The following is a 144179-nucleotide window of genomic DNA, read 5'->3' on the forward strand; positions in this document are numbered from 1 at the left end:
AATTATATGCCCGTGGCCATATCACAAAATGCATGCCAGTGGTCAAGTCACGAAATGCATGCCTTGGCCATGTCACGAAATGCATGCCCGTGGCCATATCACGAATTGCATGCCCGTGGCCATATCACGAAATGCATGCCCATGGTCATGTCACGAAATGCATGCCTTGGCTATATCACGAAATGCTTGCCCATGGCAAATCACGACATGAATGCCAGTGGCCATGTCACGAAATGCATGACCGTGGCAATGTCACGAAATGCATGCCCGAAACTATGTCACGAAATGCAAGCCAGTGGTCATGTCAGCAAATTAATGCCCGTGGCAATGTCATGAAATGCATGCCCGTGGCCATGTCACGAAATGCATGCCAGTGGTAAAGTCACGAAATGCATGCCCGAGGCCATGTCACGAAATGCATGCCAGTGGTCAAGTCACGAAATGCATGCCTTGGCCATATCACGAAATGCATTCCCGTGGAGATGTCACGAAATGCATTCCAGTGGCCATGTCACGAAATGCATGCCCGTGGCCATGTCACGAAATGCATGACCGTGGCCATGTCATGAAATGCATGCCCGTGGCCATGTCACGAAATGCATGCCTTGGCTATTCACGAAATGCATGCCCGTGGCCATGTCACTAAATGCATGACTATGGCCATGTCACAAAATGCACGCCCTTGGACATGTCACGAAATGCATGCCCGTGGCCATGTCACGAATTGCATGCCCGTGGCCATGTCACGAAATGCATGCCTTGGCTATTCAGGAAATGCATGCCCGTGGCCATGTCACTAAATGCATGACTATGGCCATGTCACAAAATGCACGCCCGTGGACATGTCACGAAATGCATGCCCGTGGTCATGTCACGAAATGCATGCCTGTGGTATGTCTCGAAATGCATGCCCGTGGCCATCTCACGAATTGCATGCCCGTGGCCATGTCACGAAATGCATGCCTTGGCTATATCACGAAATGCTTGCCCATGGCAAGTCACGAAATGAATGCTCGTGGCCATGTCACGAAATGCATGCCCGTGGCAATGTCACGAAATGCCTGTGGTCATTTCATGAAATGCAAGCTCGTGGCCATGTCACGAAATGCATGCCCTTGGCAATGTCACGAAATGCATGCCCGAAACTATGTCACGAAATGAATGCCCGTAGCCATGTCACGAAATGCATGCCCGTGGCAATGTCACGAAATGCATGCCCGTGGCCATGTCACGAAATGCATTCCAGTGCCCGTCACGAAATGCATTCCAGTGGCCATGTCTCAAAATACATGCCTGTGGTCATGTCACGATATGCATGCCTGTGGTTATGTCACGAAATGCATACCTGTGGCCATGTCACGAATTATATGCCCGTGGCCATGTCACAAAATGCATGCCAGTGGTCAAGTCACGAAATGCATGCCTTGGCCATGTCACGAAATGCATGCCCGTGGCCATATTACGAATTGCATGCCCGTGGCCATATCACGAAATGCATGCCCATGGTCATGTCACGAAATGCATGACCGTGGCAATGTCACGAAATGCATGCCCGAAACTATGTCACGAAATGCAAGCCAGTGGTCATGTCAGCAAATTAATGCCCGTGGCAATGTCACAAAATGCATGCCCGTGGCCATGTCACGAAATGCATGCCAGTGGTAAAGTCACGAAATGCATGCCCGAGGCCATGTCACGAAATGCATGCCAGTGGTCAAGTCACGAAATGCATTGGCCATATCACGAAATGCATGCCCATGGCCATGTCACGAAATGCATGCCCTTGGCCATGTCACGAAATGCATGCCCATGGTCATGTCACGAAATGCATGTCTTGGCTATATCAGGAAATGCATGCCCATGGCCGTCACGAAATGAATGCCAGTGGCCATGTCACGAAATGCATGCCGGAGACTATGTCACGAAATGCATGCCAGTGGTCATATCAGCAAATGCATGCCCGTGGCCATGTCACGAAATGCATGCCACTGGACAAGTCACGAAATGCATTCCCTTGGCAATGTCACGAAATGTATGCCCGAAACTATGTCACGAAATGCATGCCAGTGGTGATGTCAGCAAATGCATGCCCGTGGCCATGTCACGAAATGCATGCCCAAGGACATGTCACGAAATGCATGCCCTTGGCCATATCACAAAATGCATGCCAGTGGTCACGTCACGAAATGCATGCCTTGGCCATATCACGAAATGCATGCCCGTGGAGATGTCACGAAATGCATTCCAGTGGCCATGTCACGAAATGCATGCCCGTGGCCATGTCACGAAATGCATGCCCGTGGAGATGTCACGAAATGCATTCCAGTGGCCATGTCACGAAATGCATGCCCGTGGCCATGTCACGAAATGCATGCCCGAAACTATGTCACGAAATGCAAGCCAGTGGTCATGTCAGCAAATTAATGCCCGTGGCAATGTCACAAAATGCATGCCCGTGGCCATGTCACGAAATGCATGCCAGTGGTAAAGTCACGAAATGCATGCCCGAGGCCATGTCACGAAATGCATGCCAGTGGTCAAGTCACGAAATGCATTGGCCATATCACGAAATGCATGCCCATGGCCATGTCAAGAATTGCATGCCCTTGGCCATGTCACGAAATGCATGCCCATGGTCATGTCACGAAATGCATGTCTTGGCTATATCACGAAATGCATGCCCATGGCCGTCACGAAATGAATGCCAGTGGCCATGTCACGAAATGCATGCCCGAAACTATGTCACGAAATGCATGCCAGTGGTCATATCAGCAAATGCATGCCCGTGGCCATGTCACGAAATGCATGCCACTGGACATGTCACGAAATGCATTCCCTTGGCAATGTCACGAAATGTATGCCCGAAACTATGTCACGAAATGCATGCCAGTGGTGATGTCAGCAAATGCATGCCCGTGGCCATGTCACGAAATGCATGCCCAAGGACATGTCACGAAATGCATGCCCTTGGCCATATCACAAAATGCATGCCAGTGGTCATGTCACGAAATGCATGCCTTGGCCATATCACGAAATGCATTCCCGTGGAGATGTCACGAAATGCATTCCAGTGGCCATGTCACGAAATGCATGACCGTGGCCATGTCATGAAATGCATGCCCGTGGCCATGTCACGAAATGCATGCCTTGGCTATTCACGAAATGCATGCCCGTGGCCATGTCACTAAATGCATGACTATGGCCATGTCACAAAATGCACGCCTGTGGACATGTCACGAAATGCATGCCCGTGGCCATGTCACGAATTGCATGCCCGTGGCCATGTCACGAAATGCATGCCTTGGCTATTCACGAAATGCATGCCCTTGGCCATGTCACTAAATGCATGACTATGGCCATGTCACAAAATGCACGCCCGTGGACATGTCACGAAATGCATGCCCGTGGTCATGTCACGAAATGCATGCATGTGGTATGTCTCGAAATGCATGCCCGTGGCCATCTCACGAATTGCATGCCCGTGGCCATGTCACGAAATGCATGCCTTGGCTATATCACAAAATGCTTGCCCATGGCAAGTCACGAAATGAATGCTCCTGGCCATGTCACGAAATGCATGCCCGTGGCAATGTCACGAAATGCATTCCTGTGGTCATGTCATGAAATGAAAGCTCGTGGCCATGTCACGAAATGCATGCCCTTGGCAATGTCACGAAATGCATGCCCGAAACTATGTCACGAAATGAATGCCCGTAGCCATGTCACGAAATGCATGCCCGTGGCAATGTCACGAAATGCATGCCCGTGGCCATGTCACGAAATGCATTCCAGTGCCTGTCACGAAATGCATTCCAGTGGCCATGTCTCGAAATACATGCCTGTGGTCATGTCACGATATGCATGCCTGTGATTATGTCACGAAATGCATGCCTGTGGCCATGTCACGAATTATATGCCCGTGGCCATATCACAAAATGCATGCCAGTGGTCAAGTCACGAAATGCATGCCTGTGGACATGTCACGAAATGCATGCCCGTGGCCATATCACGAATTGCATGCCCGTGGCCATATCACGAAATGCATGCCCATGGTCATGTCACGAAATGCATGCCTTGGCTATATCACGAAATGCTTGCCCATGGCAAATCACGACATGAATGCCAGTGGCCATGTCACGAAATGCATGACCGTGGCAATGTCACGAAATGCATGCCCGAAACTATGTCACGAAATGCAAGCCAGTGGTCATGTCAGCAAATTAATGCCCGTGGCAATGTCACGAAATGCATGCCCGTGGCCATGTCACGAAATGCATGCCAGTGGTAAAGTCACGAAATGCATGCCCGAGGCCATGTCACGAAATGCATGCCAGTGGTCAAGTCACGAAATGCATTGGCCATGTCACGAAATGCATGCCCATGTCAAGAATTGGATGCCCTTGGCCATGTCACGAAATGCATGCCCATGGAGTTGTCACGAAATGCATGTCTTGGACATATCACGAAATGCATGCCCATGGCCAAGTCACGAAATGAATGCCAGTGGCCATGTCACGAAATGCATGCCCGTGGCAATGTCACGAAATACATGCCCTAAACTATGTCACGAAATGCATGCCCTTGGTCATGTCACGAAATGCATGCCTGTGGTCATGTCACGAAATGCAAGCTCGTGGCCATGTCACGAAATGCATGCCTGTGGCAATGTCACGAAATGCATGCCCGTGGCCATGTCACGAAATGCATGCCCTTGGTCATGTCACGAAATGCATGCCTTGGCCATATCACGAAATGCATGCCTGTGGCCATGTCACGAATTATATGCCCGTGGCCATGTCACGAAATGCATGCCTTGGCCATGTCACGAAATGCATGCCCGTGGCCATGTCACGAAATGCATGCCCGTGGCCATGTCACGAATTGCATGCCCGTGGCCATGTCACGAAATGCATGCCTTGGCTATTCACGAAATGCATGCCCGTGGCCATGTCACTAAATGCATGACTATGGCCATGTCACAAAATGCACGACCGTGGACATGTCACGAAATGCATGCCCGTGGCCATGTCACGAATTGCATGCCCGTGGCCATGTCACGAAATGCATGCCTTGGCTATTCACGAAATGCATGCCCGTGGCCATGTCACTAAATGCATGACTATGGCCATGTCACAAAATGCACGCCCGTGGACATGTCACGAAATGCATGCCCGTGGTCATGTCACGAAATGCATGCCTGTGGTATGTCTCGAAATGCATGCCCGTGGCCATCTCACGAATTGCATGCCCGTGGCCATGTCACGAAATGCATGCCTTGGCTATATCACGAAATGCTTGCCCATGGCAAGTCACGAAATGAATGCTCGTGGCCATGTCACGAAATGCATGCCCGTGGCAATGTCACGAAATGCATGCCTGTGGTCATGTCATGAAATGCAAGCTCGTGGCCATGTCACGAAATGCATGCCCTTGGCAATGTCACGAAATGCATGTCCGAAACTATGTAACGAAATGAATGCCCGTAGCCATGTCACGAAATGCATGCCCGAAACTATGTCACGAAATGCATGCCAGTGGTCATATCAGCAAATGCATGCCCGTGGCCATGTCACGAAATGCATGCCACTGGACATGTCACGAAATGCATGCCCTTGGCCATATCACAAAATGCATGCCATTGGTCACGTCACGAAATGCATGCCTTGGCCATATCACGAAATGCATGCCCATGGACTTGTCACGAAATGCATGCCCGTGGCCATGTCACGAAATTCATGACTGTGGCCATGTCACGAAATGCACGCCCGTGGCCATGTCACGAAATGCATGCCCGTGGACATGTCACGAAATGCATGCCCTTGGCCATATCACAAAATGCATGCCATTGGTCACGTCACGAAATGCATGCCTTGGCCATATCACGAAATGCATTCCAGTGGCCATGTCACGAAATGCATGCCCATGGCCATGTCACGAAATTCATGACTGTGGCCATGTCACGAAATGCACGCCCGTGGACATGTCACGAAATGCATGCCCGTGGTCATGTCACGAAATGCATGCCTGTGGTAGTCTCGAAATGCATGCCCGTAGCCATGTCATGAAATACATGCCCGTGGACATGTCACGAAATGCATGCCCTTGGCCATATCACAAAATAAATGCGAGTGGTCACGTCACGAAATGCATGACCGTGGCCATGTCACGAAATGCTGCCCGTGGACATGTCACGAAATGCATGCCCTTGGCCATATCACAAAATGTATGCCAGTGGTCATGTCACGAAATGCATGCCTTGGCCATATCACGAAATGCATGCCTGTGGACATGTCACGAAATGCATTCCAGTGGCCATGTCACGAAATGCATGCCCGTGGCCATATCACTAAATGCATGACTATGGCCATGTCACGAATTGCATGCCCGTGGCCATGTCACGAATTGCATGCCCATGGCCATGTTACGAAATGCATGCCTTGGCTATGTCAGGAAATGCATGCCCGTGGTCATGTCACGAAATGAATGCCTGTGGCCATGTCACGAAATGCATGCCCGTGGCCATGTCACAAAATGCATGACCGTGGCCATGTCATGAAATGCATGCCCATGGACATGTCATGAAATGCATGCCCTTGGCCATATCACAAAATGCATGCCATTGGTCAAGTCACGAAATGCATGCCTTGGCCATATCACGAAATGCATGCCCATGGCCATGTCAAGAATTGCATGCCCTTGGCCATGTCACGAAATGCATGCCCATGGTCATGTCACGAAATGCATGTCTTGGCTATATCACGAAATGCATGCCCATGGCCGTCACGAAATGAATGCCATTGGCCATGTCACGAAATGCATGCCCGAAACTATGTCACGAAATGCATGCCAGTGGTCATATCAGCAAATGCATGCCCGTGGCCATGTCACGAAATGCATGCCACTGGACATGTCACGAAATGCATTCCCTTGGCAATGTCACGAAATGTATGCCCGAAACTATGTCACGAAATGCATGCCAGTGGTGATGTCAGCAAATGCATGCCCGTGGCCATGTCACGAAATGCATGCCCAAGGACATGTCACGAAATGCATGCCCTTGGCCATATCACAAAATGCATGCCAGTGGTCACGTCACGAAATGCATGCCTTGGCCATATCACGAAATGCATTCCCGTGGAGATGTCACGAAATGCATTCCATTGGCCATGTAACGAAATGCATGCCCGTGGCCATGTCACGAAATGCATGACCGTGGCCATGTCATGAAATGCATGCCCGTGGACATGTCACGAAATGCATGCCTTGGCTATGTCAGGAAATGCATGCCCATGGCCGTCACGACATGAATGCCTGTGGCCATGTCACGAAATACATGCCCGTGGCCATGTCACGAAATGCATGACCGTGGCCATGTCATGAAATGCATGCCCGTGGACATGTCACGAAATGCATGCCCTTGGCCATATCACAAAATGCATGCCATTGGTCACGTCACGAAATGCATGCCTTGGCCATATCACGAAATGCATGCCCATGGACTTGTCACGAAATGCATGCCCGTGGCCATGTCACGAAATTCATGACTGTGGCCATGTCACGAAATGCACGCCCGTGGACATGTCACGAAATGCATGCCCGTGGTCATGTCACGAAATGCATGCCTGTGGTTGTCTCGAAATGCATGCCCGTTGCCATGTCATGAAATGCATGCCCGTGGACATGTCACGAAATACATGCCTGTGGCCATGTCACGAAATACATGCCCGTGGCCATGTCACGAAATGCATGACCGTGGCCATGTCATGAAATGCATGCCCGTGGACATGTCACGAAATGCATGCCCTTGGCCATATCACAAAATGCATGCCATTGGTCACGTCACGAAATGCATGCCTTGGCCATATCACGAAATGCATTCCAGTGGCCATGTCACGAAATGCATGCCCGTGGCCATGTCACGAAATTCATGACTGTGGCCATGTCACGAAATGCACGCCCGTGGACATGTCACGAAATGCATGCCCGTGGTCATGTCACGAAATGCATGCCTGTGGTAGTCTCGAAATGCATGCCCGTAGCCATGTCATGAAATACATGCCCGTGGACATGTCACGAAATGCATGCCCTTGGCCATATCACAAAATAAATGCGAGTGGTCACGTCACGAAATGTATGACCGTGGCCATGTCACGAAATGCTGCCCGTGGACATGTCACGAAATGCATGCCCTTGGCCATATCACAAAATGTATGCCAGTGGTCATGTCACGAAATGCATGCCTTGGCCATATCACGAAATGCATGCCCGTGGACATGTCACGAAATGCATTCCAGTGGCCATGTCACGAAATGCATGCCCGTGGCCATGTCACTAAATGCATGACTATGGCCATGTCACGAATTGCATGCCCGTGGCCATGTCACGAATTGCATGACCATGGCCATGTTACGAAATGCATGCCTTGGCTATGTCAGGAAATGCATGCCCGTGGTCATGTCACGAAATGAATGCCTGTGGCCATGTCACGAAATGCTTGCCCGTGGCCATGTCACAAAATGCATGACCGTGGCCATGTCATGAAATGCATGCCCGTGGACATGTCACGAAATGCATGCCCTTGGCCATATCACAAAATGCATGCCATTGGTCACGTCACGAAATGCATGCCTTGGCCATATCACGAAATGCATTCCAGTGGCCATGTCACGAAATGCATGCCCATGGCCATGTCACGAAATGCATGACTGTGGCCATGTCACGAAATGCACGCCCATGGACATGTCACGAAATGCATGCCCGTGGTCATGTCACGAAATGCATGCCTGTGGTATGTCTCGAAATGCATGCCCGTGGCCATGTCACGAATTGCATGCCCGTGGCCATGTCACGAAATGCATGCCCATGGTCATGTCACGAAATGCATGCCTTGGCCATGTCACGAAATGCATGCCCATGGTCATGTCACGAAATGCATGCCTTGGCTATATCAGGAAATGCATGCCCATGGCCAAGTCACGAAATGAATGCCCGTGGCCATGTCACGAAATGCATGCCCGTGGCCATGTCGCATGACCGTGGCCATCTCACGAAATGCATGACCGTGGCCATGTCACGAAATGCATGCCAGTGGTCAAGTCACGAAATGCATGCCTTGGCCATATCACGAAATACATGCCCGTGGCCATGTCAAAAATTGAATGCACTTGGCATGTCACGAATGCATCCCCATTGTCATGTCACAAAATGCATGCCTTGGCTATATCGAAATGCATGCCCATGGCCAAGTCACGAAATGAATGCCCGTGGCCATGTCACGAAATGCATGCCCGTGGCAATGTCACGAAATGCATGCCCGAAACTATGTCACGAAATACATGCCAGTGGTCATGTCAGCAAATTCATGCCCGTGGCAATGTCACGAAATGCATGCCCGTGGCCATGTCACGAAATGCATGCCAGTGGTAAAGTCACGAAATGCATGCCCGAGGCCATGTCACGAAATGCATGCCAGTGGTCAAGTCACGAAATGCATTGGCCATATCACGAAATGCATGCCCATGGCCATGTCAAGATTTGCATGCCCGTGGCCATGTCACGAAATGCATGCCCATGGTCATGTCACGAAATGCATGTCTTGGCTATATCACGAAATGCATGCCCATGGCTAAGTCACGAAATGAATGCCAGTGGCCATGTCACGAAATGCATGCCCGAAACTATGTCACGAAATGCATGCCAGTGGTCATATCAGCAAATGCATGCCCGTGGCCATGTCACGAAATGCATGCCCCTGGACAAGTCACGAAATGCATTCCCGTGGCAATGTCACGAAATGTATGCCCGAAACTATGTCACGAAATGCATGCCAGTGGTGATGTCAGCAAATGCATGCCCGTGGCCATGTCACGAAATGCATGCCACTGGACAAGTCACGAAATGCATGCCCTTTGCCATATCACGAAATGCATGCCCGTGGCCATGTCACAAAATGCATGCCAGTGGTCACGTCACGAAATGCATGCCTTGGCCATGTCACGAAATGCATGCCACTGGACAAGTCACGAAATGCATGCCCTTGGCCATATCACGAAATGCATGCCCGTGGCCATGTCACAAAATGCATGCCAGTGGTCACGTCACAAAATGCATGCCTTGGCCATGTCACGAAATGCATGCCACTGGACAAGTCACGAAATGCATGCCCTTGGCCATATCACGAAATGCATGCCCTTGGCCATATCACAAAATGCATGCCCGTGGACATATCACGAAATGCATTCCAGTGGCCATGTCACGAAATGCATGACAGTGGTCAAGTCACGAAATGCATGCCCGAGGCCATGTCATGAAATGCATGTCCGTGGACATGTCACGAAATGCATGCCAGTGGTCAAGTCACGAAATGCATTGGCCATATCACGAAATGCATGCCCATGGCCATGTCAAGATTTGCATGCCCGTGGCCATGTCACGAAATGCATGCCCATGGTCATGTCACGAAATGCATGTCTTGGCTATATCACGAAATGCATGCCCATGGCTAAGTCACGAAATGAATGCCAGTGGCCATGTCACGAAATGCATGCCCGAAACTATGTCACGAAATGCATGCCAGTGGTCATATCAGCAAATGCATGCCCGTGGCCATGTCACGAAATGCATGCCCCTGGACAAGTCACGAAATGCATTCCCGTGGCAATGTCACGAAATGTATGCCCGAAACTATGTCACGAAATGCATGCCAGTGGTGATGTCAGCAAATGCATGCCCGTGGCCATGTCACGAAATGCATGCCACTGGACAAGTAACAAAATGCATGCCCTTTGCCATATCACGAAATGCATGCCCGTGGCCATGTCACAAAATGCATGCCAGTGGTCACGTCACGAAATGCATGCCTTGGCCATGTCACGAAATGCATGCCACTGGACAAGTCACGAAATGCATGCCCTTGGCCATATCACGAAATGCATGCCCGTGGCCATGTCACAAAATGCATGCCAGTGGTCACGTCACAAAATGCATGCCTTGGCCATGTCACGAAATGCATGCCACTGGACAAGTCACGAAATGCATGCCCTTGGCCATATCACGAAATGCATGCCCTTGGCCATATCACAAAATGCATGCCCGTGGACATATCACGAAATGCATTCCAGTGGCCATGTCACGAAATGCATGACAGTGGTCAAGTCACGAAATGCATGCCCGAGGCCATGTCATGAAATGCATGTCCGTGGACATGTCACGAAATGCATGCCCTTGGCCATATCACAAAATGCATGCCAGTGGTCACGTCACGAAATGCATGACCGTGGCCATGTCACGAAATGCATGCCCAAGGACATGTCACGAAATGCATGCCCTTGGCCATATCACAAAATGCATGCCAGTGGTCACGTCACGAAATGCATGCCTTGGCCATATCACGAAATGCATTCCCGTGGAGATGTCACGAAATGCATTCCAGTGGCCATGTAACGAAATGCATGCCCGTGGCCATGTCACGAAATGCATGACCGTGGCCATGTCATGAAATGCATGCCCGTGGACATGTCACGAAATGCATGCCTTGGCTATGTCAGGAAATGCATGCCCATGGCCGTCACGACATGAATGCCTGTGGCCATGTCACAAAATACATGCCCGTGGCCATGTCACGAAATGCATGACCGTGGCCATGTCATGAAATGCATGCCCGTGGACATGTCACGAAATGCATGCCCTTGGCCATATCACAAAATGCATGCCATTGGTCACGTCACGAAATGCATGCCTTGGCCTTATCACGAAATGCATGCCCATGGACTTGTCACGAAATGCATGCCCGTGGCCATGTCACGAAATTCATGACTGTGGCCATGTCACGAAATGCACGCCCGTGGACATGTCACGAAATGCATGCCCGTGGTCATGTCACGAAATGCATGCCTGTGGTAGTCTCGAAATGCATGCCCGTTGCCATGTCATGAAATGCATGCCCGTGGACATGTCACGAAATACATGCCTATGGCCATGTCACGAAATACATGCCCGTGGCCATGTCACGAAATGCATGACCGTGGCCATGTCATGAAATGCATGCCCGTGGACATGTCACGAAATGCATGCCCTTGGCCATATCACAAAATGCATGCCATTGGTCACGTCACGAAATGCATGCCTTGGCCATATCACGAAATGCATTCCAGTGGCCATGTCACGAAATGCATGCCCGTGGCCATGTCACGAAATTCATGACTGTGGCCATGTCACGAAATGCACGCCCGTGGACATGTCACGAAATGCATGCCCGTGGTCATGTCACGAAATGCATGCCTGTGGTAGTCTCGAAATGCATGCCCGTAGCCATGTCATGAAATACATGCCCGTGGACATGTCACGAAATGCATGCCCTTGGCCATATCACAAAATAAATGCGAGTGGTCACGTCACGAAATGCATGACCGTGGCCATGTCACGAAATGCTGCCCGTGGACATGTCACGAAATGCATGCCCTTGGCCATATCACAAAATGTATGCCGGTGGTCATGTCACGAAATGCATGCCTTGTTCATATCACGAAATGCATGCCCGTGGACATGTCACGAAATGCATTCCAGTGGCCATGTCACGAAATGCATGCCCGTGGCCATGTCACTAAATGCATGACTATGGCCATGTCACGAATTGCATGCCCATGGCCATGTCACGAATTGCATGCCCATGGCCATGTTATGAAATGCATGCCTTGGCTATGTCAGGAAATGCATGCCCGTGGTCATGTCACGAAATGAATGCCTGTGGCCATGTCACGAAATGCATGCCCGTGGCCATGTCACAAAATGCATGACCGTGGCCATGTCATGAAATGCATGCCCGTGGACATGTCACGAAATGCATGCCCTTGGCCATATCACAAAATGCATGCCATTGGTCACGTCACGAAATGCATGCCTTGGCCATATCACGAAATGCATTCCAGTGGCCATGTCACGAAATGCATGCCCGTGGCCATGTCACGAAATTCATGACTGTGGCCATGTCACGAAATGCACGCCCGTGGACATGTCACGAAATGCATGCCCGTGGTCATGTCACGAAATGCATGCCTGTGGTAGTCTCGAAATGCATGCCCGTAGCCATGTCATGAAATACATGCCCGTGGACATGTCACGAAATGCATGCCCTTGGCCATATCACAAAATAAATGCGAGTGGTCACGTCACGAAATGCATGACCGTGGCCATGTCACGAAATGCTGCCCGTGGACATGTCACGAAATGCATGCCCTTGGCCATATCACAAAATGTATGCCGGTGGTCATGTCACGAAATGCATGCCTTGTTCATATCACGAAATGCATGCCCGTGGACATGTCACGAAATGCATTCCAGTGGCCATGTCACGAAATGCATGCCCGTGGCCATGTCACTAAATGCATGACTATGGCCATGTCACGAATTGCATGCCCGTGGCCATGTCACGAATTGCATGCCCATGGCCATGTTACGAAATGCATGCCTTGGCTATGTCAGGAAATGCATGCCCGTGGTCATGTCACGAAATGAATGCCTGTGGCCATGTCACGAAATGCATGCCCGTGGCCATGTCACAAAATGCATGACCGTGGCCATGTCATGAAATGCATGCCCGTGGACATGTCACGAAATGCATGCCCTTGGCCATATCACAAAATGCATGCCATTGGTCACGTCACGAAATGCATGCCTTGGCCATATCACGAAATGCATTCCAGTGGCCATGTCACGAAATGCATGCCCGTGGCCATGTCACGAAATTCATGACTGTGGCCATGTCACGAAATGCACGCCCGTGGACATGTCACGAAATGCATGCCCGTGGTCATGTCACGAAATGCATGCCTGTGGTAGTCTCGAAATGCATGCCCGTAGCCATGTCATGAAATACATGCCCGTGGACATGTCACGAAATGCATGCCCTTGGCCATATCACAAAATAAATGCGAGTGGTCACGTCACGAAATGCATGACCGTGGCCATGTCACGAAATGCTGCCCGTGGACATGTCACGAAATGCATGCCCTTGGCCATATCACAAAATGTATGCCGGTGGTCATGTCACGAAATGCATGCCTTGTTCATATCACGAAATGCATGCCCGTGGACATGTCACGAAATGCATTCCAGTGGCCATGTCACGAAATGCATGCCCGTGGCCATGTCACTAAATGCATGACTATGGCCATGTCACGAATTGCATGCCCATGGCCATGTCACGAATTGCATGCCCATGGCCATGTTACGAAATGCATGCCTTGGCTATGTCAGGAAATGCATGCCCGTGGTCATGTCACGAAATGAATGCCTGTGGCCATGTCACGAAATGCATGCCCGTGGCCATGTCACAAAATGCATGACCGTGGCCATGTCATGAAATGCATGCCCGTGGACATGTCACGAAATGCATGCCCTTGGCCATATCACAAAATGCATGCCATTGGTCACGTCACGAAATGCATGCCTTGGCCATATCACGAAATGCATTCCAGTGGCCATGTCACGAAATGCATGCCCGTGGCCATGTCACGAAATTCATGACTGTGGCCATGTCACGAAATGCACGCCCGTGGACATGTCACGAAATGCATGCCCGTGGTCATGTCACGAAATGCATGCCTGTGGTAGTCTCGAAATGCATGCCCGTAGCCATGTCATGAAATACATGCCCGTGGACATGTCACGAAATGCATGCCCTTGGCCATATCACAAAATAAATGCGAGTGGTCACGTCACGAAATGCATGACCGTGGCCATGTCACGAAATGCTGCCCGTGGACATGTCACGAAATGCATGCCCTTGGCCATATCACAAAATGTATGCCGGTGGTCATGTCACGAAATGCATGCCTTGTTCATATCACGAAATGCATGCCCGTGGACATGTCACGAAATGCATTCCAGTGGCCATGTCACGAAATGCATGCCCGTGGCCATGTCACTAAATGCATGACTATGGCCATGTCACGAATTGCATGCCCGTGGCCATGTCACGAATTGCATGCCCATGGCCATGTTACGAAATGCATGCCTTGGCTATGTCAGGAAATGCATGCCCGTGGTCATGTCACGAAATGAATGCCTGTGGCCATGTCACGAAATGCATGCCCGTGGCCATGTCACAAAATGCATGACCGTGGCCATGTCATGAAATGCATGCCCGTGGACATGTCACGAAATGCATGCCCTTGGCCATATCACAAAATGCATGCCATTGGTCACGTCACGAAATGCATGCCTTGGCCATATCACGAAATGCATTCCAGTGGCCATGTCACGAAATGCATGCCCGTGGCCATGTCACGAAATTCATGACTGTGGCCATGTCACGAAATGCACGCCCGTGGACATGTCACGAAATGCATGCCCGTGGTCATGTCACGAAATGCATGCCTGTGGTAGTCTCGAAATGCATGCCCGTAGCCATGTCATGAAATACATGCCCGTGGACATGTCACGAAATGCATGCCCTTGGCCATATCACAAAATAAATGCGAGTGGTCACGTCACGAAATGCATGACCGTGGCCATGTCACGAAATGCTGCCCGTGGACATGTCACGAAATGCATGCCCTTGGCCATATCACAAAATGTATGCCGGTGGTCATGTCACGAAATGCATGCCTTGTTCATATCACGAAATGCATGCCCGTGGACATGTCACGAAATGCATTCCAGTGGCCATGTCACGAAATGCATGCCCGTGGCCATGTCACTAAATGCATGACTATGGCCATGTCACGAATTGCATGCCCGTGGCCATGTCACGAATTGCATGCCCATGGCCATGTTACGAAATGCATGCCTTGGCTATGTCAGGAAATGCATGCCCGTGGTCATGTCACGAAATGAATGCCTGTGGCCATGTCACGAAATGCATGCCCGTGGCCATGTCACAAAATGCATGACCGTGGCCATGTCATGAAATGCATGCCCGTGGACATGTCACGAAATGCATGCCCTTGGCCATATCACAAAATGCATGCCATTGGTCACGTCACGAAATGCATGCCTTGGCCATATCACGAAATGCATTCCAGTGGCCATGTCACGAAATGCATGCCCGTGGCCATGTCACGAAATGCATGACTGTGGCCATGTCACGAAATGCACGCCCATGGACATGTCACGAAATGCATGCCCGTGGTCATGTCACGAAATGCATGCCTGTGGTATGTCTCGAAATGCATGCCCGTGGCCATGTCACGAATTGCATGCCCGTGGCCATGTCACGAAATGCATGCTCATGGTCATGTCACGAAATGCATGCCTTGGCCATGTCACGAAATGCATGCCCATGGTCATGTCACGAAATGCATGCCTTTGCTATATCAGGAAATGCATGCCCATGGCCAAGTCACGAAATGAATGCCCGTGGCCATGTCACGAAATGCATGCCCGTGGCCATGTCGCATGACCGTGGCCATCTCACGAAATGCATGCCCGTGGCCATGTCACGAAATGCATGCCAGTGGTCAAGTCACGAAATGCATGCCTTGGCCATATCACGAAATGCATGCCCGTGGCCATGTCAAAAATTGAATGCACTTGGCATGTCACGAATGCATCCCCATTGTCATGTCACAAAATGCATGCCTTGGCTATATCGAAATGCATGCCCATGGCCAAGTCACGAAATGAATGCCCGTGGCCATGTCACGAAATGCATGCCCGTGGCAATGTCACGAAATGCATGCCCGAAACTATGTCACGAAATGCATGCCAGTGGTCATGTCAGCAAATTCATGCCCGTGGCAATGTCACGAAATGCATGCCCATGGCCATGTCACGAAATGCATGCCAGTGGTAAAGTCACGAAATGCATGCCCGAGGCCATGTCACGAAATGCATGCCAGTGGTCAAGTCACGAAATGCATTGGCCATATCACGAAATGCATGCCCATGGCCATGTCAAGATTTGCATGCCCGTGGCCATGTCACGAAATGCATGCCCATGGTCATGTCACGAAATGCATGTCTTGGCTATATCACGAAATGCATGCCCATGGCTAAGTCACGAAATGAATGCCAGTGGCCATGTCACGAAATGCATGCCCGAAACTATGTCACGAAATGCATGCCAGTGGTCATATCAGCAAATGCATGCCCGTGGCCATGTCACGAAATGCATGCCCCTGGACAAGTCACGAAATGCATGCCCATGGTCATGTCAAGAAATGCATGCCTTGGCTATGTCAGGAAATGCATGCCCATGGCCGTCACGAAATGAATGCCTGTGGCCATGTCACGAAATACATGCCCGTGGCCATGTCACGAAATGCATGCCCATGGTCATGTCAAGAAATGCATGCCTTCGCTATGTCAGGAAATGCATGCCCATGGCCGTCACGAAATGAATGCCTGTGGCCATGTCATGAAATACATGCCCGTGGCCATGTCAAGAAATGCATGAACGTGGCCATATCACAAAATGCATGCCCATGGTCATGTCAAGAAATGCATGCCTTGGCCATATCACGAAATGCATTCCAGTGGCCATGTCACGAAATGCATGCCCGTGGCCATGTCACGAAATGCATGCCACTGGACAAGTCATAAAATGCATGCCCGTGGCAATGTCACGAAATGCATGCCCGAAACTATGTCACGAAATGCATGCCAGTGGTCATATCAGCAAATGCATGCCCGTGGCAATGTCACGAAATGCATGCCCGAAACTATGTCACGAAATGCATGCCAGTGGTCATATCAGCAAATGCATGCCCGTGGCAATGTCACGAAATGCATGCCCGAAACTATGTCACGAAATGCATGCCTGTGGTCATATCAGCAAATGCATGCCCGTGGCCATGTAACGAAATGCATGCCACTGGACAAGTCAAGAAATGCATGCCCTTGGCCATATCACGAAATGCATGCCCGTGGCCATGTCACGAAATGCATGCCCGTGGAAATGTCACGAAATGCATTCCAGTGCCCATGTTACGAAATGCATGCCAGTGGTCAAGTCACGAAATGCATGCCCGAGGCCATGTCACGAAATGCATGCCTGTGGACATGTCACGAAATGCATTCCAGTGCCCATGTCACGAAATGCATGCCCGTGGCCATGTCACGAAATACATGACATTGGCCATGTCACGAAATGCATGCCCGTGGCCATGTCACGAAATGCATGCCAGTGTTCAAGTCACGAAAAGCATGCCCGAGGCCATGTCACAAAATGCATGCCTGTGGACATGTCACGAAATGCATGCCCGTGGCCATGTCACGAAATGCATGCCCGTGGCCATGTCACGAAATGCATGCCCATGGTCATGTCACAAAATGGATGTCTTGGCTATATCACGAAATGCATGCCCATGGCCAAGTCACGAAATGAATGCCAGTGGCCATGTCACAAAATGCATGCCCGTGGCAATGTCACGAAATGCAAGCCCGAAACTATGTCACGAAATGCATGCCAGTGGTCATGTCAGCAAATGCATGCTCGTGGCCATGTAACGAAATGCATGCCACTGGACAAGTCACAAAATGCATGCCCGTGGCAATGTCACGAAATGCATGCCCGAAACTATGTCACGAAATGCATGCCAGTGGTCATATCAGCAAATGCATGCCTGTGGCCATGTCACGAAATGCATGCCCGTGGCCATGTCACGAATTGCAAGCCCGTGGCCATGTCACAAAATGCATGCCCGTGGCAATGTCACGAAATGCATGCCCGAAACTATGTCACGAAATGCATGCCAGTGGTCATATCAGCAAATGCATGCCCGTGGCCATGTAACGAAATGCATGCCCGTGGCCATGTCACGAAATGAATGCCAGTCGCCATGTCACGAAATGCATGCCCGTGGCAATGTCACGAAATGCATGCCCGAAACTATGTCACGAAATTCATGCCAGTGGTCATGTCAGCATATGCATGCCCGTGGCCATGTCACGAAATGCATGCCCGTGGCAATGTCACGAAATGCATGCCTGAAACTATGTCACGAAATGCATGCCAGTGGTCATATCAGCAAATGCATGCCCGGGGCCATGTCACGAAATGCATGCCCGTGGCCATGTCACGAAATGCATGCCCGTGGCAATGTCACGAAATGCATGCCTGAAACTATGTCACGAAATGCATGCCAGTGGTCATATCAGCAAATGCATGCCCGTGGCCATGTCACGAAATGCATGCCCGTGGCCATGTCACAAATTGCAATCCCGTGGCCATGTCACGAAATGCATGCCCGTGGCAATGTCACGAAATGCATGCCCGAAACTATGTCACGAAATGCATGCCAGTGGTCATATCAGCAAATGCATGCCCGTGGCCATGTAACGAAATGCATGCCCGTGGCCATGTCACGAAATGAATGCTAGTCGCCATGTCACGAAATGCATGCCCGTGGCAATGTCACGAAATGCATGCCCGAAACTATGTCACGAAATGCATGCCAGTGGTCATATCAGCAAATGCATGGCCGTGGCCATGTAACGAAATGCATGCCACTGGACAAGTCAAGAAATGCATGCCCTTCGCCATATCACGAAATGCATGCCCGTGGCCATGTCACGAAATGCATGCCCGTGGAAATGTCACGAAATGCATTCCAGTGCCCATGTTACGAAATGCATGCCAGTGGTCAAGTCACGAAATGCATGCCCGAGGCCATGACACGAAATGCATGCCTGTGGACATGTCACGAAATGCATTCCAGTGCCCATGTCACGAAATGCATGCCCGTGGCCATGTCACGAAATACATGACATTGGCCATGTCACGAAATGCATGCCCGTGGCCATGTCACGAAATTCATGCCCGTGGCAATGTCACGAAATGCATGCCCGTGGCCATGTCACGAAATGCATGCCAGTGGTAAAGTCACGAAATGCATGCCCGAGGCCATGTCACGAAATGCATGCCAGTGGTCAAGTCACGAAATGCATTGGCCATATCACGAAATGCATGCCCATGGCCATGTCAAGATTTGCATGCCCGTGGCCATGTCACGAAATGCATGCCCATGGTCATGTCACGAAATGCATGTCTTGGCTATATCACGAAATGCATGCCCATGGCTAAGTCACGAAATGAATGCCAGTGGCCATGTCACGAAATGCATGCCCGAAACTATGTCACGAAATGCATGCCAGTGGTCATATCAGCAAATGCATGCCCGTGGCCATGTCACGAAATGCATGCCCCTGGACAAGTCACGAAATGCATGCCCATGGTCATGTCAAGAAATGCATGCCTTGGCTATGTCAGGAAATGCATGCCCATGGAAGTCACGAAATGAATGCCTGTGGCCATGTCACGAAATACATGCCCGTGGCCATGTCACGAAATGCATGCCCATGGTCATGTCAAGAAATGCATGCCTTGGCTATGTCAGGAAATGCATGCCCATGGCCGTCACGAAATGAATGCCTGTGGCCATGTCACGAAATACATGCCCGTGGCCATGTCAAGAAATGCATGACCGTGGCCATATCACAAAATGCATGCCCATGGTCATGTCAAGAAATGCATGCCTTGGCCATATCACGAAATGCATTCCAGTGGCCATGTCACGAAATGCATGCCCGTGGCCATGTCACGAAATGCATGCCACTGGACAAGTCATAAAATGCATGCCCGTGGCAATGTCACGAAATGCATGCCCGAAACTATGTCACGAAATGCATGCCAGTGGTCATATCAGCAAATGCATGCCCGTGGCAATGTCACGAAATGCATGCCCGAAACTATGTCACGAAATGCATGCCAGTGGTCATATCAGCAAATGCATGCCCGTGGCAATGTCACGAAATGCATGCCCGAAACTATGTCACGAAATGCATGCCTGTGGTCATATCAGCAAATGCATGCCCGTGGCCATGTAACGAAATGCATGCCACTGGACAAGTCAAGAAATGCATGCCCTTGGCCATATCACGAAATGCATGCCCGTGGCCATGTCACGAAATGCATGCCCGTGGAAATGTCACGAAATGCATTCCAGTGCCCATGTTACGAAATGCATGCCAGTGGTCAAGTCACGAAATGCATGCCCGAGGCCATGTCACGAAATGCATGCCTGTGGACATGTCACGAAATGCATTCCAGTGCCCATGTCACGAAATGCATGCCCGTGGCCATGTCACGAAATACATGACATTGGCCATGTCACGAAATGCATGCCCGTGGCCATGTCACGAAATGCATGCCAGTGTTCAAGTCACGAAAAGCATGCCCGAGGCCATGTCACAAAATGCATGCCTGTGGACATGTCACGAAATGCATGCCCGTGGCCATGTCACGAAATGCATGCCCGTGGCCATGTCACGAAATGCATGCCCATGGTCATGTCACAAAATGGATGTCTTGGCTATATCACGAAATGCATGCCCATGGCCAAGTCACGAAATGAATGCCAGTGGCCATGTCACGAAATGCATGCCCGTGGCAATGTCACGAAATGCAAGCCCGAAACTATGTCACGAAATGCATGCCAGTGGTCATGTCAGCAAATGCATGCTCGTGGCCATGTAACGAAATGCATGCCACTGGACAAGTCACAAAATGCATGCCCGTGGCAATGTCACGAAATGCATGCCCGAAACTATGTCACGAAATGCATGCCAGTGGTCATATCAGCAAATGCATGCCTGTGGCCATGTCACGAAATGCATGCCCGTGGCCATGTCACGAATTGCAAGCCCGTGGCCATGTCACAAAATGCATGCCCGTGGCAATGTCACGAAATGCATGCCCGAAACTATGTCACGAAATGCATGCCAGTGGTCATATCAGCAAATGCATGCCCGTGGCCATGTAACGAAATGCATGCCCGTGGCCATGTCACGAAATGAATGCCAGTCGCCATGTCACGAAATGCATGCCCGTGGCAATGTCACGAAATGCATGCCCGAAACTATGTCACGAAATTCATGCCAGTGGTCATGTCAGCATATGCATGCCCGTGGCCATGTCACGAAATGCATGCCCGTGGCAATGTCACGAAATGCATGCCTGAAACTATGTCACGAAATGCATGCCAGTGGTCATATCAGCAAATGCATGCCCGGGGCCATGTCACGAAATGCATGCCCGTGGCCATGTCACGAAATGCATGCCCGTGGCAATGTCACGAAATGCATGCCTGAAACTATGTCACGAAATGCATGCCAGTGGTCATATCAGCAAATGCATGCCCGTGGCCATGTCACGAAATGCATGCCCGTGGCCATGTCACAAATTGCAATCCCGTGGCCATGTCACGAAATGCATGCCCGTGGCAATGTCACGAAATGCATGCCCGAAACTATGTCACGAAATGCATGCCAGTGGTCATATCAGCAAATGCATGCCCGTGGCCATGTAACGAAATGCATGCCCGTGGCCATGTCACGAAATGAATGCCAGTCGCCATGTCACGAAATGCATGCCCGTGGCAATGTCACGAAATGCATGCCCGAAACTATGTCACGAAATGCATGCCAGTGGTCATATCAGCAAATGCATGGCCTTGGCCATGTAACGAAATGCATGCCACTGGACAAGTCAAGAAATGCATGCCCTTGGCCATATCACGAAATGCATGCCCGTGGCCATGTCACGAAATGCATGCCCGTGGAAATGTCACGAAATGCATTCCAGTGCCCATGTTACGAAATGCATGCCAGTGGTCAAGTCACGAAATGCATGCCCGAGGCCATGACACGAAATGCATGCCTGTGGACATGTCACGAAATGCATTCCAGTGCCCATGTCACGAAATGCATGCCCGTGGCCATGTCACGAAATACATGACATTGGCCATGTCACGAAATGCATGCCCGTGGCCATGTCACGAAATGCATGCCAGTGTTCAAGTCACGAAATGCATGCCCGAGGCCATGTCACGAAATGCATGCCTGTGGACATGTCACGAAATGCATGCCCGTGGCCATGTCACGAAATGCATGCCCGTGGCCATGTCACGAAATGCATGCCCATGGTCATGTCACGAAATGGATGTCTTGGCTATATCACGAAATGCATGCCCATGGCCAAGTCACGAAATAATTGCCACTGGCCATGTCACGAAATGCATGCCCGTGGCCATGTCACGAAATGCATGCCCGTGGCAATGTCACGAAATGCATGCCCGAAACTATGTCACAAAATGCATGCCAGTGGTCATATCAGCAAATGCATGCCCGGGGCCATGTCACGAAATGCATGCCCGTGGCCATGTCACGAAATGCATGCCCGTGGCAATGTCACGAAATGCATGCCTGAAACTATGTCACGAAATGCATGCCAGTGGTCATATCAGCAAATGCATGCCCGTGGCCATGTCACGAAATGCATGCCCGTGGCCATGTCACAAATTGCAATCCCGTGGCCATGTCACGAAATGCATGCCCGTGGCAATGTCACGAAATGCATGCCCGAAACTATGTCACGAAATGCATGCCAGTGGTCATATCAGCAAATGCATGCCCGTGGCCATGTAACGAAATGCATGCCCGTGGCCATGTCACGAAATGAATGCCAGTCGCCATGTCACGAAATGCATGCCCGTGGCAATGTCACGAAATGCATGCCCGAAACTATGTCACGAAATGCATGCCAGTGGTCATATCAGCAAATGCATGGCCGTGGCCATGTAACGAAATGCATGCCACTGGACAAGTCAAGAAATGCATGCCCTTGGCCATATCACAAAATGCATGCCCGTGGCCATGTCACGAAATGCATGCCCGTGGAAATGTCATGAAATGCATTCCAGTGCCCATGTTACGAAATGCATGCCAGTGGTCAAGTCACGAAATGCATGCCCGAGGCCATGTCACGTAATGCATGCCTGTGGACATGTCAGGAAATGCATTCCAGTGCCAATGTCACGAAATGCATGCCCGTGGCCATGTCACGAAATACATGACATTGGCCATGTCACGAAATGCATGCCCGTGGCCATGTCACGAAATGCATGCCAGTGTTCAAGTCACGAAATGCATGCCCGAGGCCATGTCACGAAATGCATGCCTGTGGACATGTCACGAAATGCATGCCCGTGGCCATGTCACGAAATGCATGCCCGTGGCCATGTCACGAAATGCATGCCCATGGTCATGTCACGAAATGGATGTCTTGGCTATATCACGAAATGCATGCCCATGGCCAAGTCACGAAATAATTGCCACTGGCCATGTCATGAAATGAATGCCCGTGGCCATGTCACGAAATGCATGCCCGTGGCCATGTCACGAAATGCATGCCCATGGTCATGTCACGAAATGCATGTCTTGGCTATATCACGAAATGCATGCCCATGGCCAAGTCACGAAATGAATGCCAGTGGCCATGTCACGAAATGCATGCCCGTGACAATGTCACGAAATGCATGCCCGAAACTATGTCACGAAATGCATGCCAGTGGTCATGTCAGCAAATGCATGCCCGTGGCCAGGTCACGAAATGCATGCCACTGGACAAGTCACGAAATGCATGCCCTTGGCCATATCACGAAATGCATGCCACTGGACAAGTCACAAAATGCATGCCCTTGGCAATGTCACGAAATGCATGCCCATGGTCATGTCACGAAATGCATGTCTTGGCTATATCACGAAATGCATGCCCATGGCCAAGTCACGAAATGAATGCCAGTGGCCATGTCACGAAATGCATGCCCGTGACAATGTCACGAAATGCATGCCCGAAACTATGTCACGAAATGCATGCCAGTGGTCATGTCAGCAAATGCATGCCCGTGGCCAGGTCACGAAATGCATGCCATTGGACAAGTCACGAAATGCATGTCCTTGGCCATATCACGAAATGCATGCCCGTGGCCATGTCACGAAATGCATGACCGTGGCCATGTCACGAAATGCATGCCCAAGGACATGTCACGAAATGCATGCCCTTGGCCATATCACAAAATGCATGCCAGTGGTCACGTCACAAAATGCATGCCTTGGCCATATCACGAAATGCATGCCCGTGGAGATGTCACGGAATGCATTCCATTGGCCATGTCACGAAATGCATGCCCGTGGCCACGTCACGAAATGCACGCCCGTGGACATGTCACGAAATGCATGCCCGTGGTCATGTCACGAAAAGCATGCCTGTGGTACGTCTTGAAATGCATGCCCGTGGCCATGTCACGAATTGCATGCCCATGGTCATGTCAAGAAATGCATGCCTTGGCTATGTCAGGAAATGCATGCCCATGGCCGTCATGAAATGAATGCCTGTGGCCATGTCACGAAATACATGCCCGTGGCCATGTCACGAAATGCATGACCGTGGCCATATCACAAAATGCATGCCATTGGTCACGTCACGAAATGCATGCCTTGGCCATATCACGAAATGCATTCCAGTGGCCATGTCACGAAATGCATGCCCGTGGCCATGTCACGAAATGCATGCCACTGGACAAGTCATAAAATGCATGCCCGTGGCAATGTCACGAAATGCATGCCCGAAACTATGTCACGAAATGCATGCCAGTGGTCATATCAGCAAATGCATGCCCGTGGCAATGTCACGAAATGCATGCCCGAAACTATGTCACGAAATGCATGCCTGTGGTCATATCAGCAAATGCATGCCCGTGGCCATGTAACGAAATGCATGCCACTGGACAAGTCAAGAAATGCATGCCCTTGGCCATATCACGAAATGCATGCCCGTGGCCATGTCACGAAATGCATGCCCGTGGAAATGTCACGAAATGCATTCCAGTGCCCATGTTACGAAATGCATGCCAGTGGTCAAGTCACGAAATGCATGCCCGAGGCCATGTCACGAAATGCATGCCTGTGGACATGTCACGAAATGCATTCCAGTGCCCATGTCACGAAATGCATGCCCGTGGCCATGTCACGAAATACATGACATTGGCCATGTCACGAAATGCATGCCCGTGGCCATGTCACGAAATGCATGCCAGTGTTCAAGTCACGAAAAGCATGCCTGAGGCCATGTCACGAAATGCATGCCTGTGGACATGTCACGAAATGCATGCCCGTGGCCATGTCACGAAATGCATGCCCGTGGCCATGTCACGAAATGCATGCCCATGGTCATGTCACGAAATGGATGTCTTGGCTATATCACGAAATGCATGCCCATGGCCAAGTCACGAAATGAATGCCAGTGGCCATGTCACGAAATGCATGCCCGTGGCAATGTCACAAAATGCAAGCCCGAAACTATGTCACGAAATGCATGCCAGTGGTCATGTCAGCAAATGCATGCTAGTGGCCATGTAACGAAATGCATGCCACTGGACAAGTCACAAAATGCATGCCCGTGGCAATGTCACGAAATGCATGCCCGAAACTATGTCACGAAATGCATGCCAGTGGTCATATCAGCAAATGCATGCCTGTGGCCATGTCACGAAATGCATGCCCGTGGCCATGTCACGAATTGCAAGCCCGTGGCCATGTCACAAAATGCATGCCCGTGGCAATGTCACGAAATGCATGCCCGAAACTATGTCACGAAATGCATGCCAGTGGTCATATCAGCAAATGCATGCCCATGGCCATGTAACGAAATGCATGCCCGTGGCCATGTCACGAAATGAATGCCAGTCGCCATGTCACGAAATGCATGCCCGTGGCAATGTCACGAAATGCATGCCCGAAACTATGTCACGAAATTCATGCCAGTGGTCATGTCAGCATATGCATGCCCGTGGCCATGTCACGAAATGCATGCCCGTGGCAATGTCACGAAATGCATGCCTGAAACTATGTCACGAAATGCATGCCAGTGGTCATATCAGCAAATGCATGCCCGGGGCCATGTCACGAAATGCATGCCCGTGGCCATGTCACGAAATGAATGCCCGTGGCAATGTCACGAAATGCATGCCTGAAACTATGTCACGAAATGCATGCCAGTGGTCATATCAGCAAATGCATGCCCGTGGCCATGTCACGAAATGCATGCCCGTGGCCATGTCACAAATTGCAATCCCGTGGCCATGTCACGAAATGCATGCCCGTGGCAATGTCACGAAATGCATGCCCGAAACTATGTCACGAAATGCATGCCAGTGGTCATATCAGCAAATGCATGCCCGTGGCCATGTAACGAAATGCATGCCCGTGGCCATGTCACGAAATGAATGCCAGTCGCCATGTCACGAAATGCATGCCCGTGGCAATGTCACGAAATGCATGCCCGAAACTATGTCACGAAATGCATGCCAGTGGTCATATCAGCAAATGCATGGCCGTGGCCATGTAACGAAATGCATGCCACTGGACAAGTCAAGAAATGCATGCCCTTGGCCATATCACAAAATGCATGCCCGTGGCCATGTCACGAAATGCATGCCCGTGGAAATGTCATGAAATGCATTCCAGTGCCCATGTTACGAAATGCATGCCAGTGGTCAAGTCACGAAATGCATGCCCGAGGCCATGTCACGAAATGCATGCCTGTGGACATGTCACGAAATGCATTCCAGTGCCAATGTCACGAAATGCATGCCCGTGGCCATGTCACGAAATACATGACATTGGCCATGTCACGAAATGCATGCCCGTGGCCATGTCACGAAATGCATGCCAGTGATCAAGTCACGAAATGCATGCCCGAGGCCATGTCACGAAATGCATGCCTGTGGACATGTCACGAAATGCATGCCCGTGGCCATGTCACGAAATGCATGCCCGTGGCCATGTCACGAAATGCATGCCCATGGTCATGTCACGAAATGGATGTCTTGGCTATATCACGAAATGCATGCCCATGGCCAAGTCACGAAATAATTGCCACTGGCCATGTCATGAAATGCATGCCCGTGGCCATGTCACGAAATGCATGCCCGTGGCCATGTCACGAAATGCATGCCCATGGTCATGTCACGAAATGCATGTCTTGGCTATATCACGAAATGCATGCCCATGGCCAAGTCACGAAATGAATGCCAGTGGCCATGTCACGAAATGCATGCCCGTGACAATGTCACGAAATGCATGCCCGAAACTATGTCACGAAATGCATGCCAGTGGTCATGTCAGCAAATGCATGCCCGTGGCCAGGTCACGAAATGCATGCCACTGGACAAGTCACGAAATGCATGCCCTTGGCCATATCACGAAATGCATGCCACTGGACAAGTCACAAAATGCATGCCCTTGGCAATGTCACGAAATGCATGCCCATGGTCATGTCACGAAATGCATGTCTTGGCTATATCACGAAATGCATGCCCATGGCCAAGTCACGAAATGAATGCCAGTGGCCATGTCATGAAATGCATGCCCGTGACAATGTCACGAAATGCATGCCCGAAACTATGTCACGAAATGCATGCCAGTGGTCATGTCAGCAAATGCATGCCCGTGGCCAGGTCACGAAATGCATGCCACTGGACAAGTCACGAAATGCATGCCCTTGGCCATATGACGAAATGCATGCCCGTGGCCATGTCACGAAATGCATGCCCGTGGAAATGTCACGAAATGCATTCCAGTGCCCATGTTATGAAATGCATGCCCGTGGCCATGTCACGAAATGCATGCCAGTGGTCAAGTCACGAAATGCATGCCTTGGCCATATCACGAAATGCATGCCCGTGGACATGTCACGAAATGCATTCCAGTGGCCATTTCACAAAATGCATGCCCGTGGCCATATCACGATATGCATGCCCGAAACTATGTCACGAAATGCATGCCCTTGGTCATGTCACGAAATGCATGCCTGTGGTAATGTCACGAAATGCAAGCCCGTGGCAATGTCACGAAATGCATGCCCGAAACAATGTCACGAAATGCATGCCAGTGGTCATATCAGCAAATGCATGCCCGTGGCCATGTCACGAAATGCATGCCCGTGGCCATGTCACGAATTGCATGCCCGTGGCCATGTCACGAAATGCATGCCCGTGGCAATATCACGAAATGCATGCCCGAAACTATGTCACGAAATGCATGCCAGTGGTCATATCAGCAAATGCATGCCCGTGGCCATGTAACGAAATGCATGCCCGTGGCCATGTCACGAAATGAATGCCAGTCGCCATGTCACAATATGCATGCCCGTGGCAATGTCACGAAATGCATGCCCGAAACTATGTCACGAAATGTATGCCAGTGGTCATATCAGCAAATGCATGCCCGTGGCCATGTAACGAAATGCATGCCACTGGACAAGTCAAGAAATGCATGCCCTTGGCCATATCACGAAATGCATGCCCGTGGCCATGTCACGAAATGCATGCCCGTGGAAATGTCACGAAATGCATTCCAGTGCCCATGTTACGAAATGCATGCCCGTGGCCATATCACGAAATGCATGCCCGTGGCCATGTCACGAAATGCATGCCCGTGGAAATGTCACGAAATGCATTCCAGTGCCCATGTCACGAAATGCATGCCTGTGGCCATTTCACGAAATGCATGCCCATGGTCATGTCACGAAATGCATGTCTTGGCTATATCACGAAATGCATGCCCATGGCCAAGTCACGAAATGAATGCTAGTGGCCATGTCACGAAATGCATGCCCGTGACAATGTCACGAAATGCATGCCCGAAACTATGTCACGAAATGCATGCCAGTGGTCATGTCAGCAAATGCATGCCCGTGGCCATGTAATGAAAAGCATGCCACTGGACAAGTCACAAAATGCATGCCCTTGGCCATATCACGAAATGCATGCCCGAAACTATGTCACGAAAAGCATGCCAGTGGTCATGTCAGCAAATGCATGCCCGTGGCCATGTCACGAAATGCATGCCCGTGGCCATGTCACGAAATGCATGCCCATGGTCATGTCACGAAATGCATGTCTTGGCTATATCACGAAATGCATGCCCATGGCCAAGTCACGAAATGAATGCCAGTGGCCATGTTACGAAATGCATGCCCGTGGCAATGTCACGAAATGCAAGCCCGAAACTATGTCACGAAATGCATGCCAGTGGTCATGTCAGCAAATGCATGCTCGTGGCCATGTAACGAAATGCATGCCACTAGACAAGTCACAAAATGCATGCCCGTGGCAATGTCACGAAATGCATGCCCGAAACTATGTCACGAAATGCATGCCAGTGGTCATATCAGCAAATGCATGCCCGTGGCCATGTAACGAAATGCATGCCCCTGGACAAGTCACAAATGCATGCCCTTGGCCATATCACGAAATGCATGCCCTTGGCCATGTCACGAAATGCATGCCCGTGGCCATGTCACGAAATGCATGCCCATGGTCATGTCACGAAATGCATGTCTTGGCTATATCACGAAATGCATGCCCATGGCCAAGTCACGAAATGAATGCCAGTGGCCATGTCACGAAATGCATGCCCGTGACAATGTCACGAAATGCATGCCCGAAACTATGTCACGAAATGCATGCCAGTGGTCATGTCAGCAAATGCATGCCCGTGGCCAGGTCACGAAATGCATGCCACTGGACAAGTCACGAAATGCATGCCCTTGGCCATATCACGAAATGCATGCCCTTGGCCATATCACGAAATGCATGCCTTTGGCCATGTCACGAAATGCATGCCCGTGGAAATGTCACGAAATGCATTCCAGTGCCCATGTTACGAAATGCATGCCCGTGGCCATGTCACGAAATGTATGCCAGTGGTCAAGTCACGAAATGCATGCCTTGGCCATATCACGAAATGCATGCCCGTGGACATGTCACGAAATGCATTCCAGTGGCCATGTCACGAAATGCATGCCCGTGGCCATATCACGATATGCATGCCCGAAACTATGTCACGAAATGCATGCCCTTGGTCATGTCACGAAATGCATGCCTGTGGTCATGTCACGAAATGCAAGCCCGTGGCCATGTCACGAAATGCTTGCCCGTGGCAATGTCACGAAATGCATGCCCGAAACTATGTCACGAAATGCATGCCAGTGGTCATATCAGCAAATGCATGCCCGTGGCCATGTCACGAAATGCATGCCCTTGGCCATGTCACGAATTGCATGCCCGTCGCCATGTCACGAAATGCATGCCCGTGGCAATGTCACGAAATGCATGCCCGAAACTATGTTACGAAATGCATGCCAGTGGTCATATCAGCAAATGCATGCCCGTGGCCATGTAACGAAATGCATGCCACTGGACAAGTCAAGAAATGCATGCCCTTGGCCATATCACGAAATGCATTCCAGTGGCCATGTCACGAAATGCATGCCCGTGACCATGTAACGAAATGCATGCCCGTGGTCATGTCACGAAATGCATGTCTTGGCTATATCACGAAATGCATGCCCATGGCCAAGTCACGAAATGATTGCCAGTGGCCATGTCACGAAATGCATGCCCGTGGCCATGTCACGAAATGCATGCCCATGGTCATGTCACGAAATGCATGTCTTGGCTATATCACGAAATGCATGCCCATGGCCAAGTCACGAAATTAATGCCAGTGGCCATGTCACGAAATGCATGCCCGTGGCCATATCACGAAATGCATGCCCGAAACTATGTCACGAAATGCATGCCCTTGGCCATGTCACGAAATGCATGCCCGTGGCCATGTCACGAAATGCATGCCCATGGCCAAGTCACGAAATGATTGCCAGTGGCCATGTCACGAAATGCATGCCCGTGGCCATGTCACGAAATGCATGCCCATGGTCATGTCACGAAATGCATGTCTTGGCTATATCACGAAATGCATGCCCATGGCCAAGTCACGAAATTAATGCCAGTGGCCATGTCACGAAATGCATGCCCGTGGCAATGTCACGAAATGCAAGCTCGAAACTATGTCACGAAATGCATGCCAGTGGTCATGTCAGCAAAAGCATGCCCGTGGCCATATAACGAAATGCATGCCACTGGACAAGTCACAAATGCATGCCCTTGGCCATATCACGAAATGCATGCCCTTGGCAATGTCACGAAATGCATGCCCGAAACTATGTCACGAAATGCATGCCAGTGGTCATGTCAGCAAATGCATGCCCGTGGCCATGTCACGAAATGCATGCCCGTGGCAATGTCACGAAATGCATGCCCGAAACTATGTCACGAAATGCATGCCAGTGGTCATGTCAGCAAATGAATGCCAGTCGCCATGTCACGAAATGCATGCCCGTGGCAATGTCACGAAATGCATGCCCGAAACTATGTCACGAAATGCATGCCAGTGGTCATATCAGCAAATGCATGGCCGTGGCCATGTAACGAAATGCATGCCACTGGACAAGTCAAGAAATGCATGCCCTTGGCCATATCACGAAATGCATGCCCGTGGCCATGTCACGAAATGCATGCCCGTGGAAATGTCACGAAATGCATTCCAGTGCCCATGTTACGAAATGCATGCCAGTGGTCAAGTCACGAAATGCATGCCCGAGGCCATGTCACGAAATGCATGCCTGTGGACATGTCACGAAATGCATTCCAGTGCCCATGTCACGAAATGCATGCCCGTGGCCATGTCACGAAATACATGACATTGGCCATGTCACGAAATGCATGCCCGTGGCCATGTCACGAAATGCATGCCAGTGTTCAAGTCACGAAATGCATGCCCGAGGCCATGTCACGAAATGCATGCCTGTGGACATGTCACGAAATGCATGCCCGTGGCCATGTCACGAAATGCATGCCCGTGGCCATGTCACGAAATGCATGCCCATGGTCATGTCACGAAATGGATGTCTTGGCTATATCACGAAATGCATGCCCATGGCCAAGTCACGAAATAATTGCCACTGGCCATGTCACGAAATGCATGCCCGTGGCCATGTCACGAAATGCATGCTCGTGGCAATGTCACGAAATGCATGCCCGAAACTATGTCACGAAATGCATGCCAGTGGTCATATCAGCAAATGCATGCCCGTGGCCATGTAACGAAATGCATGCCCGTGGCCATGTCACGAAATGAATGCCAGTCGCCATGTCACGAAATGCATGCCCGTGGCAATGTCACGAAATGCATGCCCGAAACTATGTCACGAAATGCATGCCAGTGGTCATATCAGCAAATGCATGGCCGTGGCCATGTAACGAAATGCATGCCACTGGACAAGTCAAGAAATGCATGCCCTTGGCCATATCACAAAATGCATGCCCGTGGCCATGTCACGAAATGCATGCCCGTGGAAATGTTACGAAATGCATTCCAGTGCCCATGTTACGAAATGCATGCCAGTGGTCAAGTCACGAAATGCATGCCCGAGGCCATGTCACGAAATGCATGCCTGTGGACATGTCACGAAATGCATTCCAGTGCCCATGTCACGAAATGCATGCCCGTGGCCATGTCACGAAATACATGACATTGGCCATGTCACGAAATGCATGCCCGTGGCCATGTCACGAAATGCATGCCAGTGTTCAAGTCACGAAATGCATGCCCGAGGCCATGTCACGAAATGCATGCCTGTGGACATGTCACGAAATGCATGCCCGTGGCCATGTCACGAAATGCATGCCCGTGGCCATGTCACGAAATGCATGCCCATGGTCATGTCACGAAATGGATGTCTTGGCTATATTACGAAATGCATGCCCATGGCCAAGTCACGAAATAATTGCCACTGGCCATGTCATGAAATGAATGCCAGTGGCCATGTCACGAAATGCATGCCCGTGACAATGTCACGAAATGCATGCCCGAAACTATGTCACGAAATGCATGTCAGTGGTCATGTCAGCAAATGCATGCCCGTGGCCAGGTCACGAAATGCATGCCACTGGACAAGTCACGAAATGCATGCCCTTGGCCATATCACGAAATGCATGCCCGTGGCCATGTCACGAAATGCATGCCCGTGGAAATGTCACGAAATGCATTCCAGTGCCCATGTTACGAAATGCATGCCCGTGGCCATGTCACGAAATGTATGCTGGTGGTCAAGTCACGAAATGCATGCCTTGGCCATATCACGAAATGCATGCCCGTGGACATGTCACGAAATGCATGCCCGAAACTATGTCACGAAATGCATGCCAGTGGTCATATCAGCAAATGCATGGCCGTGGCCATGTAACGAAATGCATGCCACTGGACAAGTCAAGAAATGCATGCCCTTGGCCATATCACGAAATGCATGCCCGTGGCCATGTCACGAAATGCATGCCCGTGGAAATGTCACGAAATGCATTCCAGTGCCCATGTTACGAAATGCATGCCAGTGGTCAAGTCACGAAATGCATGCCCGAGGCCATGTCACGAAATGCATGCCTGTGGACATGTCACGAAATGCATTCCAGTGCCCATGTCACGAAATGCATGCCCGTGGCCATGTCACGAAATGCATGCCAGTGTTCAAGTCACGAAATGCATGCCCGAGGCCATGTCACGAAATGCATGCCTGTGGACATGTCACGAAATGCATGCCCGTGGCCATGTCACGAAATGCATGCCCGTGGCCATGTCACGAAATGCATGCCCATGGTCATGTCACGAAATGGATGTCTTGGCTATATCACGAAATGCATGCCCATGGCCAAGTCATGAAATAATTGCCACTGGCCATGTCACGAAATGCATGCCCGTGGCCATGTCACGAAATGCATGCCCGTGGCACTGTCACGAAATGCATGCCCGAAACTATGTCACGAAATGCATGCCAGTGGTCATATCAGCAAATGCATGCCCGTGGCCATGTAACAAAATGCATGCCCGTGGCCATGTCACGAAATGAATGCCAGTCGCCATGTCACGAAATGCATGCCCGTGGCAATGTCACGAAATGCATGCCCGAAACTATGTCACGAAATGCATGCCAGTGGTCATATCAGCAAATGCATGGCCTTGGCCATGTAACGAAATGCATGCCACTGGCCAAGTCAAGAAATGCATGCCCTTGGCCATATCACGAAATGCATGCCCGTGGCCATGTCACGAAATGCATGCCCGTGGAAATGTCACGAAATGCATTCCAGTGCCCATGTTACGAAATGCATGCCAGTGGTCAAGTCACGAAATGCATGCCCGAGGCCATGTCACGAAATGCATGCCTGTGGACATGTCACGAAATGCATTCCAGTGCCCATGTCACGAAATGCATGCCCGTGGCCATGTCACGAAATACATGACATTGGCCATGTCACGAAATGCATGCCCGTGGCCATGGCACGAAATGCATGCCAGTGTTCAAGTCACGAAATGCATGCCCGAGGCCATGTCACGAAATGCATGCCTGTGGACATGTCACGAAATGCATGCCCGTGGCCATGTCACGAAATGCATGCCCGTGGCAATGTCACGAAATGCATGCCCGAAACTATGTCACGAAATGCATGCCAGTGGTCATATCAGCAAATGCATGGCCGTGGCCATGTAACGAAATGCATGCCACTGGACAAGTCAAGAAATGCATGCCCTTGGCCATATCACGAAATGCATGCCCGTGGCCATGTCACGAAATGCATGCCCGTGGAAATGTCACGAAATGCATTCCAGTGCCCATGTTACGAAATGCATGCCAGTGGTCAAGTCACGAAATGCATGCCCGAGGCCATGTCACGAAATGCATGCCTGTGGACATGTCACGAAATGCATTCCAGTGCCCATGTCACGAAATGCATGCCCGTGGCCATGTCACGAAATACATGACATTGGCCATGTCACGAAATGCATGCCCGTGGCCATGGCACGAAATGCATGCCAGTGTTCAAGTCACGAAATGCATGCCCGAGGCCATGTCACGAAATGCATGCCTGTGGACATGTCACGAAATGCATGCCCGTGGCCATGTCACGAAATGCATGCCCGTGGCCATGTCACGAAATGCATGCCCATGGTCATGTCACGAAATGGATGTCTTGGCTATATCACGAAATGCATGCCCATGGCCAAGTCATGAAATAATTGCCACTGGCCATGTCACGAAATGCATGCCCGTGGCCATGTCACGAAATGCATGCCCGTGGCAATGTCACGAAATGCATGCCCGAAACTATGTCACGAAATGCATGCCAGTGGTCATATCAGCAAATGCATGCCCGTGGCCATGTAACGAAATGCATGCCCGTGGCCATGTCACGAAATGAATGCCAGTCGCCATGTCACGAAATGCATGCCCGTGGCAATGTCACGAAATGCATGCCCGAAACTATATCACGAAATGCATGCCAGTGGTCATATCAGCAAATGCATGGCCGTGGCCATGTAACGAAATGCATGCCACTGGACAAGTCAAGAAATGCATGCCCTTGGCCATATCACAAAATGCATGCCCGTGGCCATGTCACGAAATGCATGCCCGTGGAAATGTCACGAAATGCATTCCAGTGCCCATGTTACGAAATGCATGCCAGTGGTCAAGTCACGAAATGCATGCCTGTGGCCAGTCATGAAATGCATGCCTGTGGACATGTCACGAAATGCATGACATTGGCCATGTCACGAAATGCATGCCCGTGGCCATGTCACGAAATGCATGCCAGTGTTCAAGTCACGAAATGCATGCCCGAGGCCATGTCACGAAATGCGTGCCTGTGGACATGTCACGAAATGCATGCCCGTGGCCATATCACGATATGCATGCCCGAAACTATGTCACGAAATGAATGCCCTTGGTCATGTCACGAAATGCATGCCTGTGGTAATGTCACGAAATGCAAGCCCGTAGCCATGTCACGAAATGCATGCCCGAAACAATGTCACGAAATGCATGCCAGTGGTCATATCAGCAAATGCATGCCCGTGGCCATGTCACGAAATGCATGCCCGTGGCCATGTCACGAATTGCATGCCCGTGGCCATGTCACGAAATGCATGCCCGTGGCAATGTTACGAAATGCATGCCCGAAACTATGTCACGAAATGCATGCCAGTGGTCATATCAGCAAATGCATGCCCGTGGCCATGTAACGAAATGCATGCCCGTGGCCATGTCACGAAATGAATGCCAGTCGCCATGTCACGAAATGCATGCCCGTGGCAATGTCACGAAATGCATGCCCGAGGAAATGTCACGAAATGCATTCCAGTGCCCATGTTACGAAATGCATGCCAGTGGTCAAGTCACGAAATGCATGCCCGAGGCCATGTCACGAAATGCATGCCTGTGGACATGTCACGAAATGCATTCCAGTGCCCATGTCACGAAATGCATGCCCGTGGCCATGTCACGAAATACATGACATTGGCCATGTCACGAAATGCATGCCCGTGGCCATGTCACGAAATGCATGCCAGTGTTCAAGTCACGAAATGCATGCCCGAGGCCATGTCACGAAATGCATGCCTGTGGACATGTCACGAAATGCATGCCCGTGGCCATGTCACGAAATGCATGCCCGTGGCCATGTCACGAAATGCATGCCCATGGTCATGTCACGAAATGGATGTCATGGCTATATCACGAAATGCATGCCCATGGCCAAGTCATGAAATAATTGCCACTGGCCATGTCACGAAATGCATGCCCGTGGCCATGTCACGAAATGCATGCCCGTGGCAATGTCACGAAATGCATGCCCGAAACTATGTCACGAAATGCATGCCAGTGGTCATATCAGCAAATGCATGCCCGTGGCCATGTAACGAAATGCATGCCCGTGGCCATGTCACGAAATGAATGCCAGTCGCCATGTCACGAAATGCATGCCCGTGGCAATGTCACGAAATGCATGCCCAAAACTATGTCACGAAATGCATGCCAGTGGTCATATCAGCAAATGCATGGCCGTGGCCATGTAACGAAATGCATGCCACTGGACAAGTCAAGAAATGCATGCCCTTGGCCATATCACAAAATGCATGCCCGTGGCCATGTCACGAAATGCATGCCCGTGGAAATGTCACGAAATGCATTCCAGTGCCCATGTTACGAAATGCATGCCAGTGGTCAAGTCACGAAATGCATGCCTGTGGCCATGTCACGAAATGCATGCCTGTGGACATGTCACGAAATACATGACATTGGCCATGTCACGAAATGCATGCCCGTGGCCATGTCACGAAATGCATGCCAGTGTTCAAGTCACGAAATGCATGCCCGAGGCCATGTCACGAAATGCGTGCCTGTGGACATGTCACGAAATGCATGCCCGTGGCCATATCACGATATGCATGCCCGAAACTATGTCACGAAATACATGCCCTTGGTCATGTCACGAAATGCATGCCTGTGGTAATGTCACGAAATGCAAGCCCGTGGCCATGTCACGAAATGCATGCCCGAAACAATGTCACGAAATGCATGCCAGTGGTCATATCAGCAAATGCATGCCCGTGGCCATGTCACGAAATGCATGCCCGTGGCCATGTAACGAATTGCATGCCCGTGGCCATGTCACGAAATGCATGCCCGTGGCAATGTCACGAAATGCATGCCCGGAACTATGTCACGAAATGCATGCCAGTGGTCATGTCAGCAAATGCATGCCCGTGGCCATGTCACGAAATGCATGCCCGTGGCAATGTCACGAAATGCATGCCTGAAACTATGTCACGAAATGCATGCCAGTGGTCATATCAGCAAATGCATGCCCGGGGCCATGTCACGAAATGCATGCCCGTGGCCATGTCACGAAATGCATGCCCGTGGCAATGTCACGAAATGCATGCCTGAAACTATGTCACGAAATGCATGCCAGTGGTCATATCAGCAAATGCATGCCCATGGCCATGTCACGAAATGCATGCCCGTGGCCATGTCACAAATTGCAATCCCGTGGCCATGTCACGAAATGCATGCCCGTGGCAATGTCACGAAATGCATGCCCGAAACTATGTCACGAAATGCATGCCAGTGGTCATATCAGCAAATGCATGCCCGTGGCCATGTAACGAAATGCATGCCCGTGGCCATGTCACGAAATGAATGCCAGTCGCCATGTCACGAAATGCATGCCCGTGGCAATGTCACGAAATGCATGCCCGAAACTATGTCACGAAATGCATGCCAGTGGTCATATCAGCAAATGCATGGCCGTGGCCATGTAACGAAATGCATGCCACTGGACAAGTCAAGAAATGCATGCCCTTGGCCATATCACGAAATGCATGCCCGTGGCCATGTCACGAAATGCATGCCCGTGGAAATGTCACGAAATGCATTCCAGTGCCCATGTTACGAAATGCATGCCAGTGGTCAAGTCACGAAATGCATGCCCGAGGCCATGTCACGAAATGCATGTCTGTGGACATGTCACGAAATGCATTCCAGTGCCCATGTCACGAAATGCATGCCCGTGGCCATGTCACGAAATACATGACATTGGCCATGTCACGAAATGCATGCCCGTGGCCATGTCACGAAATGCATGCCAGTGTTCAAGTCACGAAATGCATGCCCGAGGCCATGTCACGAAATGCATGCCTGTGGACATGTCACGAAATGCATGCCCGTGGCCATGTCACGAAATGCATGCCCGTGGCCATGTCACGAAATGCATGCCCATGGTCATGTCACGAAATGGATGTCTTGGCTATATCACGAAATGCATGCCCTTGGCCAAGTCACGAAATAATTGCCACTGGCCATGTCACGAAATGCATGCCCGTGGCCATGTCACGAAATGCATGCCCGTGGCAATGTCACGAAATGCATGCCCGAAACTATGTCACGAAATGCATGCCAGTGGTCATATCAGCAAATGCATGCCCGTGGCCATGTAACGAAATGCATGCCCGTGGCCATGTCACGAAATGAATGCCAGTCGCCATGTCACGAAATGCATGCCCGTGGCAATGTCACGAAATGCATGCCCGAAACTATGTCACGAAATGCATGCCAGTGGTCATATCAGCAAATGCATGGCCGTGGCCATGTAACGAAATGCATGCCACTGGACAAGTCAAGAAATGCATGCCCTTGGCCATATCACAAAATGCATGCCCGTGGCCATGTCACGAAATGCATGCCCGTGGAAATGTCACGAAATGCATTCCAGTGCCCATGTTACGAAATGCATGCCAGTGGTCAAGTCACGAAATGCATGCCCGAGGCCATGTCAAGAAATGCATGCCTGTGGACATGTCACGAAATGCATTCCAGTGCCCATGTCACGAAATGCATGCCCGTGGCCATGTCACGAAATACATGACATTGGCCATGTCACGAAATGCATGCCCGTGGCCATGTCACGAAATGCATGCCAGTGTTCAAGTCACGAAATGCATGCCCGAGGCCATGTCACGAAATGCATGCCTGTGGACATGTCACGAAATGCATGCCCGTGGCCATGTCACGAAATGCATGCCCGTGGCCATGTCACGAAATGCATGCCCATGGTCATGTCACGAAATGGATGTCTTGGCTATATCACGAAATGCATGCCCATGGCCAAGTCACGAAATGCAAGCCCGTGGCCATGTCACGAAATGCATGCCCGAAACAATGTCAGGAAATGCATGCCAGTGGTCATATCAGCAAATGCATGCCCGTGGCCATGTCACGAAATGCATGCCCGTGGCCATGTCACGAATTGCATGCCCGTGGCCATGTCACGAAATGCATGCCCGTGGCAATGTCACGAAATGCATGCCCGAAACTATGTCACGAAATGCATGCCAGTGGTCATATCAGCAAATGCATGCCCGTGGCCATGTAACGAAATGCATGCCCGTGGCCATGTCACGAAATGAATGCCAGTCGCCATGTCACAATATGCATGCCCGTGGCAATGTCACGAAATGCATGCCCGAAACTATGTCACGAAATGTATGCCAGTGGTCATATCAGCAAATGCATGCCCGTGGCCATGTAACGAAATGCATGCCACTGGACAAGTCAAGAAATGCATGCCCTTGGCCATATCACGAAATGCATGCCCGTGGCCATGTCACGAAATGCATGCCCGTGGAAATGTCACGAAATGCATTCCAGTGCCCATGTTACGAAATGCATGCCCGTGGCCATATCACGAAATGCATGCCCGTGGACATGTCACGAAATGCATTCCAGTACCCATGTTACGAAATGCATGCCCGTGGCCATGTCAAGAAATGCATTCCAGTGGCCATGTCACGAAATGCATTCCAGTGGCCATGTCACGAAATGCATGCCCGTGGCCATATCACGAAATGCATGCCCGAAACTATGTCACGAAATGCATGCCCTTGGCCATGTCACGAAATGCATGCCCGTGGCCAGGTCACGAAATGCATGCCTGTGGCCATTTCACGAAATGCATGCCCATGGTCATGTCACGAAATGCATGTCTTGGCTATATCACGAAATGCATGCCCATGGCCAAGTCACGAAATGAATGCTAGTGGCCATGTCACGAAATGCATGCCCGTGACAATGTCACGAAATGCATGCCCGAAACTATGTCACGAAATGCATGCCAGTGGTCATGTCAGCAAATGCATGCCCGTGGCCATGTAATGAAAAGCATGCCACTGGACAAGTCACAAAATGCATGCCCTTGGCCATATCACGAAATGCATGCCCGAAACTATGTCACGAAAAGCATGCCAGTGGTCATGTCAGCAAATGCATGCCCGTGGCCATGTCACGAAATGCATGCCCGTGGCCATGTCACGAAATGCATGCCCATGGTCATGTCACGAAATGCATGTCTTGGCTATATCACGAAATGCATGCCCATGGCCAAGTCACGAAATGAATGCCAGTGGCCATGTCACGAAATGCATGCCCGTGGCAATGTCACGAAATGCAAGCCCGAAACTATGTCACGAAATGCATGCCAGTGGTCATGTCAGCAAATGCATGCTCGTGGCCATGTAACGAAATGCATGCCACTGGACAAGTCACAAAATGTATGCCCGTGGCAATGTCACGAAATGCATGCCCGAAACTATGTCACGAAATGCATGCCAGTGGTCATATCAGCAAATGCATGCCCGTGGCCATGTAACGAAATGCATGCCCGTGGCCATGTCACGAAATTAATGCCAGTCGCCATGTCACGAAATGCATGCCCGTGGCAATGTCACGAAATGCATGCCCGAAACTATGTCACGAAATGCATGCCAGTGGTCATATCAGCAAATGCATGGCCGTGGCCATGTAACGAAATGCATGTCACTGGACAAGTCAAGAAATGCATGCCCTTGGCCATATCACGAAATGCATGCCCGCGGCCATGTCACGAAATGCATGCCCGTGGAAATGTCACGAAATGCATTCCAGTGCCCATGTTACGAAATGCATGCCCGTGGCCATGTCACGAAATGCATGCCAGTGGTGAAGTCACGAAATGCATGCCTTGGCCATATCACGAAATGCATGCCCGTGGCCATGTCACGAAATGCATTCCAGTACCCATGTTACAAAATGCATGCCCGTGGCCATGTCACGAAATGCTTTCCAGTGGCCATGTCACGAAATGCATGCCCGTGGCCATATCATGAAATGCATGCCCGTGGCCAGGTCACGAAATGCATGCCCGTGACCATGTCACGAAATGCATGCCCATGGTCATGTCACGAAATTCATGTCTTGGCTATATCACGAAATGCATGCCCATGGCCAAGTCACGAAATGATTGCCAGTGGCCATGTCACGAAATGCATGCCCGTGGCCATGTCACGAAATGCATGCCCATGGTCATGTCACGAAATGCATGTCTTGGGTATATCACGAAATGCATTCCCATGGCCAAGTCATGAAATGAATGCGAGTGGCCATGTCACGAAATGCATGCCCGTGACAATGTCACGAAATGCATGCCCGAAACTATGTCACGAAATGCATGCCAGTGGTCATGTCAGCAAATGCATGCCCGTGGCCAGGTCACGAAATGCATGCCACTGGACAAGTCACGAAATGCATGCCCTTGGCCATATCACAAAATGCATGCCCGTGGACAAGTCACAAAATGCATGCCCTTGGCAATGTCACGAAATGCATGCCCGAAAGTATGTCACGAAATGCATGCCAGTGGTCATGTCAGCAAATGCATGCCCGTGGCCATGTCTCGAAATGCATACCCATGGCCATGTCACGACTTGCATGCCCGTGGCCATGTTACGAATTGCATGCCCGTGGCAATGTCACGAAATGCATTCCCGAAACTATGTCACGAAATGCATGCCAGTGGTCATATCAGCAAATGCATGCCCATGGCCATGTAACGAAATGCATGCCCGTGGCCATGTCACGAAATGAATGCCTGTCGCCATGTCACGAAATGCATGCCCGTGGCAATGTCACGAAATGCATGCCCGAAACTATGTCACGAAATGCATGCCAGTGGTCATATCAGCAAATGCATGGCCGTGGCCATGTAACGAAATGCATGCCACTGGACAAGTCAAGAAATGCATGCCCTTGGCCATATCACGAAATGCATGCCCGTGGCCATGTCACGAAATGCATGCCCGTGGAAATGTCACGAAATGCATTCCAGTGCCCATGTTACGAAATGCATGCCAGTGGTCAAGTCACGAAATGCATGCCCGAGGCCATGTCACGAAATGCATGTCTGTGGACATGTCACGAAATGCATTCCAGTGCCCATGTCACGAAATGCATGCCCGTGGCCATGTCACGAAATACATGACATTGGCCATGTCACGAAATGCATGCCCGTGGCCATGTCACGAAATGCATGCCAGTGTTCAAGTCACGAAATGCATGCCCGAGGCCATGTCACGAAATGCATGCCTGTGGACATGTCACGAAATGCATGCCCGTGGCCATGTCACGAAATGCATGCCCGTGGCCATGTCACGAAATGCATGCCCATGGTCATGTCACGAAATGGATGTCTTGGCTATATCACGAAATGCATGCCCATGGCCAAGTCACGAAATAATTGCCACTGGCCATGTCACGAAATGCATGCCCGTGGCCATGTCACGAAATGCATGCCCGTGGCAATGTCACGAAATGCATGCCCGAAACTATGTCACGAAATGCATGCCAGTGGTCATATCAGCAAATGCATGCCCGTGGCCATGTAACGAAATGCATGCCCGTGGCCATGTCACGAAATGAATGCCAGTCGCCATGTCACGAAATGCATGCCCGTGGCAATGTTACGAAATGCATGCCCGTGGCAATGTCACGAAATGCATGCCCGAAACTATGTCACGAAATGCATGCCAGTGGTCATATCAGCAAATGCATGGCCGTGGCCATGTAACGAAATGCATGCCACTGGACAAGTCAAGAAATGCATGCCCTTGGCCATATCACAAAATGCATGCCCGTGGCCATGTCACGAAATGCATGCCCGTGGAAATGTCACGAAATGCATTCCAGTGCCCATGTTACAAAATGCATGCCAGTGGTCAAGTCACGAAATGCATGCCCGAGGCCATGTCACGAAATGCATGCCTGTGGACATGTCACGAAATGCATTCCAGTGCCCATGTCACGAAATGCATGCCCGTGGCCATGTCACGAAATACATGACATTGGCCATGTCACGAAATGCATGCCCGTGGCCATGTCACGAAATGCATGCCAGTGTTCAAGTCACGAAATGCATGCCCGAGGCCATGTCACGAAATGCATGCCTGTGGACATGTCACGAAATGCATGCCCGTGGCCATGTCACGAAATGCATGCCCGTGGCCATGTCACGAAATGCATGCCCATGGTCATGTCACGAAATGGATGTCTTGGCTATATCACGAAATGCATGCCCATGGCCAAGTCACGAAATGCAAGCCCGTGGCCATGTCACGAAATGCATGCCCGAAACAATGTCACGAAATGCATGCCAGTGGTCATATCAGCAAATGCATGCCCGTGGCCATGTCACGAAATGCATGCCCGTGGCCATGTCACGAATTGCATGCCCGTGGCCATGTCACGAAATGCATGCCCTTGGCAATGTCACGAAATGCATGCCCGAAACTATGTCACGAAATGCATGCCAGTGGTCATATCAGCAAATGCATGCCCGTGGCCATGTAACGAAATGCATGCCCGTGGCCATGTCACGAAATGAATGCCAGTCGCCATGTCACAATATGCATGCCCGTGGCAATGTCACGAAATGCATGCCCGAAACTATGTCACGAAATGTATGCCAGTGGTCATATCAGCAAATGCATGCCCGTGGCCATGTAACGAAATGCATGCCACTGGACAAGTCAAGAAATGCATGCCCTTGGCCATATCACGAAATGCATGCCCGTGGCCATGTCACGAAATGCATGCCCGTGGAAATGTCACGAAATGCATTCCAGTGCCCATGTTACGAAATGCATGCCCGTGGCCATATCACGAAATGCATGCCCGTGGACATGTCACGAAATGCATGCCAGTACCCGTGTTACGAAATGCATGCCCGTGGCCATGTCACGAAATGCATTCCAGTGGCCATGTCACGAAATGCATTCCAGTGGCCATGTCACGAAATGCATGCCCGTGGCCATATCACGAAATGTATGCCCGAAACTATGTCACGAAATGCATGCCCTTGGCCATGTCACGAAATGCATGCCCGTGGCCAGGTCACGAAATGCATGCCTGTGGCCATTTCACGAAATGCATGCCCATTGTCATGTCACGAAATGCATGTCTTGGCTATATCACGAAATGCATGCCCATGGCCAAGTCACGAAATGAATGCTAGTGGCCATGTCACGAAATGCATGCCCGTGACAATGTCACGAAATGCATGCCCGAAACTATGTCACGAAATGCATGCCAGTGGTCATGTCAGCAAATGCATGCCCGTGGCCATGTAATGAAAAGCATGCCACTGGACAAGTCACAAAATGCATGCCCTTGGCCATATCACGAAATGCATGCCCGAAACTATGTCACGAAATGCATGCCAGTGGTCATATCAGCAAATGCATGGCCGTGGCCATGTAACGAAATGCATGCCACTGGACAAGTCAAGAAATGCATGCCCTTGGCCATATCACAAAATGCATGCCCGTGGCCATGTCACGAAATGCATGCCCGTGGAAATGTCACGAAATGCATTCCAGTGCCCATGTTACGAAATGCATGCCAGTGGTCAAGTCACGAAATGCATGCCCGAGGCCATGTCACGAAATGCATGCCTGTGGACATGTCACGAAATGCATTCCAGTGCCCATGTCACGAAATGCATGCCCGTGGCCATGTCACGAAATACATGACATTGGCCATGTCACGAAATGCATGCCCGTGGCCATGTCACGAAATGCATGCCAGTGTTCAAGTCACGAAATGCATGCCCGAGGCCATGTCACGAAATGCATGCCTGTGGACATGTCACGAAATGCATGCCCGTGGCCATGTCACGAAATGCATGCCCGTGGCCATGTCACGAAATGCATGCCCATGGTCATGTCACGAAATGGATGTCTTGGCTATATCACGAAATGCATGCCCATGGCCAAGTCACGAAATGCAAGCCCGTGGCCATGTCACGAAATGCATGCCCGAAACAATGTCACGAAATGCATGCCAGTGGTCATATCAGCAAATGCATGCCCGTGGCCATGTCACGAAATGCATGCCCGTGGCCATGTCACGAATTGCATGCCCGTGGCCATGTCACGAAATGCATGCCCTTGGCAATGTCACGAAATGCATGCCCGAAACTATGTCACGAAATGCATGCCAGTGGTCATATCAGCAAATGCATGCCCGTGGCCATGTAACGAAATGCATGCCCGTGGCCATGTCACGAAATGAATGCCAGTCGCCATGTCACAATATGCATGCCCGTGGCAATGTCACGAAATGCATGCCCGAAACTATGTCACGAAATGTATGCCAGTGGTCATATCAGCAAATGCATGCCCGTGGCCATGTAACGAAATGCATGCCACTGGACAAGTCAAGAAATGCATGCCCTTGGCCATATCACGAAATGCATGCCCGTGGCCATGTCACGAAATGCATGCCCGTGGAAATGTCACGAAATGCATTCCAGTGCCCATGTTACGAAATGCATGCCCGTGGCCATATCACGAAATGCATGCCCGTGGACATGTCACGAAATGCATGCCAGTACCCGTGTTACGAAATGCATGCCCGTGGCCATGTCACGAAATGCATTCCAGTGGCCATGTCACGAAATGCATTCCAGTGGCCATGTCACGAAATGCATGCCCGTGGCCATATCACGAAATGTATGCCCGAAACTATGTCACGAAATGCATGCCCTTGGCCATGTCACGAAATGCATGCCCGTGGCCAGGTCACGAAATGCATGCCTGTGGCCATTTCACGAAATGCATGCCCATTGTCATGTCACGAAATGCATGTCTTGGCTATATCACGAAATGCATGCCCATGGCCAAGTCACGAAATGAATGCTAGTGGCCATGTCACGAAATGCATGCCCGTGACAATGTCACGAAATGCATGCCCGAAACTATGTCACGAAATGCATGCCAGTGGTCATGTCAGCAAATGCATGCCCGTGGCCATGTAATGAAAAGCATGCCACTGGACAAGTCACAAAATGCATGCCCTTGGCCATATCACGAAATGCATGCCCGAAACTATGTCACGAAAAGCATGCCAGTGGTCATGTCAGCAAATGCATGCCCGTGGCCATGTCACGAAATGCATGCCCGTGGCCATGTCACGAAATGCATGCCCATGGTCATGTCACGAAATGCATGTCTTGGCTATATCACGAAATGCATGCCCATGGCCAAGTCACGAAATGAATGCCAGCGGCCATGTAACGAAATGCATGCCCTTGGCCATATCACGAAATGCATGCCCAAAACTATGTCACGAAAAGCATGACAGTGGTCATGTCAGCAAATGCATACCCGTGGCCATGTCACGAAATGCATGCCTGTGGCCATGTCACGAATGGCAAGCCCGTGGAAATGTCACAAAATGCATGCCCGTGGCAATGTCACGAAATGCATGCCCGAAACTATGTCACGAAATGCATGCCAGTGGTCATATCAGCAAATGCATGCCCGTGGCCATATAACGAAATGCATGCCACTGGACAAGTCAAGAAATGCATGCCCTTGGCCATATCACGAAATGCATGTCCGTGGCCATGTCACGAAATGCATGCCCGTGGAAATGTCACGAAATGCATTCCAGTGCCCATGTTACGAAATGCATGCCCGTGGCCATGTCACGAAATGCATGCCAGTGGTGAAGTCACGAAATGCATGCCTTGGCCATATCACGAAATGCATGCCCGTGGACATGTCACTAAATGCATGCCCGTGGCCATTTCACGAAATGCATGCCCGAAACTATGTCACGAAATGCATGCCCTTGACCATGTCACGAAATGCATGCCCGTGGCCAGGTCACGAAATGCATGCCCGTGACCATGTCACGAAATGCATGCCCATGGTCATGTCACGAAATGCATGTCTTGGCTATATCACGAAATGCATGCCCATGGCCAAGTCACGAAATGATTGCCAGTGGCCATGTCACGAAATGCATGCTCGTGGCCATGTCACGAAATGCATGCCCATGGTCATGTCACGAAATGCATGTCTTGGCTATATCACGAAATGTATGCCCATGGCCAAGTCACGAAATGAAGGCGAGGGGCCATGTCACGAAATGCATGCCCGTGACAATGTCACGAAATGCATGCCCGAAACTATGTCACGAAATGCATGCCAGTGGTCATGTCAGCAAATGCATGCCCGTGGCCATGTCACGAATGGCAAGCCCGTGGAAATGTCACAAAATGCATGCCCTTGGCAATGTCACGAAATGCATGCCCGAAAGTATGTCACGAAATGCATGCCAGTGGTCATGTCAGCAAATGCATGCCGGTGGCCATGTCTCGAAATGCATACCCGTGGCCATGTCACGACTTGCATGCCCGTGGCCATGTTACGAATTGCATGCCCGTGGCCATGTCACGAAATGCATGCCCATGGCCATTTCACGAAATGCATGCCCATGGTCATGTCACGAAATGCATGTCTTGGCTATATCACGAAATGCATGCCCATGGCCAAGTCACGAAATGAATGCCAGTGGCCATGTCACGAAATGCATGCCCGTGGCAATGTCACGAAATGCAAGCCCGAAACTATGTCACGAAATGCATGCCAGTGGTCATGTCAGCAAATGCATGCCCGTGGCCATGTAACGAAATGCATGCCCTTGGCCATATCACGAAATGCATGCCCAAAACTATGTCACGAAAAGCATGACAGTGGTCATGTCAGCAAATGCATACCCGTGGCCATGTCACGAAATGCATGCCTGTGGCCATGTCACGAATGGCAAGCCCGTGGAAATGTCACAAAATGCATGCCCGTGGCAATGTCACGAAATGCATGCCCGAAACTATGTCACGAAATGCATGCCAGTGGTCATATCAGCAAATGCATGCCCGTGGCCATGTAACGAAATGCATGCCACTGGACAAGTCAAGAAATGCATGCCCTTGGCCATATCACGAAATGCATGCCCGTGGCCATGTCATGAAATGCATGCCCGTGGAAATGTCACGAAATGCATTCCAGTGCCCATGTTACGAAATGCATGCCCGTGGCCATGTCACGAAATGCATGCCTGTGGACATGTCACGAAATGCATGCCTTGGCCATATCACGAAATGCATGCCCGTGGACATGTCACGAAATGCATGCCCGTGGCCATATCACGAAATGCATGCCCGAAACTATGTCATGAAATGCATGCCCTTGGCCATGTCACGAAATGCATGCCCGTGGCCAGGTCACGAAATGCATGCCCGAAACTATGTCACGAAATGCATGCCAGTGGTCATGTCAGCAAATGCATGCCCGTGGCCATGTAACGAAATGCATGCCACTGGACAAGTCACAAAATGCATGCCCTTGGCCATATCACGAAATGCATGCCCAAAACTATGTCACGAAAAGCATGACAGTGGTCATGTCAGCAAATGCATGTCTTGGCTATATCACGAAATGTATGCCCATGGCCAAGTCACGAAATGAATGCGAGTGGCCATGTCACGAAATGCATGCCCGTGACCATGTCACGAAATGCATGCCCATGGTCATGTCACGAAATGCATGTCTTGGCTATATCACGAAATGCATGCCCATGGCCAAGTCACGAAATGATTGCCAGTGGCCATGTCACGAAATGCATGCTCGTGGCCATGTCACGAAATGCATGCCCATGGTCATGTCACGAAATGCATGTCTTGGCTATATCACGAAATGTATGCACATGGCCAAGTCACGAAATGAATGCGAGGGGCCATGTCACGAAATGCATGCCCGTGACAATGTCACGAAATGCATGCCCGAAACTATGTCACGAAATGCATGCCAGTGGTCATGTCAGCAAATGCATGCCCGTGGCCATGTCACGAATGGCAAGCCCGTGGAAATGTCACAAAATGCATGCCCTTGGCAATGTCACGAAATGCATGCCCGAAAGTATGTCACGAAATGCATGCCAGTGGTCATGTCAGCAAATGCATGCCCGTGGCCATGTCTCGAAATGCATACCCGTGGCCATGTCACGACTTGCATGCCCGTGGCCATGTTACGAATTGCATGCCCGTGGCCATGTCACGAAATGCATGCCTTGGACATATCACAAAATGCATGCCCATGGCAAGTCACGAAATGAATGTCCGTACCCATGTCACGAATTGCATGCCCGTGGCCATGTCACGAAATGCATGCCAGTGGTCAAGTTACGAAATGCATTGGCCATATCACGAAATGCATGCCCGTGGCCATGTCAAGAATTGCATGCCCGTGGCCATGTCACGAAATGCATGCCCATGGTCATGTCATGAAATGCATGTCTTGGATGTCAGCAAATGCATGCCCGTGGCCATGTCACGAAATGCATGCCCGTGGAAATGTCACGAAATGCATTCCAGTGCCTATGTTACGAAATGCATGCCCGTGGCCATGTCACGAAATGCATGCCAGTGGTCAAGTCACGAAATGCATGCCTTGGCCATATCACGAAATGCATGCCCGTGGAAATGTCACGAAATGCATTGCAGTGGCCATGTCACGAAATGCATGCCCGTGGTCATGTCACGAAATGCATGCCCGTGGCCATGTCACGAAATGCATGCCCATGGCCAAGTCACGAAATGAATGCCAGTGGCCATGTCACGAAATGCATGCCCGTGGCAATGTCACGAAATGCAAGCCCGAAACTATGTCACGAAATGCATGCCAGTGGTCATGTCAGCAAATGCATGCCCGTGGCCATGTAACGAAATGCATGCCACTGGACAAGTCACAAAATGCATGCCCTTGGCCATATCACGAAATGCATGTCCGAAACGATGTCACGAAAAGCATGCCAGTGGTCATGTCAGCAAATGCATGCCCGTGGCCATGTCACGAAATGCATGCCCGTGGCCATGTCACGAATGGCAAGCCCGTGGAAATGTCACAAAATGCATGCCCTTGGCAATGTCACGAAATGCATGCCCGAAAGTATGTCACGAAATGCATGCCAGTGGTCATGTCAGCAAATGCATGCCCGTGGCCATGTCTCGAAATGCATACCCGTGGCCATGTCACGACTTGCATGCCCGTGGCCATGTTACGAATTGCATGCCCGTGGCCATGTCACGAAATGCATGCCTTGGCTATATCACAAAATGCATGCCCATGGCAAGTCACGAAATGAATGACCGTAACCATGTCACGAATTGCATGCCCGTGGCCATGTCACGAAATGCATGCCTTGGCTATATCACAAAATGCATGCCCATGGCAAGTCACGAAATGAATGACCGTACCCATGTCACGAATTGCATGCCCGTGGCCATGTCACGAAATGCATGCCAGTGGTCAAGTCACGAAATGCATTGGCCATATCACGAAATGCATGCCCGTGGACATGTCAAGAATTGCATGCCCGTGGCCATGTCACGAAATGCATGCCCATGGTCATGTCACGAAATGCATGTCTTGGATGTCAGCAAATGCATGCCCGTGGCCATGTCACGAAATGCATGCCCGTGGAAATGTCACGAAATGCATTGCAGTGGCCATGTCACGAAATGCATGCCCGTGGTCATGTCACGAAATGCATGCCCGTGGCCATGTCACGAAATGCATGCCCATGGCCAAGTCACGAAATGAATGCCAGTGGCCATGTCACGAAATGCATGCCCGTGGCAATGTCACGAAATGCAAGCCCGAAACTATGTCACGAAATGCATGCCAGTGGTCATGTCAGCAAATGCATGCCCGTGGCCATGTAACGAAATGCATGCCACTGGACAAGTCACAAAATGCATGCCCTTGGCCATATCACAAAATGCATGCCCGAAACTATGTCACGAAAAGCATGCCAGTGGTCATGTCAGCAAATGCATGCCCGTGGCCATGTCACGAAATGCATGCCTGTGGCCATGTCACTAATGGCAAGCCCTTGGCAATGTCACGAAATGCATGCCCGAAAGAATGTCACGAAATGCATGCCAGTGGTCATGTCAGCAAATGCATGCCCGTGGCCATGTCTCGAAATGCATACCCGTGGCCATGTCACGACTTGCATGCCCGTGGCCATGTTACGAATTGCATGCCCGTGGCCATGTCACGAAATGCATGCCTTGGCTATATCACAAAATGCATGCCCATGGCAAGTCACGAAATGAATGACCGTAACCATGTCACGAATTGCATGCCCGTGGCCATGTCACGAAATGCATGCCAGTGGTCAAGTCACGAAATGCATTGGCCATATCACGAAATGCATGCCCGTGGCCATGTCAAGAATTGCATGCCCGTGGCCATGTCACGAAATGCATGCCCATGGTCATGTCACGAAATGCATGTCTTGGATGTCAGCAAATGCATGCCCGTGGCCATGTCACGAAATGCATGCCCGTGGAAATGTCACGAAATGCATTCCAGTGCCCATTTTACGAAATGCATTGCAGTGGCCATGTCACGAAATGCATACCCGTGGTCATGTCACGAAATGCATGACCGTGGCCATGTCAAGAAATGCACGCCTTGGCTATATCACGAAATGCATGCCCATGGCCAAGTCACGAAATGAATGCCCGTGGCCATGTCACGAAATGCATGCCTGTGGCAACGTCAAGAAATACTGCCCATGGCCATGTCACGAAATGCATGCCAGTGGTCATGTCAGCAAATGCATGCCCGTGGCCATGTCACGAAATGCATACCCATGGCCATGTCACGACTTGCATGCCTGTGGTCATGTCACGAACTGCAAGCCCGTGGCCATGTCACGAAATGCATGCCCGTGGCAATGTCACGAAATGCATGCCCAAAACTATGTCACGAAATGCATGCCAGTGGTCATGTCAGCAAATGCATGCCCTTGGCCATGTCACGAAATGCATGCCCATGGTTATGTCACGAAATGCATACCTTGGCCATATCACGAAATGCATGCCCGTGGCCATGTCACGAAATGCATGCCCATGGCAATGTCACGAAATGCATGCCCGAAACTATGTCACGAAATGCATGCCAGTGGTCATGTCAGGAAATGCATGCCCGTGGCCATGTAACGAAATGCATGCCACTGGACAAGTCACGAAATGCATGCCCTTGGCCATATCACGAAATGCATGCCCGTGGCCATGTCATGAAATGCATGCCCGTGGAAATGTCACGAAATGCATTCCAGTGCCCATGTTACGAAATGCATGCCCGTGGCGATGTCACGAAATGCATGCCAGTGGTCAAGTCACGAAATGCATGCCTTGGCCATATCACGAAATGCATGCCCGTGGAAATGTCACGAAATGCTTGCCAGTGGTCAAGTCACGAAATGCATGCCTTGGCCATATCACGAAATGCATGCCCGTGGAAATGTCACGAAATGCATTGCAGTGGCCATGTCACGAAATGCATGACCGTGGTCATGTCACGAAATGCATGACCGTGGCCATGTCACGAAATGCACGCCTTGGCTATATCACGAAATGCATGCCCATGGCCAAGTCACGAAATGAATGCCCGTGGCCATGTCACGAAATGCATGCCTGTGGCAACGTCAAGAAATACTGCCCATGGCCATGTCACGAAATGCATGCCAGTGGTCATGTCAGCAAATGCATGCCCGTGGCCATGTCACGAAATGCATACCTGTGGCCATGTCACGACTTGCATGCCTGTGGTCATGTCACGAACTGCAAGCCTGTGGCCATGTCACGAAATGCATGCCCGTGGCAATGTCACGAAATGCATGCCAAAAACTATGTCACGAAATGCATGCCAGTGGTCATGTCAGCAAATGCATGCCCTTGGCCATGTCACGAAATGCATGCCCATGGTTATGTCACGAAGTGCATGCCTTGGCCATATCACGAAATGCAAACCCGTGGCCATGTCACGAAATGCATGCCCATGGCAATGTCACGAAATGCATGCCCGAAACTATGTCACGAAATGCATGCCAGTGGTCATGTCAGCAAATGCATGCCCGTGGCCATGTAACGAAATGCATGCCACTGGACAAGTCACGAAATGCATGCCCTTGGCCATATCACAAAATGCATGCCCGTGGCCATGTCATGAAATGCATACCCGTGGAAATGTCACGAAATGCATTCCAGTGCCCATGTTACGAAATGCATGCCCGTGGCCATGTCACGAAATGCAAGCCAGTGGTCAAGTCATGAAATGCATTCCAGTGGCCATGTCACGAAATGCATGCCCGTGGCCATATCACGAAATGCATGCCCGAAACTATGCCACGAAATGCATGCCAGTGGTCATGTCAGCAAATGCATCCCCGTGGCCATGTCACGAAATGCATGCCCGTGGACATGTCACGAAATGCATGCCTGTGGTCATGTCACGAAATGCATGCCCGTGGCAATGTCACAAAATGCATGCCAGTGGTCAAGTCACGAAATGCATGCCCGAGGCCATGACTCGAAATGCATGCCTGTGGACATGTCACGAAATGCATTCCAGTGCCCATGTCACGAAATGCATGCCCGTGGCCATGTCACGAAATACATGATATTGGCCATGTCACGAAATGCATGCCCGTGGTCATGCCACGAAATGCATGCCCGTGGCCATGTCACGAATTGCATGCCCGTGGCCATGTCACGAAATGCATGCCAGTGGTCAAGTCACGAAATGCATTGGCCATATCACGAAATGCATGCCCGTGGCCATGTCAAGAATTGCATGCCCGTGGCCATGTCACGAAATGCATGCCCATGGTCATGTCACGAAATGCATGTCTTGGATGTCAGCAAATGCATGCCCGTGGCCATGTCACGAAATGCATGCCCGTGGAAATGTCACGAAATGCATTCCAGTGCCCATTTTACGAAATGCATGCCCGTGGCCATGTCACGAAATGCATGCCAGTGGTCAAGTCACGAAATGCATGCCTTGGCCATATCACGAAATGCATGCCGTGGAAATGTCACGAAATGCATTGCAGTGGCCATGTCACGAAATGCATACCCGTGGTCATGTCAGCAAATGCATGCCCTTGGCCATGTCACGAAATGCATGCCCATGGTTATGTCACGAAGTGCATGCCTTGGCCATATCACGAAATGCATGCCCGTGGCCATGTCACGAAATGCATGCCCATGGCAATGTCACGAAATGCATGCCCGAAACTATGTCACGAAATGCATGCCAGTGGTCATGTCAGCAAATGCATGCCCGTGGCCATGTAACGAAATGCATGCCACTGGACAAGTCACGAAATGCATGCCCTTGGCCATATCACAAAATGCATGCCCGTGGCCATGTCATGAAATGCATACCCGTGGAAATGTCACGAAATGCATTCCAGTGCCCATGTTACGAAATGCATGCCCGTGGCCATGTCACGAAATGCAAGCCAGTGGTCAAGTCATGAAATGCATTCCAGTGGCCATGTCACGAAATGCATGCCCGTGGCCATATCACGAAATGCATGCCCGAAACTATGCCACGAAATGCATGCCAGTGGTCATGTCAGCAAATGCATCCCCGTGGCCATGTCACGAAATGCATGCCCGTGGACATGTCACGAAATGCATGCCTGTGGTCATGTCACGAAATGCATGCCCGTGGCCATGTCACGAAATGCATGCCAGTGGTCAAGTCACGAAATGCATGCCCGAGGCCATGACTCGAAATGCATGCCTGTGGACATGTCACGAAATGCATTCCAGTGCCCATGTCACGAAATGCATGCCCGTGGCCATGTCACGAAATACATGATATTGGCCATGTCACGAAATGCATGCCCGTGGTCATGCCACGAAATGCATGGATGTGGTTATGTCACGAAATGCATGCCCGTGGCCATGTCACGAATTGCATGCCCGTGGCCATGTCACGAAATGCATGCCCGTGGCCATGTCACGAAATGCATGCCTGTGGCCATGTCACGAAATGCATGCCCATGGTCATGTCACGAAATGCATGTCTTGGCTATATCACGAAATGCATGCCCATGGCCAAGTAACGAAATGAATGCCAGTGGCCATGTCACGAAATGCATGCCCGTGGCCATTTCACGAAATGCATGCCCATGGTCATGTCACGAAATGCATGTCTTGGCTATATCACGAAATGCATGCCCATGGCCAAGTCACGAAATGAATGCCCGTGGCCATGTCACGAAATGCATGCCTGTGGCAACGTCAAGAAATACTGCCCATGGCCATGTAATGAAATGCATGCCAGTGGTCATGTCAGCAAATGCATGCCCGTGGCCATGTCACGAAATGCATACCCGTGGCCATGTCACGACTTGCATGCCTGTGGTCATGTCACGAAATGCATGCCTTGGCCATATCACAAAATGCATGCCCGAAACTATGCCACGAAATGCATGCCAGTGGTCATGTCAGCAAATGCATCCCCGTGGCCATGTCACGAAATGCATGCCCGTGGACATGTCACGAAATGCATGCCTGTGGTCATGTCACGAAATGCATGCCCGTGGCCATGTCACGAAATGCATGCCAGTGGTCAAGTCACGAAATGCATGCCCGAGGCCATGACTCGAAATGCATGCCTGTGGACATGTCACGAAATGCATTCCAGTGCCCATGTCACGAAATGCATGCCCGTGGCCATGTCACGAAATACATGATATTGGCCATGTCACGAAATGCATGCCCGTGGTCATGCCACGAAATGCATGGATGTGGTTATGTCACGAAATGCATGCCCGTGGCCATGTCACGAATTGCATGCCCGTGGCCATATCACGAAATGCATGCCCGTGGCCATGTCACGAAATGCATGCCTGTGGCCATGTCACGAAATGCATGCCCATGGTCATGTCACGAAATGCATGTCTTGGCTATATCACGAAATGCATGCCCATGGCCAAGTAACGAAATGAATGCCAGTGGCCATGTCACGAAATGCATGCCCGTGGCCATTTCACGAAATGCATGCCCATGGTCATGTCACGAAATGCATGTCTTGGCTATATCACGAAATGCATGCCCATGGCCAAGTCACGAAATGAATGCCCGTGGCCATGTCACGAAATGCATGCCTGTGGCAACGTCAAGAAATACTGCCCATGGCCATGTAATGAAATGCATGCCAGTGGTCATGTCAGCAAATGCATGCCCGTGGCCATGTCACGAAATGCATACCCGTGGCCATGTCACGACTTGCATGCCTGTGGTCATGTCACGAAATGCATGCCTTGGCCATATCACAAAATGCATGCCCGTGGCCATGTCACGAAATGCATGCCCATGGCAATGTCACGAAATGCATTCCCGAAACTATGTCACGAAATGCATGCCAGTGGTCATGTCAGCAAATGCATGCCCGTGGCCATGTAACGAAATGCATGCCACTGGACAAGTCACGAAATGCATGCCCTTGGCCATATCACAAAATGCATGCCCGTGGCCATGTCATGAAATGCATGCCCGTAGAAATGTCACGAAATGCATGCCCGTGGCCATATCACGAAATGCATGCCCGAAACTATGTCACGAAATGCATGCCAGTGGTCATGTCAGCAAATGCATCCCCGTGGCCATGTCACGAAATGCATGCCCGTGGACATGTCACGAAATGCATGCCTGTGGTCATAACACGAAATGCATGCCCGTGGCCATGTCACGAAATGCATGCCAATGGTCAAGTCACGAAATGCATGCCCGAGGCCATGACACGAAATGCATGCCTGTGGACATGTCACGAAATGCATTCCAGTGCCCATGTCACGAAATGCATGCCCGTGGCCATGTCACGAAATACATGACATTGGCCATGTCACGAAATGCATGCCCGTGGTCATGCCACGAAATGCATGGCTGTGGTTATGTCACGAAATGCATGCCCGTGGCCATGTCACGAATTGCATGCCCGTGGCCATGTCACGAAATCCATGCCCGTGGCCATGTCACGAAATGCATGCCTGTAGCCATGTCACGAAATGCATGCCCATGGTCATGTCACGAAATGCATGTCTTGGCTATATCACGAAATGCATGCCCATGGCCAAGTAACGACATGAATGCCAGTGGCCATGTCACGAAATGCATGCCCGTGGCCATGTCACGAAATGCATGCCCATGGTCATGTCACGAAATGCATGTCTTGGCTATATCACGAAATGCATGCCCATGGCCAAGTCACGAAATGAATGCCAGTTGCCATGTCACGAAATGCATGCCCGTGACAATGTCACGAAATACATGCCCGAAACTATGTCACGAAATGCATGCCAGTGGTCATGTCAGCAAATGCATGCCCGTGGACAGGTCACGAAATGCATGCCACTGGACAAGTCACGAAATGCATGCCCTAGGCCATATCACGAAATGCATGCCCGTGGCCAGGTAACGAAATGCATGCCACTGGACAAGTCACGAAATGCATGCCCTTGGCCATATCACGAAATGCATGCCTGTGATCATGTCATGAAATACAAGCCCGTGGCCATGTCACGAAATGCATGCCCGTGGCAATGTCACGAAATGCATGCCCGTGGTCATGTCACGAAATGCATGCCTGTGGTCATGTCACGAAATGCAAGCCAGTGGCCATGTCACGAAATGCATGCCTGTGGCAATGTCACGAAATGCATGCCCGAAACTATGTCACAAAATGCATGCCCGTGGTCATATCACGAAATGCATACCTGTGGTCATGTCATGAAATGCAAGCCCGTGGCCATGTCACGAAATGCATGCCCATGGTCATGTCGCGAAATGCATGTCTTGTCTATATCACGAAATGCATGCCCATGGCCAAGTCACGAAATGAATGCCAGTGGCCATGTCACAAAATGCATGCCAGTGACAATGTCACGAAATGCATGCCCGAAACTATGTCACGAAATGCATGCCAGTGGTCATGTCAGCAAATGCATGCCCGTGGCCAGGTCACGAAATGCATGCCACTGGACAAGTCACGAAATGCATGCCTGTGATCATGTCATGAAATACAAGCCCGTGGCCATGTCACGAAATGCATGCCCGTGGCAATGTCACGAAATGCATGCCCGTGGTCATGTCACGAAATGCATGCCTGTGGTCATGTCACGAAATGCAAGCCAGTGGCCATGTCACGAAATGCATGTCTGTGGCAATGTCACGAAATGCATGCCCGAAACTATGTCACGAAATGCATGCTCGTGGTCGTGTCACGAAATGCATACCTGTGGTCATGTCATGAAATGCAAGCCCGTGGCCATGTCACGAAATGCATGCCCGTGGCCATGTCACGAAATGCATGCCCGTGGTCATGTCACGAAATGCATGCCTGTGGTCATGTGATGAAATGCAAGCCCATGGCCAGGTCACGAAATGCATGCCCGTGGCAATGTCACGACATGCGTGCCCGAAACTATGTCACGAAATGCATGCCAGTGGTCATATCAGCAAATGCATGCCCGTGGCCATGTCACGAAATGCATGCCCGTGGCCATGTCACGAATTGCATGCCCGTGGCCATGTCACGAAATGCATGCCCGTGGCCATGTCACGAAATGCTTGCCCGTGGCCATGTCACGAAATGCATGCCCATGGTCATGTTACGAAATGCATGTCTTGGCTATATCACGAAATGCATACCCATGGCCAAGTCACAAAATGAATGCCAGTCGCCATGTCAAGAAATGCATGCCCGTGGCAATGTCACGATATGCATGCCCGAAACTATGTCACGAAATGCATGCCATTGGTCATGTCAGCAAATGCATGCCCGTGGCCATGTAACGAAATGCATGCCACTGGACAAGTCACGAAATGCATGCCCTTGGCCATATCACGAAATGCAAGCCCGTGGCCATGTCACGAAATGCATGCCCATGGTCATGTCGCGAAATGCATGTCTTGGCTATATCACGAAATGCATGCCCATGGCCAAGTCACGAAATGAATGCCAGTGGCCATGTCACGAAATGCATGCCAGTGACAATGTCACGAAATGCATGCCCGAAACTATGTCACGAAATGCATGCCAGTGGTCATGTCAGCAAATGCATGCCCGTGGCCAGGTCACGAAATGCATGCCACTGGACAAGTCACGAAATGCATGCCCTTGGCCATATCACGAAATGCATGCCCGTGGTCATGTCACGAAATGCATGCCTGTGATCATGTCACGAAATGCATGCCAGTGGTCATGTCAGCAAATGCATGCCCGTGGCCAGGTCACGAAATGCATGCCACTGGACAAGTCACGAAATGCATGCCCTTGGCCATATCACGGAATGCAAGCCCGTGGCCATGTCACGAAATGCATGCCCATGGTCATGTCGCGAAATGCATGTCTTGGCTATATCACGAAATGCAAGCCCATGGCCATGTCACGAAATGCATGCCCGTGGCAATGTTACGACATGCGTGCCCAAAACTATGACACGAAATGCATGCCAGTGGTCATATCAGCAAATGCATGCCCGTGGCCATGTCACGAAATGCATGCCCGTGGCCATGTCACGAATTGCATGCCCGTGGCCATGTCACGAAATGCATGCCCGTGGCCATGTCACGAAATGCTTGCCCGTGGCCATGTCACGAAATGCATGCCCATGGTCATGTCACGAAATGCATGTCTTGGCTATATCAGGAAATGCATACCCATGGCCAAGTCACAAAATGAATGCCAGTCGCCATGTCAGGAAATGCATGCCCGTGGCAATGTCACGAAATGCATGCCCGAAACTATGTCACGAAATGCATGCCATTGGTCATGTCAGCAAATGCATGCCCGTGGCCATGTAACGAAATGCATGCCACTGGACAAGTCACGAAATGCATGCCCTTGGCCATATCACGAAATGCATGACCGTGGCCATGTCACGAAGTGCATGTCTTGGCTATATCATGAAATGCATGCCCATGGCCAAGTCAAGAAATGAATGCCAGTGGCCATGTCACGAAATGCATGCCCGTGGCCATATCACGAAATGCATGCCCATGGTCATGTCACGAAATGCATGTCTTGGCTATATCACGAAATGCATGCCCATGGCCAAGTCACGAAATGAATGCCAGTTGCCATGTCATGAAATGCATGCCCGTGACAATGTCACGAAATGCATGCCCGAAACTATGTCACGAAATGCATGCCAGTGGTCATGTCAGCAAATGCATGCCCATGCCCAGGTCACGAAATGCATGCCACTGGACAAGTCACGAAATGCATGCCCTAGGCCATATCACGAAATGCATGCCCGTGGCCATGTCACGAAATGCATGCCCGTGGAAATGTCACGAAATGCATTCCAGTGCCCATGTTACGAAATGCATGCCCGTGGCCATGTCACGAAATGCATGCCAGTGGTCAAGTCACGAAATGCATGCCTTGGCCATATCACGAAATGCATGCACGTGGACATGTCACGAAATGCATTCCAGTGGCCATGTCACGAAATGCATGCCCGTGGCCATATCACGATATGCATGCCCGAAACTATGTCACGAAATGCATGCCCTTGGTCATGTCACGAAATGCATGCCTGTGGTCATGTCACGAAATGCAAGCCCGTGGCCATGTCACGAAATGCATGCCCGTGGCAATGTCACGAAATGCATGCCCGAAACTATGTCACGAAATGCATGCCAGTGGTCATATCAGCAAATGCATGCCCGTGGCCATGTAACGAAATGCATGCCACTGGACAAGTCAAGAAATGCATGCCCTTGGCCATATCACGAAATGCATGCCCGTGGCCATGTCACGAAATGCATGCCCGTGGAAATGTCACGAAATGCATTCCAGTGCCCATGTTACGAAATGCATGCCAGTGGTCAAGTCACGAAATGCATGCCCGAGGCCATGTCACGAAATGCATGCCTGTGGACATGTCACTAAATGCATTCCAGTGCCCATGTTACGAAATGCATGCCCGTGGCCATGTCACGAAATTCATTCCAGTGGCCATGTCACGAAATGCATGCCCGTGGCCATATCACGAAATGCATGCCCGAAACTATGTCACGAAATGCATGCCCTTGGCCAGGTCACGAAATGCATGCCACTGGACAAGTCACGAAATGCATGCCCTTGGCCATATCACGAAATGCATGCCCGTGGTCATGTCACGAAATGCATGCCTGTGATCATGTCACGAAATGCATGCCAGTGGTCATGTCAGCAAATGCATGCCCGTGGCCAGGTCACGAAATGCATGCCACTGGACAAGTCACGAAATGCATGCCCTTGGCCATATCACGGAATGCAAGCCCGTGGCCATGTCACGAAATGCATGCCCATGGTCATGTCGCGAAATGCATGTCTTGGCTATATCACGAAATGCAAGCCCATGGCCAGGTCACAAAATGCATGCCCGTGGCAATGTTACGACATGCGTGCCCAAAACTATGACACGAAATGCATGCCAGTGGTCATATCAGCAAATGCATGCCCGTGGCCATGTCACGAAATGCATGCCCGTGGCCATGTCACGAATTGCATGCCCGTGGCCATGTCACGAAATGCATGCCCGTGGCCATGTCACGAAATGCTTGCCCGTGGCCATGTCACGAAATGCATGCCCATGGTCATGTCACGAAATGCATGTCTTGGCTATATCAGGAAATGCATACCCATGGCCAAGTCACAAAATGAATGCCAGTCGCCATGTCAGGAAATGCATGCCCGTGGCAATGTCACGAAATGCATGCCCGAAACTATGTCACGAAATGCATGCCATTGGTCATGTCAGCAAATGCATGCCCGTGGCCATGTAACGAAATGCATGCCACTGGACAAGTCACGAAATGCATGCCCTTGGCCATATCACGAAATGCATGACCGTGGCCATGTCACGAAGTGCATGTCTTGGCTATATCATGAAATGCATGCCCATGGCCAAGTCAAGAAATGAATGCCAGTGGCCATGTCACGAAATGCATGCCCGTGGCCATATCACGAAATGCATGCCCATGGTCATGTCACGAAATGCATGTCTTGGCTATATCACGAAATGCATGCCCATGGCCAAGTCACGAAATGAATGCCAGTTGCCATGTCATGAAATGCATGCCCGTGACAATGTCACGAAATGCATGCCCGAAACTATGTCACGAAATGCATGCCAGTGGTCATGTCAGCAAATGCATGCCCATGGCCAGGTCACGAAATGCATGCCACTGGACAAGTCACGAAATGCATGCCCTAGGCCATATCACGAAATGCATGCCCGTGGCCATGTCACGAAATGCATGCCCGTGGAAATGTCACGAAATGCATTCCAGTGCCCATGTTACGAAATGCATGCCCGTGGCCATGTCACGAAATGCATGCCAGTGGTCAAGTCACGAAATGCATGCCTTGGCCATATCACGAAATGCATGCACGTGGACATGTCACGAAATGCATTCCAGTGGCCATGTCACGAAATGCATGCCCGTGGCCATATCACGATATGCATGCCCGAAACTATGTCACGAAATGCATGCCCTTGGTCATGTCACGAAATGCATGCCTGTGGTCATGTCACGAAATGCAAGCCCGTGGCCATGTCACGAAATGCATGCCCGTGGCAATGTCACGAAATGCATGCCCGAAACTATGTCACGAAATGCATGCCAGTGGTCATATCAGCAAATGCATGCCCGTGGCCATGTAACGAAATGCATGCCACTGGACAAGTCAAGAAATGCATGCCCTTGGCCATATCACGAAATGCATGCCCGTGGCCATGTCACGAAATGCATGCCCGTGGAAATGTCACGAAATGCATTCCAGTGCCCATGTTACGAAATGCATGCCAGTGGTCAAGTCACGAAATGCATGCCCGAGGCCATGTCACGAAATGCATGCCTGTGGACATGTCACTAAATGCATTCCAGTGCCCATGTTACGAAATGCATGCCCGTGGCCATGTCACGAAATTCATTCCAGTGGCCATGTCACGAAATGCATGCCACTGGACATGTCACGAAATGCATGCCCTTGGCCATGTCACGAAATGCATGCCCGTGGCCATGTCACGAAATGCATGCCCGTGACCATGTCACGAAATGCATGTCCATGGTCATGTCACGAAATGCATGTCTTGGCTATATCACGAAATGCATGCCTGTTGCAATGTCACAAAATGCATGCCCGAAACTATGTCACGAAATGCATGCCAGTGGTCATATCAGCAAATGCATGCCCGTGGCCATGTAACAAAATGCATGCCCGTGGCCCTGTCACGAAATGAATGCCAGTCGCCATGTCACAAAATGCATGCCCGTGGCAATGTCACGAAATGCATGCCCGAAACTATGTCACGAAATGCATGCCAGTGGTCATATCAGCAAATGCATGCCCGTGGCCATGTAACGAAATGCATGCCACTGGACAAGTCAAGAAATGCATGCCCTTGGCCATATCACGAAATGCATGCCCGTGGCCATGTCACGAAATGCATACCCGTGGAAATGTCACGAAATGCATTCCAGTGCCCATGTTATGAAATGCATGCCCTTGGCCATATCACGAAATGCATGCCCGTGGACATGTCACGAAATGCATTCCAGTGCCCATGTTACGAAATGCATGCCCGTGGCCATGTCACGAAATGCATTCCAGTGGCCATGTCACGAAATGCATGCCCGTGGCCATATCACGAAATGCATGCCCGAAACTATGTTATGAAATACATGCCCGTGACCATGTCACGAAATGCATGCCCATGGTCATGTCACGAAATGCATGTCTTGGCTATATCACGAAATGCATGCCCATGGCCAAGTCACGAAATGATTGCCAGTGGCCATGTCACGAAATGCATGCCCGTGGCCATGTCACGTAATGCATGCCCATGGTCATGTCACGAAATGCATGTCTTGGCTATATCACGAAATGCATGCCCATGGCCAAGTCACGAAATGAATGCCATTGGCCATGTCACGAAATGCATGCCCGTGACAATGTCACGAAATGCATACCCGAAACTATGTCACGAAATGCATGCCAGGGGTCATGTCAGCAAATGCATGCCCGTGGCCAGGTCACGAAATACATGCCACTGGACAAGTCACGAAATGCATGCCCTTGGCCATATCACAAAATGCATGCCCGTGGTCATGTCACGAAATGCATGCCTGTGATCATGTCATGAAATACAAGCCCGTGGCCATGTCACGAAATGCATGCCCGTGGCAATGTCACAAAATGCATGCCCGTGGTCATGTCACGAAATGCATGCCTGTGGTCATGTCACGAAATGCAAGCCAGTGGCCATGTTACAAAATGCATGCCTGTGGCAATGTCACGAAATGCATGCCCGAAACTATGTCACGAAATGCATGCCCATGGTCATATCACGAAATGCATACCTGTGGTCATGTCATGAAATGCAAGCCCGTGGCCATGTCACGAAATGCATGCCCATGGTCATGTCGCGAAATGCATGTCTTGGCTATATCACGAAATGCATGCCCATGGCCAAGTCACGAAATGATTGCCAGTGGCCATGTCACGACATGCATGCCAGTGACAATGTCACGAAATGCATGCCCGAAACTATGTCACGAAATGCATGCCAGTGGTCATGTCAGCAAATGCATGCCCGTGGCCAGGTCACGAAATGCATGCCACTGAACAAGTCACGAAATGCATGCCCTTGGCCATATCACGAAATGCATGCCCGTGGTCATGTCACGAAATGCATGCCCGTGGCCATGTCACAAAATGCATGCCCGTGGTCATGTCACGAAATGCATGCCTGTGGTCATGTCACGAAATGCAAGCCCGTGGCCAGGTCACGAAATGCATGCCCGTGGCAATGTCACGACATGCGTGCCCGAAACTATGTCACGAAATGCATGCCAGTGGTCATGTCAGCAAATGCATGCCCGTGGCCAGGTCACGAAATGCATGCCACTGGTCAAGTCACGAAATGCATGCCCTTGGCCATATCACGAAATGCATGCCCGTGGTCATATCACGAAATGCATGCCTGTGATCATGTCATGAAATACAAGCCCGTGGCCATGTCACGAAATGCATGCCCGTGGCAATGCACGAAATGCATGCCGGTGGTCATGTCACGAAATGCATGCCTTTGGTCATGTCACGAAATTCAAGCCAGTGGCCATGTCACGAAATGCATGTCTGTGGCAATGTCACGAAATGCATGCCCGAAACTATGTCACGAAATGCATGCCCGTGGTCATATCACGAAATGCATACCTGTGGTCATGTCATGAAATGCAAGCCCGTGGCCATGTCACGAAATGCATGCCCGTGGCCATGTCACGAAATGCATGCCCGTGGTCATGTCACGAAATGCATGCCTGTGGTCATGTCACGAAATGCATGCCTGTGGTCATGTCACGAAATGCAAGCCAGTGGCCATGTTACAAAATGCATGCCTGTGGCAATGTCACGAAATGCATGCCCGAAACTATGTCACGAAATGCATGCCCATGGTCATATCACGAAATGCATACCTGTGGTCATGTCATGAAATGCAAGCCCGTGGCCATGTCACGAAATGCATGCCCATGGTCATGTCGCGAAATGCATGTCTTGGCTATATCACGAAATGCATGCCCATGGCCAAGTCACGAAATGATTGCCAGTGGCCATGTCACGACATGCATGCCAGTGACAATGTCACGAAATGCATGCCCGAAACTATGTCACGAAATGCATGCCAGTGGTCATGTCAGCAAATGCATGCCCGTGGCCAGGTCACGAAATGCATGCCACTGAACAAGTCACGAAATGCATGCCCTTGGCCATATCACGAAATGCATGCCCGTGGTCATGTCACGAAATGCATGCCCGTGGCCATGTCACAAAATGCATGCCCGTGGTCATGTCACGAAATGCATGCCTGTGGTCATGTCACAAAATGCAAGCCCGTGGCCAGGTCACGAAATGCATGCCCGTGGCAATGTCACGACATGCGTGCCCGAAACTATGTCACGAAATGCATGCCAGTGGTCATGTCAGCAAATGCATGCCCGTGGCCAGGTCACGAAATGCATGCCACTGGTCAAGTCACGAAATGCATGCCCTTGGCCATATCACGAAATGCATGCCCGTGGTCATGTCACGAAATGCATGCCTGTGATCATGTCATGAAATACAAGCCCGTGGCCATGTCACGAAATGCATGCCCGTGGCAATGCACGAAATGCATGCCCGTGGTCATGTCACGAAATGCATGCCTTTGGTCATGTCACGAAATGCAAGCCAGTGGCCATGTCACGAAATGCATGTCTGTGGCAATGTCACGAAATGCATGCCCGAAACTATGTCACGAAATGCATGCCCGTGGTCATATCACGAAATGCATACCTGTGGTCATGTCATGAAATGCAAGCCCGTGGCCATGTCACGAAATGCATGCCCGTGGCCATGTCACGAAATGCATGCCCGTGGTCATGTCACGAAATGCATGCCTGTGGTCATGTCACGAAATGCAAGCCCGTGGCCAGGTCACGAAATGCATGCCCGTGGCAATGTCACGAAATGCGTGCCCGAAACTATGTCACGAAATGCATGCCAGTGGTCATATCAGCAAATGCATGCCCGTGGCCATGTCAAGAAATGCATGCCTGTGGCAATGTCACGAAATGCATGTCTTGGCTATATCACGAAATGCATACCCATGGCCAAGTCACAAAATGAATACCAGTCGCCATGTCACGAAATGCATGCCCGTGGCAATGTCACGAAATGCATGCCCGAAACTATGTCACGAAATGCATGCCATTGGTCATGTCAGCAAATGCATGCCCGTGGCCATGTCACGAAATGCATGCCACTGGACAAGTCACGAAATGCATGCCTTTGGCCATATCACGAAATGCATGCCCGTGGCCATGTCACGAAGTGCATGTCTTGGCTATATCACGAAATGCATGCCCATGGCCAAGTCACGAAATGAATGCCAGTGGCCATGTCACGAAATGCATGCCCGTGGCCATATCACGAAATGCATGCCCAAGGTCATGTCACGAAATGCATGTCTTGGCTATATCACGAAATGCATGCCCATGGCCAAGTCACGAAATGAATGCCAGTTGCCATGTCATGAAATGCATGCCCGTGACAATGTCACGAAATGCATGCCCGAAACTATGTCACGAAATGCATGCCAGTGGTTATGTCAGCAAATGCATGCCCATGGCCAGGTCACGAAATGCATGCCACTGGACAAGTCACGAAATGCATGCCATAGGCCATATCACGAAATGCATGCCCGTGGCCATGTCACGAAATGCATGCCCGTGGAAATGTCACGAAATGCATTCCAGTGCCCATGTTACGAAATGCATGCCCGTGGCCATGTCACGAAATGCATGCCAGTGGTCAAGTCACGAAATGCATGCCTTGGCCATATCACGAAATGCATGCCCGTGGACATCTCACGAAATGCATTCCAGTGGCCATGTCACGAAATGCATGCCCGTGGCCATATCACGATATGCATGCCCGAAACTATGTCACGAAATGCATGCCCTTGGTCATGACACGAAATGCAAGCCTGTGGTCATGTCACGAAATGCAAGCCCGTGGCCATGTCACGAAATGCATGCCCATGGAAATGTCACGAAATGCATGCCCGAAACTATGTCACGAAATGCATGCCAGTGGTCATATCAGCAAATGCATGCCCGTGGCCATGTCACGAAATGCATGCCCGAAACTATGTCACGAAATGCATGCCAGTGGTCATATCACGAAATGCATGCCCGTGGTCATGTCACGAAATGCATGCCTGTGGTCATGTCACGAAATGCAAGCCCGTGGCCATGTCACGAAATGCATGCCCGTGGCATTGTCACGAAATGCATGTCCGAAACTATGTCACGAAATGCATGCCAGTGGTCATATCAGCAAATGCATGCCCGTGGCCATGTAACGAAATGCATGCCACTGGACAAGTCAAGAAATGCATGCCCTTGGCCATATCACGAAATGCATGCCCGTGGCCATGTCACGAAATGCATGCACGTGGAAATGTCACGAAATGCATTCCAGTGCCCATGTTACGAAATGCATGCCAGTGGTCAAGTCACGAAATGCATGCCCGAGGCCATGTCACGAAATGCATGCCTGTGGACATGTCACGAAATGCATTCCAGTGCCCATGTCACGAAATGCATGCCCGTGGCCATGTCACGAAATGCATTCCAGTGGCCATGTCACGAAATGCATGCCCGTGGCCAAATCACGAAATGCATGCCCGAAACTATGTCACGAAATGCATGCCCTTGGCCATGTCACGAAATGCATGCTTGTGGCCATGTCACGAAATGCATGCCCGTGACCATGTCACGAAATGCATGTCCATGGTCATGTCACGAAATGCATGTCTTGGCTATATCACGAAATGCATGCCCGTGGCAATGTCACAAAATGCATGCCCGAAACTATGTCACGAAATGCATGCCAGTGGTCATATCAGCAAATGCATGCCCGTGGCCATGTAACGAAATGCATGCCACTGGACAAGTCAAGAAATGCATGCCCTTGGCCATATCACGAAATGCATGCCCGTGGCCATGTCACGAAATGCATGCCCGTGGCCATGTCACGAAATGCATGCCACTGGACAAGTCAAGAAATGCATGCCCTTGGCCATATCACGAAATGCATGCCCGTGGCCATGTCACGAAATGCATGCCCGTGGAAATGTCACGAAATGCATTCCAGTACCCATGTTATGAAATGCATTCCCGTGGCCATGTCACGAAATGCATGCCAGTGGTCAAGTCATGAAATACATGCCTTGGCCATATCACGAAATGCATGCCCGTGGACATGTCACGAAATGCATTCCAGTGCCCATGTTACGAAATGCATGCCCGTGGCCATGTCACGAAATGCATTCCAGTGGCCATGTCACGAAATGCATGCCCGTGGCCATATCACGAAATGCATGCCCGAAACTATGTCATGAAATGCATGCCCTTGGCCATGTCACGAAATGCATGCCAGTGGCCATGTCACGAAATGCATGCCCGTGACCATGTCACGAAATGCATGCCCGTGACCATGTAACGAAATGCATGCCCATGGTCATGTCACGAAATGCATGTCTTGGCTATATCACGAAATGCATGCCCATGGCCAAGTCACGAAATGATTGCCAGTGGCCATGTCACGAAATGCATGCCCGTGGCCATGTCACGTAATGCATGCGAATGGTCATTTCACGAAATGCATGTCTTGGCTATATCACGAAATGCATGCCCATGGCCAAGTCACGAAATGAATGCCATTGGCCATGTCACGAAATGTATGCCCGTTACAATGTCACGAAATGCATGCCCGAAACTATGTCACGAAATGCATGCCAGTGGTCATGTCAGCAAAGGCATGCCCGTGGCCAGGTCACGAAATGCATGCCACTGGACAAGTCACGAAATGCATGCCCTTGGCCATATCACGAAATGCATGCCCGTGGTCATGTCACGAAAGGCATGCCTGTGATCATGTCATGAAATACAAGCCCGTGGCCATGTCACGAAATGCATGCCCGTGGCAATGTCACGAAATGCATGCCCGTGGTCATGTCACAAAATGCATGCCTGTGGTCATGTCACGAAATGCAAGCCAGTGGCCATGTTACGAAATGCATGCCTGTGGCAATGTCACGAAATGCATGCCAGAAACTATGTCACGAAATGCATGCCCGTGGTCATATCACGAAATGCATACCTGTGGTCATGTTATGAAATGCAAGCCCGTGGCCATGTCACGAAATGCATGCTCATGGTCATGTCGCAAAATGCATGTCTTGGCTATATCACGAAATGCATGCCCATGGCCAAGTCACGAAATGAATGCCAGTGGCCATGTCACGATATGCCTGCCAGTGACAATGTCACAAAATGCATGCCCGAAACTATGTCACGAAATGCATGCCAGTGGTCATGTCAGCAAATGCATGCCCGTGGCCAGGTCACGAAATGCATGCCACTGGACAAGTCACGAAATGCATGCCCTTGGCCATATCACGAAATGCATGCCCGTGGTCATGTCACGAAATGCATGCCCGTGGCCATGTCACGAAATGCATGCCTGTGGTCATGTCACGAAATGCATGCCTGTGGTCATGTCACGAAATGCAAGCCCGTGGCCAGGTCACGAAATGCATGCCCGTGGCAATGTCACGACATGCGTGCCCGAAACTATGTCACGAAATGCATGCCAGTGGTCATGTCAGCAAATGCATGCCCGTGGCCAGGTCACGAAATGCATGGCACTGGACAAGTCACGAAATGCATGCCCTTGGCCATATCACGAAATGCATGCCCGTAGTCATGTCACGAAATGCATGCCTGAGATCATGTCATGAAATACAAGCCCGTGGCCATGTCACGAAATGCATGCCCGTGGCAATGTCACGAAATGCATGCCCGTGGTCATGTCACGAAATGCATGCCTGTGGTCATGTCATGAAATGCAAGCCAGTGGCCATGTCACGAAATGCATGTCTGTGGCAATGTCACGAAATGCATGCCCGAAACTATGTTACGAAATGCATGCCCGTGGTCATATCACGAAATGCATACCTGTGGTCATGTCATGAAATGCAAGCCCGTGGCCATGTCACGAAATGCATGCCCGTGGCAATGTCACGAAATGCATGCCCGTGGTCATGTCACGAAATGCATGCCTGTGGTCATGTCACGAAATGCAAGCCCGTGGCCAGGTCACGAAATGCATGCCCGTGGCAATGTCACGACATGCGTGCCCGAAACTATGTCACGAAATGCATGCCAGTGGTCATATCAGCAAATGCATGCCCGTGGCCATGTCACGAAATGCATGCCCGTGGCCATGTCACGAATTGCATGCCCGTGGCCATGTCACGAAATGCTTGCCCGTGGCCATGTCACGAAATGCTTGCCCGTGGCCATGTCACGAAATGCATGCCCATGGTCATGTTACGAAATGCATGTCTTGGCTATATCACGAAATGCATGCCCATGGCCAAGTCACAAAATGAATGCCAGTCGCCATGTCACGAAATGCATGCCCGTGGAAATGTCACGAAATGCATTCCAGTGCCCATGTTATGAAATGCATGCCCGTGGCCATGTCACGAAATGCATGCCAGTGGTCAAGTCATGAAATGCATGCCTTGGCCATATCACGAAATGCATGCCCGTGGACATGTCACGAAATGCATTCCAGTGCCCATGTTACGAAATGCATGCCCGTGGCCAAGTCACGAAATGAATGCCATTGGCCATGTCACGAAATGCATGCCCGAAACTATGTCATGAAATGCATGCCCTTGGCCATGTCACGAAATGCATGCCCGTGGCCATGTCACGAAATGCATGCCCGTGACCATGTCACGAAATGCATGCCCGTGACCATGTCACGAAATGCATGCCCATGGTCATGTCACGAAATGCATGTCTTGTCTTGGCCAAGTCACGAAATGAATGCCATTGGCCATGTCACGAAATGCATGCCCGAAACTATGTCATGAAATGCATGCCCTTGGCCATGTCACGAAATGCATGCCCGTGGCCATGTCACGAAATGCATGCCCGTGACCATGTCACGAAATGCATGCCCGTGACCATGTCACGAAATGCATGCCCATGGTCATGTCACGAAATGCATGTCTTGGCTATATCACGAAATGCATGCCCATGGCCAAGTCACGAAATGAATGCCATTGGCCATGTCACGAAATGCATGCCAGTGACAATGTCACGAAATGCATGCCCGAAACTATGTCACGAAATGCATGCCAGTGGTCATGTCAGCAAATGCATGCCCGTGGCCAGGTCACGAAATGCATGCCACTGGACAAGTCACGAAATGCATGCCCTTGGCCATATCACGAAATGCATGCCCGTGGCCAAGTCACGAAATGATTGCCAGTGGCCATGTTACGAAATGCATGCCAGTGGTCAAGTCACGAAATGCATGCCCGAGGCCATGTCACGAAATGCATGCCTGTGGACATGTCACGAAATGCATTCCAGTGCCCATGTCACGAAATGCATGCCCGTGGCCATGTCACGAAATGCATTCCAGTGGCCATGTCACGAAATGCATGCCCGTGGCCAAATCACGAAATGCATGCCCGAAACTATGTCACGAAATGCATGCCCTTGGCCATGTCACGAAATGCATGCCTGTGGCCATGTCACGAAATGCATGCCCGTGACCATGTTACGAAATGCATGTCCATGGTCATGTCACGAAATGCATGTCTTGGCTATATCACGAAATGCATGCCCGTGGCAATGTCACAAAATGCATGCCCGAAACTATGTCACGAAATGCATGCCAGTGGTCATATCAGCAAATGCATGCCCGTGGCCATGTAACGAAATGCATGCCACTGGACAAGTCAAGAAATGCATGCCCTTGGCCATATCACGAAATGCATGCCCGTGGCCATGTCACGAAATGCATGCCCGTGGCCATGTCACGAAATGCATGCCACTGGACAAGTCAAGAAATGCATGCCCTTCGCCATATCACGAAATGCATGCCCGTGGCCATGTCACGAAATGCATGCCCGTGGAAATGTCACAAAATGCATTCCAGTGCCCATGGTTTGAAATGCATGCCCGTGGCCATGTCACGAAATGCATGCCAGTGGTCAAGTCATGAAATACATGCCTTGGCCATATCACGAAATGCATGCCCGTGGACATGTGACGAAATGCATTCCAGTGCCCATGTTACGAAATGCATGCCCGTGGCCATGTCACGAAATGCATTCCAGTGGCCATGTCACGAAATGCATGCCCGTGGCCATATCACGAAATGCATGCCCGAAACTATGTCATGAAATGCATGCCCTTGGCCATGTCACGAAATGCATGCCAGTGGCCATGTCACGAAATGCATGCCCGTGACCATGTCACGAAATGCATGCCCGTGACCATGTCACGAAATGCATGCCCATGGTCATGTCACGAAATGCATGTCTTGGCTATATCACGAAATGCATGCCCATGGCCAAGTCACGAAATGATTGCCAGTGGCCATGTCACGAAATGCATGCCCGTGGCCATGTCACATAATGCATGCCCATGGTCATGTCACGAAATGCATGTCTTGGCTATATCACGAAATGCATGCCCATGGCCAAGTCATGAAATGAATGCCATTGGCCATGTCACGAAATGTATGCCCGTGACAATGTCACGAAATGCATGCCCGAAACTATGTCACGAAATGCATGCCAGTGGTCATGTCAGCAAAGGCATGCCCGTGGCCAGGTCACGAAATGCATGCCACTGGACAAGTTCCGAAATGCATGCCCTTGGCCATATCACGAAATGCATGCCCGTGGTCATGTCACGAAATGCATGCCTGTGATCATGTCATGAAATACAAGCCCGTGGCCATGTCACGAAATGCATGCCTGTGGCAATGTCACGAAATGCATGCCCGTGGTCATGTCACGAAATGCATGCCTGTGGCAATGTCACGAAATGCATGCCCGAAACTATGTCACGAAATGCATGCCCGTGGTCATATCACGAAATGCATACCTGTGGTCATGTTATGAAATGCAAGCCCGTGGCCATGTCACGAAATGCATGCCCATGGTCATGTCGCGAAATGCATGTCTTGGCTATATCACGAAATGCATGCCCATGGCCAAGTCACGAAATGAATGCCAGTGGCCATGTCACGACATGCCTGCCAGTGACAATGTCACGAAATGCATGCCCGAAACTATGTCACGAAATGCATGCCAGTGGTCATGTCAGCAAATGCATGCCCGTGGCCAGGTCACGAAATGCATGCCACTGGACAAGTCACGAAATGCATGCCCTTGGCCATATCACGAAATGCATGCCCGTGGTCATGTCACGAAATGCATGCCCGAGGCCATGTCACGAAATGCATGCCTGTGGACATGTCACGAAATGCATTCCAGTGCCCATGTCACGAAATGCATGCCTGTGGCCATGTCACGAAATGCATTCCAGTGGCCATGTCACGAAATGCATGCCCGTGGCCAAATCACGAAATGCATGCCCGAAACTATGTCACGAAATGCATGCCCTTGGCCATGTCACGAAATGCATGCCTGTGGCCATGTCACGAAATGCATGCCCGTGACCATGTCACGAAATGCATGTCCAAGGTCATGTCACGAAATGCATGTCTTGGCTATATCACGAAATGCATGCCCGTGGCAATGTCACAAAATGCATGCCCGAAACTATGTCACGAAATGCATGCCAGTGGTCATATCAGCAAATGCATGCCCGTGGCCATGTAACGAAATGCATGCCACTGGACAAGTCAAGAAATGCATGCCCTTGGAAATATCACGAAATGCATGCCCGTGGCCATGTCACGAAATGCATGCCCGTGGAAATGTCACTAAATGCATTCCAGTGCCCATGTTATGAAATGCATGCCCGTGGCCATGTCACGAAATGCATGCCAGTGGTCAAGTCATGAAATACATGCCTTGGCCATATCACGAAATGCATGCCCGTGGACATGTCACGAAATGCATTTCAGTGCCCATGTTACGAAATGCATGCCCGTAGCCATGTCACGAAATGCATTCCAGTGGCCATGTCACGAAATGCATGCCCGTGGCCATATCACGAAATGCATGCCCGAAACTATGTCATGAAATGCATGCCCTTGGCCATGTCACGAAATGCATACCAGTGGCCATGTCACGAAATGCATGCCCGTGACCATGTCACGAAATGCATGCCCGTGACCATGTCACGAAATGCATGCCCATGGTCATGTCACGAAATGCATGTCTTTGCTATATCACGAAATGCATGCCCATGGCCAAGTCACGAAATGATTGCCAGTGGCCATGTCACGAAATGCATGCCCGTGGCCATGTCACGTAATGCATGCCCATGGTCATGTCACGAAATGCATGTCTTGGCTATATCACGAAATGCATGCCCATGGCCAAGTCACGAAATGAATGCCATTGGCCATGTCACGAAATGTATGCCCGTGACAATGTCACGAAATGCATGCCCGAAACTATGTCACGAAATGCATGCCAGTGGTCATGTCAGCAAAGGCATGCCCGTGGCCAGGTCACGAAATGCATGCCACTGGACAAGTCACGAAATGCATGCCCTTGGCCATATCACGAAATGCATGCCCGTGGTCATGTCACGAAATGCATGCCTGTGATCATGTCATGAAATACAAGCCCATGGCCATGTCACGAAATGCATGCCCGTGGCAATGTCACGAAATGCATGCCCGTGGTCATGTCACGAAATGCATGCCTGTGGTCATGTCACGAAATGCAAGCCAGTGGCCATGTCACGAAATGCATGCCTGTGGCAATGTCACGAAATGCATGCCAGAAACTATGTCACGAAATGCATGCCCGTGGTCATATCACGAAATGCATACCTGTGGTCATGTTATGAAATGCAAGCCAGTGGCCATGTCACGACATGCCTGCCAGTGACAATGTCACGAAATGCATGACCGAAACTATGTCACGAAATGCATGCCAGTGGTCATGTCAGCAAATGCATGCCCGTGGCCAGGTCACGAAATGCATGCCACTGGACAAGTCACGAAATGCATGCCCTTGGCCATATCACGAAATGCATGCCCATGGTCATGTCACGAAATGCATGCCCGTGGCCATGTCACGAAATGCATGCCCGTGGTCATGTCACGAAATGCATGCCTGTGGTCATGTCACGAAATGCAAGCCCGTGGCCAGGTCACGAAATGCATGCCCGTGGCAATGTCACGACATGCGTGCCCGAGACTATGTCACGAAATGCATGCCAGTGGCCATGTCAGCAAATGCATGCCCGTGGCCAGGTCACGAAATGCATGGCACTGGACAAGTCACGAAATGCATGCCCTTGGCCATATCACGAAATGCATGCCCGTAGTCATGTCACGAAATGCATGCCTGAGATCATGTCATGAAATACAAGCCCGTGGCCATGTCACGAAATGCATGCCCGTGGCAATGTCACGAAATGCATGCCCGTGGTCATGTCACGAAATGCATGCCTGTGGTCATGTCACGAAATGCAAGCCAGTGGCCATGTCACGAAATGCATGTCTGTGGCAATGTCACGAAATGCATGCCCGAAACTATGTTACGAAATGCATGCCCGTGGTCATATCACGAAATGCATACCTGTGGTCATGTCATGAAATGCAAGCCCGTGGCCATGTCATGAAATGCATGCCCGTGGCCATGTCACGAAATGCATGCCCGTAGCCAAATCACGAAATGCATGCCCGAAACTATGTCACGAAATGCATGCCCTTGGCCATGTCACGAAATGCATGCCTGTGGCCATGTCACGAAATGCATGCCCGTGACCATGTCACGAAATGCATGTCCAAGGTCATGTCACGAAATGCATGTCTTGGCTATATCACGAAATGCATGCCCGTGGCAATGTCACAAAATGCATGCCCGAAACTATGTCACGAAATGCATGCCAGTGGTCATATCAGCAAATGCATGCCCGTGGCCATGTAACGAAATGCATGCCACTGGACAAGTCAAGAAATGCATGCCCTTGGCCATATCACGAAATGCATGCCCGTGGCCATGTCACGAAATGCATGCCCGTGGAAATGTCACTAAATGCATTCCAGTGCCCATGTTATGAAATGCATGCCCGTGGCCATGTCACGAAATGCATGCCAGTGGTCAAGTCAAGAAATACATGCCTTGGCCATATCACGAAATGCATGCCCGTGGACATGTCACGAAATGCATTTCAGTGCCCATGTTACGAAATGCATGCCCGTGGCAATGTCACGAAATGCATTCCAGTGGCCATGTCACGAAATGCATGCCCGTGGCCATATCACGAAATGCATGCCCGAAACTATGTCATGAAATGCATGCCCTTGGCCATGTCACGAAATGCATGCCAGTGGCCATGTCACGAAATGCATGCCCGTGACCATGTCACGAAATGCATGCCCGTGACCATGTCACGAAATGCATGCCCATGGTCATGTCACGAAATGCATGTCTTGGCTATATCACGAAATGCATGCCCATGGCCAAGTCACGAAATGATTGCCAGTGGCCATGTCACGAAATGCATGCCAGTGGCCATGTCACGAAATGCATGTCTGTGGCAATGTCACGAAATGCATGCCCGAAACTATGTTACGAAATGCATGCCCGTGGTCATATCACGAAATGCATACCTGTGGTCATGTCATGAAATGCAAGCCCGTGGCCATGTCATGAAATGCATGCCCGTGGCCATGTCACGAAATGCATGCCCGTGGTCATGTCACAAAATGCATGCCTGTGGTCATGTCACGAAATGCAAGCCCGTGGCCAGGTCACGAAATGCATGCCCGTGGCAAAGTCACGACATGCGTGCCCGAAACTATGTCACGAAATGCATGCCAGTGGTCATATCAGCAAATGCATGCCCGTGGCCATGTCACGAAATGCATGCCCGTGGCCATGTCACGAATTGCTTGCCCGTGGCCATGTCACGAAATGCTTGCCCGTGGCCATGTCACGAAACGCTTGCCCGTGGCCATGTCACGAAATGCATGCCCATGGTCATGTTACGAAATGCATGTCTTGGCTATATCACGAAATGCATGCCCATGGCCAAGTCACGAAATGAATGCCATTGGCCATGTCACGAAATGTATGCCCGTGACAATGTCACGAAATGCATGCCCGAAACTATGTCACGAAATGCATGCCAGTGGTCATGTCAGCAAAGGCATGCCCGTGGCCAGGTCACGAAATGCATGCCACTGGACAAGTCACGAAATGCATGCCCTTGGCCATATCACGAAATGCATGCCCGTGGTCATGTCACGAAATGCATGCCTGTGATCATGTCATGAAATACAAGCCCATGGCCATGTCACGAAATGCATGCCTGTGGCAATGTCACGAAATGCATGCCCGTGGTCATGTCACGAAATGCATGCCTGTGGTCATGTCACGAAATGCAAGCCAGTGGCCATGTCACGAAATGCATGCCTGTGGCAATGTCACGAAATGCATGCCAGAAACTATGTCACGAAATGCATGCCCGTGGTCATATCACGAAATGCATACCTGTGGTCATGTTATGAAATGCAAGCCAGTGGCCATGTCACGACATGCCTGCCAGTGACAATGTCACGAAATGCATGACCGAAACTATGTCACGAAATGCATGCCAGTGTTCATGTCAGCAAATGCATGCCCGTGGCCAGGTCACGAAATGCATGCCACTGGACAAGTCACGAAATGCATGCCCTTGGCCATATCACGAAATGCATGCCCGTGGTCATGTCACGAAATGCATGCCCGTGGCCATGTCACGAAATGCATGCCCGTGGTCATGTCACGAAATGCATGCCTGTGGTCATGTCACGAAATGCAAGCCCGTGGCCAGGTCACGAAATGCATGCCCGTGGCAATGTCACGACATGCGTGCCCGAGACTATGTCACGAAATGCATGCCAGTGGACATGTCAGCAAATGCATGCCCGTGGCCAGGTCACGAAATGCATGGCACTGGACAAGTCACGAAATGCATGCCCTTGGCCATATCACGAAATGCATGCCCGTAGTCATGTCACGAAATGCATGCCTGAGATCATGTCATGAAATACAAGCCCGTGGCCATGTCACGAAATGCATGCCCGTGGCAATGTCACGAAATGCATGCCCGTGGTCATGTCACGAAATGCATGCCTGTGGTAATGTCACGAAATGCAAGCCAGTGGCCATGTCACGAAATGCATGTCTGTGGCAATGTCACGAAATGCATGCCCGAAACTATGTTACGAAATGCATGCCCGTGGTCATATCACGAAATACATACCTGTGGTCATGTCATGAAATGCAAGCCCGTGGCCATGTCATGAAATGCATGCCCGTGGCCATGTCACGAAATGCATGCCCGTGGTCATGTCACGAAATGCATGCCTGTGGTCATGTCACGAAATGCAAGCCCGTGGCCAGGTCACGAAATGCATGCCCGTGGCAAAGTCACGACATGCGTGCCCGAAACTATGTCACGAAATGCATGCCAGTGGTCATATCAGCAAATGCATGCCCGTGGCCATGTCACGAAATGCATGCCCGTGGCCATATCACGAATTGCTTGCCCGTGGCCATGTCACGAAATGCTTGCCCGTGGCCATGTCACGAAATGCTTGCCCGTGGCCATGTCACGAAATGCATGCCCATGGTCATGTTACGAAATGCATGTCTTGGCTATATCACGAAATGCATGCCCATGGCCAAGTCACAAAATGAATGCCAGTCGCCATGTCACGAAATGCATGCCCGTGGCAATGTCACGAAATGCATGCCCGAAACTATGTCACGAAATGCATGCCCGTGGCCATGTCACGAAATGCATGCCCGTGGAAATGTCACGAAATGCATTCCAGTGCCCATGTTATGAAATGCATGCCCGTGGCCATGTCACGAAATGCATGCCAGTGGTCAAGTCATGAAATGCATGCCTTGGCCATATCACGAAATGCATGCCCGTGGACATGTCACGAAATGCATTCCAGTGCCCATGTTACGAAATGCATGCCCGTGGCCATTTCACGAAATGCATTCCAGTGGCCATGTCACGAAATGCATGCCCGTGGCCATATCACGAAATGCATGCCCGAAACTATGTCATGAAATGCATGCCCTTGGCCATGTCACGAAATGCATGCCCGTGGCCATGTCACGAAATGCATGCCCGTGACCATGTCACGAAATGCATGCCCGTGACCATGTCATGAAATGCATGCCCATGGTCATGTCATGAAATGCATGTCTTGGCTATATCACGAAATGCATGCCCATGGCCAAGTCACAAAATGAATGCCAGTCGCCATGTCACGAAATGCATGCCCGTGGCAATGTCACGAAATGCATGCCCGAAACTATGTCACGAAATGCATGCCCGTGGCCATGTCACGAAATGCATGCCCGTGGAAATGTCACGAAATGCATTCCAGTGCCCATGTTATGAAATGCATGCCCGTGGCCATGTCACGAAATGCATGCCAGTGGTCAAGTCATGAAATGCATGCCTTGGCCATATCACGAAATGCATGCCCGTGGACATGTCACGAAATGCATTCCAGTGCCCATGTTACGAAATGCATGCCCGTGGCCATTTCACGAAATGCATTCCAGTGGCCATGTCACGAAATGCATGCCCGTGGCCATATCACGAAATGCATGCCCGAAACTATGTCATGAAATGCATGCCCTTGGCCATGTCACGAAATGCATGCCCGTGGCCATGTCACGAAATGCATGCCCGTGACCATGTCACGAAATGCATACCCGTGACCATGTCATGAAATGCATGCCCATGGTCATGTCACGAAATGCATGTCTTGGCTACATCACGAAATGCATGCCCATGGCCAAGTCACGAAATGAATGCCATTGGCCATGTCACGAAATGCATGCCCATGGCCAAGTCACGAAATGAATGCCATTGGCCATATCACGAAATGCATGCCCATGGCCAAGTCACGAAATGAATGCCATTGGCCATGTCACGAAATGCATGCCCGTGACAATGTCACAAAATGCATGCCCGAAACTATGTCACGAAATGCATGCCAGTGGTCATGTCAGCAAATGCATGCCCGTGGCCAGGTCACGAAATGCATGCCACTGGACAAGTCACGAAATGCATGCCCTTGGCCATATCACGAAATGCATGCCCGTGGTCATGTCACGAAATGCATGCCTGTGATCATGTCATGAAATACAATGCATGCCCGTGGCAATGTCACAAAATGCATGCTCGTGGTCATGTCACGAAATGCATGCCTGTGGTCATGTCACGAAATGCAAGCCAGTGGCCATGTCACGAAATGCATGCCTGTGGCAATGTCATGAAATGCATGCCCGAAACTATGTCACGAAATGCATGCCCGTGGTCATATCACGAAATGCATACCTGTGGTCATGTCATGAAATGCAAGCCCGTGGCCATGTCACGAAATGCATGCCCATGGTCATGTCGCGAAATGCATGTCTTGGCTATATCATGAAATGCATGCCCATGGCCAAGTCACGAAATGAATGCCAGTGGCCATGTCACGACATGCCTGCCAGTGACAATGTCACGAAATGCATGCCCGAAACTATGTCACGAAATGCATGCCAGTGGTCATGTCAGCAAATGCATGCCCGTGGCCAGGTCACGAAATGCATGCCACTGGACAAGTCACGAAATGCATGCCCTTGGCCATATCACGAAATGCATGCCCGTGGTCATGTCACGAAATGCATGCCCGTGGCCATGTCACGAAATGCATGCCCGTGGTCATGTCACGAAATGCATGCCTGTGGTCATGTCACGAAATGCAAGCCCGTGGCCAGGTCACGAAATGCATGCCCGTGGCAATGTCACGACATGCGTGCCAGAAACTATGTCACGAAATGCATGCCAGTGGTCATGTCAGCAAATGCATGCCCGTGGCCATGTAACGAAATGCATGCCACTGGACAAGTCAAGAAATGCATGCCCTTGGCCATATCACGAAATGCATGCCCGTGGCCATGTCACGAAATGCATGCCACTGGACAAGTCACGAAATGCATGCCCATGGAAATGTCACGAAATGCATTCCAGTGCCCATGTTACGAAATGCATGCCCGTGGCCATGTCAAGAAATGCATGCCAGTGGTCCAGTCACGAAATGCATGCCTTGGCCATATCACGAAATGCATGCCCGTGGACATGTCACGAAATGCATTCCAGTGCCCATGTTACGAAATGCATGCCCGTGGCCATGTCACGAAATGCATTCCAGTGGCCATGTCACGAAATGCATGCCCGTGGCCATATCACGAAATGCATGCCCGAAACTATGTCATGAAATGCATGCCCTTGGCCATGTCACGAAATGCATGCCCGTGGCCATGTCACGAAATACATGCCCGTGACAATGTCACAAAATGCATGCCCGTGACCATGTCACGAAATGCATGCCCATGGTCATGTCACGAAATGCATGTCTTGGCTATATCACAAAATGCATGCCCATGGCCAAGTCACGAAATGATTGCCTGAGGTCATGTCACGAAATGCAAGCCCGTGGCCAGGTTACGAAATGCATGCCCGTGGCAAAGTCACGACATGCGTGCCCGAAACTATGTCACGAAATGCATGCCAGTGGTCATATCAGCAAATGAATGCCCGTGGCCATGTCACGAAATGCATGCCCGTGGCCATGTCACGAATTGCATGCCCGTGGCCATGTCACGAAATGCTTGCCCGTGGCCATGTCACGAAATGCTTGCCCGTGGCCATGTCACGAAATGCATGCCCATGGTCATGTTACGAAATGCATGTCTTGGCTATATCACGAAATGCATGCCCATGGCCAAGTCACAAAATGAATGCCAGTCGCCATGTCACGAAATGCATGCCCGTGGCAATGTCACGAAATGCATGCCCGAAACTATGTCACGAAATGCATGCCCGTGGCCATGTCACGAAATGCATGCCCATGGAAATGTCACGAAATGCATTCCAGTGCCCATGTTATGAAATGCATGCCCGTGGCCATGTCACGAAATGCATGCCAGTGGTCAAGTCATGAAATGCATGCCTTGGCCATATCACGAAATGGATGCCCGTGGACATGTCACGAAATGCATTCCAGTGCCCATGTTACGATATGCATGCCCGTGGCCATGTCACGAAATGCATTCCAGTGGCCATGTCACGAAATGCATGCCCGTGGCCATATCACGAAATGCATGCCCGAAACTATGTCATGAAATGCATGCCCTTGGCCATGTCACGAAATGCATGCCCGTGGCCATGTCACGAAATGCATGCCAGTGGTCAAGTCATGAAATGCATGCCTTGGCCATATCACGAAATGGATGCCCGTGGACATGTCACGAAATGCATTCCAGTGCCCATGTTACGATATGCATGCCCGTGGCCATGTCACGAAATGCATTCCAGTGGCCATGTCACGAAATGCATGCCCGTGGCCATATCACGAAATGCATGCCCGAAACTATGTCATGAAATGCATGCCCTTGGCCATGTCACGAAATGCATGCCCGTGACCATGTCACGAAATGCATGCCCATGGTCATGTCACGAAATGCATGTCTTGGCTATATCACGAAATGCATGCCCATGGCCAAGTCACGAAATGAATGCTATTGGCCATGTCACGAAATGCATGCCCGTGACAATGTCACGAAATGCATGCCCGAAACTATGTCACGAAATGCATGCCAGTGGTCATGTCAGCAAATGCATGCCCGTGGCCAGGTCACGAAATGCATGCCACTGGACAAGTCACGAAATGCATGCCCTTGGCCATATCACGAAATGCATGCCCATGGCCAAGTCACGAAATGAATGCCATTGGCCATGTCACGAAATGCATGCCCGTGACAATGTCACGAAATGCATGCCCGAAACTATGTCACGAAATGCATGCCAGTGGTCATGTCAGCAAATGCATGCCCGTGGCCAGGTCACGAAATGCATGCCACTGGACAAGTCACGAAATGCATGCCCTTGGCCATATCACGAAATGCATGCCCGTGGTCATGTCACGAAATGCATGCCTGTGATCATGTCATGAAATACAATGCATGCCCGTGGCAATGTCACAAAATGCATGCTCGTGGTCATGTCACGAAATGCATGCCTGTGGTCATGTCACGAAATGCATGCCTGTGATCATGTCATGAAATACAAGCCCGTGGCCATGTCACGAAATGCATGACCGTGGCAATGTCACGAAATGCATGCCCGTGGTTATGTCACGAAATGCATGCCTGTGGTCATGTCACGAAATGCAAGCCAGTGGCCATGTCACGAAATGCATTCCAGTGCCCATGTTACGAAATGCATGCCCGTGGCCATGTCACGAAATGCATGCCCGTGGAAATGTCACGAAATGCATTCCAGTGCCCATGTTACGAAATGCATGCCCGTGGCCATGTCAAGAAATGCATGCCAGTGGTCTAGTCACGAAATGCATGCCTTGGCCATATCACGAAATGCATGCCCGTGGACATGTCACGAAATGCATTCCAGTGCCCATGTTACGAAATGCATGCCCGTGGCCATGTCACGAAATGCATTCCAGTGGCCATGTCACGAAATGCATGCCCGTCGCCATATCACGAAATGCATGCCCGAAACAATGTCATGAAATGCATGCCCTTGGCCATGTCACGAAATGCATGCCCGTGGCCATGTCACGAAATACATACCCGTGACCATGTCACGAAATGCATGCCCGTGACCATGTCACGAAATGCATGCCCATGGTCATGTCACGAAATGCATGTCTTGGCTATATCACAAAATGCATGCCCATGGCCAAGTCACGAAATGATTGCCAGTGGCCATGTCACGAAATGCATGCCCGTGGCCATGTCATGTAATGCATGCCCATGGTCATGTCACGAAATGCATGTCTTAGCTATATCACGAAATGCATGCCCATGGCCAAGTCACGAAATGAATGCCAGTGGCCATGTCACGAAATGCATGCCTGTGGCAAGGTTACGAAATGCATGCCACTGGACATGTCACGAAATGCATGCCCTTGGCCATATCACGAAATGCATGCCCGTGGTCATGTCACGAAATGCATGCCTGTGATCATGTCATGAAATACAAGCCCGTGGCCATGTCACGAAATGCATGACCGTGGCAATGTCACGAAATGCATGCCCGTGGTCATGTCACGAAATGCATGCCTGTGGTCATGTCACGAAATGCAAGCCAGTGGCCATGTCACGAAATGCATGCCTGTGGCAATGTCACGAAATGCATGCCCGAAACTATGTCATGAAATGCATGCCCGTGGTCATATCACGAAATGCATACCTGTGGTCATGTCATGAAATGCAAGCCCATGGTCATGTCGCAAAATGCATGTCTTGGCTATATCACGAAATGCATGCCCTTGGCCATATCACAAAATGCATGCCAGTGGTCATGTCACGAAATGCATGCCCGTGACAATGTCACAACATGCATGCCAGTGGTCACGTCACGAAATGCATGACCGTGGCCATGTCACGAAATGCACGCCCAAGGACATGTCACGAAATGCATGCCCTTGGCCATATCACAAAGTGCATGCCAGTGGTCACGTCACGAAATGCATACCTTGGCCATATCACGAAATGCATTCCAGTGGCCATGTCACGAAATGCATGCCCGGGCCATGTCACGAAATGCATGACTGTGGCCACGTCACGAAATGCACGCCCGTGGACATGTCACGAAATGCATGCCCGTGGTCATGTCACGAAAAGCATGCCTGTGGTACGTCTCGAAATGCATGCCCGTGGCCATGTCACGAATTGCATGCCCATGGTCATGTCACGAAATGCATGCCTTGGCTATGTCAGGAAATGCATGCCCATGGCCGTTACGAAATGAATGCCTATGGCCATGTCACGAAATACATGCCCGTGGCCATGTCACGAAATGCATGACCGTGGCCATGTCATGAAATGCATACCCGTGGACATGTCACGAAATGCATGCCCTTGGCCATATCACAAAATGCATGCCATTGGTCACGTCACGAAATGCATGCCTTGGCCATATCACGAAATGCATTCCAGTGGCCATGTCACGAAATGCATGCCCGTGGCCATGTCACGAAAGGCATGACTGTGGCCATGTCACGAAATGCACGCCCGTGGACATGTCACGAAATGCATGCCCGTGGCAAGGTTACGAAATGCATGCCACTGGACATGTCACGAAATGCATGCCCTTGGCCATATCACGAAATGCATGCCCGTGGTCATGTCACGAAATGCATGCCTGTGATCATGTCATGAAATACAAGCCCGTGGCCATGTCACGAAATGCATGACCGTGGCAATGTCACGAAATGCATGCCCGTGGTTATGTCACGAAATGCATGCCTGTGGTCATGTCACGAAATGCAAGCCAGTGGCCATGTCACGAAATGCATGCCTGTGGCAATGTCACGAAATGCATGCCCGAAACTATGTCACGAAATGCATGCCCGTGGTCATATCACGAAATGCATACCTGTGGTCATGTCATGAAATGCAAGCCCATGGTCATGTCGCAAAATGCATGTCTTGGCTATATCACGAAATGCATGCCCTTGGCCATATCACAAAATGCATGCCAGTGGTCATGTCACGAAATGCATGCCTTGGCCATATCACAACATGCATGCCAGTGGTCACGTCACGAAATGCATGACCGTGGCAATGTCACGAAATGCACGCCCAAGGACATGTCACGAAATGCATGCCCTTGGCCATATCACAAAGTGCATGCCAGTGGTCACGTCACGAAATGCATACCTTGGCCATATCACGAAATGCTTTCCAGTGGCCATGTCACGAAATGCATGCCCGGGCCATGTCACGAAATGCATGACTGTGGCCACGTCACGAAATGCACGCCCGTGGACATGTCACGAAATGCATGCCCGTGGTCATGTCATGAAAAGCATGCCTGTGGTACGTCTCGAAATGCATGCCCGTGGCCATGTCACGAATTGCATGCCCATGGTCATGTCACGAAATGCATGTCTTGGCTATGTCAGGAAATGCATGCCCATGGCCGTCACGAAATGAATGCCTATGGCCATGTCACGAAATACATGCCCGTGGCCATGTCACGAAATGCATGACCGTGGCCATGTCATGAAATGCATACCCGTGGACATGTCACGAAATGCATGCCCTTGGCCATATCACAAAATGCATGCCATTGGTCACGTCACGAAATGCATGCCTTGGCCATATCACGAAATGCATTCCAGTGGCCATGTCACGAAATGCATGCCCGTGGCCATGTCACGAAATGCATGACTGTGGCCATGTCACGAAATGCACGCCCGTGGACATGTCACGAAATGCATGCCCGTGGTCATGTCACGAAATGCATGCCTGTGGTAGTCTCGAAATGCATGCCCGTGGCCATGTCATGAAATGCATGCCCGTGGACATGTCACGAAATGCATGCCCTTGGCCATATCACAAAATAAATACCAGTGGTCACGTCACGAAATGCATGACCGTGGACATGTCACGAAATGCATGCCCTTGGCCATATCACAAAATGCATGCCAGTGGTCATGTCACGAAATGCATGCCTTGGCTATATCACGAAATGCTTGCCCATGGCAAATCACGAAATGAATGCCAGTGGCCATGTCACGAAATGCATTCCCGTGGCAATGTCACGAAATGCATGCCCGAAACTGTCACGAAATGCATGCCAGTGGTATGTCTCGAAATGCATTCCCGTGGCCATGTCACGAATTGCATGCCCGTGGCCATGTCACGAATTGCATGCCCATGGTCATGTCACGAAATGCATGCCTTGGCTATGTCAGGAAATGCATGCCCGTGGTCATGTCACGAAATGAATGCCTGTGGCCATGTCACGAAATGCATGCCCGTGGCCATCTCACGAATTGCATGCCCGTGGCCATGTCACGAAATGCATGCACGTGGCCATGTCACGAATTGCATGCCCGTGGCCATGTCACGAAATGAATGCTCGTGGCCATGTCACGGAATGCATGCCCGTGGCAATGTCACGCAATGCATGCCCGTGGCAATGTCACTAAACGCATGCCTGTGGTCATGTCATGAAATGCAAGCTCGTGGCCATGTCACGAAATGCATTCCCTTGGCAATGTCACGAAATGCATGCCTGAAACTATGTCACGAAATGAATGCCCGTAGCCATGTCACGAAATGCATGCCAGTGGCAATGTCACGAAATGCATGCCCGTGGCCATGTCACGAAATGCATTCCAGTGCCCATGTCACGAAATGCATTCCAGTGGCCATGTCACGAAATGCATGACCGTGGCCATGTCTCGAAATACATGCCTGTGGTCATGGCACGATATGCATGCCTGTGGTTATGTCACGAAATGCATGCCTGTGGCCATGTCACAAATTATATGCCCGTGGCCATGTCACGAAATGCATGACTGTGGCCATGTCACGAAATGCACGCCCGTGGACATGTCACGAAATGCATGCCCGTGGTCATGTCACGAAATGCATGCCTTGCTATGTCAGGAAATGCATGCCCATGGCCGTCACAAAATGAATGCCTGTGGCCATGTCACGAAATGCATACCCGTGGCCATGTCACGAAATGCATGACCGTGGCCATGTCATGAAATGCATGCCAGTGGACATGTCACGAAATGCATGCCCTTGGCTATATCACAAAATGCATGCCATTGGTCACGTCACGAAATGCATGCCTTGGCCATATCACGAAATGCATTCCAGTGGCCATGTCACGAAATGCATGCCCGTGGCCATGTCACGAAATGCACGCCCGTGGACATGTCACGAAATGCATGCCCGTGGTCATGTCACGAAATGCATGCCTGTGGAATGTCTCGAAATGCATGCCCGTGGCCATGTCACAAATTGCATGCCCGTGGCCATGTCACGAATTGCATGCCCATGGTCACGTCACGAAATGCATGCCTTTTCCATATCACGAAATGCATTCCAGTGGCCATGTCACGAAATGCATGCCCGTGGCCATGTCACGAAATGCATGACTGTGGCCATGTCACGAAATGCACGCCCGTGGACATGTCACGAAATGCATGCCCGTGGTCATGTCACGAAATGCATGCCTGTGGTATGTCTCGAAATGCATGCCCGTGGCCATGTCACGAATTGCATGCCCGTGGCCATGTCACGAAATGCATGCCCATGGTCATGTCACGAAATGCATGCCTTGGCCATGTCACGAAATGCATGCCCATGGTCATGTCACTTAATGCATGCCTTGGCTATATCAGGAAATGCATGCCCATGGCCAAGTCACGAAATGAATGCCCGTGGCCATGTCACGAAATGCATGCCCGTGGCCATGTCGCATGACCGTGGCCATCTCACGAAATGCATGTCCGTGGCCATGTCACGAAATGCATGCCAGTGGTCAAGTCACGAAATGCATGCCTTGGCCATATCACGAAATGCATGCCCGTGGCCATGTCAAAAATTGCATGCCCTTGGCATGTCACGAATGCATGCCCATTGTCATGTCACAAAATGCATGCCTTGGCTATATCAGAAATGCATGCCCATGGCCAAGTCACAAAATGAATGCCCGTGGCCATGTCACGAAATGAATGCCCGTGGCAATGTCACGAAATGCATGCCAGTGGTCATGTCAGCAAATTCATGCCCGTGGCAATGTCACGAAATGCATGCCCGTGGCCATGTCACGAAATACATGCCAGTGGTAAAGTCACGAAATGCATGCCCGAGGCCATGTCACGAAATGCATGCCAGTGGTCAAGTCACGAAATGCATTGGCCATATCACGAAATGCATGCCCATGGCCATGTCAAGATTTGCATGCCCGTGGCCATGTCACGAAATGCATGCCCATGGTCATGTCACGAAATGCATGTCTTCGCTATATCACGAAATGCATGCCGATGGCTAAGTCACGAAATGAATGCCAGTGGCCATGTCACGAAATGCATGCCCGAAACTATGTCACGAAATGCATGCCAGTGGTCATATCAGCAAAAGCATGCCCGTGGCCATGTCACTAAATGCATGCCACTGGACAAGTCACGAAATGCATTCCCGTGGCAATGTCACGAAATGTATGCCCGAAACTATGTCACGAAATGCATGCCAGTGGTGATGTCAGCAAATGCATGCCCGTGGCCATGTCACGAAATGCATGCCACTGGACAAGTCACGAAATGCATGCCCTTTGCCATATCACGAAATGCACGCCCGTGGACATGTCACGAAATGCATGCCCGTGGTCATGTCACGAAATGCATGCCTGTGGTATGTCTCGAAATGCATGCCCGTGGCCATGTCACGAATTGCATGCCCGTGGCCATGTCACGAAATGCATGCCCATGGTCATGTCACGAAATGCATTTCTTGGCTATATCACGAAATGCATGCCCATGGCTAAGTCACGAAATGAATGCCAGTGGCCATGTCACGAAATGCATGCCCGAAACTATGTCACGAAATGCATGCCAGTGGTCATATCAGCAAATGCATGCCCGTGGCCATGTCACGAAATGCATGCCCCTGGACAAGTCACGAAATGCATTCCCGTGGCAATGTCACGAAATGTATGCCCGAAACTATGACACGAAATGCATGCCAGTGGTGATGTCAGCAAATGCATGCCCGTGGCCATGTCACGAAATGCATGCCACTGGACAAGTCACGAAATGCATGCCCTTTGCCATATCACGAAATGCACGCCCGTGGACATGTCACGAAATGCATGCCCGTGGTCATGTCACGAAATGCATGCCTGTAGTATGTCTCGAAATGCATGCCCGTGGCAATGTCACGAATTGCATGCCCGTGGCCATGTCACGAAATGAATGCCTATGGTCATGTCACGAAATGCATGCCTTGGCCATGTCACGAAATGCATGCCCATGGTCATGTCACTTAATGCATGCCTTGGCTATATCAGGAAATGCATGCCCATGGCCAAGTCACGAAATGAATGCCCGTGGCCATGTCACGAAATGCATGCCCGAAACTATGTCACGAAATGCATGCCAGTGGTCATATCAGCAAATGCATGCCCGTGGCCATGTCACGAAATGCATGCCCCTGGACAAGTCATGAAATGCATGCCCTTGGCCATATCACGAAATGCATGCCCTTGGCCATATCACAAAATGCATGCCAGTGGTCACGTCACGAAATGCATGCCTTGGCCATATCACAAAATGCATGCCCGTGGACATATCACAAAATGCATGCCAGTGGTCACGTCACGAAATGCATGACCGTGGCCATGTCACGAAATGCATGCCCAAGGACATGTCACGAAATGCATGCCCTTGGCCATATCACAAAATGCATGCCAGTGGTCACGTCACGAAATGCATGCCTTGGCCATATCACGAAATGCATGCCCGTGGAGATGTCACGAAATGCATTCCATTGGCCATGTCACGAAATGCATGCCCGTGGCCACGTCACGAAATGCACGCCCGTGGACATGTCACGAAATGCATGCCCGTGGTCATGTCACGAAAAGCATGCCTGTGGTACGTCTTGAAATGCATGCCCGTGGCCATGTCACGAATTGCATGCCCATGGTCATGTCAAGAAATGCATGCCTTGGCTATGTCAGGAAATGCATGCCCATGGCCGTCACGAAATGAATGCCTGTGGCCATGTCACGAAATACATGCCCGTGGCCATGTCACGAAATGCATGCCCGTGGCCATGTCACGAAATGCATGACTGTGGCCATGTCACGAAATGCACGCCCGTGGACATGTCACAAAATGCATGCCCTTGGCCATATCACAAAATGCATGCCAGTGGTCATGTCACGAAATGCATGCCTTGGCCATATCACAAAATGCATGCCAGTGGTCACGTCACGAAATGCATGACCGTGGCCATGTCACGAAATGCACGCCCAAAGACATGTCACGAAATGCATGCCCTTGGCCATATCACAAAGTGCATGCCAGTGGTCACGTCACGAAATGCATACCTTGGCCATATCACGAAATGCATTCCAGTGGCCATGTCACGAAATGCATGCCCGGGCCATGTCACGAAATGCATGACTGTGGCCACGTCACAAAATGAACGCCCGTGGACATGTCACGAAATGCATGCCCGTGGTCATGTCACGAAAAGCATGCCTGTGGTACGTCTCGAAATGCATGCCTGTGGCCATGTCACGAATTGCATGCCCATGGTCATGTCACGAAATGCATGCCTTGGCTATGTCAGGAAATGCATGCCCATGGCCGTCACGAAATGAATGCCAGTGGCCATGTCACGAAATGCATGCCCGAAACTATGTCACGAAATGCATGCCAGTGGTCATATCAGCAAATGCATGCCCGTGGCCATGTCACGTAATGCATGCCCCTGGACAAGTCACAAAATGCATTCCCGTGGCAATGTCACGAAATGTATGCCCGAAACTATGTCACGAAATGCATGCCAGTGGTGATGTCAGCAAATGCATGCCAGTGGCCATGTCACAAAATGCATGCCACTGGACAAGTCACGAAATGCATGCCCTTTGCCATATCACTTAATGCACGCCCGTGGACATGTCACAAAATGCATGCCCGTGGTCATGTCACGAAATGCATGCCTGTGGTATGTCTCGAAATGCATGCCCGTGGCAATGTCACGAATTGCATGCCCGTGGCCATGTCACGAAATGCATGCCTATGGTCATGTCACGAAATGCATGCCTTGGCCATGTCACGAAATGCATGCCCATGGTCATGTCACTTAATGCATGCCTTGGCTATATCAAGAAATGCATGCCCATGGCCAAGTCACGAAATGAATGCCCGTGGCCATGTCACGAAATGCATGCCCGTGGCCATGTCGCATGACCGTGGCCATCTCACGAAATGCATGCCCGTGGCCATGTCACGAAATGCATGCCAGTGGTCAAGTCACGAAATGCATGCCTTGGCCATATCACGAAATGCATGCCCGTGGCCATGTCAAAATATGGATGCCCTTGGCATGTCACGAATGCATGCCCATTGTCATGTCACAAAATGCATGCCTTGGATATATCAGAAATGCATGCCCATGGCCAAGTCACGAAATGAATGCCCGTGGCCATGTCACGAAATGAATGCCCGTGGCAATGTCACGAAATGCATGCCCGAAACTATGTCACGAAATGCATGCTAGTGGTCATGTCAGCAAATTCATGCCCGTGGCAATGTCACGAAATGCATGCCCGTGGCCATGTCACGAAATGCATGCCAGTGGTAAAGTCACAAAATGCATGCCCTAGGCCATGTCACGAAATGCATGCCAGTGGTCAAGTCACGAAATGCATTGGCCATATCACGAAATGCATGCCCATGGCCATGTCAAGATTTGCATGCCCGTGGCCATGTCACGAAATGCATGCCCATGGTCATGTCACGAAATGCATGTCTTGGCTATATCACGAAATGCATGCCCATGGCTAAGTCACGAAATGAATGCCAGTGGCCATGTCACGAAATGCATGCCCGAAACTATGTCACGAAATGCATGCCAGTGGTCATATCAGCAAATGCATGCCCGTGGCCATGTCACGAAATGCATGCCCCTGGACAAGTCACGAAATGCATTCCCGTGGCAATGTCACGAAATGTATGCCCGAAACTATGTCACGAAATACATGCCAGTGGTGATGTCAGCAAATGCATGCCCGTGGCCATGTCACGAAATGCATGCCACTGGACAAGTCACGAAATGCATGCCCTTTGCCATATCACGAAATGCATGCCCGTGGCCATGTCACAAAATGCATGCCAGTGGTCACGTCACGAAATGCATGCCTTGGCCATGTCACGAAATGCATGCCACTGGACAAGTCATGAAATGCATGCCCTTGGCCATATCACGAAATGCATGCCCTTGGCCATATCACAAAATGCATGCCAGTGGTCACGTCACGAAATGCATGCCTTGGCCATATCACAAAATGTATGCCCGTGGACTTATCACAAAATGCATGCCAGTGGTCACGTCACGAAATGCATGACCGTGGCCATGTCACGAAATGCATGCCCAAGGACATGTCACGAAATGCATGCCCTTGGCCATATCACAAAATGCATGCCAGTGGTCACGTCACGAAATGCATGCCTTGGCCATATCACGAAATGCATGCCCGTGGAGATGTCACGAAATGCATTCCATTGGCCATGTCACGAAATGCATGCCCGTGGCCACGTCACGAAATGCACGCCCGTGGACATGTCACGAAATGCATGCCCGTGGTCATGTCACGAAAAGCATGCCTGTGGTACGTCTTGAAATGCATGCCCGTGGCCATGTCACGAATTGCATGCCCATGGTCATGTCAAGAAATGCATGCCTTGGCTATGTCAGGAAATGCATGCCCATGGCCGTCACGAAATGAATGCCTGTGGCCATGTCACGAAATACATGCCCGTGGCCATGTCACGAAATGCATGACCGTGGCCATATCACAAAATGCATGCCATTGGTCACGTCACGAAATGTATGCCTTGGCCATATCACGAAATGCATTCCAGTGGCCATGTCACGAAATGCATGCCCGTGGCCATGTCACGAAATGCATGACTGTGGCCATGTCACGAAATGCACGCCCGTGGACATGTCACAAAATGCATGCCCTTGGCCATATCACAAAATGCATGCCAGTGGTCATGTCACGAAATGCATGCCTTGGCCATATCACAAAATGCATGCCAGTGGTCACGTCACGAAATGCATGACCGTGGCCATGTCACGAAATGCACGCCCAAGGACATGTCACGAAATGCATGCCCTTGGCCATATCACAAAGTGCATGCCAGTGGTCACGTCACGAAATGCATACCTTGGCCATATCACGAAATGCATTCCAGTGGCCATGTCACGAAATGCATGCCCGGGCCATGTCACGAAATGCATGACTGTGGCCACGTCACAAAATGAACGCCCGTGGACATGTCACGAAATGCATGCCCGTGGTCATGTCACGAAAAGCATGCCTGTGGTACGTCTCGAAATGCATGCCTGTGGCCATGTCACGAATTGCATGCCCATGGTCATGTCACGAAATGCATGCCTTGGCTATGTCAGGAAATGCATGCCCATGGCCGTCACGAAATGAATGCCTGTGGCCATGTCACGAAATACATGCCCGTGGCCATGTCACGAAATGCATGACCGTGGCCATGTCATGAAATGCATACCCGTGGACATGTCACGAAATGCATGCCCTTGGCCATATCACAAAATGCATGCCATTGGTCACGTCACGAAATGCATGCCTTGGCCATATCACGAAATGCATTCCAGTGGCCATGTCACGAAATGCATGCCCGTGGCCATGTCACGAAATGCATGACTGTGTCCATGTCACGAAATGCACGCCCGTGGACATGTCACGAAATGCATGGCCGTGGTCATGTCACGAAATGCATGCCTGTGGTATGTCTCGAAATGAATGCCCGTGGCCATGTCACGAATTGCATGCCCGTGGCCATGTCACGAAATGCATGCCCATGGTCATGTCACGAAATGCATGCCTTGGCCATGTCACGAAATGCATGCCCATGGTCATGTCACTTAATGCATGCCTTGGCTATATCAGGAAATGCATGCCCATGGCCAAGTCACGAAATGAATGCCCGTGGCCATGTCACGAAATGCATGCCCGTGGCCATGTCGCATGACCGTGGCCATCTCACGAAATGCATGCCCGTGGCCATGTCACGAAATGCATGCCAGTGGTCAAGTCACGAAATGCATGCCTTGGCCATATCACGAAATGCATGCCCGTGGCCATGTCAAAAATTGCATGCCCTTGGCATGTCACGAATGCATGCCCATTGTCATGTCACAAAATGCATGCCTTGGCTATATCAGAAATGCATGCCCATGGCCAAGTCACGAAATGAATGCCCGTGGCCATGTCACGAAATGAATGCCCGTGGCAATGTCACGAAATGCATGCCCGAAACTATGTCACGAAATGCATGCCAGTGGTCATGTCAGCAAATTCATGCCCGTGGCAATGTCACGAAATGCATGCCCGTGGCCATGTCACGAAATGCATGCCAGTGGTAAAGTCACGAAATGCATGCCCGAGGCCATGTCACGAAATGCATGCCAGTGGTCAAGTCACGAAATGCATTGGCCATATCACGAAATGCATGCCCATGGCCATGTCAAGATTTGCATGCCCGTGGCCATGTCACGAAATGCATGCCCATGGTCATGTCACGAAATGCATGTCTTGGCCATATCACGAAATGCATGCCCGTGGCCATGTCAAAATATGGATGCCCTTGGCATGTCACGAATGCATGCCCGTGGCCATGTCGCATGACCGTGGCCATCTCACGAAATGCATGCCCGTGGCCATGTCACGAAATGCATGCCAGTGGTCAAGTCACGAAATGCATGCCTTGGCCATATCACGAAATGCATGCCCGTGGCCATGTCAAAATATGGATGCCCTTGGCATGTCACGAATGCATGCCCATTGTCATGTCACAAAATGCATGCCTTGGATATATCAGAAATGCATGCCCATGGCCAAGTCACGAAATGAATGCCCGTGGCCATGTCACGAAATGAATGCCCGTGGCAATGTCACGAAATGCATGCCCGAAACTATGTCACGAAATGCATGCTAGTGGTCATGTCAGCAAATTCATGCCCGTGGCAATGTCACGAAATGCATGCCCGTGGCCATGTCACGAAATGCATGCCAGTGGTAAAGTCACAAAATGCATGCCCTAGGCCATGTCACGAAATGCATGCCAGTGGTCAAGTCACGAAATGCATTGGCCATATCACGAAATGCATGCCCATGGCCATGTCAAGATTTGCATGCCCGTGGCCATGTCACGAAATGCATGCCCATGGTCATGTCACGAAATGCATGTCTTGGCTATATCACGAAATGCATGCCCATGGCTAAGTCACGAAATGAATGCCAGTGGCCATGTCACGAAATGCATGCCCGAAACTATGTCACGAAATGCATGCCAGTGGTCATATCAGCAAATGCATGCCCGTGGCCATGTCACGAAATGCATGCCCCTGGACAAGTCACGAAATGCATTCCCGTGGCAATGTCACGAAATGTATGCCCGAAACTATGTCACGAAATACATGCCAGTGGTGATGTCAGCAAATGCATGCCCGTGGCCATGTCACGAAATGCATGCCACTGGACAAGTCACGAAATGCATGCCCTTTGCCATATCACGAAATGCATGCCCGTGGCCATGTCACAAAATGCATGCCAGTGGTCACGTCACGAAATGCATGCCTTGGCCATGTCACGAAATGCATGCCACTGGACAAGTCATGAAATGCATGCCCTTGGCCATATCACGAAATGCATGCCCTTGGCCATATCACAAAATGCATGCCAGTGGTCACGTCACGAAATGCATGCCTTGGCCATATCACAAAATGTATGCCCGTGGACTTATCACAAAATGCATGCCAGTGGTCACGTCACGAAATGCATGACCGTGGCCATGTCACGAAATGCATGCCCAAGGACATGTCACGAAATGCATGCCCTTGGCCATATCACAAAATGCATGCCAGTGGTCACGTCACGAAATGCATGCCTTGGCCATATCACGAAATGCATGCCCGTGGAGATGTCACGAAATGCATTCCATTGGCCATGTCACGAAATGCATGCCCGTGGCCACGTCACGAAATGCACGCCCGTGGACATGTCACGAAATGCATGCCCGTGGTCATGTCACGAAAAGCATGCCTGTGGTACGTCTTGAAATGCATGCCCGTGGCCATGTCACGAATTGCATGCCCATGGTCATGTCAAGAAATGCATGCCTTGGCTATGTCAGGAAATGCATGCCCATGGCCGTCACGAAATGAATGCCTGTGGCCATGTCACGAAATACATGCCCGTGGCCATGTCACGAAATGCATGACCGTGGCCATATCACAAAATGCATGCCATTGGTCACGTCACGAAATGTATGCCTTGGCCATATCACGAAATGCATTCCAGTGGCCATGTCACGAAATGCATGCCCGTGGCCATGTCACGAAATGCATGACTGTGGCCATGTCACGAAATGCACGCCCGTGGACATGTCACAAAATGCATGCCCTTGGCCATATCACAAAATGCATGCCAGTGGTCATGTCACGAAATGCATGCCTTGGCCATATCACAAAATGCATGCCAGTGGTCACGTCACGAAATGCATGACCGTGGCCATGTCACGAAATGCACGCCCAAGGACATGTCACGAAATGCATGCCCTTGGCCATATCACAAAGTGCATGCCAGTGGTCACGTCACGAAATGCATACCTTGGCCATATCACGAAATGCATTCCAGTGGCCATGTCACGAAATGCATGCCCGGGCCATGTCACGAAATGCATGACTGTGGCCACGTCACAAAATGAACGCCCGTGGACATGTCACGAAATGCATGCCCGTGGTCATGTCACGAAAAGCATGCCTGTGGTACGTCTCGAAATGCATGCCTGTGGCCATGTCACGAATTGCATGCCCATGGTCATGTCACGAAATGCATGCCTTGGCTATGTCAGGAAATGCATGCCCATGGCCGTCACGAAATGAATGCCTGTGGCCATGTCACGAAATACATGCCCGTGGCCATGTCACGAAATGCATGACCGTGGCCATGTCATGAAATGCATACCCGTGGACATGTCACGAAATGCATGCCCTTGGCCATATCACAAAATGCATGCCATTGGTCACGTCACGAAATGCATGCCTTGGCCATATCACGAAATGCATTCCAGTGGCCATGTCACGAAATGCATGCCCGTGGCCATGTCACGAAATGCATGACTGTGTCCATGTCACGAAATGCACGCCCGTGGACATGTCACGAAATGCATGGCCGTGGTCATGTCACGAAATGCATGCCTGTGGTATGTCTCGAAATGAATGCCCGTGGCCATGTCACGAATTGCATGCCCGTGGCCATGTCACGAAATGCATGCCCATGGTCATGTCACGAAATGCATGCCTTGGCCATGTCACGAAATGCATGCCCATGGTCATGTCACTTAATGCATGCCTTGGCTATATCAGGAAATGCATGCCCATGGCCAAGTCACGAAATGAATGCCCGTGGCCATGTCACGAAATGCATGCCCGTGGCCATGTCGCATGACCGTGGCCATCTCACGAAATGCATGCCCGTGGCCATGTCACGAAATGCATGCCAGTGGTCAAGTCACGAAATGCATGCCTTGGCCATATCACGAAATGCATGCCCGTGGCCATGTCAAAAATTGCATGCCCTTGGCATGTCACGAATGCATGCCCATTGTCATGTCACAAAATGCATGCCTTGGCTATATCAGAAATGCATGCCCATGGCCAAGTCACGAAATGAATGCCCGTGGCCATGTCACGAAATGAATGCCCGTGGCAATGTCACGAAATGCATGCCCGAAACTATGTCACGAAATGCATGCCAGTGGTCATGTCAGCAAATTCATGCCCGTGGCAATGTCACGAAATGCATGCCCGTGGCCATGTCACGAAATGCATGCCAGTGGTAAAGTCACGAAATGCATGCCCGAGGCCATGTCACGAAATGCATGCCAGTGGTCAAGTCACGAAATGCATTGGCCATATCACGAAATGCATGCCCATGGCCATGTCAAGATTTGCATGCCCGTGGCCATGTCACGAAATGCATGCCCATGGTCATGTCACGAAATGCATGTCTTGGCTATATCACGAAATGCATGCCCATGGCTAAGTCACGAAATGAATGCCAGTGGCCATGTCACGAAATGCATGCCCGAAACTATGTCACGAAATGCATGCCAGTGGTCATATCAGCAAATGCATTCCCGTGGCCATGTCACGAAATGCATGCCCCTGGACAAGTCACGAAATGCATTCCCGTGGCAATGTCACGAAATGCATGCCCGAAACTATGTCACGAAATGCATGCCAGTGGTCATATCAGCAAATGCATGCCCGTGGCCATGTCACGAAATGCATGCCCCTGGACAAGTCACGAAATGCATTCCCGTGGCAATGTCACGAAATGTATGCCCGAAACTATGTCACGAAATGCATGCCAGTGGTGATGTCAGCAAATGCATGCCCGTGGCCATGTCACGAAATGCATGCCACTGGACAAGTCACGAAATGCATGCCCTTTTCCATATCACGAAATGCACGCCCGTGGACATGTCACGAAATGCATGCCCGTGGTCATGTCACGAAATGCATGCCTGTGGTATGTCTCGAAATGCATGCCCGTGGCCATGTCACGAATTGCATGCCCGTGGCCATGTCATGAAATGCATGCCCATGGTCATGTCACGAAATGCATGTCTTGGCTATATCACGAAATGCATGCCCATGGCTAAGTCACGAAATGAATGCCAGTGGCCATGTCACGAAATGTATGCCCGAAACTATGTCACGAAATGCATGCCAGTGGTGATGTCAGCAAATGCATGCCCGTGGCCATGTCACGAAATGCATGCCACTGGACAAGTCACGAAATGCATGCCCTTTGCCATATCACGAAATGCACGCCCGTGGACATGTCACGAAATGCATGCCCGTGGTCATGTCACGAAATGCATGCCTGTGGTATGTCTCGAAATGCATGCCCGTGGCCATGTCACGAATTGCATGCCCGTGGCCATGTCACGAAATGCATGCCCATGGTCATGTCACGAAATGCATGCCTTGGCCATGTCACGAAATGCATGCCCATGGTTATGTCACTTAATGCATGCCTTGGCTATATCAGGAAATGCATGCCCATGGCCAAGTCACGAAATGAATGCCCGTGGCCATGTCACGAAATGCATGCCCGTGGCCATGTCGCATGACCGTGGCCAACTCACGAAATGCATGCCCGTGGCCATGTCACGAAATGCATGCCAGTGGTCAAGTCACGAAATGCATGCCTTAGCCATATCACGAAATGCATGCCCGTGGCCATGTCAAAAATTGCATGCCCTTGGCATGTCACGAATGCATGCCCATTGTCATGTCACAAAATGCATGCCTTGGCTATATCAGAAATGCATGCCCATGGCCAAGTCACGAAATGAATGCCCGTGGCCATGTCACGAAATGAATGCCCGTGGCAATGTCACGAAATGCATGCCCGAAACTATGTCACGAAATGCATGCCAGTGGTCATGTCAGCAAATTCATGCCCGTGGCAATGTCACGAAATGCATGCCCGTGGCCATGTCACGAAATGCATGCCAGTGGTAAAGTCACGAAATACATGCCCGAGGCCATGTCACGAAATGCATGCCAGTGGTCAAGTCACGAAATGCATTGGCCATATCACGAAATGCATGCCCATGGCCATGTCAAGATTTGCATGCCCGTGGCCATGTCACGAAATGCATGCCCATGGTCATGTCACGAAATGCATGTCTTGGCTATATCACGAAATGCATGCCCATGGCTAAGTCACGAAATGAATGCCAGTGGCCATGTCACGAAATGCATGCCCGAAACTATGTCACGAAATGCATGCCAGTGGTCATATCAGCAAATGCATCCCCTTGGCCATGTCACGAAATGCATGCCCCTGGACAAGTCACGAAATGCATTCCCGTGGCAATGTCACGAAATGTATGCCCGAAACTATGTCACGAAATACATGCCAGTGGTGATGTCAGCAAATGCATGCCCGTGGCCATGTCACGAAATGCATGCCACTGGACAAGTCACGAAATGCATGCCCTTTGCCATATCACGAAATGCATGCCCGTGGCCATGTCACAAAATGCATGCCAGTGGTCACGTCACGAAATGCATGCCTTGGCCATGTCACGAAATGCATGCCACTGGACAAGTCATGAAATGCATGCCCTTGGCCATATCACGAAATGCATGCCAGTGGTCACGTCACGAAATGCATGCCTTGGCCATATCACAAAATGCATGCCCGTGGACATATCACAAAATGCATGCCAGTGGTCACGTCACGAAATGCATGACCGTGGCCATGTCACGAAATGCATGCCCAAGGACATGTCACGAAATGCATGCCCTTGGCCATATCACAAAATGCATGCCAGTGGTCACGTCACGAAATGCATTCCATTGGCCATGTCACGAAATGCATGCCCGTGGCCACGTCACGAAATGCACGCCCGTGGACATGTCACGAAATGCATGCCCGTGGTCATGTCACGAAAAGCATGCCTGTGGTACGTCTTGAAATGCATGCCCGTGGCCATGTCACGAATTGCATGCCCATGGTCATGTCAAGAAATGCATGCCTTGGCTATGTCAGGAAATGCATGCCCATGGCCGTCACGAAATGAATGCCTGTGGCCATGTCACGAAATACATGCCCGTGGCCATGTCACGAAATGCATGACCGTGGCCATATCACAAAATGCATGCCATTGGTCACGTCACGAAATGTATGCCTTGGCCATATCACGAAATGCATTCCAGTGGCCATGTCACGAAATGCATGCCCGTGGCCATGTCACGAAATGCATGACTGTGGCCATGTCACGAAATGCACGCCCGTGGACATGTCACAAAATGCATGCCCTTGGCCATATCACAAAATGCATGCCAGTGGTCATGTCACGAAATGCATGCCTTGGCCATATCACAAAATGCATGCCAGTGGTCACGTCACGAAATGCATGACCGTGGCCATGTCACGAAATGCACGCCCAAGGACATGTCACGAAATGCATGCCCTTGGCCATATCACAAAGTGCATGCCAGTGGTCACGTCACGAAATGCATACCTTGGCCATATCACGAAATGCATTCCAGTGGCCATGTCACGAAATGCATGCCCGGGCCATGTCACGAAATGCATGACTGTGGCCACGTCACAAAATGAACGCCCGTGGACATGTCACGAAATGCATGCCCGTGGTCATGTCACGAAAAGCATGCCTGTGGTACGTCTCGAAATGCATGCCTGTGGCCATGTCACGAATTGCATGCCCATGGTCATGTCACGAAATGCATGCCTTGGCTATGTCAGGAAATGCATGCCCATGGCCGTCACGAAATGAATGCCTGTGGCCATGTCACGAAATACATGCCCGTGGCCATGTCACGAAATGCATGACCGTGGCCATGTCATGAAATGCATACCCGTGGACATGTCACGAAATGCATGCCCTTGGCCATATCACAAAATGCATGCCATTGGTCACGTCACGAAATGCATGCCTTGGCCATATCACGAAATGCATTCCAGTGGCCATGTCACGAAATGCATGCCCGTGGCCATGTCACGAAATGCATGACTGTGTCCATGTCACGAAATGCACGCCCGTGGACATGTCACGAAATGCATGGCCGTGGTCATGTCACGAAATGCATGCCTGTGGTATGTCTCGAAATGAATGCCCGTGGCCATGTCACGAATTGCATGCCCGTGGCCATGTCACGAAATGCATGCCCATGGTCATGTCACGAAATGCATGCCTTGGCCATGTCACGAAATGCATGCCCATGGTCATGTCACTTAATGCATGCCTTGGCTATATCAGGAAATGCATGCCCATGGCCAAGTCACGAAATGAATGCCCGTGGCCATGTCACGAAATGCATGCCCGTGGCCATGTCGCATGACCGTGGCCATCTCACGAAATGCATGCCCGTGGCCATGTCACGAAATGCATGCCAGTGGTCAAGTCACGAAATGCATGCCTTGGCCATATCATGAAATGCATGCCCGTGGCCATGTCAAAAATTGCATGCCCTTGGCATGTCACGAATGCATGCCCATTGTCATGTCACAAAATGCATGCCTTGGCTATATCAGAAATGCATGCCCATGGCCAAGTCACGAAATGAATGCCCGTGGCCATGTCACGAAATGAATGCCCGTGGCAATGTCACGAAATGCATGCCCGAAACTATGTCACGAAATGCATGCCAGTGGTCATGTCAGCAAATTCATGCCCGTGGCAATGTCACGAAATGCATGCCCGTGGCCATGTCACGAAATGCATGCCAGTGGTAAAGTCACGAAATGCATGCCCGAGGCCATGTCACGAAATGCATGCCAGTGGTCAAGTCACGAAATGCATTGGCCATATCACGAAATGCATGCCCATGGCCATGTCAAGATTTGCATGCCCGTGGCCATGTCACGAAATGCATGCCCATGGTCATGTCACGAAATGCATGTCTTGGCTATATCACGAAATGCATGCCCATGGCTAAGTCACGAAATGAATGCCAGTGGCCATGTCACGAAATGCATGCCCGAAACTATGTCACGAAATGCATGCCAGTGGTCATATCAGCAAATGCATTCCCGTGGCCATGTCACGAAATGCATGCCCCTGGACAAGTCACGAAATGCATTCCCGTGGCAATGTCACGAAATGCATGCCCGAAACTATGTCACGAAATGCATGCCAGTGGTCATATCAGCAAATGCATGCCCGTGGCCATGTCACGAAATGCATGCCCCTGGACAAGTCACGAAATGCATTCCCGTGGCAATGTCACGAAATGTATGCCCGAAACTATGTCACGAAATGCATGCCAGTGGTGATGTCAGCAAATGCATGCCCGTGGCCATGTCACGAAATGCATGCCACTGGACAAGTCACGAAATGCATGCCCTTTTCCATATCACGAAATGCACGCCCGTGGACATGTCACGAAATGCATGCCCGTGGTCATGTCACGAAATGCATGCCTGTGGTATGTCTCGAAATGCATGCCCGTGGCAATGTCACGAATTGCATGCCCGTGGCCATGTCATGAAATGCATGCCCATGGTCATGTCACGAAATGCATGTCTTGGCTATATCACGAAATGCATGCCCATGGCTAAGTCACGAAATGAATGCCAGTGGCCATGTCACGAAATGTATGCCCGAAACTATGTCACGAAATGCATGCCAGTGGTGATGTCAGCAAATGCATGCCCGTGGCCATGTCACGAAATGCATGCCACTGGACAAGTCACGAAATGCATGCCCTTTGCCATATCACGAAATGCACGCCCGTGGACATGTCACGAAATGCATGCCCGTGGTCATGTCACGAAATGCATGCCTGTGGTATGTCTCGAAATGCTTGCCCGTGGCCATGTCACGAATTGCATGCCCGTGGCCATGTCACGAAATGCATGCCCATGGTCATGTCACGAAATGCATGCCTTGGCCATGTCACGAAATGCATGCCCATGGTTATGTCACTTAATGCATGCCTTGGCTATATCAGGAAATGCATGCCCATGGCCAAGTCACGAAATGAATGCCCGTGGCCATGTCACGAAATGCATGCCCGTGGCCATGTCGCATGACCGTGGCCAACTCACGAAATGCATGCCCGTGGCCATATCACGAAATGCATGCCAGTGGTCAAGTCACGAAATGCATGCCTTAGCCATATCACGAAATGCATGCCCGTGGCCATGTCAAAAATTGCATGCCCTTGGCATGTCACGAATGCATGCCCATTGTCATGTCACAAAATGCATGCCTTGGCTATATCAGAAATGCATGCCCATGGCCAAGTCACGAAATGAATGCCCGTGGCCATGTCACGAAATGAATGCCCGTGGCAATGTCACGAAATGCATGCCCGAAACTATGTCACGAAATGCATGCCAGTGGTCATGTCAGCAAATTCATGCCCGTGGCAATGTCACGAAATGCATGCCCGTGGCCATGTCACGAAATGCATGCCAGTGGTAAAGTCACGAAATGCATGCCCGAGGCCATGTCACGAAATGCATGCCAGTGGTCAAGTCACGAAATGCATTGGCCATATCACGAAATGCATGCCCATGGCCATGTCAAGATTTGCATGCCCGTGGCCATGTCACGAAATGCATGCCCATGGTCATGTCACGAAATGCATGTCTTGGCTATATCATGAAATGCATGCCCATGGCTAAGTCACGAAATGAATGCCAGTGGCCATGTCACGAAATGCATGCCCGAAACTATGTCACGAAATGCATGCCAGTGGTCATATCAGCAAATGCATCCCCTTGGCCATGTCACGAAATGCATGCCCCTGGACAAGTCACGAAATGCATTCCCGTGGCAATGTCACGAAATGTATGCCCGAAACTATGTCACGAAATACATGCCAGTGGTGATGTCAGCAAATGCATGCCCGTGGCCATGTCACGAAATGCATGCCACTGGACAAGTCACGAAATGCATGCCCTTTGCCATATCACGAAATGCATGCCCGTGGCCATGTCACAAAATGCATGCCAGTGGTCACGTCACGAAATGCATGCCTTGGCCATGTCACGAAATGCATGCCACTGGACAAGTCATGAAATGCATGCCCTTGGCCATATCACGAAATGCATGCCAGTGGTCACGTCACGAAATGCATGCCTTGGCCATATCACAAAATGCATGCCCGTGGACATATCACAAAATGCATGCCAGTGGTCACGTCACGAAATGCATGACCGTGGCCATGTCACGAAATGCATGCCCAAGGACATGTCACGAAATGCATGCCCTTGGCCATATCACAAAATGCATGCCAGTGGTCACGTCACGAAATGCATGCCTTGGCCATATCACGAAATGCATGCCCGTGGCCACGTCACGAAATGCACGCCCGTGGACATGTCACGAAATGCATGCCCGTGGTCATGTCACGAAAAGCATGCCTGTGGTACGTCTTGAAATGCATGCCCGTGGCCATGTCACGAATTGCATGCCCATGGTCATGTCAAGAAATGCATGCCATGGCTATGTCAGGAAATGCATGCCCATGGCCGTCACGAAATGAATGCCTGTGGCCATGTCACGAAATACATGCCCGTGGCCATGTCACGAAATGCATGACCATGGCCATATCACAAAATGCATGCCATTGGTCACGTCACGAAATGTATGCCTTGGCCATATCACGAAATGCATTCCAGTGGCCATGTCACGAAATGCATGCCCGTGGCCATGTCACGAAATGCATGACTGTGGCCATGTCACGAAATGCACGCCCGTGGACATGTCACGAAATGCATGCCCTTGGCCATATCACAAAATGCATGCCAGTGGTCATGTCACGAAATGCATGCCTTGGCCATATCACAAAATGCATGCCAGTGGTCACGTCACGAAATGCATGACCGTGGCCATGTCACGAAATGCACGCCCAAGGACATGTCACGAAATGCATGCCTGTGGTATGTCTCGAAATGCATGCCCGTGGCCATGTCACGAATTGCATGCCCGTGGCCATGTCACGAAATGCATGCCCATGGTCATGTCACGAAATGCATGCCTTTGCCATGTCACGAAATGCATGCCCATGGTCATGTCACTTAATGCATGCCTTGGCTATATCAGGAAATGCATGCCCATGGCCAAGTCACGAAATGAATGCCCGTGGCCATGTCACGAAATGCATGCCCGTGGCCATGTCGCATGACCGTGGCCATCTCACGAAATGCATGCCCGTGGCCATGTCACGAAATGCATGCCAGTGGTCAAGTCACGAAATGCATGCCTTGGCCATATAACGAAATGCATGCCCGTGGCCATGTCAAAAATTGCATGCCCTTGGCATGTCACGAATGCATGCCCATTGTCATGTCACAAAATGCATGCCTTGGCTATATCAGAAATGCATGCCCATGGCCAAGTCACGAAATGAATGCCCGTGGCCATGTCACGAAATGAATGCCCGTGGCAATGTCACGAAATGCATGCCCGAAACTATGTCACGAAATGCATGCCATTGGTCATGTCAGCAAATTCATGCCCGTGGCAATGTCACGAAATGCATGCCCGTGGCCATGTCACAAAATGCATGCCAGTGGTAAAGTCACGAAATGCATGCCCGAGGCCATGTCACGAAATGCATGCCAGTGGTCAAGTCACGAAATGCATTGGCCATATCACGAAATGCATGCCCATGGCCATGTCAAGATTTGCATGCCCGTGGCCATGTCACGAAATGCATGCCCATGGTCATGTCACGAAATGCATGTCTTGGCTATATCACGAAATGCATGCCCATGGCTAAGTCACGAAATGAATGCCAGTGGCCATGTCACGAAATGCATGCCCGAAACTATGTCACGAAATGCATGCCAGTGGTCATATCAGCAAATGCATGCCCGTGGCCATGTCACGAAATGCATGCCCCTGGACAAGTCACGAAATGCATTCCCGTGGCAATGTCACGAAATGTATGCCCGAAACTATGTCACGAAATACATGCCAGTGGTGATGTCAGCAAATGCATGCCCGTGGCCATGTCACGAAATGCATGCCACTGGACAAGTCACGAAATGCATGCCCTTTGCCATATCACGAAATGCATGCCCGTGGCCATGTCACAAAATGCATGCCAGTGGTCACGTCACGAAATGCATGCCTTGGCCATGTCACGAAATGCATGCCACTGGACAAGTCATGAAATGCATGCCCTTGGCCATATCACGAAATGCATGCCCTTGGCCATATCACAAAATGCATGCCAGTGGTCACGTCACGAAATGCATACCTTGGCCATATCACAAAATGCATGCCCGTGGACATATCACAAAATGCATACCAGTGGTCACGTCACGAAATGCATGACCGTGGCCATGTCACGAAATGCATGCCCAAGGACATGTCACGAAATGCATGCCCTTGGCCATATCACAAAATGCATGCCAGTGGTCACGTCACGAAATGCATGCCTTGGCCATATCACGAAATGCATGCCCGTGGAGATGTCACGAAATGCATTCCATTGGCCATGTCACGAAATGCATGCCCGTGGCCACGTCACGAAATGCACGCCCGTGGACATGTCACGAAATGCATGCCCGTGGTCATGTCACGAAAAGCATGCCTGTGGTACGTCTTGAAATGCATGCCCGTGGCCATGTCACGAATTGCATGCCCATGGTCATGTCAAGAAATGCATGCCTTGGCTATGTCAGGAAATGCATGCCCATGGCCGTCACGAAATGAATGCCTGTGGCCATGTCACGAAATACATGCCCGTGGCCATTTCACGAAATGCATGACCGTGGCCATATCACAAAATGCATGCCATTGGTCACGTCACGAAATGTATGCCTTGGCCATATCACGAAATGCATTCCAGTGGCCATGTCACGAAATGCATGCCCGTGGCCATGTCACGAAATGCATGACTGTGGCCATGTCACGAAATGCACGCCCGTGGACATGTCACGAAATGCATGCCCTTGGCCATATCACAAAATGCATGCCAGTGGTCATGTCACGAAATGCATGCCTTGGCCATATCACAAAGTGCATGCCAGTGGTCACGTCACGAAATGCATACCTTGGCCATATCACGAAATGCATTCCAGTGGCCATGTCACGAAATGCATGCCCGGGCCATGTCACGAATTGCATGACTGTGGCCACGTCACGAAATGAACGCCCGTGGACATGTCACGAAATGCATGCCCGTGGTCATGTCACGAAAAGCATGCCTGTGGTACGTCTCGAAATGCATGCCCGTGGCCATGTCACGAATTGCATGCCCATGGTCATGTCACGAAATGCATGCCTTGGCTATGTCAGGAAATGCATGCCCATGGCCGTCACGAAATGAATGCCTGTGGCCATGTCACGAAATACATGCCCGTGGCCATGTCACGAAATGCATGACCGTGGCCATGTCATGAAATGCATACCCGTGGACATGTCACGAAATGCATGCCCTTGGCCATATCACAAAATGCATGCCATTGGTCACGTCACGAAATGCATGCCAGTGGCCATATCACGAAATGCATTCCAGTGGCCATGTCACGAAATGCATGCCCGTGGCCATGTCACGAAATGCATGACTGTGGCCATGTCACGAAATGCACGCCCGTGGACATGTCATGAAATGCATGCCCGTGGTCATGTCACGAAATGCATGCCTGTGGTATGTCTCGAAATGAATGCCCGTGGCCATGTCACGAATTGCATGCCCGTGGCCATGTCACGAAATGCATGCCCATGGTCATGTCACGAAATGCATGCCTTGGCCATGTCACGAAATGCATGCCCATGGTCATGTCACTTAATGCATGCCTTGGCTATATCAGGAAATGCATGCCCATGGCCAAGTCACGAAATGAATGCCCGTGGCCATGTCACGAAATGCATGCCCGTGGCCATGTCGCATGACCGTGGCCATCTCACGAAATGCATGCCCGTGGCCATTCACGAAATGCATGCCAGTGTTCAAGTCACGAAATGCATGCCTTGGCCATATCACGAAATGCATGCCCGTGGCCATGTCAAAAATTGCATGCCCTTGGCATGTCACGAATGCATGCCCATTGTCATATCACAAAATGCATGCCTTGGCTATATCAGAAATGCATGCCCATGGCCAAGTCACGAAATGAATGCCCGTGGCCATGTCACGAAATGAATGCCCGTGGCAATGTCACGAAATGCATGCCCGAAACTATGTCACGAAATGCATGCCAGTGGTCATGTCAGCAAATTCATGCCGTGGCAATATCACGAAATGCATGCCCGTGGCCATGTCACGAAATGCATGCCAGTGGTAAAGTCACGAAATGCATGCCCGAGGCCATGTCACGAAATGCATGCCAGTGGTCAAGTCACGAAATGCATTGGCCATATCACGAAATGCATGCCCATGGCCATGTCAAGATTTGCATGCCCGTGGCCATGTCACGAAATGCATGCCCATGGTCATGTCACGAAATGCATGTCTTGTCTATATCACGAAATGCATGCCCATGGCTAAGTCACGAAATGAATGCCAGTGGCCATGTCACGAAATGCATGCCCGAAACTATGTCACGAAATGCATGCCAGTGGTCATATCAGCAAATGCATGCCCGTGGCCATTGTCACGAAATGCATGCCCCTGGACAAGTCACGAAATGCATTCCCGTGGCAATGTCACGAAATGTATGCCCGAAACTATGTCACGAAATGCATGCCAGTGGTGATGTCAGCAAATGCATGCCCGTGGCGATGTCACGAAATGCATGCCACTGGACAAGTCACGAAATGCATGCCCTTTGTCATATCACGAAATGCATGCCCGTGGCCATGTCACAAAATGCATGCCAGTGGTCACGTCACGAAATGCATGCCTTGGCCATGTCACGAAATGCATGCCACTGGACAAGTCACGAAATGCATGCCCTTGGCCATATCACGAAATGCATGCCCTTGGCCATATCACAAAATGCATGCCCGTGGACATATCACGAAATGCATTCCAGTGGCCACGTCACGAAATGCATGACAGTGGTCAAGTCACGAAATGCATGCCCGAGGCCATATCACAAAATGCATGCCAGTGGTCACGTCACGAAATGCATGACCGTGGTCATGTCACGAAAAGCATGCCTGTGGTACGTCTCGAAATGCATGCCCGTGGCCATGTCACGAATTGCATGCCCATGGTCATGTCACGAAATGCATGCCTTGGCTATGTCAGGAAATGCATGCCCGTGGCCATGTCACGAAATGCATGACTGTGGCCATGTCACGAAATGCACGCCCGTGGACATGTCAAGAAATGCATGCCCGTGGTCATGTCACGAAATGCATGCCTGTGGTATGTCTCGAAATGAATGCCCGTGGCCATGTCACGAATTGCATGCCCGTGGCCATGTCACGAAATGCATGCCCATGGTCATGTCACGAAATGCATGCCTTGGCCATGTCACGAAATGCATGCCCATGGTCATGTCACTTAATGCATGCCTTGGCTATATCAGGAAATGCATGCCCATGGCCAAGTCACGAAATGAATGCCCGTGGCCATGTCACGAAATGCATGCCCGTGGCCATGTCGCATGACCGTGGCCATCTCACGAAATGCATGCCCGTGGCCATGTCACGAAATGCATGCCAGTGGTCAAGTCACGAAATGCATGCCTTGGCCATATCACGAAATGCATGCCCGTGGCCATGTCAAAAATTGCATGCCCTTGGCATGTCACGAATGCATGCCCATTGTCATATCACAAAATGCATGCTTTGGCTATATCAGAAATGCATGCCCATGGCCAAGTCACGAAATGAATGCCCGTGGCCATGTCACGAAATGAATGCCCGTGGCAATGTCACGAAATGCATGCCCGAAACTATGTCACGAAATGCATGCCAGTGGTTATGTCAGCAAATTCATGCCCGTGGCAATATCACGAAATGCATGCCCGTGGCCATGTCACGAAATGCATGCCAGTGGTAAAGTCACGAAATGCATGCCCGAGGCCATGTCACGAAATGCATGCCAGTGGTCAAGTCACGAAATGCATTGGCCATATCACGAAATGCATGCCCATGGCCATGTCAAGATTTGCATGCCCGTGGCCATGTCACGAAATGCATGCCCATGGTCATGTCACAAAATGCATGTCTTGGCTATATCACGAAATGCATGCCCATGGCTAAGTCACGAAATGAATGCCAGTGGCCATGTCACGAAATGCATGCCCGAAACTATGTCACGAAATGCATGCCAGTGGTCATATCAGCAAATGCATGCCCGTGGCCATTGTCACGAAATGCATGCCCCTGGACAAGTCACGAAATGCATTCCCGTGGCAATGTCACAAAATGTATGCCCGAAACTATGTCACGAAATGCATGCCAGTGGTGATGTCAGCAAATGCATGCCCGTGCCGATGTCACGAAATGCATGCCACTGGACAATTCACGAAATGCATGCCCTTTGTCATATCACGAAATGCATGCCCGTGGCCATGTCACAAAATGCATGCCAGTGGTCACGTCACGAAATGCATGCCTTGGCCATGTCACGAAATGCATGCCACTGGACAAGTCACGAAATGCATGCCCTTGGCCATATCACGAAATGCATGCCCTTGGCCATATCACAAAATGCATGCCCGTGGACATATCACGAAATGCATTCCAGTGGCCATGTCACGAAATGCATGACAGTGGTCAAGTCACGAAATGCATGCCCGAGGCCATATCACAAAATGCATGCCAGTGGTCACGTCACGAAATGCATGACCGTGGCCATGTCACGAAATGCATGCCCAAGGACATGTCACGAAATGCATGCCCTTGGTTATATCACAAAATGCATGCCAGTGGTCACGTCACGAAATGCATGCCTTGGCCATTCACGAAATGCATGCCCGTGGAGATGTCACGAAATGCATTCCATTGGCCATGTCACGAAATGCATGCCCGTGGCCACGTCACGAAATGCACGCCCGTGGACATGTCACGAAATGCATGCCCGTGGTCATGTCACGAAAAGCATGCCTGTGGTACGTCTCGAAATGCATGCCCGTGGCCATGTCATGAATTGCATGCCCATGGTCATGTCAAGAAATGCATGCCTTGGCTATGTCAGGAAATGCATGCCCATGGCCGTCACGAAATGAATGCCTGTGGCCATGTCACGAAATACATGCCCGTGGCCATGTCACGAAATGCATGACCGTGGCCATATCACAAAATGCATGCCATTGGTCACGTCACGAAATGCATGCCTTGGCCATATCACGAAATGCATTCCAGTGGCCATGTCACGAAATGCATGCCCGTGGCCATGTCACGAAATGCATGACTGTGGCCATGTCACGAAATGCACACCCGTGGACATGTCACGAAATGCATGCCCGTGGTCATGTCACGAAATGCATGTCTGTGGTAGTCTTGAAATGCATGACCGTGGCCATGTCACGAAATGCATGCCAGTGGACATGTCACGAAATGCATGCCCTTGGCCATATAACAAAATGCATGCCAGTGGTCATGTCACGAAATGCATGCCTTGGCCATATCACAAAATGCATGCCAGTTGTCACGTCACGAAATGCATGACCGTGGCCATGTCACGAAATGCACGCCCAAGGACATGTCACGAAATGCATGCCCTTGGCCATATCACAAAGTGCATGCCAGTGGTCACGTCACGAAATGCATACCTTGGCCATATCACGAAATGCATTCCAGTGGCCATGTCACGAAATGCATGCCCGGGCCATGTCACGAAATGCATGACTGTGGCCACGTCACGAAATACACGCCCGTGGACATGTCACGAAATGCATGCCCGTGGTCATGTCACGAAAAGCATGCCTGTGGTACGTCTCGAAATGCATGCCCGTGGCCATGTCACGAATTGCATGCCCATGGTCATGTCACGAAATGCATGCCTTGGCTATGTCAGGAAATGCATGCCCATGGCCGTCACGAAATGAATGCCTGTGGCCATGTCACGAAATACATGCCCGTGGCCATGTCACGAAATGCATGACCGTGGCCATGTCATGAAATGCATACCCGTGGACATGTCACGAAATGCATGCCCTTGGCCATATCACAAAATGCATGCCATTGGTCACGTCACGAAATGCATGCCTTGGCCATATCACGAAATGCATTCCAGTGGCCATGTCACGAAATGCATGCCCGTGGCCATGTCACGAAATGCATGACTGTGGCCATGTCACGAAATGCACGCCCGTGGACATGTCACGAAATGCATGCCCGTGGTCATGTCACGAAATGCATGCCTGTGGTAGTCTCGAAATGCATGCCCGTGGCCATGTCATGAAATGCATGCCCGTGGACATGTCACGAAATGCATGCCCTTGGCCATATCACAAAACAAATGCCAGTGGTCACGTCACGAAATGCGTGACCGTGGCCATGTCACGAAATGCATGCCCGTGGACATGTCACAAAATGCATGCCCTTGGCCATATCACAAAATGCATGCCAGTGGTCATGTCACGAAATGCATGCCTTGGCTATATCACGAAATGCTTGCCCATGGCAAATCACGAAATGAATGCCAGTGGCCATGTCACGAAATGCATTCCCGTGGCAATGTCACGAAATGCATGCCCGAAACTATGTCACGAAATGCATGCCCGTGGACATGTCACGAAATGCATGCCCTTGGCCATATCACAAAATAAATGCCAGTGGTCACGTCACGAAATGCATGCCTTGGCCATATCACAAAATGCATGCCAGTTGTCACGTCTCGAAATGCATGACCGTGGCCATGTCACGAAATGCATGCCCGTGGACATGTCACGAAATGCATGCCCTTGGCCATATAACAAAATGCATGCCAGTGGTCATGTCACGAAATGCATGCCTTGGCCATATCACAAAATGCATGCCAGTTGTCACGTCACGAAATGCATGACCGTGGCCATGTCACGAAATGCACGCCCAAGGACATGTCACGAAATGCATGCCCTTGGCCATATCACAAAGTGCATGCCAGTGGTCACGTCACGAAATGCATACCTTGGCCATATCACGAAATGCATTCCAGTGGCCATGTCACGAAATGCATGCCCGGGCCATGTCACGAAATGCATGACTGTGGCCACGTCACGAAATACACGCCCGTGGACATGTCACGAAATGCATGCCCGTGGTCATGTCACGAAAAGCATGCCTGTGGTATGTCTCGAAATGCATGCCCGTGGCCATGTCACGAATTGCATGCCCATGGTCATGTCACGAAATGCATGCCTTGGCTATGTCAGGAAATGCATGCCCATGGCCGTCACGAAATGAATGCCTGTGGCCATGTCACGAAATACATGCCCGTGGCCATGTCACGAAATGCATGACCGTGGCCATGTCATGAAATGCATACCCGTGGACATGTCACGAAATGCATGCCCTTGGCCATATCACAAAATGCATGCCATTGGTCACGTCACGAAATGCATGCCTTGGCCATATCACGAAATGCATTCCAGTGACCATGTCACGAAATGCATGCCCGTGGCCATGTCACGAAATGCATGACTGTGGCCATGTCACGAAATGCACGCCCGTGGACATGTCACGAAATGCATGCCCGTGGTCATGTCACGAAATGCATGCCTGTGGTAGTCTCGAAATGCATGCCCGTGGCCATGTCATGAAATGCATGCCCGTGGACATGTCACGAAATGCATGCCCTTGGCCAGATCACAAAATAAATGCCAGTGGTCATGTCACGAAATGCATGCCTTGGCTATATCACGAAATGCTTGCCCATGGCAAATCACGAAATGAATGCCAGTGGCCATGTCACGAAATGCATTCCCGTGGCAATGTCACGAAATGCATGCCCGAAACTATGTCACGAAATGCATGCCCGTGGACATGTCACGAAATGCATGCCCTTGGCCATATCACAAAATAAATGCCAGTGGTCACGTCACGAAATGCATGACCGTGGCCATGTCACGAAATGCATGCCCTTGGCCATATCACAAAATGCATGCCAGTGGTCATGTCACGAAATGCATGCCTTGGCCATATCACGAAATGCATGCCCGTGGAGATGTCACGAAATGCATTCCAGTGGCCATGTCACGAAATGCATGCCTTGGCTATGTCAGGAAATGCATGCCCATGGCCGTCACGAAATGAATGCCTGTGGCCATGTCACGAAATACATGCCCGTGGCCATGTCACGAAATGCATGACCGTGGCCATGTCATGAAATGCATACCCGTGGACATGTCACGAAATGCATGCCCTTGGCCATATCACAAAATGCATGCCATTGGTCACGTCACGAAATGCATGCCTTGGCCATATCACGAAATGCATTCCAGTGGCCATGTCACGAAATGCATGCCCATGGCCATGTCACGAAATGCATGACTGTGGCCATGTCACGAAATGCACGCCCGTGGACATGTCACGAAATGCATGCCCGTGGTCATGTCACGAAATGCATGCCTGTGGTAGTCTCGAAATGCATGCCCGTGGCCATGTCATGAAATGCATGCCCGTGGACATGTCACGAAATGCATGCCCTTGGCCATATCACAAAATAAATGCCAGTGGTCACGTCACGAAATGCATGACCGTGGCCATGTCACGAAATGCATGCCCGTGGACATGTCACGAAATGCATGCCCTTGGCCATATCACAAAATGCATGCCAGTCGTCATGTCACGAAATGCATGCCTTGGCTATATCACGAAATGCTTGCCCATTGGCAAATCACGAAATGAATGCCAGTGGCCATGTCACGAAATGCATTCCCGTGGCAATGTCACGAAATGCATGCCCGAAACTATGTCACGAAATGCATGCCCGTGGACATGTCACGAAATGCATGCCCTTGGCCATATCACAAAATAAATGCCAGTGGTCACGTCACGAAATGCATGACCGTGGCCATGTCATGAAATGCATGCCCGTGGACATGTCACGAAATGCATGCCCTTGGCCATATCACAAAATGCATGCCAGTGGTCATGTCACGAAATGCATGCCTTGGCCATATCACGAAATGCATGCCCGTGGAGATGTCACGAAATGCATTCCAGTGGCCATGTCACGAAATGCATGCCCGTGGCCATGTCACGAAATGCATGACTGTGGCCATGTCACGAAATGCACGCCCGTGGACATGTCACGAAATGCATGCCCGTGGTCATGTCACGAAAAACATGCCAGTGGTATGTCTCGAAATGCATGCCCGTGGTCATGTCACGAATTGCTTGCCCATGGTCATGTCACGAAATGCATGCCTTGGCTATATCACGAAATGCATGCCCATGGCCATCACGAAATTAATGCCAGTGGCCATGTCACGAAATGCATGCCCGAAACTATGTCACGAAATGCATGCCAGTGGTCATATCAGCAAATGCATGCCCGTGGCCATGTCACGAAATGCATGCCACTGGACAAGTCACGAAATGCATTCCCGTGGCAATGTCACGATATGTATGCCCGAAACTATGTCACGAAATGCATTCCAGTGCCCATATTACGAAATGCATGCCCATGGCCATGTCACGAAATGCATGCCAGTGGTCAAGTCACGAAATGCATGCCCGAGGCCATGTCAAGAAATGCATGCCTGTCACGAAATGCAAGCCCGAGGCCATGTCATGAAATGCATGTCCGTGGCCATGTCACGAAATGCATGCCCTTGGCCATATCACAAAATGCATGCCAGTGGTCACGTCACGAAATGCATGCCCGAAACTATGTCACGAAATGCATGCCAGTGGTCATATCAGCAAATGCATGCCCGTGGCCATGTCACGAAATGCATGCCACTGGACAAGTCACGAAATGCATTCCCGTGGCAATGTCACGATATGTATGCCCGAAACTATGTCACGAAATGCATTCCAGTGCCCATATTACGAAATGCATGCCCATGGCCATGTCACGAAATGCATGCCAGTGGTCAAGTCACGAAATGCATGCCCGAGGCCATGTCAAGAAATGCATGCCTGTCACGAAATGCAAGCCCGAGGCCATGTCATGAAATGCATGTCCGTGGCCATGTCACGAAATGCATGACCGTGGCCATGTCACGAAATGCACGCCCAAGGACATGTCACGAAATGCATGCCCTTGGCCATATCACAAAGTGCATGCCAGTGGTCACGTCACGAAATGCATACCTTGGCCATATCACGAAATGCATTCCAGTGGCCATGTCACGAAATGCATGCCCGGGCCATGTCACGAAATGCATGACTGTGGCCACGTCACGAAATACACGCCCGTGGACATGTCACGAAATGCATGCCCGTGGTCATGTCACGAAAAGCATGCCTGTGGTATGTCTCGAAATGCATGCCCGTGGCCATGTCACGAATTGCATGCCCATGGTCATGTCACGAAATGCATGCCTTGGCTATGTCAGGAAATGCATGCCCATGGCCGTCACGAAATGAATGCCTGTGGCCATGTCACGAAATACATGCCCGTGGCCATGTCACGAAATGCATGACCGTGGCCATGTCATGAAATGCATACCCGTGGACATGTCACGAAATGCATGCCCTTGGCCATATCACAAAATGCATGCCATTGGTCACGTCACGAAATGCATGCCTTGGCCATATCACGAAATGCATTCCAGTGACCATGTCACGAAATGCATGCCCGTGGCCATGTCACGAAATGCATGACTGTGGCCATGTCACGAAATGCACGCCCGTGGACATGTCACGAAATGCATGCCCGTGGTCATGTCACGAAATGCATGCCTGTGGTAGTCTCGAAATGCATGCCCGTGGCCATGTCATGAAATGCATGCCCGTGGACATGTCACGAAATGCATGCCCTTGGCCATATCACAAAATAAATGCCAGTGGTCACGTCACGAAATGCATGACTGTGGCCATGTCACGAAATGCATGCCCGTGGACATGTCACGAAATGCATGCCCTTGGCCATATCACAAAATGCATGCCAGTGGTCATGTCACGAAATGCATGCCTTGGCTATATCACGAAATGCTTGCCCATGGCAAATCACGAAATGAATGCCAGTGGCCATGTCACGAAATGCATTCCCGTGGCAATGTCACGAAATGCATGCCCGAAACTATGTCACGAAATGCATGCCCGTGGACATGTCACGAAATGCATGCCCTTGGCCATATCACAAAATAAATGCCAGTGGTCACGTCACGAAATGCATGACCGTGGCCATGTCACGAAATGCATGCCCTTGGCCATATCACAAAATGCATGCCAGTGGTCATGTCACGAAATGCATGCCTTGGCCATATCACGAAATGCATGCCCGTGGAGATGTCACGAAATGCATTCCAGTGGCCATGTCACGAAATGCATGCCTTGGCTATGTCAGGAAATGCATGCCCATGGCCGTCACGAAATGAATGCCTGTGGCCATGTCACGAAATACATGCCCGTGGCCATGTCACGAAATGCATGACCGTGGCCATGTCATGAAATGCATACCCGTGGACATGTCACGAAATGCATGCCCTTGGCCATATCACAAAATGCATGCCATTGGTCACATCACGAAATGCATGCCTTGGCCATATCACGAAATGCATTCCAGTGGCCATGTCACGAAATGCATGCCCATGGCCATGTCACGAAATGCATGACTGTGGCCATGTCACGAAATGCACGCCCGTGGACATGTCACGAAATGCATGCCCGTGGTCATGTCACGAAATGCATGCCTGTGGTAGTCTCGAAATGCATGCCCGTGGCCATGTCATGAAATGCATGCCCGTGGACATGTCACGAAATGCATGCCCTTGGCCATATCACAAAATAAATGCCAGTGGTCACGTCACGAAATGCATGACCGTGGCCATGTCACGAAATGCATGCCCGTGGACATGTCACGAAATGCATGCCCTTGGCCATATCACAAAATGCATGCCAGTCGTCATGTCACGAAATGCATGCCTTGGCTATATCACGAAATGCTTGCCCATTGGCAAATCACGAAATGAATGCCAGTGGCCATGTCACGAAATGCATTCCCGTGGCAATGTCACGAAATGCATGCCCGAAACTATGTCACGAAATGCATGCCCGTGGACATGTCACGAAATGCATGCCCTTGGCCATATCACAAAATAAATGCCAGTGGTCACGTCACGAAATGCATGACCGTGGCCATGTCATGAAATGCATGCCCGTGGACATGTCACGAAATGCATGCCCTTGGCCATATCACAAAATGCATGCCAGTGGTCATGTCACGAAATGCATGCCTTGGCCATATCACGAAATGCATGCCCGTGGAGATGTCACGAAATGCATTCCAGTGGCCATGTCACGAAATGCATGCCCGTGGCCATGTCACGAAATGCATGACTGTGGCCATGTCACGAAATGCACGCCCGTGGACATGTCACGAAATGCATGCCCGTGGTCATGTCACGAAAAACATGCCAGTGGTATGTCTCGAAATGCATGCCCGTGGTCATGTCACGAATTGCTTGCCCATGGTCATGTCACGAAATGCATGCCTTGGCTATATCACGAAATGCATGCCCATGGCCATCACGAAATTAATGCCAGTGGCCATGTCACGAAATGCATGCCCGAAACTATGTCACGAAATGCATGCCAGTGGTCATATCAGCAAATGCATGCCCGTGGCCATGTCACGAAATGCATGCCACTGGACAAGTCACGAAATGCATTCCCGTGGCAATGTCACGATATGTATGCCCGAAACTATGTCACGAAATGCATTCCAGTGCCCATATTACGAAATGCATGCCCATGGCCATGTCACGAAATGCATGCCAGTGGTCAAGTCACGAAATGCATGCCCGAGGCCATGTCAAGAAATGCATGCCTGTCACGAAATGCAAGCCCGAGGCCATGTCATGAAATGCATGTCCGTGGCCATGTCACGAAATGCATGCCCTTGGCCATATCACAAAATGCATGCCAGTGGTCACGTCACGAAATGCATGCCCGAAACTATGTCACGAAATGCATGCCAGTGGTCATATCAGCAAATGCATGCCCGTGGCCATGTCACGAAATGCATGCCACTGGACAAGTCACGAAATGCATTCCCGTGGCAATGTCACGATATGTAGGCCCGAAACTATGTCACGAAATGCATTCCAGTGCCCATATTACGAAATGCATGCCCATGGCCATGTCACGAAATGCATGCCAGTGGTCAAGTCACGAAATGCATGCCCGAGGCCATGTCAAGAAATGCATGCCTGTCACGAAATGCAAGCCCGAGGCCATGTCATGAAATGCATGTCCGTGGCCATGTCACGAAATGCATGCCCTTGGCCATATCACAAAATGCATGCCAGTGGTCACGTCACGAAATGCATGACCGTGGCCATATCACAAAATGCATGCCAGTGGTCACGTCACGAAATGCATGTCTTGGCCATATCACGAAATGCATGCCCGTGGAGATGTCACGAAATGCATGCCTGTGGTAGTCTCGAAATGCATGCCCGTGGCCATGTCATGAAATGCATGCCCGTGGACATGTCACGAAATGCATGCCCTTGGCCATATCACAAAATAAATGCCAGTGGTCACGTCACGAAATGCATAACCGTGGCCATGTCACGAAATGCATGCCCGTGGACATGTCACGAAATGCATGCCCTTGGCCATATCACAAAATGCATGCCAGTGGTCATGTCACGAAATGCATGCCTTGGCCATATCACGAAATGCATGCCCATGGACTTGTCACGAAATGCATTCCAGTGGCCATGTCACGAAATGCATGCCCGTGGCCATGTCACGAAATGCACGCCCAAGGACATGTCACGAAATGCATGCCCTTGGCCATATCACAAAGTGCATGCCAGTGGTCACGTCACGAAATGCATACCTTGGCCATATCACGAAATGCATTCCAGTGGCCATGTCACGAAATGCATGCCCGGGCCATGTCACGAAATGCATGACTGTGGCCACGTCACGAAATACACGCCCGTGGACATGTCACGAAATGCATGCCCGTGGTCATGTCACGAAAAGCATGCCTGTGGTACGTCTCGAAATGCATGCCCGTGGCCATGTCACGAATTGCATGCCCATGGTCATGTCACGAAATGCATGCCTTGGCTATGTCAGGAAATGCATGCCCATGGCCGTCACGAAATGAATGCCTGTGGCCATGTCACGAAATACATGCCCGTGGCCATGTCACGAAATGCATGACCGTGGCCATGTCATGAAATGCATACCCGTGGACATGTCACGAAATGCATGCCCTTGGCCATATCACAAAATGCATGCCATTGGTCACGTCACGAAATGCATGCCTTGGCCATATCACGAAATGCATTCCAGTGGCCATGTCACGAAATGCATGCCCGTGGCCATGTCATGAAATGCATGACTGTGGCCATGTCACGAAATGCACGCCCGTGGACATGTCACGAAATGCATGCCCGTGGTCATGTCACGAAATGCATGCCTGTGGTAGTCTCGAAATGCATGCCCGTGGCCATGTCATGAAATGCATGCCCGTGGACATGTCACGAAATGCATGCCCTTGGCCATATCACAAAATAAATGCCAGTGGTCACGTCACGAAATGCATGACTGTGGCCATGTCACGAAATGCATGCCTGTGGACATGTCACGAAATGCATGCCCTTGGCCATATCACAAAATGCATGCCAGTGGTCATGTCACGAAATGCATGCCTTGGCTATATCACGAAGTGCTTGCCCATGGCAAATCACGAAATGAATGCCAGTGGCCATGTCACGAAATGCATTCCCGTGGCAATGTCACGAAATGCATGCCCGAAACTATGTCACGAAATGCATGCCCGTGGACATGTCACGAAATGCATGCCCTTGGCCATATCACAAAATAAATGCCAGTGGTCACGTCACGAAATGCATGACCGTGGCCATGTCACGAAATGCATGCCCTTGGCCATATCACAAAATGCATGCCAGTGGTCATGTCACGAAATGCATGCCTTGGCCATATCACGAAATGCATGCCCGTGGAGATGTCACGAAATGCATTCCAGTGGCCATGTCACGAAATGCATGCCTTGGCTATATCACGAAATGCATTCCAGTGGCCATGTCACGAAATGCATGCCCATGGCCATGTCACGAAATGCATGACTGTGGCCATGTCACGAAATGCACGCCCGTGGACATGTCACGAAATGCATGCCCGTGGTCATGTCACGAAATGCATGCCTGTGGTAGTCTCGAAATGCATGCCCGTGGCCATGTCATGAAATGCATGCCCGTGGACATGTCACGAAATGCATGCCCTTGGCCATATCACAAAATAAATGCCAGTGGTCACGTCACGAAATGCATGACCGTGGCCATGTCACGAAATGCATGCCCGTGGACATGTCACGAAATGCATGCCCTTGGCCATATCACAAAATGCATGCCAGTCGTCATGTCACGAAATGCATGCCTTGGCTATATCACGAAATGCTTGCCCATTGGCAAATCACGAAATGAATGCCAGTGGCCATGTCACGAAATGCATTCCCGTGGCAATGTCACAAAATGCATGCCCGAAACTATGTCACGAAATGCATGCCCGTGGACATGTCACGAAATGCATGCCCTTGGCCATATCACAAAATAAATGCCAGTGGTCACGTCACGAAATGCATGACCGTGGCCATGTCATGAAATACATGCCCGTGGATATGTCACGAAATGCATGCCCTTGGCCATATCACAAAATGCATGCCAGTGGTCATGTCACGAAATGCATGCCTTGGCCATATCACGAAATGCATGCCCGTGGAGATGTCACGAAATGCATTCCAGTGGCCATGTCACGAAATGCATGCCCGTGGCCATGTCACGAAATGCATGACTGTGGCCATGTCACGAAAAACATACCAGTGGTATGTCTCGAAATGCATGCCCATGGTCATGTCACGAATTGCTTGCCCATGGTCATGTCACGAAATGCATGCCTTGGCTATGTCAGGAAATGCATGCCCATGGCCGTCACGAAATGAATGCCTGTGGCCATGTCACGAAATGCATGCCCGTGGCCATGTCACGAAATGCATGCCAGTGGTAAAGTCACGAAATGCATGCCCGAGGACATGTCACGAAATGCATGCCCATGGTCATGTCACGAAATGCATGTCTTGGCTATATCACAAAATGCATGCCCATGGCCGTCACGAAATTAATGCCAGTGGCCATGTCACGAAATGCATGCCCGAAACTATGTCACGAAATGCATGCCAGTGGTCATATCAGCAAATGCATGCCCGTGGCCATGTCACGAAATGCATGCCACTGGACAAGTCACGAAATGCATTCCCGTGGCAATGTCACGATATGTATGCCCGAAACTATGTCACGAAATGCATTCCAGTGCCCATGTTACGAAATGCATGCCCATGGCCATGTCACGAAATGCATGCCAGTGGTCAAGTCACGAAATGCATGCCCGAGGCCATGTCAAGAAATGCATGCCTGTCACGAAATGCAAGCCCGAGGCCATGTCATGAAATGCATGTCCGTGGCCATGTCACGAAATGCATGCCCTTGGCCATATCACAAAATGCATGCCAGTGGTCACGTCACGAAATGCATGACCGTGGCCATATCACAAAATGCATGCCAGTGGTCACGTCACGAAATGCATGCCTTGGCCATATCACGAAATGCATGCCCGTGGAGATGTCACGAAATGCATGCCTGTGGTAGTCTCGAAATGCATGCCCGTGGCCATGTCATGAAATGCATGCCCGTGGACATGTCACGAAATGCATGCCCTTGGCCATATCACAAAATAAATGCCAGTGGTCACGTCACGAAATGCATGACCGTGGCCATGTCACGAAATGCATGCCCGTGGACATGTCACGAAATGCATGCCCTTGGCCATATCACAAAATGCATGCCAGTGGTCATGTCACGAAATGCATGCCTTGGCCATATCACGAAATGCATGCCCATGGACTTGTCACGAAATGTATTCCAGTGGCCATGTCACGAAATGCATGCCCGTGGCCATGTCACTAAATGCATGACTGTGGCCATGTCACGAAATGCACGCCCGTGGACATGTCACGAAATGCATGCCCGTGGTCATGTCACGAAAAACATGCCAGTGGTATGTCTCGAAATGCATGCCCGTGGTCATGTCACGAATTGCTTGCCCATGGTCATGTCACGAAATGCATGCCTTGGCTATGTCAGGAAATGCATGCCCATGGCCGTCACGAAATGAATGCCTGTGGCCATGTCACGAAATGCATGCCCGTGGCCATGTCACGAAATGCATGCCAGTGGTAAAGTCACGAAATGCATGCCCGAGGACATGTCACGAAATGCATGCCCATGGTCATGTCACGAAATGCATGTCTTGGCTATATCACGAAATGCATGCCCATGGCCGTCACGAAATTAATGCCAGTGGCCATGTCACGAAATGCATGCCCGAAACTATGTCACGAAATGCATGCCAGTGGTCATATCAGCAAATGCATGCCCGTGGCCATGTCACGAAATGCATGCCACTGGACAAGTCACGAAATGCATTCCCGTGGCAATGTCACGAAATGAATGCCCATGGCCATGTCACGAAATGCATGCCAGTGGTCAAGTCACGAAATGCATGCCCGAGGCCATGTCAAGAAATGCATGCCTGTCACGAAATGCAAGCCCGAGGCCATGTCATGAAATGCATGTCCGTGGCCATGTCACGAAATGCATGCCCTTGGCCATATCACAAAATGCATGCCAGTGGTCACGTCACGAAATGCATGACCGTGGCCATATCACAAAATGCATGCCAGTGGTCACGTCACGAAATGCATGCCTTGGCCATATCACGAAATGCATGCCCGTGGAGATGTCACGAAATGCATGCCTGTGGTAGTCTCGAAATGCATGCCCGTGGCCATGTCATGAAATGCATGCCCGTGGACATGTCACGAAATGCATGCCCTTGGCCATATCACAAAATAAATGCCAGTGGTCACGTCACGAAATGCATGACTGTGGCCATGTCACGAAATGCATGCCCGTGGACATGTCACGAAATGCATGCCCTTGGCCATATCACAAAATGCATGCCAGTGGTCATGTCACGAAATGCATGCCTTGGCTATATCACGAAATGCTTGCCCATGGCAAATCACGAAATGAATGCCAGTGGCCATGTCACGAAATGCATTCCCGTGGCAATGTCACGAAATGCATGCCCGAAACTATGTCACGAAATGCATGCCCGTGGACATGTCACGAAATGCATGCCCTTGGCCATATCACAAAATAAATGCCAGTGGTCACGTCACGAAATGCATGACCGTGGCCATGTCACGAAATGCATGCCCTTGGCCATATCACAAAATGCATGCCAGTGGTCATGTCACGAAATGCATGCCTTGGCCATATCACGAAATGCATGCCCGTGGAGATGTCACGAAATGCATTCCAGTGGCCATGTCACGAAATGCATGCCTTGGCTATATCACGAAATGCATTCCAGTGGCCATGTCACGAAATGCATGCCCATGGCCATGTCACGAAATGCATGACTGTGGCCATGTCACGAAATGCACGCCCGTGGACATGTCACGAAATGCATGCCCGTGGTCATGTCACGAAATGCATGCCTGTGGTAGTCTCGAAATGCATGCCCGTGGCCATGTCATGAAATGCATGCCCGTGGACATGTCACGAAATGCATGCCCTTGGCCATATCACAAAATAAATGCCAGTGGTCACGTCACGAAATGCATGACCGTGGCCATGTCACGAAATGCATGCCCGTGGACATGTCACGAAATGCATGCCCTTGGCCATATCACAAAATGCATGCCAGTCGTCATGTCACGAAATGCATGCCTTGGCTATATCACGAAATGCTTGCCCATTGGCAAATCACGAAATGAATGCCAGTGGCCATGTCACGAAATGCATTCCCGTGGCAATGTCACGAAATGCATGCCCGAAACTATGTCACGAAATGCATGCCCGTGGACATGTCACGAAATGCATGCCCTTGGCCATATCACAAAATAAATGCCAGTGGTCACGTCACGAAATGCATGACCGTGGCCATGTCATGAAATGCATGCCCGTGGACATGTCACGAAATGCATGCCCTTGGCCATATCACAAAATGCATGCCAGTGGTCATGTCACGAAATGCATGCCTTGGCCATATCACGAAATGCATGCCCGTGGAGATGTCACGAAATGCATTCCAGTGGCCATGTCACGAAATGCATGCCCGTGGCCATGTCACGAAATGCATGACTGTGGCCATGTCACGAAAAACATGCCAGTGGTATGTCTCGAAATGCATGCCCGTGGTCATGTCACGAATTGCTTGCCCATGGTCATGTCACGAAATGCATGCCTTGGCTATGTCAGGAAATGCATGCCCATGGCCGTCACGAAATGAATGCCTGTGGCCATGTCACGAAATGCATGCCCGTGGCCATGTCACGAAATGCATGCCAGTGGTAAAGTCACGAAATGCATGCCCGAGGACATGTCACGAAATGCATGCCCATGGTCATGTCACGAAATGCATGTCTTGGCTATATCACGAAATGCATGCCCATGGCCGTCACGAAATTAATGCCAGTGGCCATGTCACGAAATGCATGCCCGAAACTATGTCACGAAATGCATGCCAGTGGTCATATCAGCAAATGCATGCCCGTGGCCATGTCACGAAATGCATGCCACTGGACAAGTCACGAAATGCATTCCCGTGGCAATGTCACGATATGTATGCCCGAAACTATGTCACGAAATGCATTCCAGTGCCCATGTTACGAAATGCATGCCCATGGCCATGTCACGAAATGCATGCCAGTGGTCAAGTCACGAAATGCATGCCCGAGGCCATGTCAAGAAATGCATGCCTGTCACGAAATGCAAGCCCGAGGCCATGTCATGAAATGCATGTCCGTGGCCATGTCACGAAATGCATGCCCTTGGCCATATCACAAAATGCATGCCAGTGGTCACGTCACGAAATGCATGACCGTGGCCATATCACAAAATGCATGCCAGTGGTCACGTCACGAAATGCATGCCTTGGCCATATCACGAAATGCATGCCCGTGGAGATGTCACGAAATGCATGCCTGTGGTAGTCTCGAAATGCATGCCCGTGGCCATGTCATGAAATGCATGCCCGTGGACATGTCACGAAATGCATGCCCTTGGCCATATCACAAAATAAATGCCAGTGGTCACGTCACGAAATGCATGACCGTGGCCATGTCACGAAATGCATGCCCGTGGACATGTCACGAAATGCATGCCCTTGGCCATATCACAAAATGCATGCCAGTGGTCATGTCACGAAATGCATGCCTTGGCCATATCACGAAATGCATGCCCATGGACTTGTCACGAAATGCATTCCAGTGGCCATGTCACGAAATGCATGCCCGTGGCCATGTCACTAAATGCATGACTGTGGCCATGTCACGAAATGCACGCCCGTGGACATGTCACGAAATGCATGCCCGTGGTCATGTCACGAAAAACATGCCAGTGGTATGTCTCGAAATGCATGCCCGTGGTCATGTCACGAATTGCTTGCCCATGGTCATGTCACGAAATGCATGCCTTGGCTATGTCAGGAAATGCATGCCCATGGCCGTCACGAAATGAATGCCTGTGGCCATGTCACGAAATGCATGCCCGTGGCCATGTCACGAAATGCATGCCAGTGGTAAAGTCACGAAATGCATGCCCGAGGACATGTCACGAAATGCATGCCCATGGTCATGTCACGAAATGCATGTCTTGGCTATATCACGAAATGCATGCCCATGGCCGTCACGAAATTAATGCCAGTGGCCATGTCACGAAATGCATGCCCGAAACTATGTCACGAAATGCATGCCAGTGGTCATATCAGCAAATGCATGCCCGTGGCCATGTCACGAAATGCATGCCACTGGACAAGTCACGAAATGCATTCCCGTGGCAATGTCACGATATGTATGCCCGAAACTATGTCACGAAATGCATTCCAGTGCCCATGTTACGAAATGCATGCCCATGGCCATGTCACGAAATGCATGCCAGTGGTCAAGTCACGAAATGCATGCCCGAGGCCATGTCAAGAAATGCATGCCTGTCACGAAATGCAAGCCCGAGGCCATGTCATGAAATGCATGTCCGTGGCCATGTCACGAAATGCATGCCCTTGGCCATATCACAAAATGCATGCCAGTGGTCACGTCACGAAATGCATGACCGTGGCCATATCACAAAATGCATGCCAGTGGTCACGTCACGAAATGCATGCCTTGGCCATATCACGAAATGCATGCCCGTGGAGATGTCACGAAATGCATGCCTGTGGTAGTCTCGAAATGCATGCCCGTGGCCATGTCATGAAATGCATGCCCGTGGACATGTCACGAAATGCATGCCCTTGGCCATATCACAAAATAAATGCGAGTGGTCACGTCACGAAATGCATGACCGTGGCCATGTCACGAAATGCATGCCCGTGGACATGTCACGAAATGCATGCCCTTGGCCATATCACAAAATGCATGCCAGTGGTCATGTCACGAAATGCATGCCTTGGCCATATCACGAAATGCATGCCCATGGACTTGTCACGAAATGCATTCCAGTGGCCATGTCACGAAATGCATGCCCGTGGCCATGTCACTAAATGCATGACTATGGCCATGTCACGAAATGCCCGCCCGTGGACATGTCACGAAATACATGCCCTTGGTCATGTCACGAAATGCATGCCTGTGGTATGTCTCGAAATGCATGCCCGTGGCCATGTCACGAATTGCATGCCCGTGGCCATGTCACGAAATGCATGCCTTGGCTATATCAGGAAATGCATGCACCTTGGCCAAGACACGAAATGAATGCCCGTGGCCATGTCACGAAATTCATGCCCGTGGCCATGTCACGAAATGCATGACCGTGGCCATGTCACGAAATGCATGCCCGTGGACATGTCACGAAATGCATGCCTGAGGTCATGCAACGAAATGCATGTCCGTGGTCATGTCACGAAATGCATGCCTGTGGCCATGTCACGAATTATATGCCCGTGGCCATGTCACGAAATGCATGCCTTGGCCATGTCACGAAATGCATGCCCATTGTCATGTCACGAAATGCATGCCTTGGCTATATCACGAAATGCATGCCCATGGCAAGTCACGAAATGAATGCCAGTGGCCATGTCACGAAATGCATGACCGTAGCCATGTCACGAAATGCATGACCGTGGCCATGTCACGAAATGAATGCCCGTGGCCATGTCACGAAATGCATGCCCGTGGCAATGTCACGAAATGCATGCCCGAAACTATGTCACGAAATGCATGCCAGTGGTCATATCAGCAAATGCATACCCTTGGCCATGTCACGAAATGCATGCCAGTGGCCATCTCACGAATTGCATGCCCGTGGCCATGTCACGAAATGCATGCCCGTGGCCATGTCACGAATTGCATGCCTGTGGCCATGTCACGAAATGAATGCTCGTGGCCATGTCACGGAATGCATGCCCGTGGTAATGTCACGCAATGCATGCCCGTGGCAATGTCACTAAACGCATGCCTGTGGTCATGTCATGAAATGCAAGCTCGTGGCCATGTCACAAAATGCATGCCATTGGCAATGTCACGAAATGCATGCCCGAAACTATGTCACAAAATGAATGCCCGTAGCCATGTCACGAAATGCATGCCCGTGGCAATGTCACGAAATGCATGCCCGTGGCCATGTCACGAAATGCATGACCGTGGCCATGTCTCGAAATACATGCCTGTGGTCATGTCACGATATGCATGCCTGTGGTTATGTCACGAAATGCATGCCTGTGGCCATGTCACAAATTATATGCCCGTGGCCATGTCACGAAATGCATGACTGTGGCCATGTCACGAAATGCACACCCGTGGACATGTCACGAAATGCATGCCCGTGGTCATGTCACGAAAAGCATGCCTGTGGTATGTCTCAAAATGCATGCCCGTGGCCATGTCACGAATTGCATGCCCATGGTCATGTCACGAAATGCATGCCTTGGCTATGTCAGGAAATGCATGCCCATGGCCGTCACGAATGAATGCCTGTGGCCATGTCACGAAATGCATGCCCGTGGCCATGTCACGAAATGCATGACCGTGGCCATGTCATGAAATGCATGCCAGTGGACATGTCACGAAATGCATGCCCATTGCCGTCACGAAATTAATGCCAGTGGCCATGTCACGAAATGCATGCCCGTGGTCAAGTCACGAAATGCATGCCCGAGGCCATGTAATGAAATGAATGTCCGTGGACATGTCACGAAATGCATGCCCTTGGCCATATCACAAAATGCATGCCAGTGGTCACGTCACGAAATGCATGACCGTGGCCATATCACAAAATGCATGCCAGTGGCCATGTCACGAAATGCATGCCCGTGGCCATGTCACGAAATGCATGACTGTGGCCATGTCACGAAATGCACGCCCGTGGACATGTCACGAAATGCATGACCGTGGTCATGTAACGAAATGCATGCCTGTGGTAGTCTCGAAATGCATGCCCGTGGCCATGTCATGAAATGCATGCCCGTGGACATGTCACGAAATGCATGCCCTTGGCCATATCACAAAATAAATGCCAGTGGTCACGTCACGAAATGCATGACCGTGGCCATGTCACGAAATGCATGCCCGTGGACATGTCACGAAATGCATGCCCTTGGCCATATCAAAAAATGCATGCCAGTGGTCATGTCACGAAATGCATGCCTTGGCCATATCACGAAATGCATGCCCATGGACTTGTCACGAAATACATTCCAGTGGCCATGTCACGAAATGCATGCCCGTGGCCATGTCACTAAATGCATGACTATGGCCATGTCACGAAATGCCCGCCCGTGGACATGTCACGAAATGCATGCCCGTGGTCATGTCACGAAATGCATTCCTGTGGTATGTCTCGAAATGCATGCCCGTGGCCATGTCACGAATTGCATGCCCGTGGCCATGTCACGAAATGCATGCCTTGGCTATATCAGGAAATGCATGCACCTTGGCCAAGACACGAAATGAATGCCCGTGGCCATGTCACGAAATTCATGCCCGTGGCCATGTCACGAAATGCATGACCGTGGCCATGTCATGAAATGCATGCCCGTGGACATGTCACGAAATGCATGCCTGAGGTCATGCAACGAAATGCATGTCCGTGGTCATGTCACGAAATGCATGCCTTTGGCCATGTCACGAATTATATGCCCGTGGCCATGTCACGAAATGCATGCCTTGGCCATGTCACGAAATGCATGCCCATGGTCATGTCACGAAATGCATGCCTTGGCTATAAATGCATGCCCATGGCAAGTCACGAAATGAATGCCAGTGGCCATGTCACGAAATGCATGCCCGTAGCCATGTCACGAAATGCATGACCGTGGCCATGTCACGAAATGAATGCCCGTGGCCATGTCACGAAATGCATGCCCGTGGCAATGTCACGAAATGCATGCCCGAAACTATGTCACGAAATGCATGCCAGTGGTCATATCAGCAAATGCATACCCGTGGCCATGTCACGAAATGCATGCCCGTGGCCATCTCACGAATTGCATGCCCGTGGCCATCTCACGAATTGCATGCCCGTGGCCATGTCACGAAATGCATGCCCGTGGCCATGTCACGAATTGCATGCCTGTGGCCATGTCACGAAATGAATGCTCGTGGCCATGTCACGGAATGCATGCCCGTGGTAATGTCACGCAATGCATGCCCGTGGCAATGTCACTAAACGCATGCCTGTGGTCATGTCATGAAATGCAAGCTCGTGGCCATGTCACAAAATGCATGCCATTGGCAATGTCACGAAATGCATGCCCGAAACTATGTCACAAAATGAATGCCCGTAGCCATGTCACGAAATGCATGCCCGTGGCAATGTCACGAAATGCATGCCCGTGGCCATGTCACGAAATGCATGACCGTGGCCATGTCTCGAAATACATGCCTGTGGTCATGTCACGATATGCATGCCTGTGGTTATGTCACGAAATGCATGCCTGTGGCCATGTCACAAATTATATGCCCGTGGCCATGTCACGAAATGCATGACTGTGGCCATGTCACGAAATGCACACCCGTGGACATGTCACGAAATGCATGCCCGTGGTCATGTCACAAAAAGCATGCCTGTGGTATGTCTCAAAATGCATGCCCGTGGCCATGTCACGAATTGCATGCCCATGGTCATGTCACGAAATGCATGCCTTGGCTATGTCAGGAAATGCATGCCCATGGCCGTCACGAATGAATGCCTGTGGCCATGTCACGAAATGCATGCCCGTGGCCATGTCACGAAATGCATGACCGTGGCCATGTCATGAAATGCATGCCAGTGGACATGTCACGAAATGCATGCCCATTGCCGTCACGAAATTAATGCCAGTGGCCATGTCACGAAATGCATGCCCGAAACTATGTCACGAAATGCATGCCAGTGGTCATATCAGCAAATGCATGCCCGTGGCCATGTCACGAAATGCATGCCACTGGACAAGTCACGAAATGCATTCCCGTGGCAATGTCACGAAATGTATGCCCGAAACTATGTCACGAAATGCATTCCAGTGCCCATGTTACGAAATGCATGCCCGTGGCCATGTCACGAAATGCATGCCAGTGGTCAAGTCACGAAATGCATGCCCGAGGCCATGTAATGAAATGCATGTCCGTGGACATGTCACGAAATGCATGCCCTTGGCCATATCACAAAATGCATGCCAGTGGTCACGTCACGAAATGCATGACCGTGGCCATATCACAAAATGCATGCCAGTGGTCACGTCACGAAATGCATGCCTTGGCCATATCACGAAATGCATGCCCGTGGAGATGTCACGAAATGCATTCCAGTGGCCATGTCACGAAATGCATGCCCGTGGCCATGTCACGAAATGCATGACTGTGGCCATGTCACGAAATGCACGCCCGTGGACATGTCACGAAATGCATGACCGTGGTCATGTAACGAAATGCATGCCTGTGGTAGTCTCGAAATGCATGCCCGTGGCCATGTCATGAAATGCATGCCCGTGGACATGTCACGAAATGCATGCCCTTGGCAATATCACAAAATAAATGCCAGTGGTCACGTCACGAAATGCATGACCGTGGCCATGTCACGAAATGCATGCCCGTGGACATGTCACAAAATGCATGCCCTTGGCCATATCAAAAAATGCATGCCAGTGGTCATGTCACGAAATGCATGCCTTGGCCATATCACGAAATGCATGCCCATGGACTTGTCACGAAATACATTCCAGTGGCCATGTCACGAAATGCATGCCCGTGGCCATGTCACTAAATGCATGACTATGGCCATGTCACGAAATGCCCGCCCGTGGACATGTCACGAAATGCATGCCCGTGGTCATGTCACGAAATGCATTCCTGTGGTATGTCTCGAAATGCATGCCCGTGGCCATGTCACGAATTGCATGCCCGTGGCCATGTCACGAAATGCATGCCTTGGCTATATCAGGAAATGCATGCACCTTGGCCAAGACACGAAATGAATGCCCGTGGCCATGTCACGAAATTCATGCCCGTGGCCATGTCACGAAATGCATGACCGTGGCCATGTCATGAAATGCATGCCCGTGGACATGTCACGAAATGCATGCCTGAGGTCATGCAACGAAATGCATGTCCGTGGTCATGTCACGAAATGCATGCCTTTGGCCATGTCACGAATTATATGCCCGTGGCCATGTCACGAAATGCATGCCTTGGCCATGTTACGAAATGCATGCCCATGGTCATGTCACGAAATGCATGCCTTGGCTATAAATGCATGCCCATGGCAAGTCACGAAATGAATGCCAGTGGCCATGTCACGAAATGCATGCCCGTAGCCATGTCACGAAATGCATGACCGTGGCCATGTCACGAAATGAATGCCCGTGGCCATGTCACGAAATGCATGCCCGTGGCAATGTCACGAAATGCATGCCCGAAACTATGTCACGAAATGCATGCCAGTGGTCATATCAGCAAATGCATACCCGTGGCCATGTCACGAAATGCATGCCCGTGGCTATCTCACGAATTGCATGCCCGTGGCCATGTCACGAAATGCATGCCCGTGGCCATGTCACGAATTGTATGCCCGTGGCCATGTCACGAAATGAATGCTCGTGGCCATGTCACGGAATGCATGCCCGTGGCAATGTCACGCAATGCATGCCCGTGGCAATGTCACTAAACGCATGCCTGTGGTCATGTCATGAAATGCAATCTCGTGGCCATGTCACGAAATGCATGCCCTTGGCAATGTCACGATATGCATGCCCGAAACTATGTCACGAAATGCATGACCGTGGCCATGTCACGAAATGCATGCCCGTGGACATGTCACGAAATGCATGCCCTTGGCCATATCAAAAAATGCATGCCAGTGGTCATGTCACGAAATGCATGCCTTGGCCATATCACGAAATGCATGCCCATGGACTTGTCACGAAATACATTCCAGTGGCCATGTCACGAAATGCATGCCCGTGGCCATGTCACTAAATGCATGACTATGGCCATGTCACGAAATGCCCGCCCGTGGACATGTCACGAAATGCATGCCCGTGGTCATGTCACGAAATGCATTCCTGTGGTATGTCTCGAAATGCATGCCCGTGGCCATGTCACGAATTGCATGCCCGTGGCCATGTCACGAAATGCATGCCTTGGCTATATCAGGAAATGCATGCACCTTGGCCAAGACACGAAATGAATGCCCGTGGCCATGTCACGAAATTCATGCCCGTGGCCATGTCACGAAATGCATGACCGTGGCCATGTCATGAAATGCATGCCCGTGGACATGTCACGAAATGCATTCCTGAGGTCATGCAACGAAATGCATGTCCGTGGTCATGTCACGAAATGCATGCCTTTGGCCATGTCACGAATTATATGCCCGTGGCCATGTCACGAAATGCATGCCTTGGCCATGTCACGAAATGCATGCCCATTGTCATGTCACGAAATGCATGCCTTGGCTATAAATGCATGCCCATGGCAAGTCACGAAATGAATGCCAGTGGCCATGTCACGAAATGCATGCCCGTAGCCATGTCACGAAATGCATGACCGTGGCCATGTCACGAAATGAATGCCCGTGGCCATGTCACGAAATGCATGCCCGTGGCAATGTCACGAAATGCATGCCCGAAACTATGTCACGAAATGCATGCCAGTGGTCATATCAGCAAATGCATACCCGTGGCCATGTCACGAAATGCATGCCCGTGGCCATCTCACGAATTGCATGCCCGTGGCCATGTCACGAAATGCATGCCCGTGGCCATGTCACGAATTGTATGCCTGTGGCCATGTCACGAAATGAATGCTCGTGGCCATGTCACGGAATCCATGCCCGTGGCAATGTCACGCAATGCATGCCTGTGGCAATGTCACTAAACGCATGCCTGTGGTCATGTCATGAAATGCAAGCTCGTGGCCATGTCACGAAATGCATGCCATTGGCAATGTCACGAAATGCATGCCCGAAACTATGTCACGAAATGAATGCCCGTAGCCATGTCACGAAATGCATGCCCGTGGCAATGTCACGAAATGCATGCCTGTGGCCATGTCACAAATTATATGCCCGTGGCCATGTCACGAAATGCATGACTGTGGCCATGTCACGAAATGCACGCCCGTGGACATGTCACGAAATGCATGCCCGTGGTCATGTCACGAAAAGCATGCCTGTGGTATGTCTCAAAATGCATGCCCGTGGCCATGTCACGAATTGCATGCCCATGGTCATGTCACGAAATGCATGCCTTGGCTATGTCAGGAAATGCATGCCCATGGCCGTCACGAATGAATGCCTGTGGCCATGTCACGAAATGCATGCCCGTGGCCATGTCACGAAATGCATGACTGTGGCCATGTCACGAAATGCACGCCCGTGGACATGTCACGAAATGCATGCCCATGGTCATGTCACGAAATGCATGCCTTGGCTATGTCAGGAAATGCATGCCCATGGTCATGTCACGAAATGAATGCCTGTGGCCATGTCACGAAATGCATGCCCGTGGCCATGTCACGAAATGCATGACTGTGGCCATTTCACGAAATGCACGCCCGTGGACATGTCACGAAATGCATGCCCGTGGTCATGTCACGAAAAGCATGCCTGTGGTATGTCTCAAAATGCATGCCCGTGGCCATGTCACGAATTGCATGCCCATGGTCATGTCACGAAATGCATGCCTTGGCTATGTCAGGAAATGCATGCCCATGGCCGTCACGAATGAATGCCTGTGGCCATGTCACGAAATGCATGCCCGTGGCCATGTCACGAAATGCATGACCGTGGCCATGTCATGAAATGCATGCCAGTGGACATGTCACGAAATGCATGCCCATGGCCGTCACGAAATTAATGCCAGTGGCCATGTCACGAAATGCATGCCCGAAACTATGTCACGAAATGCATGCCAGTGGTCACGTCACGAAATGCATGACCGTGGCCATATCACAAAATGCATGCCAGTGGTCACGTCACGAAATGCATGCCTTGGCCATATCACGAAATGCATGCCCGTGGAGATGTCATGAAATGCATTCCAGTGGCCATGTCACGAAATGCATGCCCGTGGCCATGTCACGAAATGCATGACTGTGGCCATGTCACGAAATGCACGCCCGTGGACATGTCACGAAATGCATGCCCGTGTTCATGTCACGAAATGCATGCCTGTGGTAGTCTCGTAATGCATGCCCGTGGCCATGTAATGAAATGCATGCCCGTGGACATGTCACGAAATGCATGCCCTTGGCCATATCACAAAATAAATGCCAGTGGTCACGTCACGAAATGCATGACCGTGGCCATGTCACGAAATGCATGCCCGTGGACATGTCACGAAATGCATGCCCTTGGCCATATCACAAAATGCATGCCAGTGGTCATGTCACGAAATGCATGCCTTGGCCATATCACGAAATGCATGCCCATGGACTTGTCACGAAATGCATTCCAGTGGCCATGTCATGAAATGCATGCCCGTGGCCATGTCACTAAATGCATGACTATGGCCATGTCACGAAATGCCCGCCCGTGGACATGTCACGAAATGCATGCCCGTGGTCATGTCACGAAATGCATGCCTGTGGTATGTCTCGAAATGCATGCCCGTGGCCATGTCACGAATTGCATGCCCGTGGCCATGTCACGAAATGCATGCCTTGGCTATATCAGGAAATGCATGCACCTTGGCCAAGACACGAAATGAATGCCCGTGGCCATGTCACGAAATTCATGCCCGTGGCCATGTCACGAAATGCATGACCGTGGCCATGTCACGAAATGCATGCCTGTGGACATGTCACGAAATGCATGCCTGAGGTCATGCAACGAAATGCATGTCCGTGGTCATGTCACGAAATGCATGCCTGTGGCCATGTCACGAATTATATGCCCGTGGCCATGTCACGAAATGCATGCCTTGGCCATGTCACGAAATGCATGCCCATTGTCATGTCACGAAATGCATGCCTTGGCTATAAATGCATGCCCATGGCAAGTCACGAAATGAATGCCAGTGGCCATGTCACGAAATGCATGCCCGTAGCCATGTCACGAAATGCATGACCGTGGCCATGTCACGAAATGAATGCCCGTGGCCATGTCACGAAATGCATGCCCGTGGCAATGTCACGAAATGCATGCCCGAAACTATGTCACGAAATGCATGCCAGTGGTCATATCAGCAAATGCATACCCGTGGCCATGTCACGAAATGCATGCCCGTGGCCATCTCACGAATTGCATGCCCGTGGCCATGTCACAAAATGCATGCCCGTGGCCATGTCACGAATTGCATGCCCGTGGCCATGTCACGAAATGAATGCTCGTGGCCATGTCACGGAATGCATGCCCGTGGCAATGTCAAGCAATGCATGCCCGTGGCAATGTCACTAAACGCATGCCTGTGGTCATGTCATGAAATGCAAGCTCGTGGCCATGTCACGAAATGCATGCCCTTGGCAATGTCACGAAATGCATGCCCGAAACTATGTCACGAAATGAATGCCCGTAGCCATGTCACGAAATGCATGCCCGTGGCAATGTCACGAAATGCATGCCTGTGGCCATGTCACAAATTATATGCCCGTGGCCATGTCACGAAATGCATGACTGTGGCCATGTCACGAAATGCACGCCCGTGGACATGTCACGAAATGCATGCCCGTGGTCATGTCACGAAAAGCATGCCTGTGGTATGTCTCAAAATGCATGCCCGTGGCCATGTCACGAATTGCATGCCCATGGTCATGTCACGAAATGCATGCCTTGGCTATGTCAGGAAATGCATGCCCATGGCCGTCACGAATGAATGCCTGTGGCCATGTCACGAAATGCATGCCCGTGGCCATGTCACGAAATGCATGACTGTGGCCATGTCACGAAATGCACGCCCGTGGACATGTCACGAAATGCATGCCCATGGTCATGTCACGAAATGCATGCCTTGGCTATGTCAGGAAATGCATGCCCATGGTCATGTCACGAAATGAATGCCTGTGGCCATGTCACGAAATGCATGCCCGTGGCCATGTCACGAAATGCATGACCGTGGCCATGTCATGAAATGCATGCCCGTGGACATGTCACGAAATGCATGCCCTTGGCCATATCACAAAATGCATGCCATTGGTCACGTCACGAAATGCATGCCTTGGCCATGTCACGAAATGCATGCCCGTGGCCATGTCACGAAATGCATGACTGTGGCCATGTCACAAAATGCACGCCCGTGGACATGTCACGAAATGCATGCCCGTGGTCATGTCACGAAATGCATGCCTGTGGTATGTCTCGAAATGCATGCCCGTGGCCATGTCACGAATTGCATGCCCGTGGCCATGTCACGAAATGCATGCCCATGGTCATGTCACGAAATGCATGCCTTGGCCATGTCACGAAATGCATGCCCATGGTCATGTCACGAAATGCATGCCTTGGCTATATCAGGAAATGCATGCCCATGGCCAAGTCACGAAATGAATGCCCGTGGCCATGTCACGAAATGCATGCCCGTGGCCATGTCGCATAACTCTGGCCATCTCACGAAATGCATGCCCGTGGCCATGTCACGAAATGCATGCCAGTGGTCAAGTCACGAAATGCATGCCTTGGCCATATCACGAAATGCATGCCCGTGGCCATGTCAAAAATTGCATGCCCTTGGCATGTCACGAATGCATGCCCATTGTCATGTCAAAAAATGCATGCCTTGGCTATATCACGAAATGCATGCCCATGGCCAAGTCACGAAATGAATGCCCGTGGCCATGTCACGAAATGCATGCCCGTGGCAATGTCACGAAATGCATGCCCGAAACTATGTCACGAAATGCATGCCAGTGGTCATGTCAGCAAATTCATGCCCGTGGCAATGTCACGAAATGCATGCCCGTGGCCATGTCACGAAATGCATGCCAGTGGTAAAGTCACGAAATGCATGCCCGAGGCCATGTCACGAAATGCATGCCTGTGGTCAAGTCACGAAATGCATTGGCCATATCACGAAATGCATGCCCATGGCCATGTCAAGATTTGCAAGCCCGTGGCCATGTCACGAAATGAATGCCCCTGTACAAGTCACGAAATGCATTCCCGTGGCAATGTCACGAAATGTATGCCCGAAACTATGTCACGAAATGCATGCCAGTGGTGATGTCAGCAAATGCATGCCCGTGGCGATGTCACGAAATGCATGCCACTGGACAAGTCACGAAATGCATGCCCTTTGTCATATCACGAAATGCATGCCCGTGGCCATGTCACAAAATGCATGCCAGTGGTCACGTCACGAAATGCATGCCTTGGCCATGTCACGAAATGCATGCCACTGGACAAGTCACGAAATGCATGCCCTTGGCCATATCACGAAATGCATGCCCTTGGCCATATCACAAAATGTATGCCAGAGGTCACGTCACGAAATGCATGCCTTGGCCATATCACAAAATGCATGCCCGTGGACATATCACGAAATGCATTCCAGTGGCCATGTCTCGAAATGCATGACAGTGGTCAAGTCACGAAATGCATGCCCGAGGCCATGTCATGAAATGCATGTCCGTGGACATGTCACGAAATGCATGCCCTTGGCCATATCACAAAATGCATGCCAGTGGTCACGTCACGAAATGCATGACCGTGGCCATGTCACGAAATGCATGCCCAAGGACATGTCACGAAATGCATGCCCTTGGCCATATCACAAAATGCATGCAAGTGGTCACGTCACGAAATGCTTGCCTTGGCCATATCACGAAATGCATGCCCGTGGAGATGTCACGAAATGCATTCCATTGGCCATGTCACGAAATGCATGCCCGTGGCCATGTCACGAATTGCATGCCCGTGGCCATGTCACGAAATGAATGCTCGTGGCCATGTCACGGAATGCATGCCCGTGGCAATGTCACGCAATGCATGCCCGTGGCAATGTCACTAAACGCATGCCTGTGGTCATGTCATGAAATGCAAGCTCCTGGCCATGTCACGAAATGCAGCCCTTGGCAATGTCACGAAATGCATGCCCGAAACTATGTCACGAAATGAATGCCCGTAGCCATGTCACGAAATGCATGCCCGTGGCAATGTCACGAAATGCATGCCCGTGGCCATGTCACGAAATGCATTCCAGTGCCCATGTCACGAAATGCATTCCAGTGGCCATGTCACGAAATGCATGACCGTGGCCATGTCTCGAAATACATGCCTGTGGTCATGTCACGAAATGCATGCCTGTGGTTATGTCACGAAATGCATGCCTGTGGCCATGTCACAAATTATATGCCCGTGGCCATGTCACGAAATGCATGACTGTGGCCATGTCACGAAATGCACGCCCGTGGACATGTCACGAAATGCATGCCCGTGGTCATGTCACGAAAAGCATGCCTGTGGTATGTCTCAAAATGCATGCCCGTGGCCATGTCACGAATTGTATGCCCATGGTCATGTCACGAAATGCATGCCTTGGCTATGTCAGGAAATGCATGCCCATGGCCGTCACGAATGAATGCCTGTGGCCATGTCACGAAATGCATGACCGTGGCCATGTCATGAAATGCATGCCAGTGGACATGTCACGAAATGCATGCCCTTGGCCATATCACAAAATGCATGCCATTGGTCACGTCACGAAATGCATGCCTTGGCCATATCACGAAATGCATTCCAGTGGCCATGTCACGAAATGCATGCCCGTGGCCATGTCACGAAATGCATGACTGTGGCCATGTCACGAAATTCACGCCCGTGGACATGTCACGAAATGCATGCCCATGGTCATGTCACGAAATGCATGCCTTGGCTATGTCAGGAAATGCATGCCCATGGTCATGTCACGAAATGAATGCCTGTGGCCATGTAACGAAATGCATGCCCGTGGCCATGTCACGAAATTCATGACCGTGGCCATGTCATGAAATGCATGCCCATGGACATGTCACTAAAATGCATGCCATTGGTCACGTCACGAAATGCATGCCTTGGCCATGTCACGAAATGCATGCCCGTGGCCATGTCACGAAATGCATGACTGTGGCCATGTCACGAAATGCACGCCCGTGGACATGTCACGAAATGCATGCCCGTGGCCATGTCAAGAAATGCATGCCCATGGTCATGTCACGAAATGCATACCTTGGCCATGTCACGAAATGCATGCCCATGGTCATGTCACGAAATGCATGTCTTGGCTATATCATGAAATGCATGCCCATGGCCAAGTCACGAAATGAATGCCCGTGGCCATGTCACGAAATGCATGCCCGTGGCCATGTCGCATGACTGTGGCCATCTCACGAAATGCATGCCCGTGGCCATGTCACGAAATGCATGCCAGTGGTCAAGTCACGAAATGCATGCCTTTGCCATATCACGAAATGCATGCCCGTGGCCATGTCAAAAATTGCATGCCCTTGGCATGTCACGAATGCATGCCCATTGTCATGTCACAAAATGCATGCCTTGGCTATATCACGAAATGCATGCCCATGGCCAAGTCACGAAATGAATGCCCGTGGCCATGTCACGAAATGCATGCCCGTGGCAATGTCACGAAATGCATGCCCGAAACTATGTCACGAAATGCATGCCAGTGGTCATGTCAGCAAATTCATGCCCGTGGCAATGTCACGAAATGCATGCCCGTGGCCATGTCACGAAATGCATGCCAGTGGTAAAGTCACGAAATGCATGCCCGAGGCCATGTCACGAAATGCATGCCAGTGGTCAAGTCACGAAATGCATTGGCCATATCACGAAATGCATGCCCAT

This window comes from Acipenser ruthenus, chromosome 39 (genome assembly GCF_902713425.1).
Source record: "Acipenser ruthenus chromosome 39, fAciRut3.2 maternal haplotype, whole genome shotgun sequence".
NCBI classification, from domain to species: Eukaryota; Metazoa; Chordata; class Actinopteri; order Acipenseriformes; family Acipenseridae; genus Acipenser; species Acipenser ruthenus.